The sequence below is a fragment of the Mizuhopecten yessoensis genome, unplaced genomic scaffold (genome assembly GCF_002113885.1).
Source record: "Mizuhopecten yessoensis strain PY_sf001 unplaced genomic scaffold, ASM211388v2 scaffold245, whole genome shotgun sequence".
NCBI classification, from domain to species: domain Eukaryota; kingdom Metazoa; phylum Mollusca; class Bivalvia; order Pectinida; family Pectinidae; genus Mizuhopecten; species Mizuhopecten yessoensis.
Window position 1 is genome coordinate 994,351 of NW_018403450.1, and position 144,179 is coordinate 1,138,529.

General features: G+C 35.8%; 5 protein-coding genes across 10 annotated transcripts in view; 4 read left to right on the top strand and 1 right to left on the bottom strand.

Annotated features, from left to right (window-relative positions):
* Positions 1-2,334, bottom strand: part of LOC110445370 (cytochrome P450 4A24-like) — an 11,445-nt gene extending 9,111 nt beyond the window's left edge. The window contains exons 1-3 of one of the 3 annotated variants that reach the window (XM_021489953.1): positions 1,852-2,334; positions 839-1,024; positions 248-449 (exon numbers count right to left, since the gene is read on the bottom strand). In XM_021489953.1, the coding sequence (XP_021345628.1) occupies positions 248-449; positions 839-1,000 (364 nt within the window). In that variant the 5' untranslated portion in view covers positions 1,001-1,024; positions 1,852-2,334. Of the gene's footprint in view, positions 1-247; positions 450-838; positions 1,025-1,369; positions 1,403-1,551; positions 1,589-1,851 lie in introns of those variants that run through there. The other 2 variants (XM_021489961.1, XM_021489947.1) reach the window with 2 other exon arrangements.
* Positions 2,335-8,074: 5,740 nt separating this feature from the next.
* Positions 8,075-28,726, top strand: LOC110445409 (cytochrome P450 4A2-like). The gene is made up of 13 exons (XM_021490013.1): positions 8,075-8,293; positions 8,804-8,986; positions 16,544-16,745; positions 17,643-17,770; positions 18,219-18,343; positions 22,161-22,223; positions 22,824-22,947; positions 23,355-23,487; positions 24,121-24,244; positions 24,784-24,979; positions 26,067-26,143; positions 26,998-27,063; positions 27,546-28,726. The coding sequence occupies exons 2-13, from the start codon at positions 8,825-8,827 to the stop codon at positions 27,643-27,645; spliced, it is 1,500 nt and encodes a 499-aa protein (XP_021345688.1). The 5' UTR covers positions 8,075-8,293; positions 8,804-8,824; the 3' UTR covers positions 27,646-28,726.
* A 14,123-nt stretch (positions 28,727-42,849) lies between these two features.
* Positions 42,850-71,975, top strand: LOC110445388 (cytochrome P450 4A2-like). 4 transcript variants are annotated; one of them, XM_021489991.1, is made up of 13 exons: positions 42,850-42,931; positions 49,800-49,982; positions 59,270-59,471; positions 60,443-60,570; positions 61,010-61,134; positions 64,982-65,044; positions 65,662-65,785; positions 66,194-66,326; positions 66,947-67,070; positions 67,600-67,795; positions 68,882-68,958; positions 69,809-69,874; positions 70,355-71,975. In XM_021489991.1, exons 2-13 carry the CDS (start codon positions 49,821-49,823, stop codon positions 70,452-70,454), a joined length of 1,500 nt encoding a protein of 499 aa, XP_021345666.1. In that variant the 5' UTR covers positions 42,850-42,931; positions 49,800-49,820; the 3' UTR covers positions 70,455-71,975. The 4 variants fall into 4 exon arrangements, with proteins under 4 accessions (XP_021345666.1, XP_021345648.1, XP_021345657.1 ...); XM_021489973.1 differs by having other exon boundaries at positions 59,277-59,471; XM_021489982.1 differs by lacking the exon at positions 42,850-42,931 and adding an exon at positions 49,116-49,313.
* A 1,737-nt stretch (positions 71,976-73,712) lies between these two features.
* On the top strand, positions 73,713-77,937 carry LOC110443743. Its single transcript, XM_021488170.1, has 4 exons — positions 73,713-74,169; positions 74,757-75,380; positions 76,013-76,072; positions 77,026-77,937. The coding sequence occupies exons 1-4, from the start codon at positions 74,106-74,108 to the stop codon at positions 77,400-77,402; spliced, it is 1,125 nt and encodes a 374-aa protein (XP_021343845.1). The 5' UTR covers positions 73,713-74,105; the 3' UTR covers positions 77,403-77,937.
* A 2,861-nt stretch (positions 77,938-80,798) lies between these two features.
* LOC110445412 (sodium/glucose cotransporter 4-like) lies at positions 80,799-108,889 on the top strand. Its single transcript, XM_021490027.1, has 14 exons — positions 80,799-80,962; positions 94,353-94,421; positions 94,981-95,085; positions 95,801-95,860; positions 96,574-96,678; positions 97,677-97,785; positions 98,396-98,476; positions 99,169-99,404; positions 99,980-100,115; positions 102,237-102,495; positions 104,661-104,823; positions 105,692-105,913; positions 106,556-106,673; positions 107,137-108,889. The coding sequence occupies exons 1-14, from the start codon at positions 80,876-80,878 to the stop codon at positions 107,352-107,354; spliced, it is 1,968 nt and encodes a 655-aa protein (XP_021345702.1). The 5' UTR covers positions 80,799-80,875; the 3' UTR covers positions 107,355-108,889.
* Positions 108,890-144,179: the final 35,290 nt, after the last annotated feature.

Below are 144,179 nucleotides of genomic sequence, written 5' to 3' on the forward strand. Positions count from 1 at the left end.
ACATATGATGATCAAAAGCGATTGGCCAATGAAAACTGCCGTTACAACATAGACGTATTTATAGATCATATACATATCGATTTTATTTTATTTAAACACACATTGCTAATCTATAAGAAGATATTCGGTCAAACCTATGTGTGTAATGTTGAGATTTGTTACAGCATACACACAAAGCGACATCCTTATTGTGTAGTCACCCCTTCTCCTACATACATAATATGATGACTTACAACAACATACTTACCCAGCCAGTCCAAAAGAGGGAAGTAAGCCCCACCCATACGTTTGGACTTCGGTTCAGAAGACTTGAGCACGATTTTTGCTGTTTCTGGATGGCATACGAGAATAAGTGGAAAGAAAAACATCATCCATATCGAGACCATGCGAGTTTTTGTTTGCTCTATCAACTTAAAGCAGATGTTCGTAAATTCGTCAAAATCTGCACCCTGAAATGGTAATATATTCATAAAATAATTTAAGAAAAATAGGAAAATAAATAGCTGTGGTATACGAGTTTGTTTTTCTTGAAATATGCAACCAATAGAAGTTACTGTGATTGCTTATATTTTACAATTTGTTTAGTAGTCAGTGATGCTTTTAAATGTCAGTCGAACTTTATGATATATATATATATATAGATACATATATACGCAATAATTAAAAAAAAATGGATAGCTGGATGGCTAAATAGCTGGCTGACTGGATGGATGGTACGGTGGGTGAATGAATGGATGGACTTAAATTTGTTATTTATGCATATTTTTGTGTTAAATGTATATATTTTCATGTTATTAAGTTCACGTCTTTGCAAATAATAAAAAAAAGGTTCACATACTAGATGAAGATGACCCCAGAATGGATGAAACTTCCCTGCTGGTTGGATATTCTTCTGATTGTATAATTTTATCAGACCTTTGTATCTGTTCACCATTCCAATGACTTTCCAGATACATATAGCCGCCAGCAGTGTACCGATGATAATCAGATAAAGATCCATAGTCGGTTGAGAATGACACGACAACTGAAATTAAAGGAAGATCATATTTCCGATTATACCTCAAAGAAACGTACGACACATACCTATTTAATCCGTTCACTGCCATTATATTAACCCTTAAACACATTACATATACGTAATCAATAAAAATCCATGGAGCTCCTTTATAATCACATATCATCCAATGACAAATTCATAAACCAAATGTATAAATGTTTTTCCCAAATCACTGAAATTCGAATCAGGTATCCATTCTTTGTATGAACTAAATGAAGACATCTTTTACAAAGCCATTGTTTTATTTCATTACCTACTCAAAACGGTCTTTAGAGTGATAATTAATAATAATAATTGGAGGTTCCTATATACCGTTTTATCACAACCTAGTTCGTAGCTCGCCTCAAAGCGTTTCACATTTTTTTATCCGTGGTTATAGGGCCTTTGCAACAAGTCAGTACATTTCTCAACTCCATGGGGAGCATACAACCGGAGCTGCCATTTCGGCGCTAACAGCTAGCATTCAACCATTCTAGCACTGCCCAACCACGTACTCATTTACAGCTGAGTAGACTGGAACAAGCCCGACGTCCTACCACTGGACTACCATGCCTCCTAAAATGGAGACCCTGGTCATTATATAATAACAAATGGATATTCATTCCTTCCTTTCTCTATGTATTTGAAATCTACAGTTTCAACGATTACTTTATATATAATTACTTCTGATGTCATCGAACTCTGATAAAAATGACGTTTTTTTTTCATCAGACACTTTATAACAATATTTGATCAATAATGTAATATACATGTATAAATCACAGAATATCAGTTAAACAATACTATGTACCTACCCTTCTGGTGAATAGCTTAGCTCTTGAGTGAAACTGATTAACTCCTTTGTTCAGAATTATTTACTTTCGACTGAGTTCATTTCAAATGTATGTTCTTGTGCAATACAGTAGTCGTGTTTCAAAACGATCTAAATAATGACCTTTGTCAAACAACTGTCCAGTAGAATGAGGATTACTGCAGGGTTGACCTGAGACATTTAAAATGTAGGCGACCAGTTGTCGAACGTTCAATTCACTTATGAACTAACTAAGTGAAGAAGAAAATGAGACTTATTTGAACTACTTCCAAACATCCAATTCACCAGAAACACAACCATAGATTATGAACCTTGCTCCAGTGTCTATACCGATAAAATATATCAGTTGATTTATGTTCCAGTCTGTATGCTGATAGTAGACGGCCAAGCGCAGTGCTAAACACACTCTGTACACGTAGAAAGATTAACTATCGGTCTGTAGTACAGGTAAGGAGGTCACGTACTACGGGCACCTGTTTTATCTGTTGGTGAGGATGGACCAGTCCATGCCTTGTTGACCGTACAACGTCCACGTTATTCGGTAAGTTGATAATGTACACAAGTGAAATTAAGATTCATAACCTAAACACAAAGACTTATGTCGTTGGTTATTTTCTGTGTAGTAACGATTCAGATACATAAATATTACATAGAATAAAAACAATCGTCTATTTTCTAATTAATACAGTTATTATCATTAATTACAATAGTTTATGCTTATTTTTTTATTTATTTTTTCATAAAAAAAACAATTGAAACATTTTCAGCATTACAGAAAATATTAATTTTCACACTCAGTTTTCATTCTTCAAGCAACATTTTATACACATTTTGTAATGGGTTTTTTAGAGAGAGAGAGAGAGAGAGAGAGAGAGAGAGAGAGAGAGAGAGANGGGGGGGGGGGGGGGGGGGGGGCTGAGAAGACAACAAGTGGTCAAAGTGGTTTAAATTATGGTTAACATACACTAATCATTGTTTTTGTAAGTTGTTATTCTAATAAGCATTTTTATTTGTTTGACAGCGAGGCCTGAGGTTGTGGTGAGCGAGGGGAAGGTACAAGGCATAGGTAGGCCTAATGTGATAAAATCAAAAACAAATTGTAATGAATAATATAAAAATTAATGATAACAACATGACTTATGTGAATTTTAAGTCGATAGTGTATGAAACTGAGTGTGATGTATTGAAGCCAGCCCGAGATAGGATACTGTTTGAGTAGAATAGATCGCAACCCTGGCAGTTCTCCATTTATCAACACGTTGGTGAAATAAAAAAAAGAATATATTGAAAAAAACCACATTTGGATTCTTTGATTAAAACTAAGTCTAGTATTTAAAGGAATCCGATTCTTTATAAAAAAAACATTTGTTTCTTTCGTGAGTATATGACGACCTTTTAAAGCATATGTCCCATGATTCTTGTGCAAGTCGGGAATCCTATGCAGGTACAGTAAATCTGAGACGTCATTCACACACCACTTTAATTGCAAACAGATATAATTAGTTTCCATCTCGTATATTATAGCTGCTGAACAATAGAATACAACAAACTGAGTTCTTGACATTATGTTATTTGTCCCCTTCTATATACTCATCAAAAACGAAAGTTTCTCGATTGATGACAATTTTGATAATCCAAAAGCTCAGCATATACATGGAATTCAGGTTGAAAACACGCCTATACACAAGTAACAATTTTATATATTTATCTTAGAAAGAAAATTATTTTGACATCCGTACAAAACATTCGGACACATTATTAACGCCGATACACACGAAACGGTTCATAAGTCTATCCGAGATAGAAAACAACTGTGACATCTTTATAAAACCTTCTGGTGACTGTCTCTGATGGTATCCGATACGTCAGTGAAATACAAATAAAGAGGGAAGGATCATGTGGTGCATACATTTATTTGAATCTGATTGGCTGAGAAGGTATGTTGTTAAAGTAATTTCGGTAATTCATACACACTACGGCCTTTCTTTCTGCATACGGCCTCATTTTCGCGGAATATTATTGTGACTTTTATATGAGCAATACTGCCTCACACAGTGATGGAGAGAGTATTGCGTATTTATTGTAACATCGTTTGAAATGCTCACTGCCATTTGTAATTTACGGATTTTCATTAAAAACTGTTAATTTATCAATTTGATTAAACAAGAGAATACCAAAGTGTCTTGTAAAATATATATTTATATTGATTGATTACAGGAGTAAGAAAGAACACATGCTCCAAGCAGTTCACAAACGTTTCTCTGTTTGTAAACTGGGACGTTAAACAGGTCCCCGCCATTGGGAGAGCATTCCCAAATAAAATGGACACATTGAGGTTAGTACGGTCGTTGATGATTTGAATGAAATTTCGATTCATCTGGAAGAAACATGGGACAAGCAAGCGGCGGATGTCGAGAGTAGTTATATGTTGGTGAAGAAATACGCTTGATAAGGGTGATTGATAGCATCTTAATCAATTTCTAGTTAATGACTGTGGTCGATTCTTTACCTATTTTGTTGCATTAATTGTCATTTTAGATCAAGAACTGCAAGATTTGCAAAAATGTACTTACTGATTTATTTATTAATTTATTTTCCCATTAAAAAAAAAATGACTTTTTTGTTTTGTATTCAGAAGTCGTTTTTGTTATTTAGTGTATTTAGTCAGTCAAAACATTTATCCAGTAACATAGTTTTCTCCCCTTCCATAGGTGTTCTCTGCTCGAGTATACAGCAGGCCATGATATGCAAATTTCGCATCATTTATTTTCTAGTGCACAATTTAAGTTGATTTGTTTTGCGCAAATCCGTTAGTGTCTAACTTCGTTCGCGAACAAATACATATATTGATTTATAAAATGGTGTGTTCATTTTTTTCATTTCCTGAGAGAGGTGTAAATAAATCTGTCTTTCGAAAAATATGAGAAGTAAGTTTTACGTTTGTAGATGCTACAATTGAATCAAAATATTGATTTCATAATAATAACACACAGGAGTTGCCTTATCAGGCGCTAATTACTAGTCCTATGCCACCTGGCTAACGTCTCCCTATGTGTGTATACCTGCGTGTGTGCTGTAAATGTATTGTTTTCTGATTGTAATGGGACAGTGCTTCCAACGGTATCATTTATAGTGCCACCTCGCTTGAATGCTATAGCAAAGATAGCGCTACCTCAATCACAGACCACTTTATACTCCACCTGGGTTGTTGGAGTTGTGCGGGCAGGGAAAAACACTGTCTCTGAATAGTCCATGCTAACGACGAAGGGTATTGAACCCCGGCCGGCTGCGTGGAAGGCCGGAGTGTTACAATGTAACCGTCTTACCGTAAGGGCCTTTATAAACAAAAGATTGAGAGAAATTTGAGTGATTTTTATTATCACTCAGGCACACTATTGTGTGCAACAAGAGGGCAACATAGAGTACAATATTACAATGATATGGTTGACCGTAAAACACTCATCTTACTATGCAAGCGTACAATAATATAGTGGAAACTAAATTGTATTAAACTCCTCATACAATGATACACAATATTACACTGTCCATACGTTCTATCATACCTTGTTATAATAGAGAATGTAACGCACTGCTCATACAATGACACTCATCATACAGTGATATACAGTATTACTCTTTTTACAATACTATTACAATGTTATAATACACAGCATTACATTCAACCATACAGTATTGAAGATTTTAACTAGACCTTTACTTGACCAAGCGAGTCATATATCAATACAAACGGGTGAATACATTAAAACTGTCAATCATTACGTATCGCGAGTAACTTACCCTTATTTAGATTAAGACGGGCAAAGATTGCAAATACTTGCATTGTCACCCACTGTAAAACTTGGGTCAATCTTCCGTGTGGGCGAATATTCTACGGCAGCCCATATCAGCGGTGGTTTTACAAATAAATCAGTTCATGAATATAAATGCACAGATTACGTACATCGCCAATGTATATTGGTCGAGGGTTGATACTGCATGTGATATGGAAAAAGACATGTTTTATTCTGTTTATTACATACTTACTTTTAAAAACTTCTATCTTGTGATCTTTTTTCTTTTGAAATATTAAAAAACGAAAAAAATCCAAACGGGGTGTGATGCGGATTGATACAGGTTTTGAGGTGTGATACGGTGAGGACTGATACAGGGTTTGGGGTGGGATACGACGAGGGTTGATACAGATTTTGGGGTGGGATACGACGAGGGTTGATACAGGTTTTGGGGTGAGATACGACGAGGGCTGTTACAGATTTTGGGGTGGGATACGACGAGGGCTGATACAGATTTTGGGGTGGGATACGACGAGGGGTCATACAGGTTTTGGGGTGCGATACGACGAGGGCTGATACAGGTTTTGGGGTGCGATACGACGGGGGCTGATACAGGTTTTGGGGTGTGATACGGTGAGGGCTGATACAGGTTTTGGGGTGTGATACGGTGAGGGCTGATACAGGTTTTGGGGTGTGATACGACGAGGGCTGATACAGGTTTTGGGGTGTAATACGACGGGGGCTGATACAGATTTTGGGGTGGGATACGACGAGGGCTGATACAGGTTTTGGGGTGTGATACGGCGGGGGCTGATAAAGGTTTTGGAGTGTGATACGGCGGAGGCTGAAACAGGGTTTGGGGTGTGATACGGCGGGGGCTGATATAGGTTTCGGGGTGGGATACGACGAGAGCTGATATGGGTAAAGGCAATTGTGTCGTATCGCATATACAAAAAACCCGTATTTATTAGTAAGAATGTAATATTACAAAGTTCACAAGGCGAAACCTCACTACAAGGACGAAAGTAAACAAAGTTTACAAGTAAAGAAATACGGGAAAAAAATAAACTACAGCAGTACAAAGTTTGCAACGTAGAATGAAATTCACCCGAAATAGACAACGTTTGCTGAAACAAACGACCGTAACCGAAATAAACACCGGTCGTTAATTTGCAACCCGCCGATAGTAAACACAGTAATGACGGACCATGTGGCACACCAGCGGGACACGTGGAGAGAAAAAAAAACTGGCCGAAAAAGGCACAATTTTTTTTTCAACAACAAATAATTTAAAAAACAAGGGCAGATGGGTATATAACACACAAACTGCGCAATAATTTGTCAAGACACTCAAACCAATCCGACAAAATGAAGTTTTGATATGGAGCTAGCAGCAGGCGCCATAAAAGGAAGAGGAAGGGAGATCACTCCGTGGCTCTGTCGTCAAGATATGGGTTACGTGACGGTAGGGAGTTCTAGATATTTGAATCTTTTGTTTATGGGCTACAAAGATGGGTGAAGGTTTTGTTTATGCATACTAAAGTTATGGTAATTATTACTGAAATGAAAGGACGTTTTAGGGCATATGCGTCTTGTGTGTTTAGTCTTGAACACCGACCTAAGTCATATCAAATAATAATAATAATAATAATTCCAGGTTCTTATATACCGCTTTATTACAAACTAGTTCGTAGCTCGCCTCAAAGCAGTTCACACATTTTTATCCGTGGTTATAGGGCCTTTACAACTAGCCAGTACATTTCTCAACTCCCGGGGGAGCATACAGCCGGAGCTGCATATTCGGCGCTAACAGCTAGAATTCAACAATTCTAGCACTGTGTAACCACGTACTCATTTACAGCTGAGTAGACTGGAACAAGCGGAGTAAATTATCTTGCTCCAAGATACAACTCAGTGCCGTGCCTTGACTCGAATCCGGCAAACATTCGGTCACGAGCCCGGCGTTCTTCCACCAGACCACCGTGCCTCCAAAACAAAACATCAGCCTATATTGTGATCCCTGTGAATTTTAGGTTGACATCAGAGCGGTAAGTATATTATCACTTGCTTTAAAAGTATATTTACATATGATATTTTCTGTTAAACAAAACCGTTTGCAAATTATTTGATCTTTGTAATTACGTATTTGGTAGATATATCTCCTGTAGCACACACAGGGTCTGCACTGCAGATACGTGTATCCTACTAAATTGCATTGTTTGTACGTATAAGGTAAGGATCTATCTTTGTATTCCTATAATGCTTTCATAAGCTACTTACCTATGTAATATGTTAAGCAAAGAACTATGTAAATCCACGTTTTATGAACAGAATGTTCATGTATCAACATACTGTAGATTTAGGTCAATATATAAACACGAGGTTATCTCAGAACGACCATATTGTACAGTGGCCTTGACCTGACAGAGTGCAAACAGACGTTAAGCAGTATATGCCATATCGAATCTTTAATATCGTTAGTGGTTTGATCTGAAGATTCAGAAGTGGGGAACGTACAAAAGATCTGAGTGTGTTTATATATCTATATTACCGTGCTGTGCTAAAGGAGCATTGTCTCTTGTTATCTTGTCTCAATGTAAGAACACGACAGAACTTGTAACGACGACGGTCAAGGTAAATATTGATTTATATCCCAGTTATACAGTCTTTGACGGACATGTCGAATGTCTGTTGCCTCGTGGAATTTATTACAATGTACATATGCAAAAATAGAAATATAGGGTATAAAGCATCGAAAAGATGGCTGAATGCTCCTGCCACTTATGAAATATGTATACTTGGTTTCGTCATCTGCATTCTATACATGTATGATGTATTCAAATAATTGAAATATTGAGTTAAAGTTTTGTGTCTCTCTCCATTTTAAGTATTTAATGTCTGTTATAACAGTACGCCTCTGTACGTATGGAAAGTAGATTAAAAGCATATACCAGTCTGTATCAGAAAATAGAACAGAAAACGCGGTGAGATAAAAAGATAACCCGAACACGTTCGAGCAGGGAAAAGTATTCAAGTGGGTTTTTTTGTAAGCGTCATAGCTAATGGAGAACTAACCTCCGTTGAAAGTACTTGTTTCACAATCGTTGTGAAATAAATATAGATAATAGTTCTTTTTTTTTTCAGTCCACATTGAGAACGTCAACAATGGACTTCTATCTTGTCGTCATCGGTACACTGCTGGCGGCTATATGTATGTGGAAAATCATAGCGGTGGCAAAGAAATACAAGACAAACATAGCGTTATATCATCAGAAGAAAATCCAGCCAATCGGAAAGTATCATCCTATATGGGGACATCTTTACCTGGTATGTAAACAAATTAAAACGGAATGTAACCCCGGTTCATGTTTTCACAATTATTTCACTTACAATGCATAGTCATTCAGTTTATTGATTTACTAGTTCACATACTGTAAGCGTACTATTTTAGCGGATTTTGCAAAAAGTCTCGTTTACTAATTCATGTCCATTCCTTAAATTGGACCATGCAGCACAGCATATCCAAATCATTTGATGCAAGATTACATAAAATAATAGCAACTCACCTGTGTACCTATATATGTTTTGTTCTGAGGTAATCACCAGGTTTATCTGACTCACTGATACATGTATGTGGGCTTTGTTCCCATACACCCGCTCAATATCCCGTATATATTATAGATTTATTATAGAGAATCTAAAACAATGTGTTGATGTTTGAAAGATGATCCGTTAAAAGTAAACAACAGTATAAATAGCTGTTGCATTTTTCATTCAGGTGAATGATTTCAAAGATCAATATCCCGTATATTTTATAATTTTATTATAGAGAAATCAAAACAATGTGTTGATGTTTGAAAGATGATCCGTTAAAAGTAAACAACAGTATAAATAGCTGTTGCATTTTGTATCCCTATAACGGTAGTGTGTCAGATCATGGTAATATATCAGATCATGGTAGTGTGTCAGATCATGGTAACATATCAGATCATAGTAGTGTGTTAGATCATGGTAGTATGTCAGATCAAGGTAGTGTATCAGATCATGGTAACATATCAGATCATAGTAGTGTGTTAGATCATGGTAGTATGTCAGATCTTGGTTGTGTATCAGATCATGGTAGTGTATCAGATCATGGTAATATATCAGATCATGGTAGTATGTCAGATCATGGTAGTATGTCAGATCATGGTAGTGTATCAGATCATGGTAATATATCAGATCATGGTAACATATCAGATCATAGTAGTGTGTCAGATCATGGTACATGTAGTATGTCAAATCTTGGTTGTGTATCAGATCAAGGTGGTGTATCAGATCATGGTAACATATCAGATCATAGAAGTGTGTCAGATCATGGTTATATATTAGATCATGGTAGAGTGTCAGATCATGGTAGTGTGTCAGATCATAGTAATATATCAGATCATGGTAGAGTGTTAGATCATAGTAATATATCAGATCATGTTAGAGTGTCAGATCATGGTAATATATCAGATCATTGTAGTGTATCAGATCATTGTAGTGTGTCAGATCATGGTAGAGTTTCTGATCATGGTAATATATCAGATCTTTGTAGTGTGTCAGATCATGGTAGTGTGTCAGATCATGGTAATATATCAGATCATGGTAGAGTTTCAGATCATGGTAATATATCAGATCTTTGTAGTGTGTCAGATCATGGTACTATATCAGATCATGGTAGAGTTTCAGATCATGGTAATATATCAGATCTTTGTAGTGTGTCAGATCATGGTAGTGTGTCAGATCATGGTAATATATCAGATCATTGTAGTATGTCAGATCATGGAAGTGTGTCAGATCATGGTAATATATCAGATCATGGTAGAGTGTCAGATCATGGTAATATGTCAGATCATTGTAGTGTGTCAGATCATGGTTATATATTAGATCATGGTAGAGTGTCAGATCATGGTAGTGTGTCAGATCATAGTAATATATCAGATCATGGTAGAGTGTCAGATCATGGTAATATATCAGATCTTTGTAGTGTGTCAGATCATGGTAGTGTGTCAGATCATGGTAGAGTGTCAGATCATGGTAATATATCAGATCATTGTAGTATGTCAGATCATGGAAGTGTGTCAGATCATGGTAATATATCAGATCATGGTAGAGTGTCAGATCATGGTAATATATCATACCATGGTAGTGTATCAGATCATGGTAGTATGTCAGATCATGGTGGTGTGTCAGATCACGGTAGTACGTCAGATCATACTGGTGTATCAGATCATGGTAGTGTGTCATATCACGGTAGTGTGTCAGATCATGGTAATATATCAGATCATGGTAGTGTATCAGATCATTGTAGTATATCAGATATTGGTTATGTGTCAGATCAAGGTACAGATCATGGTATTGAATCAGATCATGGTAGTATATCAGACAATGGTAGTGTGTCAGATCATGGTAGTGTGTCAGATCATGGTAATATATCAAATCATGGTAGTGTGTCAGGTCATGGTATTGAATCAGATCATGTTAGTATATCAAACAATGGTTGTGTGTCAGATCATGGGAGTGGGTCAGATCATGGTAGTGTGTCAGATCATGGTTGTGTTAGATCATGGTACTCTCTCAGATCATTGTAGTATATCAGACCATTGTAGTGTGTCAGACGATGGTAGTTTGTCCGATCATGGTAGTGTATCAGATCATGGTAGTATATCAGACAATGGTGGTGTGTCAGCTCATGGTACTCTCTCAGATCACGGTAGTGTGTCAGATCATGGTAGTGTATCAGATCATGGTAGTATATCAGATCATGGTAGTGTGTCAGATCACGGTAGTGATCAGATCATGGAAGTATATCAGATCATGGCAATTTGTCAGATCATGGTAATATATCAGATCATGGTTGTGTTAGATCATGGTACTCTCTCAGATCATGGTAGTATATCAGACCATGGAAGTGTGTCAGACCATGGTAGTTTGTCCGATCATGGTAGTGTATCAGATCATGGTAGTATATTAGACAATGGTGGTGTGTCAGCTCATGGTACTCTCTCAGATCACGGTAGTGTATCAGATCATGGTAGTATATCAGATCATGGTAGTGTGTCAGATCACGGTAGTGATCAGATCATGGTAGTATATCAGATTATGGTAATTTTACTATATCAGATCATGGTAGTGTGTCAGATCAAGGTAGTGTATCAGATCATGGTAATATATCAGATCATGGTAGTGTGTCAGATCAAGGTAGTGTCTCAGATCATGGTAATATATCAGATCATGGTAGTGTGTCAGATCACGGTAGTGTATCAGATCATGGTAATATATCAGATCATGGTAGTGTGTCAGATCACGGTAGTGTTTCAGATCATGGTAATATATCAGATCATGGTAGTGTGTCAGATCACGGTAGTGTATCAGATCATGGTAATATATCAGATCATGGTAGTGTGTCAGATCACGGTAGTGTTTCAGATCATGGTAATATATCAGATCATGGTAGTGTGTCAGATCACGGTAGTGTATCAGATCATGGTAATATATCAGATCATGGTAGTGTGTCAGATCACGGTAGTGATCAGATCATGGTAGTATATCAGATCATGGTAATTTTACTATATCAGATCATGGTAGTGTGTCAGATCAAGGTAGTGTATCAGATCATGGTAATATATCAGATCATGGTAGTGTGTCAGATCAAGGTAGTGTCTCAGATCATGGTAATATATCAGATCATGGTAGTGTGTCAGATCACGGTAGTGTATCAGATCATGGTAATATATCAGATCATGGTAGTGTGTCAGATCACGGTAGTGTCTCAGATCATGGTAATATATCAGATCATGGTAGTGTGTCAGATCACGGTAGTGTATCAGATCATGGTAATATATCAGATCATGGTAGTGTGTCAGATCAAGGTAGTGTCTCAGATCATGGTAGTGTGTCAGATCATGGTAGTGTGTTAGATCATGATAGTGTGTCAGATCTTGGCAGTGTGTTGTTTCATAGTAATATATCAGTTCATGGTAGTGTGTCTGATCATGGTAGTGTGTCAGATCAACGTAGTGTATCAGATCATGGTAGTGTGTCTGGTCATGGTAGTGTGTCAGATCTTGGTTGTGTATCAGATCATGGTAGTGTGTTAGATCATGGTAGTGTTTCAGATTATGGTAGTGTGTCAGATCATGGTAGTGTGTTAGATCATGGGAATGTGTCAGATCATGGTAGTGTGTCAGATCGTGGTAGTGTGTCAGATCATGGTAGTATGTAAGATCACTGTAGTATATCAGATCATGGTAGTGTGTCGTAGAATGGTAGTGTTTCAGATAATGGTAGTGTGTCAGATCAAGGTAGTGTCTCAGATCATGGTAATATGTCAGATCATGGTAGTGTGTCAGATCACGGTAGTGTATCAGATCATGGTAATATATCAGATCATGGTAGTGTGTCAGATCAAGGTAGTGTCTCAGATCATGGTAGTGTGTCAGATCTTGGTTGTGTATCAGATCATGGTAGTGTGTCAGATCATGGTAGTGTGTTAGATCATGATAGTGTGTCAGATCTTGGTAGTGTGTTGTTTCATAGTAATATATCAGATCATGGTAGTGTGTCTGATCATGGTAGTGTGTCAGATCAAAGTAGTGTATCAGATCATGGTAGTGTGTCTGGTCATGGTAGTGTGTCAGATCTTGGTTGTGTATCAGATCATGGTAGTGTGTTAGATCATGGTAGTGTGTCAGATTATGGTAGTGTGTCAGATCATGGTAGTGTGTTAGATCATGGGAATGTGTCAGATCATGGTAGTGTGTCAGATCGTGGTAGTGTGTCAGATCATGGTAGTATGTAAGATCACTGTAGTATATCAGATCATGGTAGTGTGTCGTAGAATGGTAGTGTTTCAGATAATGGTAGTGTGTCAGATCAAGGTAGTGTCTCAGATCATGGTAATATATCAGATCATGGTAGTGTGTCAGATCACGGTAGTGTATCAGATCATGGTAATATATCAGATCATGGTAGTGTGTCAGATCAAGGTAGTGTCTCAGATCATGGTAGTGTGTCAGATCATGGTAGTGTGTTAGATCATGATAGTGTGTCAGATCTTGGCAGTGTGTTGTTTCATAGTAATATATCAGTTCATGGTAGTGTGTCTGATCATGGTAGTGTGTCAGATCAACGTAGTGTATCAGATCATGGTAGTGTGTCTGGTCATGGTAGTGTGTCAGATCTTGGTTGTGTATCAGATCATGGTAGTGTGTCAGATCATGGTAGTGTGTTAGATCATGATAGTGTGTCAGATCTTGGTAGTGTGTTGTTTCATAGTAATATATCAGATCATGGTAGTGTGTCTGATCATGGTAGTGTGTCAGATCAAAGTAGTGTATCAGATCATGGTAGTGTGTCTGGTCATGGTAGTGTGTCAGATCTTGGTTGTGTCTCAGATCATGGTAGTGTGTCAGATCATGGTAGTGTGTCAGATCGCGGTAGTGTGTCAGATCATGGTAGTATGTAAGATCACTGTAGTATATCAGATCATGGTAGTGTGTCGTAGAATGGTAGTGTTTCAGATAATGGTAGTGTGTCAGATCAAGGTAGTGTCTCAGATCATGGTAATATGTCAGATCATGGTAGTGTGTCACATCACGGTAGTGTAGCAGATCATGGTAATATATCAGATCATGGTAGTGTGTCAGATCATAGATCAAATCACAAAACAATTGTGATTACAGCTATTCTTCTTTGAAAAGAAAACATCCGAAAGTATTTGGCTGTTTTGGGCCTATTAATATATATATTTTTAACTCTAACTTGTATCATTATCGGTTCAATTCGCATGTATGACCTTGTGAGTTCCTGTCGGTAAATAGTATAATGCGACCTTGACCCTTTGCAATACACAAACTTGCAAACTTCGCCACTTTCCCCATGTCGTTTTGACAGATTCTTACTGTCAAGATTTAATAGTTCAGGGTCCCAGAGTGCTTATTACGATGTAATTCTTCGTTATGTTTCCTCATACATGGTATCGTATCCTGTAAGATGACCCTACTGTACTCGAGTTTATTTATCCGATTCTATCGTACAACATTACTTAAACTTGCAGTTTTTTTGTAATGTTTAAATAGACAATTCAATCAGGAGTTGTTCAGCGAAATTTAAAAGTTTATTGCTTCGAGCATATTTCAAAACATTTCCGAAAATCCTCGAAAAATTCGCAATAAATCAAATGGCCGCGACCAAGGACTGGTTTTGGATTGTACTTTAGTATCCGCGCACCCCTTTATTGACATTTCCATTTTTCCTTAAATAAGTGCACACTATATACGCGAATATTTACGGTAGTCGATGGTCAGACCTTACACATCTAAATCAATCAACAGCAATCCATAATAAAACAGTGTACCCCTTCGGGAACCTCAAAGGTGCCTGATTCATTCTCAGAACATCTTGAGCTTATACATGTATGTAATTACCGTGTGAAACTTGGAACGCCTTCAGGTTGTATGTTATTCCTGTGTGAAAAGGAAATCTATATCTGAGTTATCCAATAGCTTGTAATTAGTGCCTGGTATATTCCGACAGAAGCATACGATAACTCTTTAGCGTGATAGGCAACAGATGTCAAAATCTGCAACTGGAACCGAAATTAAAAGTCCCCGCTTGGGTTCCACCGGGGGTGACTAAAAATATAAATGAACGACCCTAATATCTATTTTTAAGCATTGAACTGTGTTTGTATGGTATTTATGATATATTTGAATGACACCGCTTTGCAAGTAAACATCATTATGCGCGCTAGATCATAAATACCATACAAAAACAGTTCAATACTTATATTTACCATTTCTGTGCCTTTTATGTTCTTTTTAAACTTACAATTTATATTTAAAAGTGAAAATCACCGCCGTATCGACAGTCCACACAGCTTCGTTCAATAGTTGGATCAGCGTGTTGTCGCGTGCTGATTGGCAAAACAAAGTAGTACATTGAAATTTTAACAAAAACTTCAATTTTATTCCACGAATCAGTATCACTACAATTGCTTATGATATGTCTATAGGGTGATTTAAGTTTATCAATAGAAATCTGAGCTAAAAGTTAGATTTGAAATTGTTTCGATTTTTACCCGGAACAAATTTTGCGCATGGATAAATACAGTGAACACCGTGATTCCGACCTTGCCCTCCACGAGGGAGTTATTTTTGGAAGTTGAATGAGTCGAGAGAAAAGTTCGAATTTGTGAAAAATCCAGGCGTGAGTTTATCTGTTAATTGTATGGAACCCAACTACAGTTGGTAGATTATATAATAGCCTCGTTATTTGACATGAGGAAAACGTGGCTGAGAGACGCGTGATACTGATAGCGTTTAAAGTGAGTGATCTTCCGACGGAGCACAGGGGTTCGTTACAAATGTCTGAAATACACATATGCATTGTGTATGTTTATGCGTGCTGCGACTCATATCAATAGGTATATAGCATATGTGTATTCAGACATTTGTAACGAAACCATGTTGATCAGTGGAATGTAACAGACGATATCTGATAAATTGCATGAGCGTTAAAATTGTTTCCATTGCCGGCATTGGTTATTTCAACCGATTTACATTTTGTACGATATCGCAGACCTTAGTCTTGTTTTTGTTGTATTAAAAGTTTTTTTTTTTGATATTGTCTTTTTGGGCGCATTTACAATTACCTTGTCAAGTCTACAATGCCCAGCGATATTCAGTAGCCGTCATGTTTATTTACATTGGATATTGTAGTTCCGGTCAGTGTTGTATTAGTACGTTAAGAATTATATCTCGTGGCGGATGGTATTTAAAGTCCCATCATTAACACAGCTTTCAAATAGACTATATAATAACAATGCCATGCAAATGTAAATATATTATATTTATTTAGTTTTCAGGTTTTGACGAAGTCATAGATCTTTGCTCCAAGGTAGCCGGCCAAACGAAAGCCCGCATCGTATCATACTGGATCATGGGTTTCTTTCCCGTCCTGAGTGTTTGTCATTCCGCGACAGCTAAAGTCGTTCTGAAGTCTTCAGAACCCAAACCTAAGCAACCGGGTGGGGGCTACAACACTCTAATGGGTTGGTTAGGTATGTATATATGTGTAATATGTGTGTCAGTCATCCATATGCGCTCAGGTAGGGCCTATTAACTGACTTAATTGTAATAAGAAACAACAAGAAACAATGAAATGAGATATTTGCATGCAGACCCTTGAAAAGGTACAGGGATGATATGACCAGCCGCTTCTCTGGAAGGTTAATCGTCTTCTGATTATAAGTCGAATCCAAGTAATGTCAAGTCCTCCCATTGAGACCGCGAGTAGTACGTATATACGTATATACATATGTGGGGCTTATTATCCACATGCACAATCAACATATATGTAACAATATGTATATATGGTACACATGTACTTCTCCCTGTGCACTGTTTTGGTAGATTTACTGTAGCTTTCGCCATCATTATAATGCTATTTCATTAATTGTGGTCATTTTTGCGCCGTTTGTCTGGAATACATTAGCGGGGTTCAAATCCCAAAAACGCCGCTAAAGATTGTTATTGACACACGTAACAAAATGCTAACAATTCATCTTCTGTTTCTTAAATAAAAGTCTCACAAACACAAAAAATACCACAACCATCTGCGACAATGCACCAGAGGTGGTATGCATATAATTGGAAGAAGAAGAAGAACCAGTGTTGTATGTCAATGTATTAAACTGACCACTTTTCGCTGATATGTCTTGTTTGTATGTGTATAATTTCCCCAATGCCCGCCTTTTCCCAGTGTTTAGTTTTCCGTTTTTAGGACTTTTCCCCCAACTACCGCCGTTCCCTTCACTATTCATAAGAGTGTCTTCAGTTTAAGCCAGGAAGGGTCAGCTTGTTGCCCTTAGAAAGGCAATATCATAATTGTATGCCTTTTTAATAAATAATAATAATAAAAAAACATTCATCAAATGAATCGACTTTTGTTTCTGTAGGTGACGGATTACTTCTCAGTGAGGGTAAGAAGTGGGAGAGAAATCGACGTCTATTGACACCAGCGTTCCACTTCGATGTACTCAAACCTTATGTTTCCATCTACAACAAAGTCTTCGATATTTTCCTGGTAAGGTAACTTTGATGCTCTCAGGTTGAGAATGACCCTTGTCATTGCTGGTTGTCAAAATGATTGTTTTTCTCACTAATGCTATGTCTCTTGTCGAATTAAAGGTTTGATTCTGTGTAATCTGCTTAAAAGACATAAGGAAAATTAAAATTTATCGAATACAAAAGGTTGTTGCCCTGACATCCCTATTCGCCACCAAAAACATTATATTCTCCTTAGCAAAAACTCTACTAGTATGAGAACTTGTATACTTTTGGCCGAGTGAAGTACTGCATCAATAAAGTATATTGTCGGCAAGATGAAGTTTGTGACAGCCCTTTGAGTGGAGGGAATGGTCCCTAAAACTAACAAATCTAAAACATCTACAAATTATACATATTTGATATAAAATAATATATGAAATAATGAGTATTTTATGATTAACACATTACATTGTAAATGTCAAAAGGATAAGTTGGAGAAGGCGACATCGTCCGGTAGTAGTGTGGAGATCTATAACTTGGTAAGCCTGGCAACTCTTGATACCATGCTGCGCTGTTCTGTTTCATACGATGGTAAAATCCAACAACAGGGGTACGTTATTAAGTTCTGTTCACACGTTATGTTAAATACATTTTGTTCTATTTCAATTTCTTCTTAATTGGGCTGAATGAAGCTCCGAATTCTTGTGTTTAATGTCAGCTTACATTACATCCCTCTTTTTAACATTATGTCAATACGAAGAATTTCACAAGCTTCAGTATCAAGTCCGAATTATTAAAAAATAGCATGCTTTAATTGAAATAAAAGAACTGAATCTTGCCTTTGTCTTTTTCATGGGGTAATGATTAATTGTTCTTTGTTTTCATTACCAAATACTCTAATCTGATTGGTCGATAAATTTAATTCATTGTTCTATGAAAGGAAAAAAATAAGCCACTAATACTCTAATAAAGTTTGGCGAGTACAGTGCACGTTAAATATGATTCAACTGCATGGTCTACCCTGGCCAGGACTAGGAATCCGGATCTTCCCAAATGAAATTGGAATGCTTCTCATTAAGGTACCAGGATATCATATTCATACTCATTGAACGTAACTGTAGAAACTGGGAAATAAATTCAAATTGAATTGGATTTCAGAATAAAAGGTATGTTTCACAGTGCCAACAATATGTTGGATGATAATTAAAGGCAAATGTAAGAAATGGTACAACACGGCCAACTCAGCACAAACAAATTATCTGTCAAGAAGCCATAGAAAATATTAATACCTACCTTACTGTAGAGAATCCTGTCCTCCTCCGTTATCGTGTTGGGCTGTGACCAATATCAGTATAGCATATGTGTATTTCAGACATTTGTAACGAACGCCTGTGGCTGAACATGGCGATGTATTTTGTGAGCAGAGGTCTCTTGTTTCACATACAACTCGTTATTTTTTTGAGAAATGAAAATGGCAGAGAATACGTGGTAATAACGCAAAAACAATAGTGGGCTCAATAATGTTGAGAAACCATCCGCTGTGAAACCGATGTATTCCGTACAAGGAAAACCATGCCCCGTTTCACTGCAGAAAGGAGGCCATGTCGTCCTCGCCAGAGAGGAAATATGGTTTTCCAACAGAGCTGTTTGAGTGTTTCCAGTGATTCGAAATGCACACATACATACATAGCACGTACACTTCCTTCATGCACGTGGATTCGTTACAAATGTCTGAATTACACATAATCTTTATTGATATTTGTGCTGCGACCCATATAAGTAGGGCTATAGCATACTTCAGACATTTAAACGAACACCTGTGCTTCGAGCAACCGGCTTCGACTTGCGGCATACTATGTTGTTGTCCGGGAACAATAAAGAAAGGTCTGTAAGAAGTTACAGTCAAGGATGTTCTTCCAGCCAAAAGCACATTATGTGAAACACTGGCATCCATAGTTCAACCGAACACCAGTCTTCAAAAACTTCCCGAGACACTTACACAAATGGGTTCTCAGTTCCCCCACTTTTTAGAGAACAAAGAAAAGTGTTTTTATAGGAAGACAATGACAAACCAATTATAATCCGATTCATACTTACCAAACAGGTAACTTACATGTCTGAAACCTACCTTCATGCATCTGTGACCTTTAGATTTTCTGTGTATGTAATTTGTTAGTTATTTTTTGGATATTTTATGTTTAAGTTTTAATTTATTTTTTTGGAAAGGGGGGGGGGGGGGGGTATGGAATTGATAAAATAAAATAATAAACACTTAATTGTCTGTTGTCTGTTTATCAAATTTTAGGTTAATAATTTAAAATTCACTTAACATAATGCAATCATTGCATAAATAATGTACAATGCAGATATAGCTATAACTAAAAAATAAGAATAAACAGTTAAATAGATCAATACTTAAACAATACATTTCATTTACATTACATTTTTTAAGCAACCAAATAAAGATAAGCTAAAATATATACTTAAAGAGCTATGGCGGTAAACTGTCCATGTTCCCCAAAGTCGGCATTTATGAATACGTGAAAAAAATAATGTGTAAATAATTTCTATTATCAAAAATGCTAGGAATATACATCAAACCAATTGAATATAATTTTGAACTGCTGAGATATTAGATATTGCTAATATGATACTGCAAATATAGCCATATTCACTATATCTATGAAAGTGATGGGGTTTCCCAGACTTAAACAATACTTTCATCACTTTCCCATCCAAGGATCAATTTTTGAATACATTTTTGATTCCGTGATTGATTATGCAAACATAAATCGTATGTCAAAGTGGACCTACTTTGGCTGTTTGGGAAAGTGCTCAAAATAATTAAAAAAAAACATTATTGATCAAGTTTCTCAAAGCTGGTGTTTTTTGGGATAAAACAGATTGTTTTTCCATTTTAGTGTATGTCCTATGTAGCCGAATGTGTAACGCAGTATTGTTTAAACATTAACAAATGATGCAGAAATACAAAATATGTGGGATTGTTGCGTCAAAATAAAAATAAGGCCAAACAAAACAAAAGAACTGTTATTATCGCAAAAATACACTATAGTGCGACAGCCAAGTGTCACACATATCTGTTGTAATCTATCCTTGATATAAGAGATGTGATGCTGCGTTCGCGTACTCCATTTAGTCCATCGTCTGGTTCTCCAGGTGTGCTTAGATAATGGTTAACCTCATCATTATCTCACTAATTAGCATAGGCCGTGATCACTTCTAGCTCAGCAGGATGGAAATGACTGCTTGGATAATTATATATATAATTTTTTTATGATAGTTATAATAAACTAACAACATCTAGGAATTTAGATGATTTTTTTTTTTTTTTACATTATAACTAGGTATTAAGGCATCTTATCAAATATTACAACAATAAAGAACATTGTCATTTCATAAATACATGTATAATAATATCTTCATTATATTTTTTAGGTACAAAACTATTATAAAATAAAATAAAACATTTCATCTTATCATATGTCATACAAGCAGCACAATGATTACAAAATTGATTTATTTAATATTGAATATATATTGATAATTAATATTGAAATATTTCAAAATTAAATACTTTTTATTAGAAATCTGAAAATCTTGTATTAGGTATTATTAGATTAAATATGATCAGCTTCCAGTTTAGATAGAATGGTTAACTACAGATAAAAACACAGGTAAACACTGCCAATAATACTCAGAAACAGACTATAATCCTTCTAGCAACATTCTTCTCCCCTTATTTTAAAAAGTGAGGGAACTGAGAACAAGCCACACAAACTGCGCCATCACACACAGTCACTGACATTCAACACAGGTGTTCAGGTCCACTTGCATTACATGCAACGAATGCAATGCTGCCATTGACACAATCATCTCAGCTATTTTCTCAAATAACTCTCTTTCTGTCGGCCTTCTATCCAACTCGTCGTTTGCGCACTTCGTCTTTAATTTTGACAAAAATAGACCAGCTATCGTGTTTTACCGCCTCGCAACAGTTTACTAAAATCCGATGATTTCTCTCCGCTCAGCTACTATAAGGGTTATGAAAATAATTGATTTTGCGAACTACGCGGATTCATACAGTTTACAAAAAAATGCTTAAAGAAATTGATTTGGTCATAACATGAATTCATCCTGAACTGCTTCAGTTCATTAAATAAAATATAATCTCAATTCATCTCCTAATGCGATCGACCCAAGCAAGATTCTGTCTTTTTACGAATTTCAAGGGAATAAAATTTTACAAACTAAAGTTTAAAATAATCGCATATTTATGGACATATAGGGATATATTTAACAACAATTCTTCCTTAATTTAAGAAATGCTTTGCCCTCAACAAGGACAAAACATCACAAACATACGACAAACTATTACATACTTACATAATCATGTGCTTACATTGCAGATCAAACCACCCATACGTCGAGGCTGTACGAACACTTGGCCACCTATCACAAAAGAGAGTAATGTAAGTTGACACGAGATACAAGGAGCGGCGGTCTTGACTTTTCGCTTGATCGCCATGTAAGCATTAGATAAAAAATGCAAGTGAATGTTCATATTCATGCTTCATAAAGATAAGTATCAAACCGTGTGTTAATCTTATCAACATGTGGCTTTACTTTATATCTGTATCTTCCAATGTGACGTCATGACGTCAAATCAGAAATGAATACCCCACTGCGCGCTTCCATCCCTTTCTTAATAAGTGATAAATATTTTAAGTTATATAATAATTAAAAATATCTGGTTTATTATCAATGTAAAATAAATTTAACTTATATTTTATATATGTAATCAAAATCAAAATAGCACCTCAAAACAAATTATTATGTCTCAAAGTTTCTTTAGAAGTTTTGTGACAAAATCATTTACGAATGGAGAGTGTTTCTTTTAGCATAAGACCAAGGTTATATTAATCTGTTGTAAAAGTGGACGCTCAGTATTAACAATGTTTAGCTGATTTTCTTAAAGCTTTATCTATCATAATGTGGGTAAGCATTGATTTCAATGAATTGTAGCGTTACACGTTAATTATCTATATTTATATGTTTAACTATTTTTCAAGGTCACCTTGGTACTGGCTGGACTTCATATATTATATATCCCCATCAGGCAGGGAGTACTCAAAGTATGCTAGCTACGTACATGACTTCGATGAAAAGGTTATTCGCGAAAGAAAGAAATTGTTGGTGAGTTAACAATTTAAAAATCAAATATGGCTAATCCGTTACATACATAGTCATGCTTTTTTAAATTCAATTTATATTATTTTTTCCCCAGTGGCAGTTATCTGGAAAAAGCTGTATTCAAATACATTGTCTAGCATGAAGTTCACACAGGTTTACTAATAACAATCGAAATACATTACAAAGTACCATGCCTATATTTTTAGAAATTAAAATTACCTACTTTTTACTAGATAGTGTGAGGAATAACTCGTTTGAGTTTTCATTTCCACAGCAACGATTTGTCTCGCAATTGTGTAGATATTGGATATTAACCTTTCTATACACAAGGCCACATTCACGTGGAATGAAAATGTTTTATCCAAATATTAGATGAGTTTAACAAATAAGGAAATTTCTCATTGTTTTAGACAGCCGATCCGTCAGTTCTCAAAAAGCGCCATCTAGATTTCCTTGACATTCTTCTGACCGCCAAAGATGAGCAGGGTATTGGACTCACGGATCGTGAGATCAGAGACGAGGTGGATACCTTCCTGTTCGAGGGTATGTCTTGCTAGAAATAATTAAGCATTAAACTGCCTACATTGGAAAGTTATTGTTCTATAATTCTCACTAGATTGCAGACAAACTGAATAACGCGCGTTAGCAGGACAATTTAATCAATATATTCCAACGTGAGGATATTCACCTTTTTATACAACATTACTACATAAATTGTTGCGAGTTACATTGATCAATTGGATTTTTTAATCTCGTAGCACGGATAGGTTACCACGAGGAATGGGTATTGTAAGTGATGTGTGATGTGACGTTCATGACGTCACGAATATGTTCTTAATATCACTACACCAATGGAAATTATGTGAGAGTCATGATTTTATATCTTTCTATTTGTTTTTTGTTTTGACGACAAAACTAGAATATCAATGGCAATGGAGACAGAAACATCCGTCAGGAAAAGAAACAAATTTCGAAATAACTTTCTGAATGTGCTACAAGGACCTGTTATTAGCTAAATGTATTGTTTTGCACCTAATAAACCAGTTACAATCATTAACAATTTGATCTGTATGTTATATAAACTCCACGGAGACCAAAGTGGTTTTGATGCGGAGGACTTTGATTGGTAGACAATTAATCGTTTAATTCGAAAATCAATGATGAATCTGTTTGCAGGGCATGATACAACCGCTTCAGCTATCAGTTGGCAGATCTACATGCTCGCAAAGCATCCCGAGGAACAACAGAAAGTGTACGACGAAGTGAAGAGAGTTCTAGGAGACAGACAAGACGTCGAATGGTAGGCTCAATGAATTATAAGAAAAACAACATTGCGATCTGATAATATCTTTTTACTAGTTTTTGCATTTGACATAACTTTCATCTGTATGCCGTTTTTAAGCAGTTTGTGATTTTTTTGTACGAAACAAAATGGATGTATACGTATATGTAAACCATTGTTAATAATCTGAAGGGCTAACATGAATCTATTATGCCTACTGACAACTTCGACAGTTTTTACATTTATGATATGCATGACGTTGTTTGAAAGCTCCAAAAACAAGTGATAATTCAAAATACGTATCGAGTGTATAAATTCATAGTCATTGACACAAATAATTTATATTGGTATTTTACTAATCCTGATTCCCCACAAAAAGACTTTTTCAACACTTAACAAAACTATACGTGAATTTTGAGTGATAAATAGTCGCAGTGTCTGTATTGACATTGTATTTTGGAATTTGTTCTGGAACGCTTATCATAAGTTGACAATATACTTAGTTTATAATTACTCGATCGTTGACACGTATTGAATGTTATGTAAAATGTTGACAGGTCTGACATCCAAGAGTTCACCAGAATGTCTCTGTTTATAAAGGAGTCGTTGAGAATGTATTCTCCCGTGCCCGGCATAGCAAGAGTGACCACACGTGACATGGATTTGGATGGCGTGAAAATTCCGATTAATACGGAAGTCAACATTTTGATACACGTCTTAAACCATCTGGAAGAATCCTGGACCAAGCCAGAGGTGGGAATCAAAATAATACCTAGTCGGGAAATACAGAAATAGGAAAAGTCACTGATATAACAACGTTTGATACAAATTATCATGTATATATTACTTCACTTCCTAGTGCTCTTTACAATGTCACAACAATGTCTGTGAAAGACTTGGAAACATTGTCAATAATGGACCCAGTATAGTCATCGATATGTATCAGTTGTTCCCTCGTGTGTGGGTATTGGGAGTACTGAATCATCGGCTTAATTCGTCATTTCGTTCATGTATAACAACTAAATATGCCTTTTGCGTATTCTATTCCACTTTGATTTTATATTTCCAACTTGTCCATGTTCAACACGTTTTTATACATAATATCACTAAAACCAAAACGGGACACCTGTGGGAAACGGCCCAAGAAACGTTCATGTAATGCAAAGAAGTATTTTTATGCATACGGTTACGTTAAAGACAATTAACTGTATATAAGCTTCATTGGCTGCTGAATATCATTAGATGGACAATTTAAGAACAAATACCAAAACAGAACTTTCGTGATTTACGTGCGACGCTCTGTATTTGGATATCATTTTCAAAAGTATATTTTACAAAAGAAAAAGAGCTAGTTTGGAAAAAATTTAATCAGAACTCCCATTGACTCTATAGTATTTTAACTACATATAATTTTCTTGTGACATTGTTTGTTTATTCCCAAATTTTAGCCAAGATATCAAAGTGTCCCTTGCAGGCTACAGTAACACTTGTTCAAGCGCCGACATAGTCCTGGTAGTGTTTTGCGTTCTATTTACATGTATAGAACCCCGCACCGGAAGTACCAACTTCTAATAGAAATGAAAAATGGATAAGATCTATTAATGAAAAATTAACAAACATTTTTGGAATTGATAGCATAGTATAGTGTCTTTGTTTGGGGTACAGTGACGTTGCGCTTCATTGGTTATTTGTCTATCAGGGTGGCATGAACGCTTACTGATTATGAAACATAACATTTCTATAATATATATTTATTAACCTGAAGAAAATATGTTTGAAAATATCTAAATGTTTGCCTTCATTATACGTTCGGGCTATAAGACATCCTCATCTTTTATAGGAGTTTCGTCCAGATCGCTTTGCTGAGGATTCCGTGAGAGATCCCTATGGTTATGTGCCGTTTTCTGCAGGACCAAGGTATGGCATACCTAAGTTTCAATTACGTTTGTAAAGGTTTTTGTATCTGATAATACAGATTGGTATCCGTTAATATAATGTATATTTACTCTGATATTAAACCTTGAAATAAATACCTTTCTTGAAGACGCTGTGCCCTTTTTTACGTCAATACTTTCTTATACAACTACCGTTTGTCATGCATATTTTCCTTTCCAAAAAGAGTATGTAAAATGTCGAGGGAAGATTAGAAAATGAAGTGATGTGACAGAAAAACACTTAATAACAAAGGCGTTCAATTATTTGCTTTAAAAAAAGAAGTATAATAGGAAAAATAAATACCAAAGTGTCAACCAACAATTACCAAATTGGAATTAGTGGTACAAAACGACACCAATAACAAACAACAAAGGGATGGAAAACACAAACGGGATCGATGTCCACTAACAAATGAGCCTAGCAAAGTTAGTGTTGTTTTATACATTTAATATTGTGACATTATTGGTTGTGTTTATTGGTTACAACTGCAGTAGGATTTTACAGTCTACCGCGTGATAGACCTAGACAATGACACGTCACAGCGAGTGTGGGGACTTTCCGCCGCAGCATTTCACTGATCACCTATGTAACAGTGCTATAAAAAAAACTGTTTTTGTTATAATCAAAGACGTTTTAAATGTGTTGCACTAGTAATGCCCCCTTTTAGCTCGGCGATTTACAGTAGTTACAGAGATTAAACAAGGTTATAAATTGGTATATTGATGGGTAGATAGATGTCTCAAAGTAAATACTTATCGGTCTATATATCAGTGGAATAATTCATAATCTAATCTAATCTATTAAAAACCCTAATGCTATTTGGATTTTTTTCACAGAAACTGCATAGGTCAACACTTTGCCTTGGATGAACAGAAGGTGGCGCTAGCCAAACTGGTTCAGCGGTGAGTGCATTATAAATGGCTTAATCGCAAAAGAATAACAACTGCCGAAGATGCTTGGTCTCCTCTGTGGATAAGATAAGGGTAGTAGATAGCATATAAATATATACATGTGTTGTATAACATGCAGAAAATGGACACAAATTTGATTTATATTAGTTAAGCAACAAAATCAATTTACAGTGGGCATAACAATTACCGAAAGTAGAAACCTGTTAAAAGAGCAGGACAGAAATTGAAACATGTCACGAGAATTGCAATAAGTTCAGTTACTTAAGTGACTGTCTGAATTTAAAAAAAGAGCCTATCCGGATAACTCATGGTGATTGTATAGATCTTTATAGATTTACCCGGTACAATCGTCTCGATTACAAAGTTATGTGTTGCCTTAGTTACAATGTAAACAACATAAGCAGTAGAACTGTACACAATACCAGAGGATAATCATACTTTTTATAGTTATTTCTTCTAATTGTTTGTTTCAGATTCCGGGTACTTCCTGATCTTAACAATGTACCGATTCCGAATAAAGAAGTTGTGACTCGCGCTAAAAATGGAATCTACATAAAACTAGAAAAAAGATGATTCTATAAAACCAAATTGACACTATCGCATTGCCTATATTTAACCAGCAATGGGATGTATATAATCACATGCAAGTAATATACTTGCCAAAATCACTTCTATCAAATAATATATGATTTTAGAATGCAATGTCTACTATGATTTTACTACTGCAGTTTCGTCAACATTCACAAACAGTTGTAAAGAGATTATACATACTGCGACGCCATTTCAAAATAGAAAAGTATGTTTTCGAGCCTAATAAAGTAATATGTACTGTTTATGTGGCTCTGGTTTGTAGATAACAATCACACACCAACCACATAAAGAAGGTGTAGATTACTACAAAAAGAAACAAAAAATATTGCATCATAATTCTTCACAGATGACCTAGTTCTATTCGAGCCATCAGCATTAAACGTTCAGATTTAAATTAGCCACGTAAGTTAATTGTGTAACAACTGGAAGCTATCCGAGATCCATACTGGATCAAACATTGTGTACTTTCGTCATTCTGTTCAGCAAGTTCATGTTTACATCATGGGAACCAGAAACTTAATATTTTGGCAAAATACAAAAAACACGATATATGGTTTGATATATTATCTTTATTTCCTCCAAATTGAAGAGCATGATAATACATAATGAATACATACATTTACATTGCTTAACAACCTATTGTATTACACGACTCATCAATCTGGGTTAGACGTAGCACAAATTGATTAATAACATTCAAAACCGTGCAATGAAACTTTTTCTCGGCGTAAGTAGACGGTTACCATCAAATATTTCGAACCACGGTGAAATGGGACTGTGTTCTTGTCTACCAGAACAGCGATTAGACGTACACAGACTGTATGTCCATCTAGAAAAAGGGAAAATAATAAAGTATTGTATAAAATGAATAAGTGGTCTTCCCGTCGTGATAACGTATGGGAAGACAGAGCCCAAAACAAGCTGTGAGGCTTAATATTACTGATTGCCTTACGGGTATAGGATCATTTAGATATAAATGGCGGATGAATCATAGTAAATTTAAAAAGGATAATAAAACTCCAGATCATTACGTTTAGTGTAATTTGCCAAGAATGTTTTTTCGAAGCACGTTGGCAAAATTGGGACTTGATGGCGTCCCTTTTAGTCAGAACTGCGGCGTATCCAGATCACGGTAGTGTGTCAGATCATGGCATTGTATCAGGTCACGACAGTGTATCAGAACATGGTAGTGTGTCAGATCACGGTAGTGTATCAGATCATGGTAGTGTTTCAGAACACGGTAGTGCATCAGCTCACAGTAGTGTGTCAGATCATGGCAGTGTATCAGATTATGGTAGCGTCTCAGATCACGGTAGTGTGTCAGAACACGGTAGTGTATCAGATCATGGTAGTGTGTCTGATCACGGGAGTATGTCAGATCATGGTACTGTATCAGATCATGGTAGTGTATCAGATCATGGCAGTGTATCAGATCATGGTAGTGTGTCAGATCATGGTAGTGTATCAGATCATGGTGGTGTGTCAGATCATGGCAGTGTGTCAGATCATGGTAGGGTATCAGATCATGGTGGTGTGTCAGATTATGGCAGTGTGTCAGATCATGGTAGTGTCTCAGATCATGGTAGTGTGTCAGATCATAGTAGTGCATCAGATCACGGTAGTGTGTCAGATCATGGTAGTGTGTCAGATCACGGTAGTGTATCAGATCATGGTACTGTATCAGATCATGGTAGTGTATCCGATCATGGCAGTGTATCAGATCATGGTAGTGTATCAGATCATGGTGGTGTGTCAGATCATGGTAGTGTATCAGATCATGGTGGTGTGTCAGATCATGGTAGTGTATCAGATTACGGTAGTGTGTCAGCTCACGGTAGTGTATCAGATCATGGTAGAGTATCAGATCATGGTAGTGTATCAGATCAGGGTAGTGTATCAGATCATGGTAGTGTGTCAGATCACGGTAGTGTATCAGAACACGGTTGTGTATCAGATCACGGTAGTGTATCAGATCACGGATCATGGTAGTAAATCAGATCATGGTAGTGTGTCAGATTACGGCAGGGTATCAGATCATGGTAGTGTTTCAGATCATGGTAGTGCATCAGCTCACGGTAGTGTATCAGATCACGGTAGTGTGTCAGATTACGGTAGTGTATCTGATCACGGTAGTGTGTCAGATCATGGTAGTGTGTCAGATCACGGCAGTGCATGGTAGTGTGTCTGATCACGGGAGTATGTCAGATCATGGTACTGTATCAGATCATGGTAGTGTATCAGATCATGGTAGTGTATCTGATCACGGTAGTGTATCAGATCGTGGTACTGTATCAGATCATGGTAGTGTGTCAGATCATGGGAGTGTATCAGATCATGGTGGTGTGTCAGATCATGGTAGTGTATCAGATTACGGAAGTGCGTCAGATCACGGTAGTGTATCAGATCATTGTAGTGTATCAGATCATGGTAGTGTATCAGATCATGGCAGAGTATCAGATCATGGAAGCGTGTCAGATCATGGTAGTGTATCAGATCATGGCAGAGTATCAGATCATGGAAGCGTGTCAGATCATGGTAGTGTATCAGATCATGGCAGAGTATCAGATCATGGAAGCGTGTCAGATCATGGTAGTGTATCAGATCATGGCAGAGTATCAGATCATGGAAGCGTGTCAGATCATGGTAGTGTATCAGATCATGGTAGTGTGTCAGATCATGGTAGTGCATCAGATCATGGTAGTGTATCAGATCATGGCAGTGTATCAGATCATGGTAGTGTGTCAGATTACGGCAGTGTATCAGATCATGGTAGGTAGAGTATCAGATCATGGTAGTGTATCAGATCATGGCAGTGTATCAGATCATGGTAGTGTATCAGATCATGGCAGTGTATCAGAACATGGTAGTGTGTCAGATCACGGCAGTGTATCAGATCATGGTAGTGTTTCAGATCACGGTAGTGCATCAGCTCACGGTAGTGTGTCAGATCATGGCAGTGTATCAGATTATGGTAGCGTCTCAGATCACGGTAGTGTGTCAGAACACGGTAGTGTATCAGATCATGGTAGTGTATCAGATCATGGTAGTAAATCAGATCATGGTAGTGTGTCAGATTACGGCAGTGTATCAGATCATGGTAGTGTGTCAGATCATGGCAGTGTGTCAGATCATCGTAGTGTGTCAGAACATGGTAGTGTGTCAGATTACGGCAGTGGATCAGAGCATGGTAGTGTTTCAGATCATGGTAGTGTGTTAGATCATGGTAGTGTATCTGATCACGGGAGTGTATCAGATCATGGTGGTGTATCAGATCACGGTGGTTTGTCAGATCATGGAAGTGTATCAGATCACGGCGGTTTGTCAGATCATGGAAGTGTATCAGATCACGGGGGTTTGTCAGATCATGGCAGTGTATCAGATCACGGCGGTTTGTCAGATCATGGAAGTGTATCATATCATTGTAGTGTATCAAATCATGGTTATTTGTCAGATCATGGTAGTGTATCAGATCACGGTGGTTTGTCAGATCATGGCAGTGTGTCAGATCATAGTAGTGTGTCAGAACATGGTAGTGTGTCAGATCACGGTAGTGTATCATATCACGGTAGTGAATCAGATCACGGTATTGTGTCAGATCACGGTAGTGTGTCAGATCACGGTAGTATGTCAGATTACGGTAGTGTATCAGATCATGGTAGTGTGTCAGATTACGGCAGTGTATCAGATTATGGTAGTGTTTCAGATCACGGTAGTGCATCAGCTCACGGTAGTGTATCAGATCACGGTAGTGTGTCAGACCATGGTACTGTATCAGATCATGGTACTGTATCAGATCACGGTAGTATGTCAGATTACGGTAGTGTATCAGATCATGGTAGTGTGTCAGATCACGGCAGTGCATCAGATCATGGTAGTGTCTCAGATCACGGTAGTGTGTCAGAACACGGTAGTGTATCAGATCATGGTAGTGTGTCTGATCACGGGAGTATGTCAGATCATGGTACGGTATCGGATCAAGGTAGTGTGTCAGATCATGGTAGTGTATCATATCATTGTAGTGTATCAGATCATGGTTATTTGTCAGATCATGGTAGTGTATCAGATCACGGTGGTTTGTCAGATCATGGCAGTGTGTCAGATCATAGTAGTGTGTCAGAACATGGTAGTGTGTCAGATCACGGTAGTGTATCATATCACGGTAGTGAATCAGATCACGGTATTGTGTCAGATCACGGTAGTGTGTCAGATCACGGTAGTATGTCAGATTACGGTAGTGTATCAGATCATGGTAGTGTGTCAGATTACGGCAGTGTATCAGATTATGGTAGTGTTTCAGATCACGGTAGTATGTCAGATTACGGTAGTGTATCAGATCATGGTAGTGTGTCAGATTACGGCAGTGTATCAGATCATGGTAGTGTTTCAGATCACGGTAGTGCATCAGCTCACGGTAGTGTATCAGATCACGGTAGTGCGTCAGACCATGGTACTGTATCAGATCATGGTACTGTATCAGATCACGGTAGTATGTCAGATTACGGTAGTGTATCAGATCATGGTAGTGTGTCAGATCACGGCAGTGCATCAGATCATGGTAGTGTCTCAGATCACGGTAGTGTGTCAGAACACGGTAGTGTATCAGATCATGGTAGTGTGTCTGATCACGGGAGTATGTCAGATCATGGTACGGTATCGGATCAAGGTAGTGTGTCAGATCATGGTAGTGTATCATATCATTGTAGTGTATCAGATCATGGTTATTTGTCAGATCATGGTAGTGTATCAGATCACGGTGGTTTGTCAGATCATGGCAGTGTGTCAGATCATAGTAGTGTGTCAGAACATGGTAGTGTGTCAGATCACGGTAGTGTATCATATCACGGTAGTGAATCAGATCACGGTATTGTGTCAGATCACGGTAGTGTGTCAGATCACGGTAGTATGTCAGATTACGGTAGTGTATCAGATCATGGTAGTGTGTCAGATTACGGCAGTGTATCAGATTATGGTAGTGTTTCAGATCACGGTAGTATGTCAGATTACGGTAGTGTATCAGATCATGGTAGTGTGTCAGATTACGGCAGTGTATCAGATCATGGTAGTGTTTCAGATCACGGTAGTATGTCAGATTACGGTAGTGTATCAGATCATGGTAGTGTGTCAGATTACGGCAGTGTATCAGATCATGGTAGTGTTTCAGATCACGGTAGTGCATCAGCTCACGGTAGTGTATCAGATCACGGTAGTGTGTCAGACCATGGTACTGTATCAGATCATGGTACTGTATCAGATCACGGTAGTGTATCAGATCATGGTACTGTATCAGATCATGGTAGTGTGTCAGATCATGGTAGTGTATCAGATCATGGTAGTATATAAGATCATGGTAGTGTGTCAGATCACGGTAGTGTATCAGATCACGGTAGTGTGTCAGATCAAGTTAGTATGTCAGATTACGGTAGTGTATCAGATCATGGTAGTGTGTCAGATCACGGCAGTGTATCAGATCATGGTGGTGTTTCAGATCACGTTAGTGCATCAGCTCACGGTAGTGTGTCAGATCATGGCAGTGTATCAGATCATGGTAGTGTCTCAGATCACGGTAGTGTATTAGAACACGGTAGTGTATCAGATCATGGTAGTGTGTCTGATCACGGGAGTATGTCAGATCATGGTACTGTATCAGATCATGGTAGAGTGTCAGATCATGGTAGTGTATCATATCATGGTAGTGTATCAGATCACGGTGATGTGTCAGATCATGGCAGTTTGTCAGATCATAGTAGTGTGTCAGATCATGGTAGTGTGTCAGATCACGGTAGTGTATCATATCACGGTAGTGAATCAGATCACGGTATTGTGTCAGATCACGGTAGTGAATCAGACCATGGTACTGTATCAGATCATGGTAGTGTGTCAGATCATGGTAGTGTATCAGATCATGGTAGTGTATCAGATCATGGTAGTGTGTCAGATCATGGTAGTGTATTAGATCACGGTAGTGTATTAGATCACGGTAGTGTGTCAGACCATGGAAGTGTATCAGATCATGGTAGTGTATCAGATCATGGTAGTGTGTCAGATAATGGTAGTGTATCAGATAACGGTAGTATGTCAGATCATGGTAGTGTATTATATCACGGAAGTGTATCAGATCACGGTAGTGTGTCAGATCATGGCAGTGTATCAGATCATGGTAGTGTGTCAGATCATAGAAGTGCATCAGATCACGGTAGTGTGTCAGATCATGGCAGTGTATCAGATCACGGTAGTATATCAGATCACGGTAGTGTGTCAGATCACGGTAGTGTATCAGAACACGGTTGTGTATCAGATCACGGTAGTGTATCAGATCACGGTAGTGTGTCAGATCATGGTAGTGTATCAGATCATGGTAGTGTATCAGATCATGGTAGTGTGTCAGATAATGGTAGTGTATCAGATAACGGTAGTATGTCAGATCATTGTAGTGTATTATATCACGGAAGTGTATCAGATCACGGTAGTGTGTCAGATCATGGCAGTGTATCAGATCATGGTAGTGTGTCAGATCATAGAAGTGCATCAGATCACGATAGTGTGTCAGATCATGGCAGTGTATCAGATCACAGTAGTATATCAGATCACGGTAGTGTGTCAGATCACGGTAGTATGTCAGATTACGGTAGTGTATCAGATCATGGTGGCAGTGTATCAGATCACAGTAGTATATCAGATCACGGTAGTGTGTCAGATCATGGTAGTGTATCAGATTACGTTACTGTGTCAGATCACGGTAGTGTATCAGATCATTGTAGTGTATCAGATCATGGTAGTTTATCAGATCACGGTAGTGTATCAGATCATGGTAGTGTATCAGATCATGGTAGTGTATCAGATCACGGTAGTGTATCAGATCATGGTAGTGTGTCAGATCACGGTAGTATGTCAGATTACGGTAGTGTATCAGATCATGGTAGTGTGTCAGATTACGGCAGTGTATCAGATCATGGTAGTGTTTCAGATCACGGTAGTGCATCAGCTCACGGTGGTGTATCAGATCACGGTAGTGTGTCAGACCATGGCACTTTATCAGATCATGCTACTGTATCAGATCACGGTAGTATGTCAGATTACGGTAGTGTATCAGATCATGGAAGTGTGTCAGATCACGGCAGTGCATCAGATCATGGCAGTGTCTCAGATCACGGTAGTGTGTCAGAACACGGTAGTGTATCAGATCATGGTAGTGTGTCAAATTACGGCAGTGTATCAGATAATGGTAGTGTTTCAGATCACGGTAGTGCATCAGCTCACGGTAGTGTGTCAGATCATGGCAGTGTCTCAGATCATGGTAGTGTGTCAGATCATAGTAGTGCATCAGATCACGGTAGTGTGTCAGATTATGGCAGTGTATCAGATCACGGCAGTATATCAGATCACGGTAGTGTGTCAGATCACGGTAGTGAATCAGAACACGGTTGTGTATCAGATCACGGTAGTGTATCAGATCACACTAGTATGTCATATTACGGTAGTTTTTCCGATCATGGTAGTTTGTCAGATCAAGGTAGTGTATCAGATCATGGTAGGATCACGGTAGTGTATCAGATCATGGTAGTGTGTCAAATTACGGCAGTGTATCATATAATGGTAGTGTTTCAGATCACGGTAGTGCATCAGCTCACGGGGGTGTATCAGATCACGGTAGTGTGTCAGACCATGGTACTTTATTAGATCATGGTACTGTATCAGATCACGGTAGTATGTAAGATTACGGTAGTGTATCAGATCATGGTAGTGTGTCAAATCACGGCAGAGCATCAGATCATGGTAGTGTCTCAGATCACGGTAGTGTGTCAGAGAACACGGTAGTGTATCAGATCAGGGTAGTGTGTCTGATCACGGTAGTGTATGTGTATCAGATCATGGTAGTGTATCAGATCACGGTAGCGTGTCAGATCATGGTAGTGTGTGTAGTGTGTCAGATCATGGTAGTGCATCAGATCACGGTAGTGTGTCAGATTATGGCAGTGTATCAGATCACGGCAGTATATCAGATCACGGTAGTGTGTCAGATCACGGTAGTGTATCAGATTACGGTAGTGTGTCAGATTACGGTAGTGTATCAGATCATTGTAGTGTATCAGATCATGGTACTGTATCAGATCATGGTAGTGTGTCAGATCATAGAAGTCTCACGGTAGTGTATCAGATCACGGTAGTGCGTCAGACCATAGTGTGTCAGATCATGGCAGTGTATCAGATCACGGTAGTATATCAGTTATATCACGGAAGTGAATCAGATCACGGTAGTGTGTCAGATCATGGCAGTGTATCAGATCATGGTAGTGTGTCAGATCACGGCAGATCACGGTAGTGTGTCAGAACACGGTAGTGTATCAGATCATGGTAGTGTGTCAGATAATGGTAGTGTATCAGATCACGGTAGTATGTCAGATTACGATAGTGTATCAGATCATGGTAGTGTGTCAGATCACGGCAGTGCATCAGATCATGGTAGTGTGTCAGATCACGGTAGTGTATCAGATCATGGTAGTGTATCATATCACGGTAGTGTATCATATCATGGTAGTGTATCAGATCATGGTAGTGTATCACATCATGGTAGTGAGTCAGATCACGGTAGTATGTCAGATTACGGTAGTGGATTACGGTAGTGTATCAGATCATGGTAGTGGGTCAGATCACGGCAGGGCATCAGATCATGGTAGAGTCTCAGATCACGGTAGTGTGTCAGAACACGGTAGTGTATCAGATCAGGGTAGTGTGTCTGATCACGGTAGTGTATCAGATCATGGTACGGTATCGGATCAAGGTAGTCTGTCAGATCATGGTAGTGTATCATATCATTGTAGTGTATCAGATCATGGTTATTTGTCAGATCATGGTAGTGTATCAGATCACGGTGGTGTGTCAGATCATGGCAGTGTGTCAGATCATGGTAGTGTGTCAGAACATGGTAGTGTGTCAGATCACGGTAGTGTATCATATCATGGTAGTGAATCAGATCACGGTATTGTGTCAGATCACGGTAGTGTGTCAGATCACGGTAGTATGTCAGATTACTGTAGTGTATCAGATCATGGTAGTGTATCAGATCCCGGTGGTGTGTCAGATCATGGCAGTGTGTCAGATCATGGTAGAGTGTCAGATCATGGTAGTGTATCATATCATTGTAGTGTATCAGATCATGGTTATATGTCAGATCATGGTAGTGTATCAGATCACGGTGGTGTGTCAGATCATGGCAGTGTGTCAGATCATGGTAGTGGGTCAGAACATGGTAGTGTGTCAGATCACGGTAGTGTCTCAGATCATGGTAGTGTATCAGATCCCGGTGGTGTGTCAGATCATGGCAGTGTGTCAGATCATGGTAGTGGGTCAGAACATGGTAGTGTGTCAGATCACGGGAGTGTATCATATCATGGTAGTGTATCAGATCACGGTGGTGTGTCAGATCATGGTAGTGTATCATATCATGGTAATGTATCAGATCATGGTTATTTGTCAGATCATGGTAGTGGATCAGATCACGGTGGTGTGTCAGATCATGGTAGTGTATCGTATCATGGTAGTGTATCAGATCATGGGAGTGTGTCAGATCATGGTAGTGTATCATATCATTGTAGGGTATCAGATCATGGTTATTTGTCAGATCATGGTAGTGTATCAGATCATGGTACTGTATCAGATCATGGTAGAGTGTCAGATCATGGTAGTGTATCATATCATGGTAGTGTATCAGATCACGGTAGTGTATTAGATCACGGAAGTGTGTCAGACCATGGAAGTGTATCAGATTACGGTAGGGCATCAGATCACGGTAGGGTGTCAGATCATGGTATTGTGTCAGATCACGGTAGTGAATCAGACCATGGTACTGTATCAGATCATGGTAGTGTGTCAGAACATGGTAGTGTATCATATCATGGTAATGTATCAGATCATGGTTATTTGTCAGATCATGGTAGTGGATCAGATCACGGTGGTGTGTCAGATCATGGTAGTGTATCGTATCATGGTAGTGTATCAGATCATGGGAGTGTGTCAGATCATGGTAGTGTATCGTATCATGGTAGTGTATCAGATCATGGGAGTGTGTCAGATCATGGTAGTGTATTAGATCACGGTAGTGTGTCAGACCATGGAAGTGTATCAGATTACGGTAGTGCATCAGATCACGGTAGTGTGTCAGATCATGGTATTGTGTCAGATCACGGCAGTGTATCAGATCATGATAGTGTCTCAGATCACAGTAATGTGTCAGACCTCGGTAGTGTATCAGTTCATGGTAGTGTGTCAGATCATGGTAGTGTATCAGATCATGGTAGTGTATCAGATCATGTTAGTGTATCTGATCACGGTAGTGTATCAGATCACGGTAGTGTATCAGATCACGGTAGCGTGTCAGACCATGGTACTGTATCAGATCATGGTACTGTATCAGATCACGGTAGTATGTCAGATTACGGTAGTGTATCAGATCATGGTAGTGTGTCAGATCACGGCAGTGTATCAGATCATGATAGTGTCTCAGTCAGATCACGGTAGTGTGTCAGATCATGGCAGTGTATCAGATCACAGTAGTATATCAGATCACGGTAGCGTGTCAGATCACGGTAGTGTATCAGAACACGGTTGTGTATCAGATCACGGTAGTGTATCAGATCACGGTAGTGTGTCAGATCATGGTAGTGTAACAGATTACGTTAGTGTGTCAAATCACGGTAGTGTATCAGATCATGGTAGTGTATCAGATCATGGTAGTGGGTCAGATCACGGAAGTATGTCAGATTACGGGAGTGTATCAGATGACGGTAGTGTATCAAATCATGGTAGTGTATCAGAGCACGGTAGTATGTCAGATTACAGTAGTGTATCAGATCATGCTAGTTTATCAGATCACGGCAGTGTATCAGATAATGGTAGTGTATCAGATGATGGTAGTTTATCAGATCATGGTACTGTAGGTAGTGTGTCAGATTACGGCAGTGTATCAGATAATGGGAGTGTATCAGATCATGGTGGTGTTTCAGATCACGGTAGCGCATCAGCTCACGGTGGTGTATCAGATCACGGTAGTGTGTCAGACCATGGTACTTTATCAGATCATGGTACTGTATCAGATCACGGTAGTATGTCAGATTACGGTAGTGTATCAGATCATGGTAGTGTGTCAGATCACGGCAGTGCATCAGATCATGGTAGTGTTTCAGATCACGGTAGTGCATCAGCTCACGGTAGTGTGTCAGATCATGGTAGTGTCTCAGATCACGGTAGTGTGTCAGAACACGGTAGTGTATCAGATCATGGTAGTGTGTCTGATCACGGGAATATGTCAGATCATGGTACTGTATCAGATCAAGGTAGTGTGTCAGATCATGGTAGTGTATCATATCATGGTAATGTATCAGATCATGGTTATTTGTCAGATCACGGTAGTGTATCAGATCACGGTGGTGTGTCAGATCATGGTAGTGTATCAGATCACGGTAGTGTATCAGATCACGGTAGTGTGTCAGACCATGGAAGTGTATCAGATCATGGAAGTGTATCAGATCAAGGTCGTGTATCAGATCACGGTGGTGTGTCAGATCATGGCAGTGTATCAGATCAAGGTAGTGTATCTGATCAAGGTAGTGTATCAGATCACGTTAGTTTATCAGATCAAGGTAGTGTATCATGGTAGTGTGTCAGATCACGGAGTGTATCAGATCATGGTAGTGTATCAGATCAAGGTAGTGTATCAGATCAAGGTAGTGTATCAGATCACGGTAGTTTATCAGATCAAGGTAGTGTAAGTGTTCATGGTAGTGTGGTAGTGTATCAGATCAAGGTAGTGGATCAGATCACGGTGGTGTGTCAGATCATGGCAGTGTGTCAGATCATGGTAGAGTGTCAGATCATAGTAGTGTGTCAGATCACGGTAGTGTGTCAGATCATAGTAGTGTGTCAGATCACGGTAGTGTGTCAGAACACGGTAGTGTATCAGATCATTGGTAATGTGTCTGATCACGGGAATATGTCAGATCATGGTACTGTATCAGATCAAGGTAGTGTGTCAGATCATGGTAGTGTATCGTATCATGGTAGTGTATCAGATCATGGTTATTTGTCAGATCATGGTAGTGTATCAGATCACGGTGGTGTGTCAGATCATGGCAGTGTGTCAGATCATAGTAGTGTGTCAGATCATAGTAGTGTGTCAGATCACGGTAGTTATCATATCACGGTAGTGAATTAGATCACGGTATTTTGTCAGATCACGGTAGTGTATCAGATCATGGTAGTGTGTCAGACCATGGAAGTGTATCAGATTACGATAGTGCATCAGATCACGGTAGTGTGTCAGATCACGGTAGTGTGTCAGATCATGGTAGTGTGTCAGATCACAGCAGTGTATCAGATCATGGTTGTGTCTCAGATCACGGTAATGTGTCAGACCTCGGTAGTGTATCAGATCATGGTAGTGTATCAGATCATGGTAGTGTGTCTGATCACGGGAGAATGTCAGATCATGGTACTGTATCAGATCATGGTAGTGTATCAGATCATGGTACTGTATCAGATCATGGTAGTGTGTCAGATCATGGTATGTATCAGATCACGGTAGTGTGTCAGATCACGGTAGTATGTCAGATTACGGTAGTGTATCAGATCATGGTAGTGTGTCAAATTACGGCAGTGTATCAGATAATGGTAGTGTTTCAGATCACGGTAGTGCATCAGCTCACGGTAGTGTATCAGATCACGGTAGTGTGTCAGACCATGGTACTGTATCAGATCATGGTACTGTATCAGATCACTGTATTGTGTAAGATCATGGCAGTGTATCAGATCAAGGTAGTGTGTCAGATCATGGTAGTGTATCAGATCATGGTAGTGTGTCAGACCATGGTACTGTATCAGATCATGGTAGTGTGTCAGATCATGGTAGTGTATCAAATCATGGTAGTGTGTCAGATCACGGTAGTGTGTCAGATCACGGTAGTGTATTAGATCACGGTAGTGTGCCAGATCATGGTAGTGTATCAGAGCACGGTAGTATGTCAGATTACGGTAGTGTATCATATCACGGGTGTTTTTCAGATAATGGTGGTGTATCAGATCACGGTAGTGTGTCAGATCATGGCAGTGAATCAGATCACGGTAGTGTATCCGATCATGGTAGTGTATCAGATCACGGTAGTGTGTCAGATCATGGTAGTGTGTCAGATTACGGTAGTGTATCATATCACGGTAGTTTTTCAGATCATGGTGGTGTATCAGATCACGGTAGTGTGTCAGATCATGGTAGTGTATCAGATCACGGTAGTGTATCAGATCACACTAGTATGTCATATTACGGTAGTTTTTCCGATCATGGTAGTTTGTCAGATCAAGGTAGTGTATCAGATCATGGTAGTGTATCAGATCACGGTAGCGTGTCAGATCATGGTAGTGTGTCAGATCACGGAAGTGTGTCAGATCACGGCAGTGTGTCATATTACGGTGGTGTATCAGATCACGGTAGTATAACAGATCACGGTAGTGTGTCAGATCACGGTAGTGTATCAGATCATTGTAGTGTATCATATCACGGTAGTGTATCATATCATGGTAGTGTGTCAGATCATGGTAGTGTGTCAGATCACAGTAGTGTGTCAGATCACAGTAGTGTATCTGATCGCGGTAGTGTATCAGATCACGGTAGTGTATCAGATCATGGTAGTGTATCATATCATGGTAGTGTAGCATATCATGGTAGTTTGTCAGATTATGGTAATGTATGAGATCATGGTAGTGTATCAGATCACGGTAGTGAATCAGATCATCGTAGTGTGTCAGATTACGGTAGTGTATCAGATGACGGTAGTGTGTCAGATCACGGTAGTGTATCTGACCACGGTAGTGTATCAGATCATGGTAGTGTATCATATCACGGTAGTGTATCATATCATGGTAGTGTATCAGATCAGGGTAGTGTATCATATCACGGTAGTGTATCATATCATGGTAGTGTGTCAGATCATGGTAGTGTGTCAGATTACGGTAGTGTATCAGATTACGGTAGTGTGTCAGATCACGGTAGTGTATCAGATCACGGTAGTGTATCAGATCATGGTAGTGTGTCAGATTACGGTAGTGTATCAGATCATGGTAGAAAAAAAATGCCTGCTCATGTGCTATCTGCACACAACATGCACGAAATAGATATCGAAAAAAAATACTTCAGCGGACATAAGGATTATTTTAATTTAGGAATTATTATAACGTACAGGCTTTCTATTTGCCTTGTTGTTGCATATGTCTCCGAGTGTTAAATACATGCGTGTTTATGAAATCAGAGATTAATTTTATGAAGTTACTGTATATCCTCTTTCTAATACTGAAAGTAAAATGTACATTTTTTAGACTTTCATGCATTAAAATTTAATCAGAAAACTTAAAGGGGTGTCACCGCACTGTCGGGGTTGTCTACATTTTACGTTTATATTACATTATAATAATAAATAATAATATACAGCATTTGATATAGCGCCCTATCTAGCTAGCATGAGCCACTCTAAACCGCTTTACAGTACATAGATATGCAATTTTATACAGTCAATACAATTAGCTTATATATTAATCAATACAATATTGAGGATTTCGCAGGAGCTGTCTTATCAGGCGCTAACTACTAGTCCTATGCCACCTGGCTAATATCTCCCTATGAGTGTATGCCTGTGGGTGTGCTGGAGATGTATTGTGTTCTCTTTGTAGTGGGACCGTGCTTCCAACGGTATCATTTATAGTGCCACCTCACTTGAATGCTACAGCGCTAGCACAGATACCGCAACTATATGACACAAATCACAGTTTATATTTTAATGTGGTGCACACAAATGCACATCTGTAGAATATATGTGTGTTAGCTCTGTAACGGGTTGACTGACCTCTCGTGTGGAGATAACGTGTATACATGTCGAACTTATACAGGTGAGAAACATTACATTGCTCGATAGGAAGGTTCCATTACGATGGTAGTAGGAGGGGTCAGACATGCTGGCCTACATTTATATATACGGGTACCTTACAACCGCGTATGGCACCTATTGATTGGAGATAGCGGTACATAGACGACACATATGATATATAGATGTCAGACAGAAATCATAAATATCTGTGTCAGTGTAGTAAACACGGAACACGTGTACGTACAGGTAAAAGGAAAATGGAATATTCCATTATGAGGTCAACACGAGGGGCTAGTCAAAACTTGTGTGCGCTGACGTGAAGAGTGGGATGTATTATTGGGGCGGAACAATTTGGAGTGCATGGTGTGAGTATAATGTGTTGGTAATATTGTAAGTAAGAATTATATAGGTGCGTGTGTGGATATTATAACGAGTAGAAATAGTGTACATGTATCTAGTGGGTGTGTAGGAATGGGTACGTGCTGATATCAATATAGATAAGCTAAGCTAATACCAATTTATACCCAGAATCCACAAAAATGCAACTATAATGCACTGTATCTAGTTATGATGTTGTGAGGTGGTGTCCAATCAGCCCCGAGTGAAAGACTATGTGTGATGAACACAGGGACATTTTTTGTCGGAAACTCGGTGGAGGATTTTATACTGACCTCCCAGCTGCATAGCTATATTATGTTTAATAAAAAAACAAGTATAATAATGAAATAACGTTTAGAAAAATACCACGCCTTACATGTATTTTGATTTTAGAAAACAAAACTATTACTCTGGTTTACTTATTCATTTATTTATTTATTTTAGTTAATTATATTTCTGTACCTTTGACCATGATATATTCATATATTACTATGATAATTCACTGTAGTATTGTAGGCACTCCTACACCTAAAAGCATGACTTGTTGCTATATATATACATGGCCACGAAAACAGAAACTTTGATNCTTTTGAGAAAATGTTCAATGTTGCGTTTCAATACTACTTGATTATATGTTCAATGCTGTCTGATAATGTTCCTAAAGATATTACTACGGGTAAGTTATTTTTGGCATTAATGACCATGGGTAGTTTAAAAATAGGCTGCTTTAATTGCCGGGGACTGGCATCAAATACTATAAAAAGATGCGACAATTTTGACAAGTGTATAATCAACTACGATATCTCTGTCCTTATTGGCACGCATTCCACAGATAAAGTTGAACAAAAGTGGTTAAATGAATGGGCATATACTGCAAAATTCTGTTCCTTTTATATGTAGTAGAGGAATAGCTATCCTCTTCAAAAACACATTTCAATTTGACATAGTGAAAGAAATTAAAGACACTAGTGGTAATTTTCTAATACTTGAGATTAAACTTTTTGATCGAAATATAATTTTGGCTGCAGTATATGGCCCAAACGAAGATAGTCCGTCCTTCTTTGAGAATATCCAACGAAAACTTGAAACACTAGATAATAACTCTATCATTATATGTGGAGATTGGAATGTTCCACAGAACTATAACTTAGACACGGTTAATTACAAAAATAAAAATAATACAAAGAGTCAAGCTAAAATTTTGGATATGATGTCAACATTAGATATTTTAGATATATGGAGAGAGTCTAACCCAGATACAAAACGATATACGTGGCGGGGTCCACATAAAAAACAGGCACGTCTAGATTATTTTCTGATATTTTCTGATTTAGTATCATGTGTTTCAAATACTGACATTGGGGTAAGTTATAGATCTGATCACTCTCCAGTTTCTGTTTCTTTTAAATTTATTGAACAGCAGAGAGAAAAAGGTACCTGGAAATTTAACAATACTTTATTGCGCGATGCTAATTATGTACAAAAGGTAAAACAGTGTATTGTGGAAACATTGAATCAATATAGATTACCTGATGAACAAAATAACACTATATATTGACGACCAACTTTTATGGGAAACTATTAAACTAATGATAAGGGGTATAACTATAAAATATTGTTCATATCGTAAGAAAATGAGAAACTGTACTGAAGAAAAATTAGAAGAGAAGCTAAGTAAGTTATATTCGGATGAAACACAAAACGACATTAGTGCAGACATAGAAAGAGCAGATCTAGAACTTAAGAATATAAGGGAAGAAAAGATTAAAGGGATGATTTTAAGGTCAAAGGCAAAATGGAAGGTAGAGGGGGAAAAAGCTAAAAATACTTCTGTAACCTAGAAAAACGTCATTATACCGAAAAGCTCATACCTAGATTATTAACCGATGAAAATAAAGTGATTACGGATATTAAAAAAATAATAACATGACAAACTAAATTTTATGAGGAACTATACATCAGAAGAGAAGCAAACATTGATGACGCACATTCTGATTTTGTTTTCAATGAAGAAAACCCATACAACAAAAAAATAACAACAGAACAAGCTAATAAGATGGAAGTCTTGTTAAGTAGATTGGAATGTTTAAATTCTTTAAAAAATATGTGAAACTTTAAATCATCTGGTCTAGACGGTTTCACAGTTGAATTTTATAATGTAATGATTTACATGAACCTCTTATAAAATCTCATTAAACAAAGCATTAGAAGTAGGATCACTATCTATTTCTCAGAGACAAAGTGTAATTAATTGTATCCCAAAAGACGGAAAGTCAAAACTATTTTTGAAAAATTGGCGACCAATATCTCTTTTAAATGTGGACTATAAAATTGCAGCAGCAAGTATTGCATATAGAATAAAACCAGTTTGACAAGATTTAATCATCGATACTCAAAAAGGGTTCATTAAAGGTAGATATATAGGTGAATGTACACGTCTTATTCTTGATCTTATTGAAAAGACTAATGAAAAAGATATTCCAGGGCTACTTATTCTATTAGATTTCGAAAAAGCATTTGACTCTCTAGAATGGCATTTTATACAAAAAGCTCCAACATTTCAAGGATTTGGACCTATTATTAGAAAGTCGATACAAACTTTTTAGAAATATATTACAAGTTGTATTTATAATAACGGTCACGGATCAAGATTTTTTGACATTAAAAGAGGAGTTCGACAAGGGGACCCTCTTTCCCCATATTTGTTCATTTTGTCTGTGGAATTACTAAGCAGTTCCTTAAAATTTAACCCTGATATTAAAGGGCTTAATATTGACCACTCTGAATACCTACTAAGTCAATATGCAGATGATTCAACACTCTGTCTTGCAGATGATGAACAATCTCTAAAGGAAACATTTGTTACTTTAGATTATTTTGCTGAATGTTCTGGATTGAAATTAAATTAGGAAACGCCCATGTAGTTTTTTGGCTAGGGGCAAAGCGGGGTTGTGGGGTAGAATCGTTTTTGGAATCACAGAGGGAAGTTTAAGCTCCTTGGGATCACATATGATCTGAATCAGGAGGATGTAACATTACAAAACTTTGAAGAAAAATTTGAATCTGATAAAGAAACTATTAAATGACTGGTCTTTTAGAAATCTTAGTTACATAGGGAAAGTCACGGTGATCAAGACACTAGCACTCTCAATATTCACACATATTTTTACAGTACTTCCAGACCCTTCTGATGTGTTCATTAACAACCTCCAAAAACTATTTTTTATTTTTTTATGGTCAGGGAAAATTGACAAGATTAAAAGGAATGTAATGATAAACTCATACGAGAATGGAGGCCTTAGACTCACTCATGTAAAATCATACTGCCAACCACTAAAAATGACATAGATAAAAAAATACTAGACCCAAACAACAATTATCATTGGAAAAATTTAATTTCTGATAAACTTCAAAGATTTGGGGGCGAATCAATTTGGTACATGAATAGCGAGAGCCTAAACAACATAGCAGATCATTTCAATCCTTTCTGGAGTAATATTATTAAAATATGGGCTTCTATAGAGCGTGCTCCACCCACAACCCCGTCAGAAATACTATCACAACCAATATGGTTTAACAATAAAATTAAGATAAACAAACAGTATGTACTGTATCAAAGGTGGGTAGAAAATAATATTTTCTTCATTAAAGACTTAGTTAATGACAGGGGTGAATTTATTGATGTGAATCTACTTAAACTTCAATATGATATCCAAATTAACTTCGTTGAGTACTATGGCTTACTAGCATCTATCCCAAATTCATGGAAAAATGTGATTAAAACATACAAGAAAAATATTGATGTACCAGAAAACAAATATATACAAATACTAAAAGGGAAAGAAAAGATAACTAGAGATTTTTATGCAGTATTGGTCAATCAATATCTAGATCTCCCTATTTCATCTATGCAAAAATGGCAAAGGAAAATGGGATTAGATATATATTATGCACATAACAAATGACAGTTCGAAGATGTACTTCAAACTACCCTTCAATATAACAGATGACACAACATTACAAACTGTCGACTAATTTAAATTGCTACATGGAATACTTTATACAAACTCTAGACTAATGAAAATGAACATTACAGAAACAGAAATTTATAATATTAGACGGTAAATAGAGAAACGCTGACACATTTATTTTGGGATTGTCCTCATACACGTGCGTTATGATCATTTTTAAGACAACAATTTGTAACTAATTGTAATATAGATTTTCCATGGTCAAATATTTACTTTATATTCGGAATAGATGACAATCCCGAAAATGACAACTATTGGCGGGGTCCGTTCTGCAATATCATACTATAAGCTAATTGAAAATCAATGTATCCTGTCATATCCCCGAGCAAAAGCCGACCAAGTAGTAGCGAAGTGGGCCGTTATCAGCACAGCATTGAACACTGATTAATTGAATTTAAATTCATATTTTGCCCATTCTTAATATCGATGTTAATCATATCTAGAATTATTTATTACCTAGAAATAAGAGCGCAAGCAGTTGTTATTGTACAGGAAAAAGAAACAAAATGAAAAAGAAGCTATAATTCATTAGTATGCGAGACAATATGAAATACAATGTAATAATTGTCATGTACTCCACTGTATACTAACATGTGAACAATCAAAAATAAAATATGATAAAAAATACGGTAAGCTGAGGGTCGCCTAGGAGTAATGAAGGCCTTGTCCTGAGAGCCAGCCTGTGAACAAAGTTCACAAGGCGAAACCTCACTACAAGGACGAAATTAAACAAAGTTTACAAGTAAAGAAATACGGGAAAAAATAAACTACGGCAGTACAAAGTACGCAACGTAAAATGAAATTCACCCGAAATAGGCAACGTTTGCTGAAACAACCGACCGTAACCGAAATAAACACCGGTCGGAAATTTACAACCCGCCGACAGTAAACACAGTAATGGCGGACCATGTGGCACACCAGCGGGACACGTGGAGAGAAAAAAACTGGCCGAAAAAGGCACAAAAATAATTGTCAACAACAATTAATTTAAATAACAAGGGCAGATGGGTAAATAACACACAAACTGCGCAATAATTTGACAAGACACTCAAACCAATCCGACAAAAGTTTTGATATGGAGCTAGCAGCAGGCGCCGTAAAAGGAAGAGGAAGGGAGATCACTCCGTGGCTCTGTCGTCGCGATATGGGTTACCTGACGGTAGGGAGTTCGGATATTTGAATCTTTTGTTTATGGGCTACAAAGATGGGTGAAGGTTTTGTTTATGCATACTAAAGTTATGGTAATTATTACTGAAATGAAAGGACGTTTTAGGGCATATGCGTCTTGTGTGTTTATTCTTGAACACCGACCTGAGTCATATTAAATAATAATAATAATAATAATTCCAGGTTCCTATATACCACTTTATTACAACCTAGTTCGTAGGTCGTCTCAGGGCAGTTCACAAATTATTATCCGTGGTTATAGGGCCTTTGCAACCAGACAATACCTTTCTCAACTCCCGGCGCCAACAGCTAGAATTCAACAATTCTAGCACTGTGCAACCACGTACTCATTTACAGCTGAGTAGACTGGAACAAGCGGAGTAAAGTATCTTGCTCCAAGATACAACTCAGTGCCGTGCCTTGACTCGAACCCGCAACCCTTCGGTCACGAGCCTGGCGTTCTTCAACTAGACCACCGTGCCTCCATAACAAAACATCAGCCTATATTGTGATCCTTGTGAACTTATTATCACGTGGTTTAAAAGTATATTTACATATGATATTTTCTGTTAAACAATTATTTGATCTTTGTTATCATGCATTTGGTAGATATATCTCCTGTAGCACACACAGGGTCTGCACTGTTTAAGCGTTACAAAATCATCACGTTCATTATCATGAAATACACATAAACAAAAGATGGTTTGAATATTTTATTTAATATGCTGTTGAAACTTTAACAAGTAAATATGTATCAAGTTGCAGATACATGTATCCCAATAAATTACATTGTTAGTACGTATAAGGTAAGGATCCATCTTTGTATTCCTATAATGCTTTCATAAGCTACTTACCTATGCAATATATTAAGTAAAGAACTAAGCAAATCCACGTTTTATGAACAGAATGTTCATGTATCTGTAATCGCAAGGTTATCTCAGGACGACCTTATTGTACAGTGGCCTTGGCCTGACTGAGTGCAAACAGACGTTAAGCAGTATATGCCATACTGAACCTTTAATATCGTTAGTGGTTTGATAGTGGGGAACGTAAAATCGAACTAACTGTGTTTATATATTTATATTACCGTGCTGCGCTGAAGGAGCATTTTCTCTTGTTATCTTTTCTCAATGTAAGAAAACTACAGAACTTGTCACGAACGACGATCAAGGTAAATATTGATATTTATACAGTCTTTGACGAACATGTCGAATGTCTGTTGCCTCGTGGAATTTATAACAATGTACATATGCAAAAATAGAAATATAGGATATAGAGCATCGACAAGATGGCTGAATGCTCCTGCCACTTATGAAATATGTGTACTTGATTTTGTCATTTGCATTCTATACATGTATGATGTATTCAAATAATTGAAATATTGAGTTAAAGTTTTGTTTCTCTCTCCATTGTAAGTATTGTTATAACAGTACGCCTCTGTACGTATGGAAAGTAGATTAAAAGCATATACCAGTCTGTAGCAGAAAATAGAACAGAAAACGCGGTGAGATAAAAAGACAACCCGAACACGTTCGAGCAGGGAAAAGTATTCAAGGGTTTTTTGTAAGTGTCATAGATAATGGAGAACTAACCAACGTTGAAAGTACTTGTTTCACAATTGTTGTGAAATAGATATAGTTTATAAGTTTTTTTTCAGTCCACATTGAGAACGTCAACAATGGACTTCTATCTTGTCGTCATCGGTACACTGCTGGCGGCTATATGTATGTGGAAAATCATAGCGGTGGCACAGACATACAAGAAAAACATAGCGTTATATCATCAGAAGAAAATCCAGCCAATCGGAAAGTATCATCCTATATGGGGACATCTTTACCTGGTATGTAAACAAAGTAAAACTGAATGTAACACCGGTCCGTGTTTTATAATTATTTCACTTACAATGCATAGTCATTCAGGCTGTTGATTTACAAGTTCACATACTGTAAGCGTACTAATTTTAGCGAATTTTGAAAAACGTCTCGTTTACTAATTCATGTCCATTCCTAAAATTGGACCATGCAGCACAGCATATCAAAACCATGACATGCAAGATTACATAAAATAATAGCAACTCACCTGTGTACCTATATATGTTTTGTTCTGAGGTAATCACCAGGTTTATCTGACTCACTGATACATGTATGTGGGCTTTGTTCCCATACAGCCGCTCAATACCCCGTATATATTATAGTTTTATTAAGGAGAATCTAAAACAATGTGTTGATGTTTGCATGGTAGTGTATCAGATCACGGTTGTGTATCAGATCACGGTTGTGTATCAGATCATGGTAGTGTGTCAGATCATAGTAGTGTGTCAGATCACGGTAGTGTATCAGATCACTGTAGTATATCAGATCACGGTTGTGTATCAGATCACGGTAGTGTGTCAGATCATGGTAGTGTGTCAGATCATGGTAGTGTATCAGATCATGGTAGTGTGTCAGATCACGGTAGTGTGTCAGATCACGGTAGTGTGTCAGATCATGGTAGTGTATCAGATCACGGTTGTGTATCAGATCATGGTAGTGTGTCAGACCATGATCATTTGTATATGATCATTTTCAGTATAATAAATCATTGACTAAGCTACAACTCACATATTCCTTCCGTCAATCAAAATAGTCTAACAATGACAGGTGTATATACATACACGCTGTTTAGGTAGCCATGCCAATAAGAAAGCATGTGGCAAATATCTGTTGTCAACTGGCATGGGCCGAACAGGTAATTGGAATAAAACGACGTTGTTTTCACAAAAATAACTTTCAGAAAAGATTCCATCTTAAATACGGATAAATCTTTCACTTTTTTTTTATAACATACACGATTCAAGGTGGTTTTCTGATCGTCTGCAAATCTGACTAAATCGAACATCGATAAGCCTATCGGCAGAGCGTGTACGCTTTATTAAAGGCAGTCACTCAAACAGGTCCGAAGAGGACTGCCAACAGCCAAATCCACGAGACATAAAATACACAAAACAATTGTGATTTCAGCAATTCTTCTTTGAAAAAAAAGATCGGAAAGTATTTGGCTGTTCTGAGCCTGTTAATATTTTTTTTTCAAACTCTAACTTTTATTATTATCATATTCTGTTCAATTCGCATGTATGTGACTTTGTGAGTTCTTGCCGGTTAATAGTATAATGCGACCTTGACTCTTTGCAATACACAAACTTGCAAACTTCACCACTTTCCCCAAGTCGTTTTGACACATTCTTACTGTCAAGATTAAATAGTTCAGCATGATTTTACCGAAGAACGGCATTTTAACCCCAGAGTGCTTATTACGATGTAATTCTTCGTTATGTTTCCCCATGCGTGGTATCGTATCCTGAAAGTTGGGCCGACTTTACTCGAGTTTATTTATCCGATTCTATCGTATACTATGACTTAAACTTGCAATGTTTCGTAATGGTTAAATAGACAATGCAATCAGGTGTTATTCAACAAAATTTAACAGTGTATTGCTGCGAATTATCAAAGATCCATATGCCTTACAGGCCTTCATGTACAAAATAACCCGTGTTATGAGGTAAACTGGAGGCACAAACCATCCATTATTACCTCTCCAATGAAATGTGAAAGCATCCATTACTGAGGAACCAGGATTCTAGAACCTAGAGAAAAACACCTGGTATTTAGCATTGTAGTGTGAAGCAAACCAATCAACATCATATGGTCCCCAAAGTCTCTCTAACGGTCTGAATATAGCCACCGAGATCCCCCAATCATCAGGATCTGTAATCCTGCTGAGGTAATCTGCCCTCTCATTATCTAATCTTGGTAGCCTTCAGCTCCCTCCAAGTTGAGCTCTTTGTAGATTCTGTTGGTGACCATAGTCCATTAGAAACCCCTAAACAACATTCAACACAATAACCTCCATACCCTGAATTGCTAGCATCCGAGTAAACAACTCGATCACACTGAGGGCTGTACTTGATTTCACATCTATTCAATCCATCCAGAAATTCAACTGTGCTACAGACTCAACTCCCAGAGTTAACTTCTCATTCCAGGAGTTTGATGTAGCTATTTGTAAACTTAAGCTTCTAGTCATAGGTTGAGTGACATTACCCATAACAATTGACATGGATATGATATGACCAACGACTTTTGCTACCTTTCTGACATGAACTGTCTGCTTCTTCGTAACTGACAACAATAAATTATTGATACAATCACGCGCTTTATCCGTCTTAAAACTTGGAATTGAAAGAACTCCGATCAGAGCATTGATGTCTACCCCTAGGAAAACCAACTATTGTACAGGCTCCCACAGGGACTTGTCGGCTTTTGGTACAAACCCTGATGCTAATAAGTCAGATTTCACCTGAAGAGCCCGATTCAAAGCCACATCCTTTTCCTGATTACAACATAAGCCATCATCTAGGTACATAAGGATCTGGAAACCCTCTGCTCTCCACTAACCAACGAGAGGACGAGTGAGTTTTGTAAACAAGTATGTAGCAGTTCTAATTCCAAAAGGCAAAACCAGGAATTTATAAAAACATCTTTTACCAACTTATCTTCCAAGAAAAAACCAAGAAATTTAGTATGCTCTGGGAATATAGCAACATGATGATAGGCAGAATGATTGTCAAATCTGAACATCCAGGGCCCGGGATCATGAAACGGACTTAAGTCTAAGACAAAATTTGAACTTAAGTTTGAAGTTTTGACTTAGTTAAGACCAAAATCTTAAGTGGAACATGAAACGTGCTAAGCAAAATCTTAGCTGAGACTGAACTTAAGTCAAAAAGTATTCGTTGTCATGCACACGCGCGCGCCGAATTGCGTATTTACGGTATTTATAGGAACTCTTCAATGCGGGAAACCACGTTGTTGTCGGTAAACATAAAAACAAAATGGAGAAAAGGAAGAGTACAGAGTATATAAGGAGAATTTAACTGGATTTCGGATTACGAAGTTGTTTTCGGAGCAAGAAATGGTCAACAATTAAAGCCTGCTGTTCCAAAGGCTGGATGACAAAGTCGCAAAAGAAATGCAGTGTGGCTAACCGCCTGACTACTCGTAAGCTCCCCGAAGTGTTTACAAAATTCGCATTGTAAATTTCCCATTTATACAATACCTTTTTCACACGTTTCTCAAATTAGTATGTCGTTGATTTAGTTTGTATAAAGTCTCGAGTAAGTTTGTACACGTTTTACAATTTGAGAACTGGACTGTCTCTGTTCAATAGTCTATATGGTCACAGTGAAAAAAAAGTCCCGAAACGACCTGACACCCCCACAAGAGGTTTAAATTTCTTAGGTTTAAAAGCTTTATCATATTAAATCAATGCACTATTCACACTTCCAGTACTACGACGTATTTGACCTTTGTCATACAAGAATTAATTTTGTCTCAAGCTTTCATATAATTTTCAATTGTTTGAAAATGAAGATCAAAGGAACAGAGTACTTACTATTGAATACATATATATTTCTACACTTAGTGTAAGTGGAAGAGGGGAACATACAGCCTTCAGTATACTAGAGGGTTCATGGTGATGCTGTACATCAGATATTACAATTCCCTGTTAGACTTGGATCATAAATGTTTACCAAAACATATCATTACATGTACACCATACATGTAAATTTCTTCATGATTAAAGACTGTAATAAAATGTATTTCTGTAAACAGAAGTTAATATTTGCTTATTTTAGACACTCTACATAACAATAAAGTTAGGAATTATTTGATAGGGATAGGGTTAATACAATTCGTCTTCTCCCCCACCCTTATTTCGAGTTATAAATTTTGGTGCAATTGCATGTAAAATATTTAGTACACAGGATAATCCTGGAGGGGGCCGTATGGGGTATTGACCCCTCAAAAATGAAATTGACCCTTCCATGTTCAAATTTAATCTTACATAGAATAACCCTCTTAATTTTGATAAGTCTTATTTTTTACATTATGATTTAAGGGAATTAATGGAAAAAACTATTCGGATAATATTAATGTTTCAATTAGTGATGAGATGAAGTCATGAGTCAATGGCAAGGTCAAAATGATCTTTTTACATTTGAGATATATATTTAAATGAAATTGTCAAGAAAAGTTAAACTTGCTTCTATATTTGATATGATTTTTATGAATTGCACGGTCAATATGAATGCCTGTATCGTGCAAACTTATCCTCAACAATGCAATTTTTACACAATATTATTTTTGTATTGTCAGTTCCTATCTCAACTTTGTTACCAGTCTGCCATCATAATTGGGGCCACATTAAGTACAGCAACAGATTCACCAGACGTGACAGAAATCAAAGAGGAAGCAGTCATAATCTCTCTAAGACAGTCTGTTGTCAGAGGACATTTCCATCATAAATAAGGATCCATGGAATCTCATCCCAGAGTGTGTCAAACTAGTCAAAATTTAACTGCATCTCCTAAATTCCTACAAATAGAAAACTCTTCTATGGACACTAAGCTGCGATAGTTACACAGCAAAATATCTTCAAGGTTATATAACTAACATGTACATGTTATCTTGCTGAACACCAAAATAATATTGATGATAATTTGTCGTTTTAGTGGCTAAGTGAGTTTGGATAGGAATGTCTGTATCGATGAGCAGTATTTAAAATTATATACCTGGTAACTGGATAGTTTAAAGTGCAGTATACCCTCAGAAAAGACTATCCAGATGAAATTTACTAGTTTTTTTTATCTAACCTCTGTCTGGCGTCAACGTTATACTTTAAACATCTTTTGCCCAGGATGTTGATATATATATTTTGGTGGTAAAATGTTGAGATGAATGACCTTGACTTATACTCAAGTTGCAATAAACAGGAGGTCTAGGGTGGTGTTATCAAGCAATTAACATGCTAGAATGAAGAGATGTGATGTATGTGAAATTGAATGACATTGACTAGCCTTCAAGGTCACAGGTCAAATGTGTAAAATCCTTTTAAATAAATGACTATTACTGAATATCAGGGAAACTTTGGTGATGATACTTAGCCAATAACATGCTAGGATAAAGGGTTCTAAAATATATTCAAATGCTCTTGAATGACATTGACTCAATTTTAGAGTATATGTTGAAATTGTTAATTTTAGGGTCATATAGTATTATGTTTAAATTTGTAAAACATTTAATTGACTTCTGAATAATAAAAGGGACTGGCTGAAGTTCATGACATTTTGTGATGTAGGTTAAAGGTTTAAATCAATATGATGTGTTAGAAGTGACTAAATGGCTATAACAACCAGCTTAGTTCAGATAAAAAAAATGTTCAAGTCTTCCAACAAAGATTGATTCACAAAGATAAAAAAAGGTGTAGAAAAATAAGATCTGCCAAAAAGACCCCAAACATGCATAGTCTGATTGAACAGCTTAAAGACTTTCTTGTACTCTTTTTGATAAACATGTATTTTTTCCAACAGTTTGAAAAATTCAAAATAAAATTCCAGGTGAGCTATCAAGGCCCCTGGGCCTCTTGTTTTATGTATTTAACCAGTAGGTAGACTAATTGAGTTATAAGCATTCATGTTTTGATATTTCATATTATTTTTTTAACTATTCCTTAAGTATATATATATCTTTAGTCAACTTGTTATCGAATATTTTGGCTCAAATATCCTTACAAATGTGTAATCTTTCTATTTTTTTTCATACCATAACGATATCGCATATTTTTCTTTTAGTTGTTACAAACTCTAACTCTAAGCCATATTTTTTTTTATGGTTCAGGAAACATACATTAGATAATATTCAGTTATAGCCTTTGGTTGTGGTCGACACCTGGATTTATTTACTATAGAAAAGATACATTAACCGAGGAGGCAGTGCGTTCGTTTGGAGACACGTCATAATTCTATTTTTAGAAACACCTAGTCCTTCAACAAAAATCACACTTTCCAAGTCAATATCGGTTTTTAGCGGTGGACACGTGATGCACTTCTTGTCAATCTCTTGTCGGGGAAAAAAATGAAAAAAATAATAAAAACTGATATCACCTGTATACCAATATCATTATTACTAAAAATGTACTGAAAATCTGTTTGAAATATATGGTGATTTCTTATATTGAGTAATTCCATGATGATGTTTAGTTGTTATGTACATGTATTACTTTAGTGCCATATTTAGCCAAACTCTTGTAATTTATATTGTGCTTGTTTTGACCGATAAAATGTTGAATTATCCTACAAAATTATGTTAATTTTCTATTCAATAAAAGAGGTTCCACATTGTTTATCATGTTTAACTAACTGCAGTTAGTTATTGATATTCATTTTTATCAAAAAGTGAATCAGCTGATAAGAGTTTTTCTTTTTCAAAATTAATAAACTATCTCTATTGAGATAAAGAAGCAAAATATGTTGAGGAGTTGTGGAAATTCTTTGTACCATGTTTTTATGAAACTCGATTGATTCACACTATAAAGCCGACAGTAGCAAGTTTCATTCTCTTGTTGAGTGCCATTCCTTCAGTACCTTTTAATATAACACCTGATATCTTTCCAAAATCTCTTTCAAAAGTCTTGGTCAAATCATTCTTTGATTGAAACTTGACTGCTTATATTGGTATTCTTCTTATTACAATAACAATAATAAGATGTGTGTTTTTAATTAGAACTGTAACAGATCAATTGATTTTGTTTCAAATGTTGATCTGATTATTTTGCTAGCAATCCATCCCTTTATAAGTATAGGGGTAAATAATAATTATAACTTATAAAATATCCCGATGATCTCCAAGAATTATGACATGTAAGCCTTTTGAGCAATATTGCCGAGGCTGGTATTACTTATAAATTATAATTATAGAAATAAAGTAATTGGTTTAAAAGAATATTTTCTCAGATATCCATGGAATAGTGTGCTATGATATATCTGGAAAGATTAAACATATCTATGAGTCATGGTTGTTCTTAGACAATCAGTCCTTATGATATATTTTTTTTCTTTTTTTTTACAGTTTATACATGTATATTTGATTATCTGAACCTCGGTGCGATTATTTGGTTGTCTTACTAATGATTTGACAGCTAAAAAAATCACCAAAAAAATCACCTATTTGGTTGGAGATTTCTGTGTCTCACCCTCCAGGTAGGGGAATATTCTCTATTATTAATCAACACATCAGATTTGTATAAAGTCCATAGACATGAAATTTTTCATAAAAGCTGAAGGCCTGACAAGGTTGATCAGTTTCTTTAAATATTGAAAAGCTGAATGTCTTACAATTCTTTCATTAATCTTAATCCTGCCAGGACATGCTGACTGACTATATTCAAATATATATATTGCAAATTCTGGTTAAATATTTAAAGTGTAAAACAACTATATAAAAAAAATCCAGCTAGAAAGTAACAATTTTCTAAGCAATGTGTGATTATTAAAATAAAGAATCATTTTGGCTAAAAGGAACACTACATCTTCGTTTTATCCGCAGTACGGTGATTATTGTGATCTCGCAAATGAGAGCGTTTATTAGTTTTATGACTGTACCGTCGAGGATGCGGCGCTGCTGTCGCATTGTTTACAACACCGGAAAGGTGTAAGTTCAAGCGAACGTCTGTTTGCAGTAGACATATAAGTATGTCTTTTATAGGGATGTACACGTCTACAATAAAATGAGACTCATGATTTTATTTCCAGACTGAATAACATCCAAAATATATTCACTTGCTCCAATTTCCCTCCAAAATTCTATGTTTTTACGAAATCTTCCCTTCACCAATATTTCTTTATCTCCCTGTTCGCACTTATGAAAATCTTTAGTAAAATGACATAATTCATTGTCAATATTATCTTTGTCACACTGCTCAAAATATTTATCTAACACAAGCTGTGTCCCCCTCGTGTGCCTCTCATTCATTTTATCCACTTCACTTCGCCGTTGGGTGGAATCCCTGTCGTCAATCCCCTGAGTTGACTGGACAATCCCTTCTGAAATGCTCTAACTGGCCACATGCAAAGCAGGCTCCTCCAGGCCATGGCTTCCTTGCAGCGACGACTGTGTTGTCACGAAAAAAGTTTTGACCGGAAGTAGTGCCAGCACGACTAAAAGCATGAGCGCCATCCGGGACGCGGAATCCAGCTTTACGTTTCCTCTGCTCTTTAATTTTGGTTAGTCTCTCTTTCTTCTTCTTCTGGGCTCTAGCTTCGGCTTTGTAAATCTTCTTTTCGTCTTCGGAATCACTGGCTATATGATTTGACACATAGCACTTCACAGTGTCCCAACCACACTCCGAGGAGTCGGCCAATTTGATAAGTTTATTTCTGGGTTTTAGGTCCTCTACACACTTGTTAAGTAATTCCGCACCATAATCTACCTTATTGGCTCCCAAGGCCCATGCGACCTGTTTAATGTCTTCTTTTAGTTCAGAATTAAATTTAAATTGTTCTTTATAACCGTTTCTATGCCACGTAATTTCTGTTTCCGCTTTCAATTTTTTAATATCCTCTCTGGAACTCCCTTCAGTCCCCGCTCTGAAATCTCTCTTTAAATTATCAATTTGCGAGTCCATATAGCGTCGTAAATCCTCCTTCTGACTTCTGATAGCCTCCAACAAAGTCCCCAATGAAGGTTGTTCATCTGACATATTCTGGCGTAGTCGAGCAAAAGTTCAACCGACCGTCCTGACCAGTGCGTTGCCCTGAATTGACTTGCTAGCTCACCAGCTGCACGTGCATATCATGCCAATACAGGTGTGCCACCTACTGGGCGAACCATTAGAGAAAACTATTTCGAGCTCATTCCTTGTAGTCAACGGCGAAAAATATGATATATCTGATAAATTGCATGAGTGTTAAAAGAGTTCCCATTGCCGGCATTGGTTATTTCAACCGATGTGCATTTTGTACGATTTCGCAGACCTTAGTCTTGTTTTTGTGGTAATAAACCTATTTGTTTTTAATATTGTCTTTTTTGGCACATTTACAATTGCATTGTCAAGTCTACATTGCCCGGCGATATTTCAGTAGCCGTCATGTTTATTTACATTGGATATTGTAGTTCCGGTCGGTGTTGTATTAGTACGCTAAGAAGTATGTCTCGTGGTGCATGGTATTTAAAGTCCCATCATTAACACAGCTTTCAAATAGACTATATAATGACAATGCCATGCAAATGTAAATATATTATATTTATTTAGTTTTCAGGTTTTGACGAAGTCATAGATCTTTGCTCCAAGGTAGCCGGCCAAACAAAAGCCCGCATCGTATCATACTGGATAATGGGTTTCTTTCCCGTCTTGTGTGTTTGTCATTCTGCGACAGCTAAAGTCGTTCTGAAGTCTTCAGAACCAAAACCTAAGCACCCGGGTGGGGGCTACAACACCGTAATGGGTTGGTTAGGTATGTATATATGTGTATTATGTGTGGCAGTCATCCATATGCGCTCAGGTAGAGCCTACTAACTGACTTAATTGTAATAAGTAACAACAAGAAACAATGAAATGAGAGTTTTGCATGCAGACCCTTGAAAAAGGTACAGGGATGATATGACCAGCCTGTCTGGAAGGTTAATCGTCTTCTGATTATAAGTCGAATCCAAGTAATGTCAAGTCCTCCCATTGAGACCGCGAGTAGTACGTATATACATATATACATATGTGGGGCTTACTATCCACATGCACAATCAACATATATGTAACAATATGTATATATGGTTCACATGTACTTCTCCCTGTGCACTGTTTTGGTAGATTTACTGTAGCTATCGCCATCATTTTACTGCAATTTCATTAATTGTGGTCATTTTTGCGTATTTTGTCTGGAATACATTAGCGGGGTTCAAATCCCAAAAACGCCGTTAAAGATTGTTATTGACACACGTAACAAAATGCTAACAATTCATGTTCTGTTTCTAAAATGAAAGTCTCACAAACACAAAAAGTACCACACCCATCTGCGACAATGCACCAGAGGTGGTATGCATATAATTGGAAAAGAAGAAGAACCAGTGTTGTATGTCAATGTATTAAAATGACCAACTTTCGCTGATATGTCTTGTTTGTATGTGTATAATTTCCCCAATGCCCGCCTTTTCCCTGTATTTAGTTTTCCGTTTTTAGGACTTTTTTCCCCAACTACCACCGTTCCCTTCACTATTTATAAGAGTGTCTTCAGTTTAAGCCGGGAAGGGTCAGCTTGTTGCCCTTAGATAGGAGATAGGCTCGTGCAGAATTCCGCATATATTTTCAGAATCTAGAAATTCAAATTTATTTTTAACATTCATCTTAATATTTAACAATATCATAATTGTATGCCTTTTTAAAAGATATAAAAAAAACATTCATCAAATGAATCGACTTTTGTTTCTGTAGGTGACGGATTACTTCTCAGTGAGGGTAAGAAGTGGGAGAGAAATCGACGTCTATTGACACCAGCATTCCACTTCGATGTACTCAAACCTTATGTTTCCATCTACAACAAAGTCTTCGATATTTTCTTGGTAAGGTAACTTTGATGCTCTCAAGTTGAGAATGGCACTTGTCATTGCTGGTTGTCAAAATGATTGTTTTTCTCACTACTGCTATGTCTCTTGTCGATTTAAAGGTTTGATTCTGTGTAATCTGCTTAAAGGCCACAAGGAAAATTAAAATGTATCGAATACAAAAGGTTGTTGCCCTGACATCCCTATTCGCCACCAAAAACATTATATTCTCCTTAGCTAAATCTCTACTAGTATGAGAACTTGGATACTTTTGGCAGAGTGAAGTACTGCATCAATAAAGTATATTGTCGGCAAGATGAAGTTTGTGACAGCCCTGTGAGTGGAAGACATGGTCCATAAAACTAACAAATCTACTACATAAACATATTTGATATAAAATAATATATGAAATAATGAGTATTTCCTGATTAACACATTACATTGTAAATGTCAAAAGGATAAGTTGGAGAAGGCGACATCGTCCGGTAGTAGTGTGGAGATCTATAACTTGGTAAGCCTGGCAACTCTTGATACCATGCTGCGCTGTTCTGTTTCATACGATGGTAAAGTCCAACAACAGGGGTACGTTATTGAGTTCTTTTCACACGTTATGTTAAATACATTTTGTTCTATTTCAATTTCTTCTTAATTGGGCTGAATGAAGCCCCGAATTCTTGTGTTTAATGTCAGCTTACATTACATCCCTCTTTTTAACATTATGTCAATACGAAGACCTTCACAAGCTTCAGTATCAAGTCCAATTATTAAAAAATAACATGTTTTAATTGAAATAAAAGAACTGAATCTTGCCTTTGTCTTTTTCATGTGGTAATGATTAATTGTTCTTTGTTTTCATTACCAAATTCTCTAATCTGATTGGTAGATAAAATTAATTCATTGTTCTATGAAAGGAAAAAAATAAGCCACTAATACTCTAATAAAGTTTGGCGAGTACAGTGCACGTTAAATATGATTCAAATGCATGGTCTACCCTGACCAGGTCTAGGAATCCGGATCTTCCCAAATGAAATTTGAATGCTTTTCATTAAGGTACCAGGATATCATATTCATAATCAATGAACGTAACTGTAGAAACTGGGAAATACATTCAAATTGAATTGGATTTTAGAATAAAAGGTATGTTTCACAGTGCCAACAATATGTTGGATGATAATTAAAGGCAAATGTAAGAAATGGTACACACGGCTAACTCAGCACAAACAAATTATCTGTCAAAAAGCCCTAGAAAATATAAATACCTACCTTACTGTAGAGAATCCTGTCCTCCTCCGTTATCGTGTTTGGCTGTGACCAATATCAGTATAGCATACGTGTATTTCAGACATTTGTAACGAACGCCTGTGGCTGAACATGGCGATGTATTTTTTGAACAGAGGTCTCTAGTTTCACATACAACTCGTTATTCTTTTGAGAAATGAAAATGGCAGAGAATGCGTGGTAATAACGCAAAAACACCAGCAAGGTGGGCTCAATAATGTTGAGAAACCACCCGCTGTGAAACCGATGTATTCTGTACAATGAAAACCATGCCCGGTTCACTGCAGAAAGGATGCCATGTCGTCCTCGCCAGAGAGGAAATATGGTTTTCCAACAGAGCTGTTTGAGTGTTTCCAGTGACTCGAAATGAACACATACATACATAGCACGTACACTTCCTTCATGCACGTGGATTCGTTACAAATGTCTGAATAACACATAATCTTTATTGATATTTGTGCTGCCACCCATATTAGTAAGGCTATAGCATACTTCAGACATTTAAACGAACACCTGTGCTTCGAACAACCGGCTTCGACTTGCGGCATACTATGTTCATGTCCGGGAACAATAAAGAAAGGTCTGTAAGAAGTTACAGTCAAGGATGTTCTTCCAGCCAAAAGCACACTATGTGAAACACTGGCATCCATAGTTCAACCGAACACCAGTCTTCAAAAAATTCCCGAGACACTTACACAAATGAGTTCTCAGTTCCCCCACTTTTTAGAGAACAAAGAAAAGTGTTTATATAGGAAGACAATGACAAACTAATTATAATCCGATTCATACTTATCAAACAGGTAACTTGTATGTCTGAAAGTTACCTACATGCATCTGTGACATTTAGCTTTTCTGTGTATGTGATTTGTTAGGTATATTTTGGATATATTATGTTTAAGATTTAATATTTTTTTTGGAAAGGGGGGGGGGGGGGTATGGAATTGATAAAATAAAATAATAAACACTTAATTGTCTGTTGTCTGTTTATCAATTTTTTTATTAATAATTTAAAATTCACTTAACATAATGCAATCATTGCATACATGATGCACAGTACAGATATAGCTATAACTAAAAAAATAAGAATGAACAGTTAAATAGATTAATACTTAAACAATACATTTCATTTACATTACACTTTTTAAGCAACCACATACAAGATAGGCTAAAATATATATACTTAAAGAGCTATGGCGGAAAACTGCCCATGTTCCCCAAAGTCGGCATTTATGAATACGTGAAAAAAATGAGTAAAAAAATTCTATTATCAAAAATGCTAGGAATATACATCAAACCAATTGAATATAATTTTGAACTGCTGAGATATTAGATATTGCTAATATGATTTTGCAAATATAGCCATATTCACTATATCTATGAAAGTGATGGGGTTTCCAAGACTTAAACAATACTTTCATCACTTTCCCATCCAAGGATCAATTTTTGAATACATTTTTGATTCCGTGATTGATTATGCAAACATAAATCGTATGTCACAGTGGTCCTACTTTGGCTGTTTGGGAAAGTGCTCAAAATAATAAAAAAAACATGGTTGATCAAGTTTCTCAGAGCTGGTGTTTCTTGGGATAAAACAGATTGTATTTCCATTTTAGTGTATGTCCTATGTAGCCGAATGTGTAACGCAGTATTGTTTAAACATTAACAAATGATGCAGAAATACAAAATATGTGGGATTGTTGCGTCAAAATAAAAATAAGGCCAAGCAAAACAAAAGAACTGTTATTATCGCAAAAATACACTATAGTGCGACAGCCAAGTGTCACACATATCTGTTGTAATCTATCCTAGATGTAAGAGATGTGATGCTGCGTTCGCGTACTCCATTTAGTCCATCGTCTGGTTCTCCAGGTGTGCTTAGATAATGGTTAAACTCATCATTATCTCACTAATTAGCATAGGCCGTGACCACTTCTAGCTCAGCAGGATGGAAATGACTGCTTGGATAATTATATATATATATATTTTATGATAGTTATAATAAACTAACAACATCTAGGAATTTAGATGATTTGGTTTTTTTTTACATTATAACTAGGTATTAAGGCGTCTTATCAAATATTACAACAATAAAGAACATTGTCATTTCATAAATACATGTATACTACTATCTTCATTATATTTTTTAGGTACAAAACTATTATAAAATAAAATAAAACATTTCATCTTATCATATGTCATACCAGCAGCACAATGATTACAAAATTGATTTATTTAATATTGAATATATATTGATAATTAATATTGAAATATTTCAAAATTAAATACTTTTTATTAGAAATCTGAAAATCTTGTATTAGGTATTATTAGATTAAATATGATCAGCTTCCAGTTTAGATAGAAGGGTTAACTACAGATAAAAACACAGGTAAACACTGCCAATAATACTCAGAAACAGACTATAATCCTTCTAGCAACATTCTTCTCCCCTTATTTTAAAAAGTGAGGGAACTGAGAACAAGCCACACAAACTGCGCCATCACACACAGTCACTGACATTCAACACAGGTGTTCAGGTCCACTTGCATTAAATGCAACGAATGTAATGCTGCCATTGACACAATCATCTCAGCTATTTTCTCAAATAACTCTCTTTCTGTCGGCCTTCTATCCAACTCGTCGTTTGCGCACTTCGTCTTTAATTTTGACAAAAATAGACCAGCTATCGTGTTTTACCGCCTCGCAACAATTTAATAAAATCCGATGATTTCTCTCCGCTCAACTACTATAAGGGTTATGAAAATAATTGATTTTGCGAACTACGCGGATTCATACAGTTTACAAAAAAAATCTGTTCATACCGCTATAAAAAATTAAATCAATGCTTAAAGAAATTGATTTGGTCATAACATGAATTCATCCTGAACTGCTTCAGTTCATTAAATAAAATATAATCTCAATTCATCTCCTAATGCGATCGACCCAAGCAAGATTCTGTCTTTTTACGAATTTCAGGGGAATAACATTTTACAAACTAAAGTTTAAAATAATCGCATATTTATGGACATATAGGGATATATTTAACAACAATTCTTCCTTAATTTAAGAAATGCTTTGCCCTAAACAAGGACAAAACATCACAAACATACGACAAACTATTACATACGTACATAATTATGTGCTTACATTGCAGATCAAACCACCCATACGTCGAGGCTGTACGAACACTTGGCCACCTATCACAAAAGAGAGTAATGTAAGTTGACACGAGATACAAGGAGCGGCGGTCTTGACTTTTCGCTTGATCGCCATGTAAGCATTAGATAAAAAATGCAAGTGAATGTTCATATTCATGCTTCATAAAGATAAGTATCAAACCGAAAAAATAGATTTGCCAGTGTGTTAATCTTATCAACATCTGGCTTTACTTTATATCTGTATCTTCCAATGTGACGTCATGACGTCAAATCGGAAATTAATACCCCACTGCGCGCTTCCATCCCTTTCTTAATAAGTGATAAATATTTTAAGTTATATAATAATTAAAAATATCTGGTTTGTTATCAATGTAAAATAAATTTAACTTATATTTGATATATGTAATCAAAATCAAAATAGCACCTCAAAACAAATTATTATGTCTCAAAGTTTCTTTAGAAGTTTTGTGACAAAATCATTTACGAATGGAGAGTGTTTCTTTTAGCATAAGACCAAGGTTATATTAATCTGTTGTAAAAGTGGACGCTCAGTATTAACAATGTTTAGCTGATTTTCTTAAAGCTTTATTTATCATAATGTGGGTAAGCATTGGTTTCAATGAATTGTAGCGTTACACGTTATTTATCTATATTTATATGTTTAACTATTTTCAAGGTCACCTTGGTACTGGCTGGACTTCATATATTATATATCCCCATCAGGCAGGGAATACTCAAAGTATGCTAGCTACGTACATGACTTCGATGAAAAGGTTATTCGCGAAAGAAAGAAATTGTTGGTGAGTTAACAATTTAAAAATCAAATATGGCTAATCCGTTACATACATAGTCATGCTTTTTTAAATTCAATTTATATTAAATTTTTCCCCAGTGGCAGTTATCTGGAAAAAGCTGTATTCAAATACATTGTCTAGCATGAAGTTCACACAGGTTTACTAATAACAATCGAAATATATTACAAAGTACCATGCCTATATTTTTAGAAATTAAAATTACCTACTTTTTACTAGATTGTGTGAGGAATAACTCGTTTGAGTTTTCATTTCCACAGCAACGATTTGTCTCGCAATTGTGTAGATATTGGATATTAATCTTTCTATACACAAGGCCACATTCACGTGGAATGAAAATGTTTTATCCAAATATTAGATGAGTTTAACAAATAAGGCAATTTCTCATTGTTTTAGACAGCCGATCCGTCAGTTCTCAAAAAGCGCCATCTAGATTTCCTTGACATTCTTCTGACCGCCAAAGATGAGCAGGGTATTGGACTCACGGATCGTGAGATCAGAGACGAGGTGGATACCTTCCTGTTCGAGGGTATGTCTTGCTAGAAATATTTAAGCATTAAACTGCCTACATTTGAAAGTTATTGTTCTATAATTCTCACTAGATTGCAGACAAACTGAATAACGCGCGTTAGCAGGACAATTTAATCAATATATTCCAACGTGAGGATATTCACCTTTTTATACAACATTACTACATAAATTGTTGCGAGTTACATTGATCAATTTGGTTTTTTAATCTCGTAGCACGGATAGGTTACCACGATGAATGGGTATTGTAAGTGATGTGTGATGTGACGTTCATGACGTCACGAATATGTTCTTAATATCACTACACCAACGGAAATTATGTGAGAGTCATGATTTTATATCTTTTTATTTGGTTTTTGTTTTGACGACAAAACTAGAATGTCAATGGCAATGGAGACAGAAACATCCGTCAGGAAAAGAAACAAATTTCGAAATAACTTTCTGAATGTGCTACAAGGACCTGTTATTAGCTAAATGTATTGTTTTACACCTAATAAACCAGTTACAATCATTAACAATTCAATCTGTATGTTATACTCCACGGAGACCAAAGTGGTTTTGACATTGATTGGTAGACAATTAATCGTTTAATTCGAAAATCAATGATGAATCTGTTTGCAGGGCATGATACAACCGCTTCAGCTATCAGTTGGCAGATCTACATGCTCGCAAAGCATCCCGAGGAACAACAGAAAGTGTACAACGAAGTGAAGAGAGTTCTAGGAGACAGACAAGACGTCGAATGGTAGGCTCAGTGAATTATAAGAAAAACAACATTGCGATCTGATAATATCTTTTTGCATTTGACATAACTTTCATCTGTATGCCTTTTTAAGCAGTTTGTGATTTGTTTTGTACAAAACAAAATGGATGTATACGTATATGTAAACCATTGTTAAGAATCTGAAGGGGTAAAATGAATCTATTATGCCTACTGACAACTTCGACAGTTTTTACATTTATGATATGCATGTCGTTGTTTGAAAGCTCCAAAAACAAGTGATAATTCAAAATACGTATCGAGTGTATAAATTCATAGTCATTGAAACAAATAATTTATATTGGTATTTTGCTAATCCTGATTCCCCACAAAAAGACTTTTTCAACACTTAACAAAACTATATGTGAATTGTAAGTGATAAATAGTCGCAGTGTCTGTATTGACATTGTAGTTTGGAATTTGTTCTGGAACGCTTATCATAAGTTGACAATATACTTAGTTTATAATTACTCGATCGTTGACACGTATTGAATGTTATGTAAAATGTTGACAGGTCTGACATCCAAGAGTTCACCAGAATGTCTCTGTTTATAAAGGAGTCGTTGAGAATGTATTCTCCCGTGCCCGGCATAGCAAGAGTGACCACACGTGACATGGATTTAGATGGCGTGAAAATTCCGATTAATACGGAAGTCAACATTTTCATACACGTCTTAAACCATCTGGAAGAATCGTGGACCAAGCCGGAGGTGGGAATCAAAATAATACCTAGTCGGGAAATACAGAAATAGGAAAAGTCACTGATATAACAACGTTTGATACAAATTATCATGTATATATTACTTCACTTCCTAGTGCTCTTTACAGGTCCAACAATGTCTGCCAAAGACTTGGAAACATTGTCAATAATGGACCCAGTATAGTCATCGATATGTATCAGTTGTTCCCTCGTGTGTGGGTATTGGGAGTACTGAATCATCGGCTTAATTCGTCATTTCGTTCATGTATAACAACTAAATATGCCTTTTGCGTATTCTATTCCACTTTGATTTTATATTTCCAACTTGTCCATGTTCAACACGTTTTTATACATAATATCACTAAAACCAAAACGGGACACCTGTGGGAAACGGCCCAAGAAACGTTCATGTAATGCAAAGAAGTATTTTTATGCATACGGTTACGTTAAAGACAATTAACTGTATATAAGCTTCATTGGCTGCTGAATATCATTAGATGGACAATTTAAGAACAAATACCAAAACAGAACTTTCGTGATTTACGTGCGACGCTCTGTATTTGGATATCATTTTCAAAAGTATATTTTACAAAAGAAAAAGAGCTAGTTTGGAAAAAAAATTAATCAGAACTCCCATTGACTCTATAGTATTTTAACTACATATAATTTTCTTGTGACATTGTTTGTTTATTCCCAAATTTTAGCCAAGATATCAAAGTGTCCCTTGCTGGCTACAGTAACACTTGTTCAAGCGCCGACATAGTCCTGGTAGTGTTTTGCGTTCTATTTACATGTATAGAACCCCGCACCGGAAGTACCAACTTCTAATAGAAATGAAAAGTGGATAAGATCTATTAATGAAAAATTAACAAACATTTTTGGAATTGATAGCATAGTATAGTGTCCTTGTTTGGGGTACAGTGACGTTGCGCTTCATTGGTTATTTGTCTATCAGGGTGGCATGAACGCTTACTGATTATGAAACATAACATTTCTATAATATATATTTATTAACCTGAAGAAAATATGTTTGAAAATATCTAAATGTTTGCCTTCATTATACGTTCGGGCTATAAGACATCCTCATCTTTTATAGGAGTTTCGTCCAGATCGCTTTGCTGAGGATTCCGAGAGAGATCCCTATGGTTATGTGCCGTTTTCTGCAGGACCAAGGTATGGCATACCTAAGTTTCAATTACATTTGTAAAGGTTTTTGTATCTGATAATACAGATTGATATCCGTTAATATAATGTATATTTACTCTGATATTAAACCTTGAAATAAATACCTTTCTTGAAGACGCTGTGCCCATTTTTACGTCAATACTTTCTTATACAACTACCGTTTGTCATGCATATTTTCCTTTCCAAAAAGAGTATGTAAAATGTCGAGGGAAGATTAGAAAATGAAGTGATGTGACAGAAAAACACTTAATAACAAAGGCGTTCAATTATTTGCTTTAAAAAAAGAAGTATAATAGGAAAAATAAATACCAAAGTGTCAACCAACAATTACCAAATTGGAATTAGTGGTACAAAACGACACCAATAACAAACAACAAAGGGATGGAAAACCCAAAAGGGATCGATGTCCACTAACAAATGAGCCTAGCAAAGTTAGTGTTGTTTTATACATTTATAATTGTGACATCATTGGTTGTGTTTATTGGTTACAACTGCAGTAGGATTTTACAGTCTACCGCGTGATAGACCTAGACAATGACACGTCACAGCGAGTGTGGGGACTTTCCACCGCAGCATTTCCCTGATCACCTATGTAACAGTGCTATAAATAACTGTTGCTGTTATAATCAAAGACGTTTTAAATGTGTTGCACTAGTAATGCCCCCTTTAGCTCGGCGATTTACAGTAGTTACAGAGATTAAACAAGGTTATAAATTGGTATATTGATGGGTAGATAGATATCTCAAAGTATATACTTATCGGTCTATATATCAGTGGAATAATTCATAATCTAATCTAATCTATTAAAATCCTAATGCTATTTGGATTTTATTCACAGAAATTGCATAGGCCAGCACTTTGCCTTGGATGAACAGAAGGTGGCGCTAGCCAAACTGGTTCAGCGGTGAGTACATTATAAATGGCTTAATCGCAAAAGAATAACAACTGCCGAAGATGTTTGGTCTCCTCTGTGGATAAGATAAGGGTAGTAAATAGCATATAAATATATACATGTGTTGCAGAAAATGCAGAAAATGGACACACATTTGATTTATATTAGTTAAGCAACAAAATCAATTTACAGTGGGCATAACAATTACCGAAAGTAGAAACCTGTTAAAAGAGCAGGACAGAAATTGAAACATGTCACGAGAATTGCAATAAGTTCAGTTACTTAAGTGACTATCTGAATTTAAAAAGAGCCTATCCGGATAACTCATGGTGATTGCATAGATCTTTATAGATTTACCCGGTACAATCGTCTCGATTACAAAGTTATGTGTTGCCTTAGTTACAATGTAAACAAGATAAACAGTAGAACTGTACACAATACCAGAGGATAATCATACTTTTTATAGTTATTCCTTCTAATTGTTTGTTTCAGATTCCGGGTACTTCCTGATCCTAACAATGTACCGATTCCGAATAAAGAAGTTGTGACTCGCGCTAAAGATGGAATCTACATAAAACTAGAAAAACGATGATTCTATAAAACCAAATTGACACTATCGCATTGCCTATATTTAACCAGCAATGGGATGTATATAATCACATGCAAGTACTATACTTGCCAAAATCACTTCTATCAAATAATATATGATTTTAGAATGCAATGTCTACTATGATTTTACTTCTGCAGTTTCGTCAACATTCACAAACAGTTGTAAAGAGATTATACATACTGCGACGCCATTTCAAAATAGAAAAGGATGTTTTCGAGCCTAATATGTACTGTTTATGTGACTCTGGTTTGTAGATAACAATCACACACCAACCACATAAAGAATGTGTAGATTACTACATAAAGAAACAAAAAATATTGCATCATAATTCTTCACAGATGACCTAGTTCTACTCGAGCCATCAACATTAAACGTTCAGATTTAAATTAGCCACGTAAGTTAATTGTGTAACAACTGGAAGCTATCCGAGATCCATACTGGATCAAACATTGTGTATTTTCGCCATTCTGTTCAGCAAGTTCATGTTTACATCATGGGAACCAGAAACTTAATATTTTGGGAAAATACAAAAACCACGATATATGGTCTGATATCTCATCTTTATTTCCTCCAAATTGAAGAGCATGATAATACATAATGAATACATACATTGCTTAACAAAACTCGTTGATTCCCTAGTCCAACCTATTGTATTACATGACTCATCAATCTGGGTCAGACGTAGCACAGATTGATTAATAACATTCAAAACCGTGCAATGAGACTTTTTTCTCGGCGTAAGTAGACGTTTACCATCAAATATTTCGAACCACGGTAAAATGGGACTGTGTTCTTGTCTACCAGAACAGCGATTAGACGTACACAGACTGTATGTCCATCTAGAAAAAAGGGAAAATAATAAAGTATTGTATAAAATGAATAAGTGGTCTTCTCGTCGTGATAACGTATGGGAAGACAGAGCCCGAAACAAGCCGTGAGGCTTAATATTACTGATTGCCTTACGGGTATAGGATCATTTTGATATAAATGGCGGATGAATCATAGCAAATTTAAAGGATAATAAAACTCCAGATCATTACGTTTAGTGTAATTTGTCAAGAATGTTTTTTCGAAGCACATTGGCAAAATTGAGCTTGATGGCGTCCCTTTTAGTCAGAATTGCGGCGTATCCAGATAGATTCCTTACGCCTTGGACAGGTTGCCATTGCTGTCTATTATTTCGTAATATACCCCAGTCAACCTGGAATCTGTGACTTTTTTTCTGTCTGACCTATTGTATTTCTTATAGACAATTTGACGTTCCTTAATCGATGATTTAATCTAAACACGTTCTAAATTTACGCTATCGTCTCTCGAAAACAAAACAAATATGTAAATGCTGTAAGTAGACTGGCGTCCACCTGTTATTACGCTTTGGAGGGTCATATATTCTTAGGTCATCTGTGGTCAGTTAACACATTTTGTAACAAGAAACCATGATTTATTTTGTATATTATCACTCTCCTCCTTAAATCAATATTTAAATAAAGTTTGATTTATTCGTTGCATGTTACTCGTCATTATTTGACATTGACTGTAATAAACGTCCCAATGCTTTAGTAAAACAGTCTTGTCATTTGCCTTGTAAACATCACCATTTTATCAGAAAGACAAATTATACAGGGATTTAATTGTCTCCATTGTCATCTTGCGTTTCTCCCTCGAATGTTTTGTTAAATTAAAAAGACTGTCTATACGCCATTGGTTACAGCTGCTCTGTACTTTTGTATTGAACTAATTTGTAATGTAATAGCAACATCATTTGCATTCTAAATAAGATCCATCAGTTTGATATGAATAATAAAGAAAGACAAACAGGAATCGGAAACTTATTTTGCGAGCATTCGACAAGGTATAAATGACCAATATCTTTACTCGAAGCCGCTGAAAACAACTCACTAAGCCACAGTGGGCTGAATCAGTATAGTCAGCTGTCAAAAATCACAAAGATCTAGATCTTTCGCCCAATTGCACTCTAATACTGCAGGCAGTCAGAAGGTCGGGTAACATGTTTACCCATTCCGCCCTTTAGTGGATGGTAAAATGGGGTCATAAAGATGACTCGGCTAGTGTCCCCTTTCGTTGAATATCCTTCCCTCCTAACCCATGTAGTATTATCCTAACCCAGGAAGTATTATCCTAGCCCAGGTTGTATTATCCTAACCCAGGTAGTATTATCCTAACCCAGGTTGTATTATCCTAACCCAGGTTGTATTATCCTTACCCAGGTTGTATTATCCTAACCCAGGTTGTATTATCCTAACCCAGGTTGTATTATCCTAACTCAGGTAGTATTATCCTAACCCAAGAAGTATTATCCTAACCCAGGTAGTATTATCATAACCCAGGTTGTATTATCCTAACCCAAGTTGTATCATCCTAACCCAAGTAGTATTATCCTAACCCAGGTTGTATTATCCTAACCAAGGTAGTATTATCATAACCCAGGTTGTTTTATCCTAACCAAGGTAGTATTATCCTAACCCAGGTAGTATTATCCTAACCAGGTAGTATTATCCTAACCTAGGTTGTATTATCCTAAATCAGGTAGTATAAACTGAAACGTTGTTTTACCTCACCTGACGTTATTAGGCAGAAAAAGAAAGGAAAAATATCGCGAGTCTCTGAAGTTTTAGAATACATGCGCGGATTTTATAATCATTTTACTCTGTACATGTACAGTACATCGTGCTGCATGTAACGCCATTCCTAGTACTAGACTATCACAGTCCGTGTCGAGTGTATCAAGCTGACTAGAGCGGGACGTTTCATGTAACGCCATTCCTAGTACTTGACTATCACAGTCCGTGTCGAGTGTATCAAGCTGGCTAGAGCGGGACGTTTCATGTAGCTCTTTTTGTAAGTATACACCAAATCGAAAGTTCGAATAAATGAACTATGTCTTCTGGATCCCTGACGTGTACACATAATACTTCCCTGGTATATATGTGTTGGTTTTTTTTAATATTTTCTCATTTACAATGCCGTCGTTTTGACAAGAACACGATATTTACACTAGTCACATTCAAAACCATGACATTATATATCCTCTAATAAATCAATTTACAGCTCGACCAATGGTAAGGGTTTCTCTCGTTTTCTGTATAATGTGCATACCATGTACGGGGCTGAGGCTCCCCTTACGAGTCGAGGTCACTTTGTATATTACCTGTTGACGAAAGCATCGGTCAAGATTAGTTCCATGTTTGACATTTATGACAAGAACGGTCGCGGTTTTTGACGGGAGATGCGTAAATTGGACATAAATCCTTATACTTATTGTCATTTATGAGGATAAGTACAATGGAATAAAATCACGCGCCAATCTTTTTGCAACGTCGTGAAAGGCATTATTGACTGTTGAAATAATAAAGCTATATTTTACAGTTGTAGATGTACGTGGGTCCATACGATTTACGTATTCGGGGGGAAATTAAACGGATCACACGCACGACCTATTGTCAGAAGATATATACCAATGGACTGGAGTTGACCATGAGAGATCCTATGGTTGATACACGTAACAGCTAATGTTGGGTTGTGGAGAGCCAATAAGTTTCAAAACCACGCATGTTCTTAAAGAGTTTTGATGTGAACAAGGCTTGTCAACTGTGATTAGATATTTGTAGCATTATGGAGCGTGGAATATTGTGTATTTTGCTGTTGTTGGCCCACTTAGACTATATAGCGGGGAGAGGTAAGAGCTTCTGTTTTCATAGTTCTTCATAGCTACAGTTTTGTGAAGTTTATACTCATTTTGATAACGTTCCATCAATGTATCATTTTATCCGTTTGACGTATATCATGTGACAAGTTTGAAGTTCACCTGAACTTCTATAACCGAAAAAAATAAAAATGTATTTGTTTAGTAATATATATATATATTAATACAAACTTGTATCTCAATATCTCATTCACTACATGCTTGTGTTCAATGCATTGTAAGGAAAGCGATATTTAAGGATGTATGTTACCTTAACCTGTATGGATGTGATTTGTATTCGGAGTGATCTCTCTTACAAACTTTATTCGTATTACCTACTTGTTGCATGTAATTGTTCTCAATACTTGAATTTTATTTACATTTCAAACCTGTCAAGAAAGGTATTTCATAAAAGATAAAAAAGTCCAAAATAATTGAAGGAAAATATTCTCACAAATTTTCATGTCTCTGAGCGTGATTCCTTTTGGAAATACATACCATTTCACAGTGGGCTAGGCTATATTACATTTATACTATTAAACTGAAATAAATGAAGCTCAAGTCTATTTTGCCTTTTCCAGTAATAAATTCTAAAGATCGGTGCAGTGCAAAGGCTGACGTTATTTTCTTAATACCAAGAACAGCTAACAATGGCACAGCTGCTGATTTCGAGACGTTTTCGCCCCTTGAAGAATTTACTACCAAAGTTATTAATTATTTCAATATTAAAGAAACCGCTTACAATGTCGGTCTTGTGATGTACGGCAGAATGGCCGTTGTTATGACGCATCTTCGACCATACCGGAACCGGAAGTTGCTCAACACGGGAGTTTCACTAATGTCAAATACAAAACGATTCAAGAAAGAACTCGCAGGTGAGGTCAACGTGATAGACGCTCTAACGGTTATGACGGATATGTTTACCAATAAATTACAACGGCCAAATTTTGATCCGAAGAACACCGTCAAAAAGATTGGTGTTTTGATTTTAAGAAATGAAACTTTAATAGTTAATACTGAAGCTGTAAACATGGCAGCAAAAATGCAACGAAAGGGAATTACTCTGTATGTGGTCATGGAGGGAACATCTGGTGCAGAATTTGCATTGGCCGTAGCAACGGATGTGTGTAAAGTATATACTGTGGACAACCTTGGCGCAGACCTGGACCGGATATTGCCTTATTTCGGCAATAGCCTGTGTGGAGGTAAATTACATTTGATACACATAGTATTGGGGTTACATGTACTGTTAACATTTTATGATATGACAAGGCTGTTTTATATAGAGATACGAGACAGAAAATACCAACGTATACAGTAGTTAATGGACGTTTTTTGGTGTTTGCTTATATGAAAGAATGGATGGTAAAATAACATATAGGTTCTTGACAATGGATCTGTTTAAAGAAATAGTCAGGGTCGGATCCTGGGTTTTATGTTTTAAGGATGAGAAGTCCAGTTACACGCCAATGTTTAAAAATCTCCTTGAGATCAAAATAGTGTACATTGTAAAACGGTTCGCCGAAACACATGTGATTTTTCGTTTCGATTACCGAAAGCCTACTTCTTTGAAAAATATATTACTGAGGAATATTTGTAAACAACCTTATGTTGTCATTAAGTTAATCTGCTTACAGCATTTAACAGTTTAGATGAAAGAAATGGTGACTATAACTGATTTCAAACCCGTCTTTGCTATCTCGTTTGGGATTATTTGTATGAATGAAAAGCTCAGATTATTTTTGCCGTGAAACTATCTTTAAAATTTCAGTTTTATTGGGAAGCATGATATTTTATTAAATGTACTTACATTAACATATTTACGTGTCATTTTCAGTTACCAACAATGACATGGCCAACATTACGGCGCCAGACGCGATGAGTAATTGTCAGCCAGGTAAGCACGATATACTGTATATCTTCTGATAGTTAAAGGATGGTAGAACATCATAGGATGTCATTACGAATTAACCCCATTAGACTGTTTCGCGCAGCTGGACGTAGGCCTACTGGACATGCATGTGAACCAAACTGTCTTTTAACTCCCGTCAACTCCCGTCAACAACAACAGCGTTACAGTTACATACAGACTGATACTGTATGCGTGGATGTTTTATGAAGATACGTATTTTCAATCTTTATAGCTGTATTTACTTATAAAAAACATCATACTTGTACAAATGTATCTTGAAATACGATCAAGTCAAAATCATAATGTAGATACGTGTACATGATCAAAATGATATCTTCATATTGTTCAAAATATACTTCATTTTGTTAATGTGTATACTGGTGAAACTGGATTATCCAGTGGCCAATCTGGGGGATAAGGACTTCCCTAGTTTCCAGACCGAGCAAGCAATACTAACCAACATGTACCTCCTTAGAGATAGCGATCCTATCCCATTCAATACGATTATTGTCATGATTACACAATTACTGGCTATGAGAAGGTGTACATAAATTGAGAAAACCTACTGTGACCCTGGTATGAGTGCTTAAAATGCGTTTAAACAGTGATTCCTCCCAATTTTCTCAATTCATAAGAAGTAATATCAGTGACATCAGTGAATTCCGAATGTTTCAATCCTAAACTTAGGCTTCAAATACATTAAGACTTGCTTATGCCAATAATAGATTTGTAGAGAGTTGTTGTAAATGTATGTAACTATTACATGTCATGATAATACGTACATGTATCATCGGTAAGAAACTAACACTATACATATCTGTAGAAGCCCCACCGATTTGGTTCCCTGTCTCGGTTAACCTTGCCTTCATCTTATATCTAGGTATATCCACTCATTATTTGATTACTACTAAAACTTGACTTTTTTATTATTAATCTAGCAATTATCTACACGCCACCCGCTGCCCCGCACAACGTCACCTGTGACGAAGTCTTCATCAACGAACTGAAGGCCGATGTGAACAACTGTGCCTACTTCTACCGTTGTGATGGGATTGTTCCAGAAAGGTTGCGTTGCTATGCCGGTGACGTATTTGACGGATCTACGCAGACTTGTAGCCATAGGAACTCAGTCACGTGCTATTCTCAGCTGGTTTGTCCTCGACCCACGGGTCTGTTCCCGTACCCAGGGGAATGTCGGCGGTTCCTGAACTGTTACGAGGGTTTGCCTTACGTACAGAGTTGTCCTTTTGGACTAATATTTGACCAGAACAAAAAACGATGCGTACTTCCGAGTGACACTGCATGTCAATATTAAATGTTGTAATCAAAAGCACAGTATGTGATCCCATTTCTTTTTCATTTCAATCTAAGTTATTGCTATACTTGATGGGATGACGTCAATAACCTATATTGTACGTAAGCCTGTAACTATTCACAGAAAATACAATGTTACCAATTAAGCTCGTGGTGGTACAGTCAAAATAACGACTAACACCAGAAAATAATGCATTAGAACAAGCCAAGCCACATTTGTAAAGTATAATTAAATATGTCAGATCCGACACCATGAGGATGTGACTTCACTTTTTTGCGAACACAAATCTTCACAAATAAAGTCGTCTGAAGCATAGTGTAGCGAAAATGGAATCATTTACAGCGTCAATTTTCAAGAAGTAAATGTCTATTGTGTTTACAGTATTGTAAGGAAATAGATTGGAATCAAATTTTGTTCCCATTGAAAGTAAATGAAATATTTAAATCACACCATCTTATTGTCGTAGAGTAACTTCTCCGTTCGTATCGGTCAGAATAATTCCATGATTTGGATAACACGGTGATAAAAAATTAATAATTAAATATAAGATCTAATTTTCTCTTTTTCTACTATTAGTCTTTTTATATATACAATCATACAAAAACATCAGCTGGATTTTTTCAAGTAGTTAGATTTTTACAAAAAAAAATATATTAATTATCAATTACTGTTGATCAACATTAATGAAGTTTGTTTTTTATTATAAACAACATGGTTTTTGACAGTCCGCATATTTTACAGTCTGAACGCTTATCGTAAATTCTTTTTACCGATTTAGTCTACTCGCGAAAGGTGTTCACAAACACGGAATGGCGAGATGTCGTACTGTTGCGTTTTATTTGTATCAAAGAATTAATAAGTGACAAAATGAAATTTGAACACTATGAAGTAGACGGATGTTTTGATGTTAGATTTACGCTATTGAAACCAATATCTTACTTCGGGGTATCCGAGTTTTTCGACTTTTCAGGGTTCGAATTATCAGAGTTTTTATTTACTAAGATAAAGAAGAGACTTGGCCGGGAACGGAGAAATACATGTACTTCGAGATAAACGGGGTCTTCGAGTTAAAATAGTTCGAGATAACGAGGTTCGACTATACATTTAATATAAAAAAAACACAGTCACTTACTACTACTTATCAAATACATCTGTATGCCTGTGAGCAAGGAAGGCATGTACTGTCCCAACGATAAATATCAGGAATAGCTTCCGGTTTATCGGCAAGCACAATCTACACACCATACACATACACACACACTGTCCATGATCATCAATTCACTAATACAATTACCTGGAAACGACGGACTTAAATCTAAAATTAAACTGTAATTAATGCCTCAGCAAGATGGGTGTAACCTATTTGCTCTGAGTAAGCATCGATTAATTAGTTCACTTGAATATGGCTACTTTTCTAAGCCCGACTAGCTTAACGTGTCCTTTTTCGAGTAATATCGAAAAGGCCCTGGATCAACAACAAAACTATGGTGGAAGGGGAGACAATTCAGGGACCGACAATGGACAGTTCTTAGCTGTGTGCCTTATTATCTTTGCTGCATTCAATCGGACACTGAACACACGAGGAAAGGATTTAACACTTAATGCTGTAAAACACTTGTCGACATAAACAACAACTGTCGCCCTTGATACCGAGAACTGATGTATATGAGAGAATGTGTATGAACTTACTTCGACACGTATATAGTGTACACTATGTTCATATGCAAACAAAAAAGTTAACATCTTAATTCTACATGTAAAATGTCAAACAACATACATTCTTGCTGTGATAATAACAATTTTGACAGAGAACATTTCTGGCGATAAATATTTCTGCGCCAACGCTAGTTACTTTAAATAAAATAAAATCTTGTATACAGTTATGTTAAACATGAATTCCGCTGCAAAGGGTTGATCGGAGTTAATGTGTGACTACTGTGTTAACATGACCAGTATCATACTTGTGGAGACTGTCCATACCACCGATGTCTTATCATGTCCTTCATAAACTGTCCCTTCATCACATTTATTTGTGCTTTACTCAGACTCAGCTTGGCGAGAATAACAATCTTATGAACGATGGTGACAGATCCATTCCATGAAGTATTACTTCTTCAATTCTGCTGAATATTCACTAAGTCATTACTAAAATACCCATCCAAGAGACGGGTTGGGCTTACACAGGTTGTCCTTTTGTCCTATTCGTCCCAGGTTTGATAAAAGTATGCTGTACTTGATGTAATTATGTAGATGTTTCCGATACAACAAGTACCATAAGTAGAGCGTCAAACCTTGGTCTGATTATTTCTTAAAACAGGCGAGTTCCCGACAATGTGACCTCTACAATAATTTAATTAATAAACAAAACAAATATCCGGAATGGAGTTATTTCCCTTTAAACCGCAATCTGCATTTTACATGACAATGGGGGAATGAGATAACGTCATCCTGATGGAACATTAAAGTGTGCTAAATTAGAAGCCATTTAATCCGAATGACGTACAGTTTATCATGGATAATGGCAGCTGTTAACCTTATAACTGGCTGTTTATAGTATTAAACAGAGCTAAGTGGTTGTTCAGCCTGATTAGAGGACGAGTCGTTAACGGACGTTTTGAAAATGACTTTTTTTTTTTGTAGGAAAATAGATGTCTATAGATTCATAAAGATTTCTTTGGGTTTTTTTATCTGCAGAAGTTTGAATCAAGATACATGAAATTTAATTTTGAAACTTGAATATTGGTTAACACAAACTTCATGACACTGACGTTTGGTATAAAGGAACCCTATACCAGTATATGAACATCTAGGCACTGAACGGCAATTCAATAGACGTTTATTTTATTTTATTTTAAACGTTGTTTTTTTTTACGATAAGAAACTATTATTCTAAGTTGCATGGTCATGATATACTGTTTTATTCTGTGAATTCACTAAAATAATTATAATGTGCATCATACATTTTTGTACAAACTGATCGTACTTAGCCCTTTCTATTATGCACAACAATCTACACATACTATGTTAATACTTAGATAGCATGCTTAAAAATGCAAATTTACAGACATGAAATAACAAATATACAAGTGTCACTCTCTATGTACAAGCTACCAGCCACTCCCCCGACGTTCATGCCCGCTCCTCCGCTCTTGTTCTTAGTAACGACACAGTGTATTTCTGCGTTTAGCTTACATTAAATGTACATACTCATTAGTATTCTCAATAATCCTATACCCTCCAGTTTCTGTAGCCTGTTTACATATATCATAATGTTGACTTTGATTTTCTGACAGGTAAACATTACGTTCGGTACACCTCCCTGTAAAATACCTATCAACATGCGATAGTTTATGAGTTCGTTCGGAACCTCCCACCTCTATTGTGTAGATTTAAAGCTCACCTGTAGTAGCTTAGGGATTCATAGTGTCATCAACGCTGTAACGGTCTAATGTTCAGGTGTGTACGGTTGTAAAATGGAGGAAAGTACTACTGCTCTGGAGTGGGGAGATATTTTAGTTGTGGTTGGATATTTTGTGGCTGTCATCGGCGTCGGAATAGCGGTAAGTTCCAATATGTCCATGTCTTAGAATACATTTAAACACGTATGCATTAATAGTTTCAATATTGTTTTTAAACATTATAATCGAAAGCAACATACACAATGCCTATCCTGCTTTTCCAGAGACGTTTGAGCAGGTACTGTTGTCAAGATGTAGATTTGCATAAACTGACAGGCGATTCAGTGATGTCATGATAGCTATGTATATACATGTCGATAGTGGTAGATGATCAAATTTTGGAAATTCAGTACAAATGCAACAGACAATTTTTAAACCAATCTCAAGTTTTTACGAGGCATAATCCCTCGAAAATTACGGGAAGGTGCACGTGTTTAGGCTACTACTATGAATAACCAGGTGACTTATGTCACATTTGTACAACCATAAGGTAAACAGTTTATTTAATGTGTTCAGAAATGTATAGGTTAATCAATTGTAGAATATGTGTGTGTATATATAGATAACACTGTATATATATTTGTGACGAAATTCTCGTAATCAGCGAACCGGAACCCCTGTCTGACTACGCATATGCCTTTGTATGGCGGCGACGCTTACCTGTAGCTGTTTATCATTACATACATAATGTATTTATAGACCAGACACACCCATTGTTCAATAACAGAGGGATCTCTCATTGGGGAAAATACAACCTAAAATACGTGTACACAAATTCAGAAAGAAACGGGGTCACGGTGCGTATCCCTGCAATACAAGCTGACGAAAACTAAATTATTTAATGATTATAGTTGTTATTGCTTCATCAACCTCCTGACAGAAAAGATTGTTTTCTCGCAAACTAACGTAATTGGATTGAAATTTGTTTACACCCGCCTCATAATTCGGTTTATTCTGATGTGAATGAGCACATACAGTGTAGCAAATACATACTAATTACAGAAGGGAAATCACATCGAGAAATTATACGATGATTTGTCTGTATATATAGAGATTACGGGTACTGTAGTTTTATCATCAGCATTCCAGCCCCAACACAACTAGAGATGACATTATCACTGTTAATATGATATACAACTGATACATTGTAATTTGCATTCAGCTNGGGGGGGGGCTTTAAGAATGGATAGAAAGTATATTCGTTCGATCAATATAGCTACATGTATATACAGTAAACACGATAGAGTGACGTCACATAAAAATAACCTGCCGGATACCGGATATTCGGTTTGTCAGATAAACAACACGTGTGATAAATATCGTTATTTCTTGGTGAAATTACGAAATAATACAAACAAGAAAAGAAATACATACACAATGTATACATAAACTTTATCATACAACAAGTATGATACCAGTTATTTCAAATAATGTTAATTTCTTTAACGGCCCGAGGAGTAGCGCGCGGGGGGTCTTAAAGTGAGAGTACCCGGAGGAAACTCGCATGCTCTAAACCCTTTCACGTCAGATCAGGGAATCGAACCCGACTGCATTGGTGAAAGGTCGAATGTCTTATCGACTGCTCCACTCGAACACCCGCAGTAGTTAAGGATACAAAAGATTCTTTTCGGAATTGTTAATCTTTTATGATATCAATGCCCACATTCAGAAATGAAATAGCGATAGCTCGCTTGTCAGAGTTGTTTATCCGAACTTGTGTATCCGATTTTTTTGTATCCGGAGTTGTTTTTCTAGACGGCTGTATCCGAAGTTTTGTATCCAGAGTTTGGTTAGCAACAATATCAAACGTTTAATCAAGATATTGAAACTCACACGTCAGATAAGCTTAACTCACCGGCTCTTACTTGTCTGTTTCTGTCATCGCCAGAAGGAATCACCGAATCTCGTTGTTTCATGTCACGTTCGACTATTTTGGTCCATGTTTTAACAAATAAAGAGACTTTACTTACGTGATGAATGTCATAGTTAATGGGTTTTACTTGCAAGATCGAAAAGTTACATTGTAAATGCAAATATATAACCCTACCACATGTACATACACAAACCTATCAGCGTACATACCGTCACTTATGTCGTGTTTAATGCTTATTGTATTATGCTAATCAGCGTCGAAACGCAATTTGTTTAGTCACGTACATTCCGTAACTAAAATGACCCCCGAGTGGCCCCATCATAGGTGGACATCGTATTCATATGGCCTTAGCAGAAAACTCGGAACACATTTCAACCACAACCGCAAAAACGAGTTTCCAACTTGTTGTATAGCGAGATATTCCACGGCTGTACTAAAACAGACGATTAAACTGGATCAAACCAACTCGACAACACTACAAAGCGGTTGATGTCTCGTGTTTTTGAGTATTTACTTGAAAACATTTATGTTCATGAGATACGTATTAAGCTTCACCCGACCATTGTTGCGCACTTGTAGCCTCCTTTACTAATCAAGATTCGTTTTTCGATAAGTCATAAAACACGACCATCAATATACACATATGAGGGTTCACGCCAAGGTACTGCTGACGTTTAATCTATGTCTGATATTGCTCAAACTTGGTATGTATATAAATGCATATTGTATCATGGCATTACAGATGCTTTTTACTGCATTATTTGTATCAGTGGGACTTACAGCCATTTCGGATTGATCTTATCTCCGATCAGTACAGTAATTATTTGCAACCACCCCTTGAAGTTTGGAAAGCTACTATGTTTGAGTACGTGAGAAAAGCCTCATCGACTGTAGATTTAATATACAGCCTGTCTGTTATCCAACTTGATACAAACCATAACATTGAACATCTGAAATATTTTGACGATTTCGATTCTAGGTATGTAAACAGTGTTATCACATTGAGTGCACACATGATATATAATGCAATCTCCTTTTGATCAAGGTTTAAGTGACTCTTGAAAAGATTACAGGAGTCCATAAATTATACGTAAGGTGTTTGTGAAACTTTGCTGTTATGTAAGTTAGGTTTACCTATATATATTACGCTATTCTCCAACGATACATATATACCTAAACATTAACTTGACTGTTAGGTTTATAAAATATTTTAATTATCACGTGAAAAATATTACAATTACCAAGCACTTGACAACAAGAAAAGTGGTTCTCATTGTCGTAATTAATTCAGAAAAAAACCTGTTCACAAAAATGTAACCCCGAGTTCGTCCAGACTAAGGCATGCACACGAACGTTGTAATACCTGTAGGTAGAGTACGTACAAACACATACTTATGTGGTGACGTCATTTGTCCTTCGTAAGGATAAGGTTGTTACCACACCTGTATACTTTCTGCGATCGCAAGGTATATTCAAGTTACATAGATATCATTCGAGTGGTATCCTTTTATATTATTTGCTTAAACAGACGACGGCTCATTGTGTCAAAGAATGGTAAACCGCTGGATTTACCGCATCCGCCAGGCTATAGGCCAGGGGAAATTACTCGTGTCAGAAATTGTTTAAATAATATGCTTTTCCATATTTTAATTTCTAAGTTTCAGCATCAATAATGAACTAGTTTTACTCCATAGTATAAATTGGAAGGTAAATATGATATGACGAAGAAAAGAACAGACGAGAGACAACATTAAGCATTCTTTTTCGTATAAAATATAAAAAAAATCAACTATCCCGTATTCAGTCATTAGTCATAATGATAAATAATAAACCTCCCGTGGGTTGTCAGTTGTATGTTTGGTTATCAGTGATATACACATGTATATCTTAGATACAAGAGTGCTTCGTACCTGTATTGCACCGCTACACCTAGGTCTACCACATTTAGTACAATAAATACACATAACGGGCACTTTCATTTCCTAATACACTCGCTTTTAAATGATCATACAATATCCATTTTGCGAGAGATTTGGAGCGTGTTTCATTACAATCACATCCAATGGCGATGAATTCCATATTTCTTTTACCGCAGTACAAAACATATTTGTGTATATTCAGGAAAATCATGCTTTCTGTGTTTCATTGGAAGTTTAAAAGTTCCCAGTTTACTTACAATCTTTGTCTACTACATTGTGACGTCATGTCTATGCCTATGTTCCAATGAATCTTTAAAACATTCATATTTGTAATTTTTGTTACAAAAACAGAAAATATTCAGTGTCTATTTTTAGTAACAATAATCAGCCGCCGAATACATGAATATTGGACCTTCACCTTGTGTTTCGTATGTAGGCCACCCTCCCATCTACCCTGTTTGTCGTTCCAGGTCGGAAGGCTCACACAAAGAAGTCATGACAGGGAGGGCGTGAAACATGATATTTTGTAGCTTCGAACTATCGCTTGTTTGTCCTTGTAATACGATACAAATGCACATGTGTCTTTAATAACATGCCGTATAATGTTTTTTTTTTCCATATCGCCAATGTTTGGCATTGGGAGATTTTGTATTTGCATTTAGATTTTAATTTTTGAAAAGAAAAATGAATAAAGATTAAAAATGCTCAAATGGTTAATTAAATGTCTAAATATAACTTGACAAATAAAACAGGTTTACAAATTAAAATTATCATAGATATTAAACGCGTTTAATACATTATGTACGTACGACAAACACACTAGATAGAAGCGACACATGAGTAAATTGATTATAGCTTCAACGTAAAACATAAATACAAAACAGGTTTTACAAGTTCAAAGTCACACAATGTCTTACACACGGAACTGTGTACGTAAATATTATGAGCGCATTCCGGCGCTGAATTAATTCACCAAAAAGACGGGTGTTGACAAAAATGACAACAGTAAGCTATGATTGCAGAAGATTTAAAGACATCAACAGACATACAAATGCATAACCCATGTGTATAATATGAATTAGAGGACCATATAGGCAGTGTTGATATATAGGCGGACTGTACTGTATATAATATAAGTAGAGACATTGTGTCTCGGCCTGTACTGTATATAATATATAAAGAGATAGAGAGAGAGATGTTGTGTCTCGGTCTGTACTGTATATAATATATAGAGAGGGAGACGGTGTGTCTCGGTCTGTACTGTATATAATATATAGAGAGGGAGACGGTGTGTCTCGGTATGTACTGTATATAATATATAGAGAGGGAGACAGTGTGCATCGGTCTGTACTGTATATAATATATAGAGAGGGAGACGGTGTGTCTCGGTCTGTACTGTATATAATATATAGAGAGGGAGACAGTGTGCATCGGTCTGTACTGTATATAATATATAGAGAGGGAGACGGTGTGTCTCAGTATGTACTGTATATAATATATAGAGAGGGAGACGGTGTGTCTCGGTCTGTACTGTATATAATATAAATAGAGAGAGACGTTGTGTCTCGGTCTGTACTGTATATAATATATAGAGAGGGAGATGGTGTGTCTCAGTCTGTACTGTATATAATATATAGAGAGGGAGACGGTGTGTCTCGGTCTGTACTGCATATAATATAAATAGAGAGAGACGTTGTGTCTCGGTCTGTACTGTATATAATATATAAAGAGAGAAGGAGAGACGTTGTGTCTCGGTCTGTACTGCACAGTGTATCATACAATGTACCTTATTCGGAGTCTCTATAGAATAATGGACAAAGCAATTACGACATAAATTGCGCTACAACTTTATCGTCTTTACAAGTAGGATCTTGTTTTATTTCGGCATAATACAATGTGTATTGCCCTTGTTAATCTAACAAGCCATTTTATAACTGCTTTTTTGCAATACTACACATATTCTCTGTATGCTTGGTTTACCAGTTGTCAGTATTTTGTGACCGGGTGGGATACTGTCTTGTGTGCCTTCGGTGCCATATTTCAGTGAGGAAGCATTCTGAAGTCGGTATCAGATCCGCTCTATCACAAGGTGGCAAACACACCAACATACCCTGCCTCCAGCACACTAACACACAGGCATGCATTACACATATTGAGTGACATCCTTAAATGATAGGTTGTTAAACAAAAACCAACCAAACTATCTGTTTGCTCGGAAAATAATTACATATGTATACGGTAAATGTGCTGTGTCTAAGTTTTTCTCAGCAACCATTTTAGCCGGTTGTCAATATGATGTTGAAGTGCTGTAATGATGTGTTTATGTTATAATAGTTATAATAATATACAACATTTATATAGCGCCCTACATAATTTGTAAAATTATTCTAAAGCGCTTTACAACATATGGATAATAGTAACAGTTATAATTGTGAAACAAAAACAAAGGCTTACAATCACTTTTATACATTTAAGCAAGCAATGTGCACATAATTGAACATATAAAGGGTGGTATTTGCATGACGTCTTTGCAGAGACCCTAACATGCAGACGTGAAGAGGTGAGCTTTGATGTGCCTCTTGAATTAACGGTGTATAATATCGCCCACTAGCAACACAATGTGTTCACACTCCCATGATGTAATTTCAGTTTTTTGGATGACACAAGCTACCAAAAATGAGCCATACAAAGGCTCCGTAGAAAAGCGTCACTTGCTACATGTATATTTAGTTATATGCAATGGAAAGAAACATAATACGTTCATGTATTTAGAAACACAAAAGTCGTGCTGCATTAAATCAGGGATCTACATATACTGCACCCGTCCCACGGTGAGACATACAGGTACACTGCCTGTACTCTGTATAAATCAGGGTTTGATACAAGGTACAAATGTACAAGATACAAGAAACTTTATTTAACGTCGCATACAGGTTAACAAGGAACATTAGCTCTTGAGGGCTATTATTGTGAGCTAAGGATACAGCATTTGTATATACTTAGCTAACCTCTTATGTGGATAGTCACCTGATGTTTTCAGTTTAAGAAGAACGTTCAAGGTGACCTACATCTTTCATAATTTTACTGTGTTTAGATATTTCACACGAAAATGTCCAAGAATACGTACTTAAAATTCAAGTTGACTGACAACAAAAATATCTGACAAATGTCATATTCAAGCATACGTTTCAGTTTACTTAAACCTGTTTTTCAATATGTATGCTTATCAAAAAGCTTTATTTCCATACAAGTATACAGCAATAAATAGGTACAGGACATCGAGTTGTTTATTGACGTATTGCTGATGTGTATGGGAGGTCATCACGTCCAGCCTCACGTGGTAATCATCGACAATAAACAGAAAGTGTTGAAAGTAAACGACATCGGTAATTATACATTCGAGAGAATCGCTTCGGATGAGAGATTTCGTGTAAAGTGTTAGACACCTGACCCCTTTGTCGCCACCTCGATGCTCACCACCTCTGTGTACCGAGTATTACTGTTCGTGACGGTGTTATTGTCAACATAGCCGGAACGACCGAAAACGTATCTATTTCATAACCATTTCAAACATTATTAAATCTAAGGTGGCACGAATATATATTGAACGAGAACAAGTAGTAAAACTAAAAATCAAAACCGCATACAGCTCCTCCACAATAACACCATGGCATTGTCGTTGATAATGACAGAGTATTCCATGCACACAGTTGTACTAGTTTGATGCAAGCTCTCGAATATTGAATCAACTACGACGTGTAAAAACGTACCATTTCAGATTTGTGGGGAACAAGAAGCTTCAAACTATCGTACAGCTGAAGTTAGCCGACACTGTTGGCCATGTTGTCAACAAAGATCCAGGAACACGTTCTGTGGTTTCAAGTTCTTGATGTTGTCGACATAGTTAATTGAAGGACTAGTCCTGATTATTTCTTCAATAAGTTAATATGAAAAATTTGATCTGATGAGGGGTTCAGTTTATTCATATAGGAATGCACACAGGCTGCTTTGCAGTTAAAACTTGCCACTATACAATGATATTGTCGACCAAACACTCTTTCGTTTTCACAATGTCGTCTGTAGTTTATTTTATGTTGGTCTTGTTTGTCATAAGATATTCTCCAAAACACAATACAAGTCATGTACAGGGCTGTTTTGCCGTTTGCCTTTCATGCAAGCGAAGGCTCCCATGGTATGAGAACCAAAGTGTTTCTACAGTTTTAGATGAGGTATGGTAGCGTAAAAATGGAAAAGCAATGTTTCAAAGAAGAAACATGTTCAACGAGAGGATACACAAGATTAAGATTGATTTAAAGATCTTTTGAGTCCTTTAAAATCATAATTCAATTAAGTCCACTTTTCTAATTAAAAATATACCACAAAAATCACCAAACATATTTTAAGGTATTTTATATAATAATATGGGATTTAAATTTGGTTTTGATGTGTGCCTATGTAGTATGAATGGTATATATATAGTTGCTTTGTTTGTTCGTCCTTCAATTTGTTTGCATCCGGTTGACAAGTTATCCCAACACTGGATGCGTTTAAGTGAGATAAAATTGCTGAAGAGTCGGAGGTAAAACTAGGGTAGGTCGGGGTACCTAAAAATACGTTTTATTTGGCCTTAGTTGAGCAAACGAATAGAAATCTACTAGGAAAACTTAGAGGCCACAGATCAGATGTCGGCCGAGGAAATCATCTCCATCATATAATGGGATAGAATCCGGATCATGAACTTGGGTACATAGATATTAGCCTAGCTAGAGTACAAAGAATACACACACAATACATAGTCGACCTCCATTACCTTTTATGGGCAATAAACATGGGAGTACACACATCATCAGGGTTGTCGACTGTTCACATCCATTCAGCACCAGTAGGAGAGAAACGCAAGGAGCGAGACAGCTGAACTTTTGTTCAGAATTTGACCCCGTAATTACACATTCTGGAATATATTGGGGTGGATATCTAAACAGTTTAATGGCATTTCCAATACACCATGCTCTTTTTATTGACAATAAACCTTAGCCTTGAACTTGGTTTAGATTGTTGTTTATATATCACGAGATGTACCGTACAATTCACGCGATTTAACAATGACAGCAAGTCCCGAATTCAAAGTTGTCACACGACATAGGGTATACTAGTGGTTCTTTGGGACATTGTATTTAACTTATTTTTTTCAACAGAATAATCAGATAATGCTATTTTAAATTATTATTTCAAATGAATAAATACACAAGACTTGCCGAGATTTACATGATAAGTCAACATCACGAGCTGGTGATTTGTACCACAAAATCCACGATAGGAAAGCAATGTTTTAACAAATTATTCGAAATTATATCTGATTGTTGACATTAGTTCAATATATGAAGAAACTGTTATTTTTAATTCATAAACGCAGTTAATTCCTGCACTTGTCATGGTATTTCCATGGATCATATTTCGTGAAAAAGCCTACGAAAAATATTCTTACCGTGAAAATATCCTTACCGTGAAAATATCCCACGATACAGTTACTGCTACAACGTTTTATCCTACTTCTATGTTAATAGTGACAAAAGTGTGCTCTACCATACATTGTACAGGTTATTGCCCACATTAAATAATCATAGTGAGGGAGGTCTACCCTCCTACAAATAACAATGTACTTTTATGTAGATTGAGAACCTGATGAGTTTATAATAGATCATGTTACTGCTTAGTAGGAGGTTTTCAGATCATGTTTTATCTTCATGACGTTAATCTCGAAATTCATGAATAAGCTTCGATTGATCAGCCACATATTTTATGTTTCGTTTTTTTGTTTAACAAAATTCTATTTAAAACGATTATCAGTTATCAGAATGTTCTCGATGAATAATGGAGTACGTAACACAAATTGCCTACCGATGTCAGGATGGTTTTTGTCAGACAACTTACCTATTTTAACATTTGATCGACTATTGACAATCCAAGTCACCCTTGATGAAAATCAGTATTCAGATTGTTCTCGATGAATAATGGATTACGTAACACAAATTGCCTACCGATGTCAGTATGGTTTTTGTAAGACATCTTACCTATCTTAACATTTGATCGACTATTGACAATCCAAGTCACCCTTGATGAAAATCAGTATTCAGAATGTTCTCGATGAATAATGGATTACGTAACACAAATTGCCTACCGATGTCAGTATGGTTTTTGTCAGACATCTTACCTATCTAAACATTTGATCGACTATTGACAATCCAAATCAACCTTGATGAAAGACATCATCTAAATGGAACTAAAACAGTTTACAATACGACTCTAACCTTACAATACAATATTGTATATGATGTGATCTTGTCACGTTTTGATACGCTTTACATTTATTTCCAAATAAGGTTTAATGCCAAACACTGGCATTGATTGTTGGAAACTTGTTTTTTTTCCGGCATCAATGTAGCTTTGATAAATCATTTCTAAAAAGAAAACCATACTTGGCAGAACTTCTAGAGGTCTAGACGGGACTCGAACATTTGACTTCAGATGGATATATGATATCGCCTCTAACTGACTGCGCTACCTGGTACAAAAAGTAATACTTATGCAATTAATGTTTAAGCAAATGTTGTTATGATCCTATACCACACACTGGGATTTATTAAGTTTGTCATCAATAGCAATGTGTGTTATAGGATCATAACAATATTTGATAAAATATTCATTATTTGTATTGATATTGATAGAATAGTTATGCTTTATCTAGTTATTTCGAACAGTTTTTGAACAGCAAATTAAGTGTGGACAACAATGAAATTGATGATGTCACCTTAGAGATTGATGACGTTACAATTGCAAATGTTGTTTTAGTTTCATAACAACATTTGCCTGCTTGTTTTGGTTATATAACTGGTCCTTCTAAAAATAGGTAATGTATGACATTACCCAAGTCTAACGTTAGACGAGAAGGAGTGTAGTAAATGCATGGACTTTTAAGACTACATAGATAGGACTCTTTTTTTGAAAAGCTCAAAAGTTTCTTATATAGGGACTTAACGAGTTTTTCCCCGAAATTTAATATGTTATCGTCTCTTCAAATTACAAGGTACTGTAAAATCTGATATACATGTAAAACCGGACCTAGGTGTATTTACATAAGTTAGCAATGCTATTTGTGATTCCCGAGATTCCTCAATGGTAGTTCATTCTACCTTTGTCGACACCCGAGTGATTATCTCGCTATCTCTCTACCGTTATTACATAATGGGTATATTAGTGTTCACATGTGTTGATCTTGCATAGAGCTGGAAGGTCATATTAACCTTGATTACGTCATCTGTGTCCTAAAGGGTTAAGGTTTTGTTTTTGCAGCTACCTTGAAAGGCACTTTGAATGCATTCTAAAACGAGTGAAAAGAATGTAACTTTAGCTTTGTAAAAAGCGACATACGATTGAGAAACCCCTTAATATTTGGTCGACATATCTTAATTAAAATGTATCATCGTCTACCCTATCATGGGTAGTTTAATAATATATATATATTCACAAACATGGATCTGAATGGAAATCTGCATAATTATGTACAAGCAATACGCTTCAGTTGATCTTTACTTTCGATCAGAAGATAGTTCTGTAAAGTAAAGAAAGGTAGATATCGTCGACACAATGTGTGACGCCTGAATATAAATTAAGTGGAAATATAGTTCACAGTCGTCAATGTAAGAGGAAACTAGGTAATACTGTTACTGAAGTACAAACGCGATCCAGGGACCATTATCAAACGTCTTTATACTAGCTAGTTTTTACCTAGGGAGGCACCAACAGGAGTTGCGAGGTTAGACGTTTAACCTGTTTAGGTCGTTATTGTCGGATAAAGAAAAAACATTTGAGTTGGAATTAAAGAAGGTTAACTATATTGTTATTTCGTCAGCTTATTTCCACAATTATTTTCCAACCATTTATATGGAGAATATATGCTTCCTATATCAGTATATTGACAGGTATTTAGGTGAAAGACTTTAACAATATCGTCCAATTTATAAGACTTCATTAAACTTTCTGGGACTCTTTAAGAACAAATCATATGAAATGGGAACTTGTTCAAGACCTTTCATTTTTTATTACACAAATTAAAATCACAACTAGTACAACATATTTTAATATTTTTTTGATCAATCCCGAGTTAAGTACTACCAGTTGCCTATTACCCGGTGGTGACTTATTTTATCATTTGCGAGAAAATAGCTTCTTCCACAGGTACTATATCGACCCTTCCCCCAGGCGCCCTACAGCTGGGTTCGTACATTGTATGTACCTGGTAGCCTGTCTCGGCCTGATACGGTCTCGCCATACACACATTCTCCATCGAACTTACCTCGATGTAACAAACAACAAGGTGGTCGGAGATCTGGGTATATGCACTTAAGACACACACACACACACGTGTGTGATTGTACCTTTAGAATTCGGTAATACATGCAGTATGCTAAACACTAAGTACAGTGCACTATACAGTTGTTTAGTCCTAGGACTCTTCAGTGATGATAGGGACCAAAACCAATGGTACTGTTGAAGTAGAGGGATGCTGGAGGTATCATCCCCAGTACATAGTGGATCAAGCAGAAGAGGCATCTCTGCAGAATACAGAACATTTGACTATCACCATGCAGCACTGTTTTATATAAAGCAGTTGTAAAGGCATGTAGTTATTGATTTATCTATAAAAAAATGATATTATGATTTCAAATGCACAAAGTCAACGGGACTTGTCTTGTATAGGTAATACTAACTGAAGTCTATTAGTCTTGGACTGGAGGTTCAGTGTTTGGTTGAACTTTGAAGAAAAGAAAAAATAGTTCAATAATGAAAATAGAACAGGACACAGTTGCTTGTTCACAAGACTGTTTCTGACCAGGGGACACATATTATATGTCGTTTTCAACAAAAATCATTTCATATTTACTCTGCACCAAATCATAACATTTTGTGCGCCGGACATGTACAAGTATGTTTTTACCAATAAAAGCTCCTGCGACCGTATAATTAAAATTGTATGAAGGTGTATTTAAATCTTGATGTCAACTATAAAACATGTGTTTAGTCACTTATCATCAGGACAAATGCGTGATTTTTGGGCTAAATGATATGTAAATAAGCGAGATGACAAAGACAATAGATCTATTCGATCACAAGTAACACACAAACTTAACATATGTTTGAAAGTTATAACAAACCATGAACAACTTTCTACATGCCTTTGAGTATTGATTATAATTTCAAACTCTAATAATTTTTTAAACGTCGACAGCGAGTGTGATGTTAAAATCACAAACTGAATCAGTTAAACAATCGTCAAAGCTATACTCGGTTCTAAAAACACATGCCTTTTTTTACATGTGTTATGAATATAAGAGCCTCGATATCATGTTGGCACTTTAAAACGATGAGGGTATATCCTATTGATATACCAATATTGTGTTTGTTGCGTAATGCCAATTTCTGGTCACAAAGTAATAATAAAAATAAGTAATGCTCGATGAGCTTGGTTTATGATTCATAAGTGTAGTTTTACTGCATGCTACAGAAAAATAAAAATTAAAATTAACAAAAAACACTTAGGAAATGTTATATTTATCATGTTAAACAAGTACACCCATCGATTATTTGAGAAACTAAGAGTTGGTTTGTATGTGAAATTGATATGTGGTTGATTTATTTGCAGTCGTCATGTCGGAACAGAGGCAGTGTGAGCGGGTACTTCTTGGCGGGGAGGACAATGAATTGGATTCCGGTAACATTTTATTGTATACACAATGGATGTTTATGACGCACGCGATGGTGCTGTCTATAGCTACTTGTAATATATTTTAAGTTAATTCATAATATTTCATTTGCGCTAACTAACTCGATACGATATCAGCTCGAAATAAACACGTGAAATATTGTGCATTCCATATAGTGCATATGTTTTCTGTGCAGTGATAAAAGCGATCCTGATATTTGTGTTCAGTTCTAAATATTTCTAACTCGTTTACATCTTCTTTAATTACTGTTACTTACTGCGAATTACTTTACTTTTAGATGTATTTGATTTTGCAATGAATTGTTTTTTCGTTAGTTTAGAGTCATCTATTTAAATATTTATCGCGGAAATTAAATTAAAGGCAGTTGAAAGTATTCGCTCGGCATTAAATATGCCTCTATTTGCTGTCAACGGTCAGAAATGCCTCGTGAACATGAAAGCCCAACTTTATCGGAAATAATCTGCAAGTTTTCATAAACATATGTGTATACTGACAATGTGACACGAGGTTTTAATATGGCTTCTATTTTTCTTGCATTTTCTTCAGGTTGGGGCTTCACTTTTCGCTAGTAACATCGGCAGTGGCCATTTTGTTGGACTAGCAGGCTCTGGCGCTGCGTCCGGTATCGGTATAGCGGTATTTGAACTCAACGTAAGTTAAATATAACAGTGTATTTTTTTCGATGACGGACCTATTGTTATTTTCATTTGACTGCAACTTTTAAGAGAACCTTGCTCTTCAGCAACACAAACGCTATCGGAATATCTTGTATTACGTTGTTGACTTACTGTATGCAAAATTGAAATTGAACTTCAGAGATAATAAGGTTTGCTTCGTACTGACCGTCCTTCACTTACAACAGTAACATTGAACATTACTATATACACGCAATCTAGTACACATACAGTTATTCAATTAGCAATAAAACCGATCTCGACAGCAGTTTGAATATTTATTTGCTATGCATGTTTTTATCATGCAGTCTATATCAGTTTACTCGAAAGTACCCTTCTCAATAACCTATCATACTTTCTGAACATTTTGCGGTCATGTATATGTGGTACATTTAATAGGAAACTGTCTAATTCATTTGTTAAAAGACGTGGGACCCCTTAAAGCAAAATTAAAAAAACAAATGTACAATTAAAATTTTCTACTTCAGCACATTTTTTATTTCATCTCATCAATATATCATATCGATGCTATATTAATGCATGATTGCAAACAAGAAAAGCAATTATATCAGTACCTTTTGAAAAGAGGGTCAATCTGGTAGTATTTTGTCGCTCTTGCAATTGTTTTTATGATAATTATGTTGATACATGTACAAATTGATTTTCATATATATATATTACATTCCTTGTAGGCTATATTCATCCTGATGATGCTAGGATGGCTTTTCGTGCCAGTGTACATAGCATCTGGGGTGAGTTTCTTTATACATCCTTATGATTAAATATTAGAGCATGTTTGGTTAACATGTAATATATAAAAAGTACCAAACTGTAATATACATCTCATATTCATTCCTACATAAAGGATATTAAATAATGTTTCCAGTTTATAAGGCTGGCGAAACAAATTTATAATTTCTATTTCTTTCTAGCAAGCCTATGGCAAGCTAATATGATAAATATTGTGACACGTTTTATGTATCTGGTAACGAATAGGAACGAATGTCAGATCGCTTTTTATCACAATATCAAGAATTGTGATGTAGATATTGCGAAAAACACGCTTTTACTAGTCGGTTCTGAAATCTTAATTTCCCCTTCCTGCTTAATGTGATCTTTTCGGCAATAACTTAACATGTAAAAGTGTTAAATGAAATGGATATTGTAGCACACCTCCATTATTTTACAAGAAAGTAGTTCTTCTATCACTGTTTAATGTCTCGTAGGGTAACAATGTCGTCTGTTACTCTCTTTTGGCTATAAACCTTCACCATAATCAAATATATAGCGTGCATGAAGAGGAGAACACTGACAATACGTCACAGCCTTTCAAAAGTCAATTTCAAAATATTCGTATGAAAACTTTATGAATTGTATTCGTTTATTCAACATACTACCATATGCTCTATATGTGTCTTGAATTTGATTCGTAAACGTGAGATAATTTTATTCGATCTTTTCCCAGGTATTCACTATGCCAGAGTACCTACAGAAACGTTTTGGAGGACAGCGGATCAGGATTTACCTCTCTGTACTCGCCCTTATTCTTTACGTATTCACAAAGATATCCGTAAGTGTAACTATTGTCATCCTAACTTGTATCCTTACAATGCGATAAAAAGATGATGACTTCATAACAAGTTATGTTTACTTTAATCTTATGTAGGACATCCTTGTTGGTACAACATATGGGACAGGCTATGCGTATCCCTACTCAGCTCCTCCAAGATGTATTTCCTTTAATTATGGCGACTTCTGGATTTCTTTAATAGAGATTTAGATTTGACTAATGAGGTTTCCTTTTTATGTTTACACTGCATTATCGGTTATAATAAAATTGCTAAAATAGGTATAAACTAATTAATAGTTATCCGATAAGTCATGAAATGAAAATGTCTAAATGAATTTTATATCAAGCTTGAACATTTATCATTTAAATACATTTTTAATTGTTCAATTAAAATACATGTATTAACCAATTCTTTATTTTATGTCGTCTTGAATCTGCATTTCATTTTTTTCATATAAAGAGTGGTTAATTTTGATGAAGTGAAATGCTTTATTGAATCACGTAACTGATACCATATTCGGGCATTGCACTGAGCGTATATTGTCAGTATCGATTCAAACAAAGTTTGCTTGTTAGGTTATTATTGGATTACTTTGCGAGATTTGTTCCCCTTTTTTTATTTAGAATGGTTTTTTTCGGGTTGTAAAATCAATTTTGTATATTCGATAATCTGTGTTATGTGATTGCAGTCTAGGTTCGTCAATAAATCCTTACAAATTAACACTTTTCATAAGTGTAGTTTTCAAAATATCCATGTCTGTACGATATGCCTAAAAGACATTACTTGTTAATTACCATACATTTTCACCAAGTCTAATGCTTTAACATAAAGTTTAGAAGAAGAATGATATAGGCTTAGCCTGTTGTCTGATTCTTTTGTCGATATTGTACTATTACCTAAATTAATATATATAACTAACATGTTTGTATGTAGATGCATTGTTAATGAAACACCTTTGAATTTAATTAAACGTAATGTGTTCAATATATTTATGCAGGCTGATTTGTTTTCCGGAGCCCTCTTCATCACACAGACATTCAAGGGATTCAACCTATACCTGGCCGTTATTATATTATTAGCCATTGCAGCGGTTTTCACTATCACAGGTAATGTTTTTTTCTTCTGCTTTATGTACTTTGGCGTATAACGAAATCTGATATTTAAAAAAGGCAAACGTGTACTCGAGATCTTCTCCCTTTTAACCTGTATTTACCGCTTGGTAAAAGTGTATTTACCGTTGACTCTTTGCTCCTCTCTTAACCCTTTCACAACTGTAGACCATAATGGACTCATCCAGATCAATGCATGGTAGAGTCTACTGAAGTTACATAGGGGTGAAAGGGTTAAGTTGATAAGCATTATTAAAAGTCAGATTTTATAATCCCTATAGATCCATTATCTAAACATTAAACAATTATTACTACGTAACGGCCAATTAAAATACTTTGTATTATCATTTAACATACTGTAAAAGACATTTATTTTTAGAAAGATAAATAAACATAGCCGAAGCTTAAATACTAGAAACGTGTGATTTGGATGACGACGAAGATTACATTATGAGGTTTGGTAGCTTTCATTTCAGATGTTGGTGCGTTCTGCTCCAGTGGAAGTATTTGGTACTGTAGCTGTTATGTAAGATGATGATGAGTTTTATTTCAGTGTTGGACTTTGATAATCATTCTATCGATATTATAGTATGCCTTTCCATTGTAGGAGGGTTGACCGCTGTAATTTGGACTGATTTTGCGCAGGTTATCATCATGGTGATCGGAGCATTCATCCTCATGATCATGAGTAAGTATAAAGCTAGGATTTGTTGTACGTGCCGCTTTTATGTACAGAGATTTGGAGTAACATGGAGTGATTATAACGATGTTTTAATTATCTGACCCACAGATTTGAAAGCTGAAATATTCCGTTGAGGTAAAAGGTTATACATGTACACTACCGATAACGTACATGAGTTTTAAAGAAATGCTTGGCCTGATCATTAAATTATACATAATACGTCAAGCTTAACAACAAAGGTTGCTATTATGGTTATGAAAGTTAAAAGACATCACATGGGGAGTAGGATCTGCTTAGCCTTTCAAACAATGATACAATATCGCCTCCCGTTGGTAATGGATATGATCGATGTTTTTTCTCTACCTTTTTGTATTGATTTTTTTTTATTAATTAATGTTAAATGTGGCATATTTTGTGATTTATGTTGACTCTTTTTTGACGCTTAAGTGTATTTTGTGTTAATGTGCTGACATTGTAGAGTGCATGCTGTATTTGTGTCGTTAAGCTGTGCTATATTATTTTGTGATGAAGCTGGTGATATATGTTGTGATTCTGAATAAAAAATCCCAGCGAATATAAGAAAAAGACATTTGTTTTTACAAATTAATGAAATATGACGGGCACAAATAACGCAATATGGAAATAGAGATAATGTAAACTATCCGGAAGTAATTTTTGTTAATGCTATTTTTAACCAGGTTTCATTGAAGTTGGTGGATATGAGCAACTGATTAAAAAGTATTTTGATGCGTGGCCAAATACGACTCGTTTGAACTATGGGAACATATACAACAACTATAGCTACGCCAAATGTGGCATCCCTCCCCAAAATGCCATGCATTTGATGAGAGCGGCGGATGATGGTAATCTCCCCTGGCCAGGAATCATTTTTGGTCTCACCATTTCTTCGGTGTGGTATTGGTGCTCAGATCAGGTAATTTATCTAATAACGTGTTTGCATTATCGCAAGAGATGGTTTTCTTGGTACATATCAACCATTTCGATTTATAGAGTATTATATATATAGGATCTTACATGAGTTTTCTCTTCATATGAAATTTATGAAACGAGTCTAAGAATTGTTCCAATTAGCGAGCCTCTTGCGAGCTAAAGTGAAAAAAATCGTGACTAGTTTAATAAATCTCATATGAAATGAAAACGAGTGTTAAAACCTGTTTTTATCACATAATCAAGATTTGTGGCATTAATTCGTGTAAAACGACAATTATCATGCACCCTTGAACATTTTACATTTTGAAATGTAAAAAGCTGCCATTTTGACTGAAACAATTGAAACTTTCAACCAATCACAGGGCTGACAGGTCATAATACGCAAAAAATGTGACATGGGTATATTCACTGGATAACACAGTACATTATGTGATAAATACGGTATATCAAAACAATTCCAGTATGCATAATGTATCTACAATGTACTAAACGTCGATTTATTGGCAGAGATAAAATGGTAACAATGATATCTATAACGAGTATATGCTTGTTCTCCAGGTCATTGTACAGAGAGCTCTAGCCGCCAAGAATTTATCACATGCCAAGGCCGGGACGCTTCTCGCCGGATACTTGAAATTTTTACCCCTCTGGCTTCTCGTCTTTCCAGGAATGGTTGCCCGAATTTTGTTTCCAGGTAGGTGTTATTTGACAGTATCACACTAATAGAATCTCACAACAAGAACAACAAAATTTAACATTTTTGAATAGTCCTGTATTTGTTAACTTTATGTGTATTTCTGTTACGGTATATACAGAACATGAACATAGATGCATGTTATGAAATTATTTTCAAAAGAACTTCAATCAGATTTCTTTTAAATTTAGAGTGCAACTGTTGTTAACTGTGCCTTTCTTGTTGGTTCAGTTTATATGTTACATGTCAAGTTATTCTTAAGATGGCTCCACACATCGTCATCAGTGTCCATTTTCTTCCGCAACAAGTACAGCTCGGACTCAATTATCTCGAACGAAATGTGCATGTACACCGTGTCGTAGGGTCCGTCGTCGGTCGTTGTCGTCCGTCGTCAACTTTTTCTTTGAAGCCTTTCTTCTCCTAAACGCCAAAGAGGATTTCAACCAAATTTAGTCTGAAGCATCACCAGGGGAGGGCAATCATTTCCTAAATAAATGAGACTTGTTTGACACCTGGGGCTAGGAAGACCGGGTCCCAAAGAGGAAAATTATCTAATATTTTGCCTTAAGACGCTAATACCCCCTAATTGCCTGAGGGATTGTCAAAAACATTATTGAGGAAGAACAAACATTTCTTAATTGAATGAGGTTGATTGGACCCCTGCGGTGATAAGAAATGGTACAGCTAGATTATCATATTCTAAGGTGTTGTTTTCATAAATTGTAAAAAAATGGTTTCCAGGTTTATAAAAACTTACAGTTGAATGAAAATTAAAGTACTCTCTAATTACACCCTGTAATATGACATTTTACTTATTTCAAAATCTGTTAACATGGCAACTCAATGGAGTTAAAGTCAGATGTTGTGGTCCCAGTTGGGTTAGAACATAGATCTTGTCTGGATTTCATATAAAGATGTACAAATCCATTCAGTTGTAATGACTTAAATATAAAACCAGGTGAGCGATACAGGTCCAATGGACCTCTTGTTTGTATTGCGTATCGGGCATTTCAATACCGTAGTGTAAATTAAAATAACACCTGGTAAACAATAGTACACGTGAGTGACGATGATGTGTCAACACCAAATATCGAGATTTTGTTCGGAAATGTGTAATCACACGTACTTTAGGAATAAAACTTACAATACAAAGACATAAACTGACTCACAGGAATGCGGAATGATGTGATTTGTGTACCCACCTCACATGTGCATATCACGTGCTTACACGAGTTCACAAGCTCGAGGTCGTAACGATTTTCGCTGTTGAGCGAGTTTCGTTCTGTCGATTAAAATATTTTTTCAAATGCGGTGCACTTCCTCATGTGAAAATAGTGGTTTATAAAAATAACAAGGTCCCTTTGAAAATGCATGTGTGAGTGCACATGAGCATACCATACGATAGCTTCTCATCACATATATACATGTAAATATACCGCGGGTTGATGTCCAAAGTGCACATGACTGAGAGTAATTTAGTTCAATAAAAGAACAATAAAGTGACTATTTGGTATCATAATTTTAATTTATTTCCATCACTTTTGATATCTGTAAAAAGAGATAACTGTCACTTTGTAAATTTTATTCCTCTGCAAAAAGTTCCATTTTTTTTTCAAGGAAGACAACTCTCACGAGGATCACTTTTACGCATACAATTTTAATAAAAAAACACTTTGCGTAACGTGTTTTATATATTTTGTGATAAATACAATATTTTATAAAATTATTTTGCAATGCTTCTTTTCATTTTATATTGTTGTTATTGTTGTGAACAATCACCCCCCCCCCCCCCCCACACACACACACACATACACCTACACAAAACGAAAACTATTAAAATTGATGAAAACTCAAGTTTCAGGTATTTAAAAGAAAAAGTCCCCAAACTATCGGAAAGCTTAAATGTTCATAAAACCAACTCTACATAGTTGCATAGCCATTATATGAAAGTGTTGAGCCTCCTTAAAATATCATTACATTCCACAACCAACTTTATATGATGCTGCGTATACAAGATATATCCTCATTCGGTTTGATAGGATTTGCCCTGCTGACAAAAATGTTTTATTAACCATCCAATACATATATTTCATTTACACAACTCGTCTATGTGATTTACAGATGAGGTTGGCTGCGCTGACCCGGATGTTTGCTTTGAGGTATGTGGAAGTCGGGCGGGCTGTACAAATATTGCTTTCCCGAAACTCGTTCTAAAGATCATGCCTGTTGGCCTGAGAGGATTAATGTTGGCTGTCATGATGTCTGCCCTCATCTCATCCCTGACTTCCATCTTCAACAGCAGCAGTACCATCTTCACTATGGATATCTGGAGGCGGATAAGGAAGGATGCCGGCGACGTAGAACTCATGATAGTGGGACGGTTAGTTACGTAGTGCTCATTGATTGTCGGAGGGTTAGATGTGATAAGCGACTTGATTATCAGACTGTTAGATACTTAACCTCACTGATTGTCGGAAGGTTAGAAATGTAAAGCTCCTTGATTATCAGACGGTTATATACTTAACCTTACTGATTGTCGGAGGGTAAGATGTGATAAACTCTTTGATTATCAGACGGTTAAATACTTCAAACCTCACTGATTGTCGGGGGTTAGATGTGATAAGCTACTTGATTATCAGACGGTTATATACTTAACCTCACTGATTGTCGGAGGGTAAGATGTGATAAACTCCTTGATTATCAGACGGTTAGATACTTAACCTCACTGATTGTCGGAGGGTTAGATGTGATAAACTCCTTGATTATCAGACGGTTAGATACTTAACCTCACTGATTGTCGGAGGGTTAGATGTGATAAACTCCTTGATTATCAGACGGTTAGATACTTAACCTCACTGATTGTCGGAGGGTTAGATGTGATAAACTCCTTGATTATCAGACGGTTAGATACTTAACCTCACTGATTGTCGGAGGGTTAGATGTGATAAACTCCTTGATTATCAGACGGTTAGATACTTAACCTCACTGATTGTCGGAGGGTTAGATGTGATAAACTCCTTGATTATCAGACGGTTAGATACTTAACCTCACTGATTGTCGGAGGGTTAGATGTGATAAACTCCTTGATTATCAGACGGTTAGATACTTAACCTCACTGATTGTCGGAGGGTTAGATGTGATAAACTCCTTGATTATCAGACGGTTAGATACTTAACCTCACTGATTGTCGGAGGGTTAGATGTGATAAACTCCTTGATTATCAGACGGTTAGATACTTAACCTCACTGATTGTCGGAGGGTTAGATGTGATAAACTCCTTGATTATCAGACGGTTAGATACTTAACCTCACTGATTGTCGGAGGGTTAGATGTGATAAACTCCTTGATTATCAGACGGTTAGATACTTAACCTCACTGATTGTCGGAGGGTTAGATGTGATAAGCTCCTTGATTATCAGACGGTTAGATACTTAACCTCACTGATTGTCGGGGTGTTAGAAATATAGGCTCCTTGATTATCAGACACTGATTGTCGGGGGTTAGATGTGATAAGCTCCTTGATTACCAGACTGTTAGATACGGTTATAAGGCATTAGCAATCAGCCAATATCTTTCACATCGCTCTGGGAAGCATACAGCCGGTGCTGCCATTTCGGCGCCCAAAGCTAGCATTCAACAATTCCAGCACTGCCCAATTGCGTCCTTATTTACAACTGAGTAGATTGAAACAAACTGGAACGGAGTTAAGTATCTTGCTAAAAGATACACCACAGTGCCATGCCATGACTCGAACCCACAAGCCTTCGGTCACAAGCCCGGCGTCCTACCGATTGTGAACGATTGTCGGACATTTCTTTATGTTAAGCTCAGTGATGATCAGATGGTTAGTCATGCTAAACTCATTGATTGTCAGACGATTATTTATATAAAGTTCATCAAATGGCGGCCAGTGAATCACATAAAGCTCATTGGTTATCAGACGGTTTTCAATGTTAAGCTGGTTGTTTTTCGGTAATAATAATAATATAAATTAGAACGTTAAAGACATATCGGAAATTGGGTTGTGCAAAACACATTTTGGTTATAGAATATCGGAATATTCATTGAGTACGTGAAGAACGTTCTGGACACATCTTATTATCTTGCCATAACCAATAACTACTTACCTCCCTTTCATCAGATCTAGGTGTTAGTTATCGCTGACATTATCGACTATCCACGTTACATACTGTCTAGGCACTAATTAGGAGTCGGAATGTGGGTAACCAATCTCAGGTTTTTGTCTCATTTAGTTTTCTTCTTTTTATCAAAACATTTAAATTCAAATTAATTAGATACATGTAGTCATATGAACTGCGAGACCGATATGTATTTACCTTTCTTTATATCTTCTAGATATTTGTGCATTGTTGATGACTTAATGACCCGTACTGCCTGCTCACAATTATTCCCTAAAACAATAACCTCTAGGCGCTCATGTGGCTTCACTAAGGTACCTTTATACTAACGGTAGCATGGGCATTATCTATCAAATGCGTCGACCACACATTCTCTTACTGTTCTTTTTACTTATGTTTTTTGTAGGTGCTGCGTTTTGATCTTGGTGGTGATATCGGTAGTTTGGATACCTATTGTTCAGAACGTTTCAGAATTGTTCCATTACATTCAGGCGATAACTAGCTTTCTCGCACCACCTGTGTGTGCTGTTTATGTCTTAGCCGTGTTCTGGAAGCGAACCAACGAAAAGGTGAGTTCATATTAGAAAGACATTATTTGACGGTTTGTATTTGATTATATCTCATTAATTTATCATAAAATATACATGCTAGGTTAAGTACTTATGGAAATAATGAATTTTTACTAAGCATTAATCTACATATAAAGTTAAAACCAATACAGGCTGGATCTGTATTGAAAAAGCACTATTGAAACCCGTAATGATATGTATGCTATGTTTTGGTTTTGTAATAGAATAGTTCACTCTTGTGTTATGTAGACACAGAACTCTCAATCACCTGAGGTAACTGTAACATTTTAAAAGTTTACATCACGCGAGTGTGACAGTTTACATCACGCAAGTGTGACAGTTTGTCTTGCTCTCTTTCCTGCAGTTAAAATACCCAGTAAAAGTGAATCTATCATTAATAGTGCGTGACATGAGAGACCATGGCAGAGAATTCTGGTTTATAATGGTCTCTTTCTGGTAGAGATCGTTATGAATCTCGTTTTGTGTGTGATTGAATTTCAACAATTCAGAAATTGTTCAGGTTTGAAATTATATATAACTTTTATTTAGAGCATTTTGCAACCCAAATCAATGTACTTCATTCAAATAGCAGCAACAACATTTCATTGTAATGGGGGAATACTGTATTCTAGGAAACTTTAGCCCAGTCAAATATACGTCATTTGCATATAACATTTATGTTCGCCTAGTGTTCATGTCGCTCTTTAGCTATACAGGATATGCTATGTGCTGACAATCGCCTTTGCGATTAATTCTCCTTCGTTGTCGAAGGCGAAAAAGAAGAAAATTAAACTGCGGCTTTTCTTTCCCAGTATACTGTAATTCAAAAATATCCTGTACAGAACGTATTTCTTTATCGAACCAACAGGGGGCGTTTTACGGTCTGATGATCGGTCTTCTGACAGGAATGATACGATTTATCTGGGAATACGTCTACTCTGTGCCTCCATGCGGCGAGGAGGAAAAAGATAATCGCCCTGACATCATTTCCAAAGTCCACTATCTCCACTTCGGAATCATCCTGTTTGGGGTGGTCTTCGTCGCCACCGTAATCATCAGTCTTTTGACTAAACCAATAGACGATGTCCATGTAAGTTTCTTTGTGCTTTTAAAGGTTATCACAGATAATTCAGATACTTAGGGGTTTAGTGACCCAAACACTTGGTCGACCCGAAAATTATCATTTTACAGGTTATCACAAATATTAGAGTTTATTTCAGAAATTTGGTAATTGATTACTTCAACACTTGGTCGAACCAAAGTATATCATTTTCCTTTATTGAGCTAATCTGAGGTAATATTTCTTATTGTTCTCAATGATATCTGACAAATTGTTTAAAAGCCTAATACAGTTTGGATATGTATATATATATATATAAGAATCTGATCGATATCATTAGAATTATCATACGAGAGCTGTAGCAGACTTCTGTTGCAATCAATCACATCATTTTAAATGTTGTAGATAAAGTAAGTGGTCCAAGGTTTAGTTTTGACATTCTATAAACACTTATGCCCTAACAACCGATTTTGTTTTTTGTATATCGAGCCTTTGTTTTTCCAGATAAGTTATGCTATCACTTAAATTGTTCTTATCACATAAGTTAAGTTCTCTAAGTGTTAAAACAACTTTGTCACTAGAGCAATAATCACAACTTACATGCACACATGCAACTCAAGGAAAATTATATTTTCATAATTAGTAGCGTTGTTTTCTTATTTTTCTTCCTAGCTACATCGACTGACATTCTGGAACAGGTTCAGTACGGCTGAACGGGTGAACATAGACGAAGAAGAACAGAAAGCTACGCAAGACGCAAATCCAAACACACTCAAAATGGAGGACATTCGTACGTATTCAATCAATAGATTCTTAATTGATTTATAGGCGCTTTGTTTTGCAGTTTTGTGGGTGCTGTTGCCTCATTAGTTCTTTTGCATTGTCGTAAAACGACGTAATTTGTAAAATAATTGGCATCTTCAAACCGAGATACATTTGTTTTTCGTTTTGGAGTTGATGCATAACGTCCTCCTTTTAGTTTTGATGTCTTCTTTGTTTTTGTTGATGCATTTGTCCTCTATTATAAAACATCAGGTACACTTATTACCTTATGGTCTTAGTTAAACTCTCCATACAACATTTGGATAAGCTTAACCTCTCTTCATTTGAAAACTGGCCATAACATTTTGAACGATGGAAAGAAAGTACATCTATATACTAATGTCTTAATTTCGAGATGAGAAATCTAAATGACATTTTCCAAGAAAACCTATCTTTAGAATTGAATGTTTTTCTATTCACTTGTCAAACAGAGCCTGAGGTTGACACACCTTGCTACAAGAGAGTATTTCAGTGGATATGCGGAATCGAGAAGATGGTCAACCAACCTCAGATGACGGACGAAGAGCGACAGGCTATCGAAAAGAAACACGAATCAATTGTGGAAAAAGGCACATGGAAAACAGTTCTCAATGTTAACGCTGTTCTGCTGATGACCATTGCAGTGTTCATGTGGGGATTCTATGCTTAATCACCACATGATTTAGGTTTATTGACACAAAAGGCATAATCGTAACCATACCCTTCGCATAATCGTCGTCACGAACTTGGTCTACTGTGTACATGTTCATATTATGTTTATAAAGATGTTCCATTCGTGTAACAGCTTATTGTGGGGATTTTGAGGAGATTATATCCATTGTTTCCATATTAATTTACATATAATAATAAGTCCAAAATCTTCTCTTTATATCAGCATAATATATATATATATATATTGAATACTAGTATACATTCATATTGTATATATTGTCGTGTATGAAGCAACATGTATTCCGCTTTATCAAATCATAAAATATGCATAGCATTGTAAATCTATTTCAATCATAAAGTTTCAAGATAACATATACGTAGTGTTCTCGCTGGGTGTTGTCATTATAACATCATTGGAAAGTTAATTTCAAGGAACAGTGAATCGAAAATGTATGGACCTAACCATATCAAATAATGATGTGTGTCTATTAACTAAACTATAAATAAACAGATATCATAATGACGTTGTATTCAATATATCCAGAAAATTAGCCAGACAAGATAAGCATTTAGAAATGAATTGTTCAGGACAACGGGGTTCATTTTTTTGGAGATCAAATACCGATCATAAAGGGTCCAGTTGATTGCGCACTTATCGTTCATCAAGGCTACTAGGGTTCGATTCCCCGATCGGTCTTTAAAAGGTACGGGGTCATCCGGTCGTGGGATTTAGTTTATATTTCATAGCAATTATGCAATATATATCGTGTTCACGCATTTGATCGTTTAATGTGTCAGTCTTTTCAGCCTTTATTTACTATAGTATTTGCTTCCCGTTTTTCCGCATAACAATATATCACAAGAGTATTGTGTATGCGCCGTTCAATTGTTTTGGACAAAAACGAGAAATATATTCAATTGCTGATTATAATGGTGCTAATTCATTTAGTTTTATAATTGATATGATAATTACATCAACAATTATACTTCCCTCAGAATAATCAATTATTCCATCAAGAGGCAGTGACAAAATAATCATTATCAGAAAACTAGGCTGTTTTCTAGTTATCCTCTATCCGATATTTTTATGTTTAATCTTAAATATTGTGATATCATTATATATTGTTATGTCGCGAAAAGATACAATGATCACTCAATTTTTATTGTTAGCTTAAATGACTTTTATCGTACACAAAACGAAGCGAAATCCATTTTTAATGTGATAATTAACGAGTTATCGGAAGAACCATGAACAGGCTATTGTTAATGCTTCGACATAAACCCTTTGTTGTTGTGCATTTTGAAAAACATTTTGCCATTGTTATGACCTGTCGAAGAACTACTAACATTTTGCGCTTGTAATCATCTGTCGGAGAACCACATCATAATAAACTAATCATTGTAACCTGTTCATACCTTATACAAATATGCATAGCAAACTTGTATGAATATTATTAATCAAAGAATTTATATTTGAAACTGTATGAAATATTATATATATACATGATTGATAAATAAATCAAATATTTTATATTTTGTCTTACTTTTATATTTTAAACATGATACTTGGTTAACTAGTTTTATAACGCAAAATGGAAAATTATATTTACTTCTAATTGCATACATAAAAAATACCTCCTCCTGCGGACTACATGTATATCCGTGAAAATAGAACAACGATTATTACAGCATATAGATAAAGGAGTAGAATACCATGTAAATTAAAATTATTCAGATCTGAAAAAAACAATACTGACCAAACAGCTTCCCATTTATTTTCGCAAATAATTATAAACGTGAACGTAATTATTCTTTTACCTCATGGTGACTTAAAACGCATAACAATATTACCAATACATAGCGGCTGTTATAAAAGCAAAAGGCATCTGCAAGGTTGGTGTGACACTAAATACAGATGTGCAACGATGTGCATGTGGTGGTGAAGTAAAGACTGTTAACCTTTCGTTGGTTTGTCTGAACCAAATTGGGCGACGTCCGTACATACAGGCATAGAAAGGCCCGGTGTAATCGTCATTTTTTCCTGCACGCGAGATAGCGGGGACATCGCTTGGTCTTCGTGCATCCCATCAAACCATTCGCAACGTCACTGTAAATCTAGCTCTAATTGGGGCAAAACACATCGTCGTCTTTTACAGACACCAGCAAAAAGACCATCACCCTACCGCATTAAAACAGTCCCGTTCAATGACACAGCAGCTACCAACATCTCCAGACCCTAAGCCTCCCACCACCGTGTGATAAGCCGAATAATGGTTCAACCGCAAAACATTATTCCAAGAACGATGTGTACCGGCGGTGGTTTGTGGGATTTTTAAACGACCTTAGTCGACACGTGTAAATTTACAACACAGTCTCGGCTACACAGGTTAACATTGACACTTTTACCTGGACCGTAGTTTATCCCGCCCGGGGCACTTACGTAACTCGCCAAGGTGTGAAAACCAGATGAATGGGAGCTATAGACCAAAACGAATGCAAATAACAAATATTAAACGTCCAGTTGAGTTTTCATAATGGTCATACGGTATCATATATCAGCTATATGTGTCAAGTACAGGCCAGGTAAAACTCCGGTCACTTATTAAATAGCTATTTACCTGTTCTGTTCTGGGGCGAACGATTGTTAAATCGCACAGTTGTGCGCACCAGGTGTGGACGATGTGCGGACGGTGTGTGAACGATGTACGCCCGGTGTGCGCACGGTATTTTTGGTGCGTTGTGCGTTCCAACACAACTGTATCGTTCTAAAGATACATATTTCATAAACAGTGGTGTCAGTACGGTTTTTACGAGCGAATTCATCATGCATTGGTTTACTGTTTTTGTAAGATAATATCATTGTATTTGTCAAAGCCAGATTGTCCTTCATACTTTAGAGCTCACATTCACATTAATGCTATTGCACATAACGTTCCCCTAAAAGTACATTGTAATAGTCGATTATCTTAAATGCAATTTAAAGAGCTTCGTTTAAGTAAGATTTGTCATAGTTTACAGGTATGCTTTTTTTATTTAACCTAGGTCGATGCTCTGTTTTTTGCATCACTTATCCGAGATTTCATAATTTATATAAAAAGATATAAGAATCTGTTGTGTTTATCTTTTCTTTAACTAGATTCTCCTAGTGAATGTCTACGAAAGAATCAGTAAACGACACTCTTAAAATTGAATTTGCACGTATTAATATTAGTGTTTTCATACCTTATATAATGTTACCCTTTACTCCGTGCATGTACTTATTATCTTTTAATACTTATTATGTTATTTCCAATCGAAATATTACGTTTATAAGTTTTTTAGCTGACGGGGCTTTAACAAAAGACGGGAGCATTACGTAAAAAACATCAAAGATTTATGTTCTGCTATTAACATTTACATTTATCAAGGTCGCCAGACTATAAACAGTTCTATAATTACGTTAATTTACATAAACATTTGCATATCCATGCGTTGCACAATGATGCTTTGCAAAACTATTCAAATTAACATTATTCATGTTAGTATTTGCATACACACGTTTTAATGAATTAATGGGTATGACCATTTTTAATAAAAGTACATGCAAACCTATTTTCCCCCTGTGATTTGTTAAGGAACAAGTCCAGCTGCTTTTACGTGTCTCTCATCTTTTTAGTTTCGTTTTCTTTTAAATTGATTTGTCTTATTTCAAAAAGGCACACAGCCTAAAAGTAAGAAAAATCAAATAGAGGTTATATACCAGTATGTACTTCGCTTGAATGGAAAACAATAACGATATGTTTACTTTTCTCACACGTGAAAAGTATCGGAATTTTGCCATCCTCTTCATGTCGCCATAACGGGCGACATTCTATTTATATGTCACCCAAATTGCATTCATATAGACTGTATACTGCATCTGGAAACAGTTCAATGCTTAAATGCACTAAGTAAGCTATACACCAAACTTACATGTATAATATTCGTGGTGATAATACTGATGCACTAAGTAAGCCATAGACCAAACTTACATGTACAACAATCGTGGTGTATAATACTGATGCACTTAAAACCCATACACCAAACTTACATGTACAATAATCGTGGTGTATAATACTGATGCACTAAATAACCCATACACTAAACTTACATGTACAATAATCGTGGTGTATCATACTAACGTACTAAGTAAGCATTATGCCAAACTTACATGTACAATAATCGTCGTGTATAATACTGATGCACTAAGTAACCCATACACTTAACTTGCATGTACAATAATCGTGGTGTATAATACAAATGCACTAAGTAACCCATACACCAAACTTACATATACAATAATCGTGGTGTATAATACTAATTCACTAAGTAACCCATACACCAAACTTACATATACAATAATCGTGGTGTATAATACTGATGCACTTAAAACCCATACACCAAACTTACGTGTACAATAATCGTGGTGTATAATACTGATGCACTTAAAACCCATACTCCAAACTTACATGTACAATAATCGTGGTGAATAATCCTGATGCACTAAGTAAGCCATACACTAAACTTACATGTACAATAATCGTCGTGTATAATACTGATGCACTAAAAACCTATACACCAAACTTACATGTACAATAATCGTGGTGTATAATACTAATGCACTTAGTAAGCCCTAAACTAAACTTACATGTACAATAAACGTCGGTGAAAAATCCGAAGCCCTAAAAACCTATACACCAAACTCACATGTACAATAATCATGGTGTATAATACTAACGTACTAAGTAAGCTCTAGACCAAACTTAAATATACAATAATCGTGGTGAATAATAATGATGCACTAAGTAACCCATCCACCAAACTTACATGTACAAAAATCGTGGTGTATAATACTAATTCACTAAGTAACCCATACACTAAACTTACAAGTACAAGAATCGTGGTGTATAATACTAATTCACTAAGTAACCCATACACCACACTTACATATACAATATTCGTGGTGAATAATAATGATGCACTAAGTAACCAATACACCAAACTTACCTGTACAATAATCGTGGTGTGTAATACTGATGCACTAAAAGCCTATACTCCAAGCTTACATGTACAATAAGCGTGGTGTATAATACTAATGCATTAAGTAAGCCCTACAACAAACTTACATGTACCATAATCGTGGTGTATAATACTAATTCACTAAGTAACCCATACACCACTAAGTTACCCATACACCAAACCTACATGTAAAAAAAGCGTGGTGTATAATACTAATGCATTAAGTAAGCCCTACAACAAACTTACATGTACCATAATCGTGGTGTATAATACTAATTCACTAAGTAACCCATACACCAACCTTACATGTACAATATTCGTGGTTTGTAATATTAATGCACTAAGTAACCCCTACACCAAACTTGCATGTACAATATTCATGGTGTATAATACTAATGCACTTAGTAAGCCCTAAACCAAACTTACACGTACAATAATCGAGGTATATAATACTGATGCACTAAAAGCCTATACTCCAAGCTTACATGTACAATACTCGTGGTTTATAATATTAATGCACTAAGTAAGCCATACACCAAACTTACCTGTACAATAATCGTGGGGTGTAATACTAATGCACTTAGTAAGCTCTAAACCAAACTTACATGTACAATACTCGTGGTTTATAATATTAAAGCACTAAGTAACCCATACACCAAACTTACATGTACAATAATCGTGGTGTATAATACTAATGCACCAAATAAGCCCTACACCAAACGTACATGTACACTATTCGTGGTGTATAATACTGATGCACTAAGTAACCCATACACCAAACTTACATATATACTATTCGTGGTGAATAATACTGATGCACTAAGTAAACCATACACTAAACTTACATGTACAATAATCGTGGTGTATAATACTGATGCACTAAGTAACCCATACACCAAACGTACATGTACAATAATCGTGGTGTATACTACTGATGCACTAAGTACCCCATACCCCAAACTTGCATGTACAATAATCGTGGTGTGTAATACTAATGCACTTAGTAAGCCCTAAACCAAACTTACATGTACAACAACCGTGGTGTATAATACTAACGTACTAAGTAAGCTATAGACCAAACTTAAATATACAATAATCTTGGTGTATAATACTGATGCACTAAGTAAAACATACACTAAACTTACATGTAGAACAACCGTGGTGTATAATACTCATGCACTAAGTAACCCATACACCAAGCTTACATGTACAATAATCGTGGTGTATACTACTGATGCACTAAGTAACCCATACACCAAACGTACATGTACAATAATCGTGGTGTAAAATACTGATGCACTAAGTAAGCTATAGACCAAACTTACATGTACAACAACCGTGGTGTATACTACTAACGTACTAAGTAAGCTATAGACCAAACTTACATGTACAATATTCGTGGTTTATAATACTAATGCACTAAGTAACCCATACAGCAAACCTGCATGTACAATAATCGTGGTGTGTCATCCTAATGCACTTAGTAAGCCCTAAACCAAACTTACATGTACAATATTCTTGGTTTATAATATTAATGCACTGAGTAACCCATACACCAAACTTACACGTACAATAATCGAGGTATATAATACTGATGCACTAAGTAAAACATACACTAAACTTACATGTAGAACAACCGTGGTGTATAATACTCATGCACTAAGTAACCCATACACCAAAGTTACATGTACAACAATCGAGGTGTATAATACTGATGCACTAAGTAACCAATACACCAAACGTACATGTACAATAATGGTGGTGTAAAATACTGATGCACTAAGTAAGCTATAGACCAAACTTAAATATACAATAATCTTGGTGTATAATACTGATGCACTAAGTAAAACATACACTAAACTTACATGTAGAACAACCGTGGTGTATAATACTCATGCACTAAGTAACCCATACACCAAACGTACATGTACAATAATGGTGGTGTAAAATACTGATGCACTAAGTAAGCTATAGACCAAACTTAAATATACAATAATCTTGGTGTATAATACTGATGCACTAAGTAACCAATACACCAAACGTACATGTACAATAATGGTGGTGTAAAATACTGATGCACTAAGTAAGCTATAGACCAAACTTAAATATACAATAATCGTGGTGTATAATACTATTAACGTACTAAGTAAGCTATAGACCAAACTTAAATATACAATAATCTTGGTGTATAATACTGATGCACTAAGTAACCAATACCCCAAACGTACATGTACAATAATCGTGGTGTATAATACAGATGTTCTAAGTAAGCCATACACTAAACTTACAAGTACAAAAATCGTGATGTATAATACTGATCCACTAAGTAACCAATACACCAAACGTATATGTACAATAATCGTGGTGTAAAATACTGATGCACTAAGTACCCCATACCCCAAACTTGCATGTACAATAATCGTGGCGTGTAATACTAATGCACTTAGTAAGCCCTAAACCAAACTTACATGTACAATATTCTTGGTTTATAATATTAATGCACTGAGTAACCCATACACCAAACTTACATGTACAACAATCGTGGTGTATAATACTAACGTACTAAGTAAGCATTAGGCCAAACTTACATGTACAATAATCGTGGTGTATAATACTGATGCACTAAGTAACCCATACACCAAACTTACATATACAATATTCGTGGTGAGTTTATAATATTAATGCACTGAGTAACCCATACACCAAACTTACATGTACAATAATCGTGGTGTATCATACTAACATACTAAGTAAGCTATAGACCAAACTTAAATATACAATAATCGTGGTGTATAATACTGATGCACTAAGTAACCCATACACCAAACGTACATGTACAATAATCGTGGTGTATAATACTAATGCACTAAGTAACCCATACACCAAATTTACATATACAATATTCGTGGTGAATAATACTGATGCACTAGGTAAGCCATACACTAAACTTACAAGTACAGAAATCGTGGTGTATAATACTGATGCACTAAGTAACCAATACACCAAACGTACATGTACAATAATCGTGGTGTATAATACTAATGCACTAAGTAACCCATACACCAAATTTACATATACAATATTCGTGGTGAATAATACTGATGCACTAGGTAAGCCATACACTAAACTTACAAGTACAGAAATCGTGGTGTATAATACTGATGCACTAAGTAACCAATACACCAAACGTACATGTACAATAATCGTGGTGTATAATACTAATGCACTAAGTTACCCATACACCAAACGTACATGTACAATAATCGTGGTGTATAATACTAATGCACTAAGTTACCCATACACCAAACTTACGTGTACAATAATCGAGGTGTATAATACTGATGCACTAAGTAAAACATACAATAAACTTACATGTACAACAATCGTGGTGGACAATACAAATGCCCTAAGTAACCCATACACCAAACTTACATGTACAACAATCGAGGTGTATAATACTGATGCACTAAGTAAGCAATTCACCAAACGTACATGTACATTAATCGTGGTGTATAATACTAACGTACTAAGTAAGCTATAGACAAAACTTGAATATACAATAATCGTGGTGTATAATACCGATGCACTAAGTACGCCGTACACCAAACTTAAATGTACAATATTCGTGGTTTGTAATATTAATGCACTAAGTAACCCATACACCAAACCTACATGTAAATAAATCGTGGTGTATAATACTAATGCACTAAGTAAGCCCTACACCAAACTTACATGTACAATAATCGTGGTGTATAATACTGATGCACTAAGTAAGCCCTACACCAAACTTATATGTACAATAATCGTGGTGTATAATACTAACGTACTAAGTAAGCTATAGACAAAACTTGAATATACAATAATCGTGGTGTATAATACCGATGCACTAAGTACGCTGTACACCAAACTTAAATGTACAATATTCGTGGTTTGTAATATTAATGCACTAAGTAACCCATACACCAAACTTACATATACAAGATTCGTGGTGAATAATACTGATGCACTAAGTAAGCCATACACTAAACTTACATGTTCAACAATCGTGGTGTATAATACTGATGCACTAAGTAAGCCCTACACCAAACTTATATGTACAATAATCGTGGTGTATAATACTAACGTACTAAGTAAGCTATAGACCAAACTTACATGTACAATATTCGTGGTTTATAATACTAATGCACTAAGTAACCCATACAGCAAACCTGCATGTACAATAATCGTGGTGTGTAATACTAATGCACTTAGTAAGCCCTAAACCAAACTTACATGTAAAATATTCGTGATTTATAATATTAATGCTGGTGATAACCCATACACCAAACTTACATGTACAATAATCGTGGTGTATAATACTAACGTACTAAGTAAGCTACTAAGTAACCATTACACCAAACTTGCATGTACAATAATCGTGGTGTATAATAGTATCGTACTAAGTAAACTATAGACCAAACTTACATGTACAATATTCGTTGTGTATAATACTGATGCACTAAGTAACCCTTACACCAAACGTACATGTACTATAATCGTGGTGTATAATACTGATGTACTAAGTAACCCATACACCAAACTTGCATGTACAATAATCGTGGTGTATAATACTATCGTACTAAGTAAACTATAGACCAAACTTACATGTACAATATTCGTGGTTTATAATACTAATGCACTAAGTAACCCATACACCAAACTTGCATGTACAATAATCGTGGTGTGTAATACTAATGCACTTAGTAAGTCCTAAACCAAACTTACATGTACAATATTCGTGGTTTATAATATTAATGCACTAAGTAACCCATACACCAAACTTACATGTACAATAATCGTGGTGTATAGTACTAATGCACCAAATAAGCCCTACACCGAACATACATGTACAATATTTGTGGTGTATAATACTGATGCACTAAGTAACCCATACACCAAACTTACATGTACAATAATCGGGGTGTATAATACTGATGCACTAAGTACCCCATACACCAATCTTACATATACAATATTCGTGGTGAATAATACTGATGCCCTAAGTAAGCCATACACTAAACATACACGTACAATAATCGTGGTGTATAATACTGATGCACTAAGTAACCAATACACCAAACTTACATGTACAATAATCGTGGTGTACAATACTAATGCACTAAGTAACCCATACACCAAACTTACATGTACAATAATCGTGATGTATAATACTAATGCACTAAGTAAGCCATACACCAAGCGTACATGTACAACCTTCCTAACCTTGAAGCCATCTTGTTTTTTTACTGATTTCTATTATTAAATATGGTTTCAAAATGTCGATACAAACAATTTCCTTTTTTTTTAGGTTTTATGTTTTTCCACTTATGTATATATCTATAGTTCATTTTGCTATAAGTACGGACTTTTTGACAAATAAAAGAGTTTTCTGATGGCAAATGCATTTCTTTCATGAAATATATATATTTGTTGATATTGATATATTGTTTCATGGAATGAAGAGGTGTTTCATGCCACATATTATCATGAGTATATGTAAGAATAGATGATTATACTTTTCCACCATTAACTTTACTAAAAACTGTATTTACTATGACTTTATAATAAATTAATGTTGAGCATGCAGACAAAACATGAATTGAGCAATTATGCTAAGCTTTTGTCGATTGATAATTCAAGTACATGTCTTGTCGAAAATAATTTTATATTCAATCTAATGCTGTTGATCAAATTATGCCACATTATGACAAACAAAATATATAAATTGATGGTACTTTAAGTTATAAGATGTATGAAGGCACTATAAGATGGGAGATCTTCAAGATAAAAATGCCAAAAACTAGTTTCGAGGAACGAAACATCTTGGCATAATTAATTACACTTCTAACTTGTTTTACGTTGTCTAACATTGGATGCTTAGTATGTTTGAACTACAATGTGTTTAGTTAATTTCTCCATCTTAGGAAGATATAACTAAAATTACTTTAAGTCGCTAAGATCATTGATAATCTGGCACAATAATACGACACGTATGTCCGTTCTTGCAGATATTTACTGCGTTCAAAAATGTACCAGTAACTCTGAATCTCATCTACAAAAATACCAATGTTATTTTTTGCGGTTATTCTAAACCGATGGATTCAAGCCTTTGCAGTTAAAAACAATCGCCACAACAACTTAAGTAACTTGAACATGACCTTAGAATAACTACCCCTTCAACATTTCTTTTATTTAAACAGGAGGTAGTGTAAAGCTACAAAAGGTTGTTTTATGAAGGGACAATATAATCCAGGGCTTCCTAATATCTATTGTAATGTGAACTGAATATATATACTAGAGTGAATCAGTGACTCTCCAACCAGAACTCCTTCTGGTTGAGATCGCTTTCTTCTTTTCTAATGGAAATTCAATACAACATTATGCTTTAAAACAACTGATGTTCCAGAGCAATACAGTATGCTTTAACAAATTCAGTTCTTTATTCGTCAAAACACAGCTTGTTTAGTTAAGGTTGGGAATAAAAATCATTAAACATTTCACTGCACACACTCTGAACGACTTTTGTGAGTTGGCTCCACTTTTTTTTTTAATAAAGCTCAATAGTATTGGCCATTCATTGTCAGACCTTTCCTAAAAGATCCAACAAATAACTTTGCCAGCAGATCTGACATTCTTTAGCCTTTGGGAACCTGGACTAACCCACTGTCGTCTTTGATGTTTGGTTTCAGGTGCATTGTGTCAACCATCGACAGTAGAACGTTGCATGGATTAGACAGTGTAATCTAAAAAGCAGAGGATATATACCCTCCCTTTACGTCAGAACCAAGTCGCTCAAAAGGTGATTAACTTAATCACTGTTTAACGACATGTTTCAATTTCTAATAATGTTTGATCAATACACAAGGTAAACACTCATCATTGTACTTGTACTAAAATATCTATTATACGATAGTGTTTCGCTCTGTTCATGGTTTTTCTTTAAAAATGCACAAACAATACTCTTTGCGCTTATCACTAGTGATGCGACCAAACCTTTGACACAACATGGCCATGGTTTGTATTTGCACTTTTTGTCAATATCACCATTTATGTAGTTCCTTTGTTCATATTTTGCCTTAGTTTGATCGATTTTGAGATCTTGATACGGATTTGTTGACACTTCGGCATTCTGTTATTATTTTTATAATCAAACCTCTTCAAAACTCTAAAATGGTATGCTTAATGAAACTGGTGTTGCCATTTGTTTAGCGTCGAGCGATTTGTATGCCTAGTTGCTTGGGCAAGATCGACACAACACGTTCATTAAAAATGCCCTATCCGATGCCTTGGATACATGAAAAATTCCATCAGATTATTCATGTTTGCAAACATGTAGTGGCAAATAGCAAATAATCACATAAGAGACACCAAACGTTTTTATAAGATTAACAGATAGTTCTGTAAAGTTATAATGCTTACAGCAATTGCGATATCTAAAATCCTGTTGGCCAATCAAATTAAAAATACAATTAATCTCTTATTTTTATACTTAAAGAAACATATGTAAAAGTGACGTTTATATTATGTGTATATACATGTACTGTAATGAGGGCTTATATGGGCTACATGTATATCTATTGCGCAAGACATTTTGTACATAGGATCACTACAATAAAATATTCTGAAATGTAATAACAAAACCTGTACTTTGAGTCTGCTCTGCGTCTTCAATGTTTGTTTTACCCATTTTTTATTTGCATGGCGGATGGATTAGAAATCCAAAAACCACGCTTTGGTTCTGTTTATTATAAATTTATTGAGTTTGCTCCAAAAATAACTAAACTATAACAGCGCTGTTCAAGGAAAAAAAAACAACACTGTTGACACACTCCATGTTTATACCACCTGTAGTTTCTTGTTGTTTTATCGCATTACCATTGCTGTATCGCTGAGAACCTGCACTGAGGTCGTTTTGTATGGTTAATTCATTCTGTACTGTATATGTCTGTGTAGATCATAATACATCTTTAAATGTTCAATACATCAAAATGCTAAATCATGCTCGCAAATAAACCGCTATGCTTGTAACTAAAGCTCCTTTACTAGCTCGTAAACAGCTGAAAGGGAGCCTTTAAAATATCTTCAAAATAAGGAAAACATTTTAACCTCATACATTTATCTTATACACATCTTTCAAATTAGGGATCTGTTTAAGATAAAAAAAATATATATTTTAAAGGCCTTGATTTAATGTACAACATTAGTTCTGGCTTCAAAATGCTATTTTTGGTTTACCAATGATATATCTACCTGTCAGGGTCCGACATTAGAATAAGTGTACTCGAAGAAAAGTATTTCCAATTTTATTTGTCTTCTACCAATGATCTATCTACCTGTCAGTGTTCCGACGATAGAACAATTATAAGAGCTAAGCTCACGGGTGCCTGGTAACATGTGCGTGTAAATAGATCTGATCCAACCAAACTGATTCCATCACTGAATCGTACAGCTACAGCCTAGAAACTTTTCGTACTTCCGGTGACCTCTTCCGGTTTCATGGAGCCCGTAAATATGCCTAATCGAATAATAGAGCGACAAGTAACGTAGTAAAGAAATAATGTATTCGAAACTACGATTTTTTCAAAAAAAATGACCATATTCAAAAAAATACTGACCATATTCAGAACACTGAGCGAGTTTATTTCCACGATTTCTTTACTTTTCTTCCGAATCGAGAAAAGAGTTAGCATGGTCATCAAAAAGCTTACATTAATGTAGTCTCGTTCAACCAGACTCTTATCGTCTGCGGTTGAACGAAACAAAAATTTAAGTCACAAACACATAGCGTCGAAGGGCGCGTAATAATGTGATTATATTGTAAATTTGGGAAAGCAATAAATAATGTAATATTAACATCTTTCTTAACATACAATTTTCCGTCTGTACATATTCCCTATCGACCGTAACACACGGAGGTCCAATCTCCACGCAGAGTTACGGTCCTTACACTCCCTTTAATTTGTGTGTGATTGAAAAGGAACGACAACTCTGAGAAGAGATTGACGGAAGTCATCCCCTACTAGGACGGAAATACCCGAGTGTGTACGAAGCAGGGTCACTGAAGAGGTCGCTTGATTCTCATTGGATAATAAAAGGTCAGATCATTGATGAGGTCAAATTTCACGGGTCGTCTGCTGCAGTTGTACACAGATACACATGTGCAAAGGAATCACCGGCAGCTTTCAACGGGAAACGTAAGGGTTTTCAAAGGGTCATTACTTGTTCTGCTTTAAGAATATCATTAAGGAGGACTTAGACACATACCATTTTCACCACTTTTACTTTGTGTTTAACAGAATGCATAATATGCGTCCATCAGCAACCATTTCTATTGAAAATCAAATTTGTACAGAAATCTACCAAAACTGGGATACATGGGCAAATGAACTTGCTTTAGCACATTACCCTTCTATTACAAAATCCAGTTACTGGAGGGGAATGGTACAAAATGTAGGTTGGGCAACAGTTTGTGAAATCAAAGCTACTGCTTACTGTTAAGGACAGGACATACATGTGTGGTTGAAAGGGCAAAATATACAGAAGGAGACCATATTTATTTTGTCACATTATAGCACCTCAAATCAAGGTAAGAAGGGGCCTTCAAATTCAGTGGACCTTCTATTAGAAAATGCTCACTTCAAACTATTGATACCCCAACAAAGGAACATCTGATCATACATATACAGCCAGTTTCAGTGAGAAAACTCCAAGCAAATCATCCTCAATTTCACATGCTTCTGTTGATCACAGCTACCCTGCCATTGATCACAACTACCATGTAACATCAGGAGAAACAACTCCCCCTCAAAATGTTCATTTAAACACATCCCCTTTTCTTCCATCCAGGAAATCAAAACAAAACTTTAATGAAAAAGTTGGGAAGGCAACTGCAAGATCATTACATGCATCAGGTCTTCCAGCTAAATGTCTCAACACTAAACAACCAAAAACTCACAAAATGACAAATATACATTCATTAGCTACTGAATGTGAAAATGAAAGTGATGTTGGAATCAGAAAAAGAAAAGCAACAAAGAAATCACCAAATGTACCAAATCCCGACACATGCACAGCCATTCCAAATTAAAATACATTTCCAGAACGTATGAACTCGAACACACTCAGATCTGAAAAGTTAATTCAATCACAGTGTAGAAAATTTTGACTTGTCTTTGAACATGCCAATGAAAATGAGAGTACAAGAGAAACAAAAAACAGACATCGCAGAATGCAATACAGAATAAAAACACAACAAAACAAAATTTCAGATAATGCCATCATTGAAGAAAACATTCCTTCTGCTCCTCCTCTCACAAAAGACATTCAATTCAACACGTTCATGGATTCAGTTAGGGCTTTTGAAGTGAAGCAAATGTCCTACAAAATACATACTTGTTGTGTTTGTCATGAAAAAAAGGATTGGCATGAAAATTTCTGATAATGGTTCATGTGAACGTTGTTCTATTAATCGATCTACCATAAAGATGTTTTCCATACAAAACAATATGTATTCACAAAAACAACCAGCAGAGTTATCAGGAATGACAATATTAGAACAACAATTGATATGCAGAATATCTCCATGCATAAATGTCCACATGCTCAAACATGGGGGCATAGCTTCAAGCGGCCACTGTGTGACGTTTCCCCAAGAGGTTAATGAGCCAGCTCTTATATTTCCCAGGTTGACACAAGAAATAAAAATTATCAGGGTAAGAAAGCAAGGTAAAAATGAAACATAAAAAGATTTTCGAGTGCGTCGATATAAAGTTCAAAAAGCACTGACATGGTTGAAAAGTAACAATCCTGCCTACACCGACATCATCATATCTGATGAAAGGCTCCGTACATTACCATTAGATAGTGAAATCGAAGACATGGAAAATGTTGAATTCCTGCCAATCACAGAACATGCAGATCATAAGGGTCCTTCAGAATACCAAATCAACCCAGGGGAAGATATTGATGGTGACACCAACTCAAGTGTTCTGCTACCTGAACCTGTTGTGGATATACATAAAAAAATAGACAAAATAATTGAGAATGCTTTAAACAAAGACCACAGTAAATCTGGAGAAAAGTCTCACAAAAAATCACGATTCCTTGGCCAACACGTAGTGATATTCCTTTATCAGAATTTACAACACAACACTTTTTCACACTTGCTTTTCCTACACTTTTTCCTTTCGGTACTGGAGACTTCTGCATGAACAGGCCACGTACTTGTAAATAACTGGCTGAATGGGCAGACCATTTACTGTGGATAGACGATGGACGATTCGCACATCATCAGTACTTTAAATTTGTTGTTCACAATGTAAAGGAAATAGAATCAAGACACATCCAAAAGCTAAAAGCTTACAACGATGTATTATACAGCGAAAGATACAACGAAAGATGATCATGAGAAAACGGGCACTTGAAAGGGGGAATTTTGTCTTCAAACAACAACTTGGTGATGGTCACCTTACTTTGGATCAGCTGAAACAACAAATACAGAAAGGAGATACCACCATTGCAAACAAACTTCTATATTTTGGAGCCTCTTTGCGGGGAAGCAACCAATACTGGGCGGAAAGGGGTAAGGAATTACGCTCTCTTATCAAATATAAGATAAATGAAGGAAGTGGTTTACCATCTTTTTTCACCACAGACAGCTGTGCTGAATTCGACTTTCCATCTTTAAGAAGACCCCTGTCAATATACGTAAGGGAAACAACTGGACAGGTACCTGGTTTAACAAACAGAAACACAGTATTCAGAGTTTTACAGGAAAATACGCATGTTGTTGCTCAATACTTTGACCTGCGAACTCGGTCTTACTTCCAAGATGTTAACTCCTGTTATTGGAATCAATGCATATTGGTATCGCAAGGAATTTGCCAAAACCAGAGGCATGGTCCATTGGCATGGCCTTTGCTGGAGGTCTGACAAACAGCCACATGCACTGATTCATGAAGCGCTTGAAAGAGGTTTGACTGATGATGAGTGTGCTGAAGAATTGGCAAATTAGGCAGCTAACCAATTTGGAATGACTGCTTCACATCCAGCAGGCAAAGATCACAATGGAGAATCAAAGAAAAACCTATGGCCACCTCCAGAAGGAACTGCACCAGCACCACCAGAGCAAGACAATCCACTTTAGAAACTTTTAATGGATGTAAGCTCAACACAAGAATCCTTGCTTGAAGACTATATTCTCCTCACCGACAGGATCAATTTACACCGTTGTTCTGAAACATACTGCCTCAACCAGACAAACACAAGAAACAAAAAACTGTGTAGGATGGAATTCCCTAAACCTCTTCGTTCAGTTGCGGATATTGTACATGACAAAAACAATTCTCTCCGTTTAGAAATGTCAAGGGATCATCCAGTTCTGCTCCAAAATTCACGCTTTCACACTCAAGGATGGAGAGCCAATGGAGATGTATCACTAATTCTTTCCAAAAGCAATTCACAGAATCCTTCCGTGAATGAAATTATTGCCACAGAACGATACATCACTGGATATGCGTGCAAGGGCAACCAACCAACTGACGCTATAGTAGACCTGTTCAGTGATATGGTGAATTGTGCTGATGAATCAACCGGTGCATTAGCTAAATCCCTCTGCACGACACTTCTGATGAACACCGTCAAAGTATGGATCAGGATCAGGATACATCATGGACTGACAAATTCATTTTATTTTTTCAAACAGCGATTTGTCCAAACTTTGTCAAAGCTGAAGTGGAGAGGGCAAACAAACATGACACTCATGAAATTGAGGAGGAATTTGAAGTTGAAGAGTCTCATGAGAATGATGTAGAACAGCCAGAATGGATGGACGCTCTTCGACCAACTGCATGCTATGATGCAGTCCCATCCGAATTTCATTATGATGATGGTGGGCCGGGATACAACTGGAATCAAAGATCATTGCTCCAACAAGATGTAGGAAAGTCATGGATTGAGCACATCAAAGAAAATAGCAATGAGCCAAACAATGTTCTTGATGTACCAAACGTTGTCCTTACCAACATGAATGAAGATCAGAGGCTTGCATTCAATATTGTAATGGATACTCTACATCGATACATAGATGAAGATAATGCCTTTAAGCCTTTAAGGATGGTTGTATCTGGTACTGCAGGTTCTGGAAAGTCATACCTGATAAAATGTTTAGTGAAGGGTATAAGAAATCTCTTCAAGACAAACAAAGCAGTACAAATACTCTGTCCTACTGGAAGTAGTGCAAACCTCATTTCTGGTGTAACTTTGCACAGCTTTTTGAAAATACCAACACATCATAAGGGTAAAGAAATGAAACAGCCAGATGAGAAGATTGGGAAACTGCTACAAGAAAACTGGAGGTGTAGAAGTCCTACTTGTGTATGAAAGATCATTAATAGGTGCCACTACCTTAGGATGGATGGAGTTCATGTGCAGGTGTGCCATGTATTCAGTATCTAAATCTCAAAAGAATTGGGGTGGTGTCCCAGTTGTCGTGTTTTTAGGTGACGATGTACAGCTTCCACCTGTGTTAGACTCCCCAGTTTACAACTGCAAAAGCAAAGTTCCAGCTGCAATGCATGGTGTTCTTGTCTGGAAAGAATTTGATAGAGTTGTTCAGTTACAGAACATCATCCGACAAAGCCAGTCTGCAGAACAACTTAGAGAGCTGATATCAGCTTTGAGAGAATACCAGGCCTCACCAGCACAAGCACAGTGGTTACAGCAGTTCCAGTGGAACAGCTTGAAGACTAGATATGGCAATGAACTCCTGCAAAGTATGTCAGAGGAAGGATTGCTTGTTTTTCCCACACATGAGGAAGAATGACAACATAACAAGTACCACATTCTGAAAGTAAATGCACAACCACCAAAGGACCACATTCTAATTTTGGTTATGTCACTGCAGGAGGCCTATTAGATACAGTTTTCATTAGCAGAGATGCAAAGGTAAAGTTGTCTGTGAATCAATGTGTTTCCTTTGGTTTATTCAATGGTGCTATGGGCAAAGTGATGGATATTGTTTACCTTGATGGTAAACAACCTTCCGATTCCCTCCCAGATGTTGCAATGGTCGAGTTTCCCAGTTACACTGGACCCCCATTCCTGAAAGAAAATAACAAAGTCATTCCAGTAGTACCAGTGACCAGACAGCTTAACTGTAGATGCTTTTTGTGCAAAAGAGAACAGATTCCTCATAGACTTGGATGGGCAACAACTATCCACAAGTGTCAAGGAATGACAATTGGAACTGGGGAACCTAACCGTTTCATTGTTATAAACCCTGGAACACGTAGTTTTGAATCTAGAAATCCTGGCGCCCTGTTTATGGCATTATCACGAACAAAGTCCTCTGGTGCAGTAGAGGGCACTTATACAGATTTTGCATGGCACCCAGCAGTTCTCATCAATGAGGACAGGATCTGTCATGTTGTTCGAACAGCAACAACATCTGCCAGAGCAAATGAAATACACCGCCTTACACAAATTGCTCAGGGTACAAAACAAACTTTCAGCAGCTTAAAAGATGATAACTCTTTTCTACGACACTTTTCAGAAGAATGAAATTCTTTACAAACACTTTCACATGACAATAATGTTACATCAGTTAGGTGGGTGATGTAATAATCGCTTACCTTTGTGGTGTTTCATTAACTGTCTTTAGTTTCACACTCTCTAAACTCTTTTCATTCACATTTCACTCCCATAACATGTCCCATTAAGTATTTGCAAACTAAACGAAAAATGAGACACAGATCGTGCCTATATGATCAATAAATGCAACCCCTAACTTCCAAAGAACTCGAACATACTTCAAATCCTCAATATAAGTTCATCTTTCTTAAGTCAAATGAAAATGAGACAGAGCATTGACGTCCAGTAAACAAACAATAAGACGATAACTGGTGTTATTTGAAGGCCTCTTCATACCTGTTTCATTCACATTAGTACATGTATGTATATATATGTAAAATCAAACATGATGGGGGTGATGTGATAATCGCTAACCTTCCATGAATTAAATACATGTGTACTTGTAACTCAGGGGGGTGTACTATTAAAGATTAAGCATAAAACATTATCAAGATGAATCAAATATGATGAGAAAACTCTGTATAGTCATACAATAAGTTGTAAAGTAATGGTTTAACAAACTCACTACTGTAAAAGCATATATTTTGTTGCGGTTAACATTTTGTTGAGGGACAAATTGGTTGGGATTATATTTCGTGGAATTAAACTTTTTAAAATCCTGAATTTTGACAGGCATGTCGACACACTGCAGGTATATATAGTACAGGTACGATCGGGCGATGTTTTACTCACTCTATTGGTATCGGTCAAATCTGTTGCACTCTATAGCTTATATACAAAGAGCGGTATACACATATAAAGAATACTTTAATTTGTAGACACACATAGACTTACATGTACCTTGTCAGTAGTTGACAGAGGTTGAAGCTATTCAAATAACTGCAGCTAAAGATGCAATTAAAAAAGCTTCAAGTAATGTGTGTGTTTAAAATTTTGTTGGGATTATATTTGAAAACCATGAAATAAACGAAATCAAATCTCACCTAAATATTATGCTTTTACAGTATCACCAGGTACAACATTGTCTACACACTTCTGACTTTCACATTGTCCATTTCTTCATATGTTCTTCTCATCAGTATTATTTTACTTTATCATTGTAGAATGGTAATTCTTATAATTGCAACTGATTCAAGAGGCAGAGGTCTGCAATGCTACCAAGAAAGGTATCATCCACATTGGAGTGTCACATATATTTTTAGGCCCGGGGCAACATTTTCAACATTGCAACAACAAGTACAGACAAAAGTGTTAACTAATGATATAAATCACATACTTGTATTTGCAGGGATATGTAATTTTACAGAAAAAAATAGTCATTTTTTTTTTGGGGGGGGGGGGGGGGGGAAGAAACATACGGATCCAGTAAATTTGAAAAAACACAATAGGAGTTGGACAAATTTTATCAAATTTCAAATGAAAACACCAGCATACAAGTCACTACAATTCCACCAGCACATTTGGCAAAGTACAATAACTTTCAAATGCACAAAGGACGCCTTATTCAACCACATTTAACACCAATATTGACTCGGGCACATCAAGTCAATCTTGAAACTGACATAAATTCCATCAACACAATCATCACTGAACACAACACAGCAGAAAATCTTTCGACCCTCAAATTTGACAATGACATATAATGTTAAACATATTGTTGTTCGGAATAAAATACAAATATATGCTTCATGGATTGGCATATCTCACTATCAGCTCAAACCATTTGTTTTTAACATTCTGCCTACAACTCACATTATCATATTTACCCTGTGAAAATCTTCTTTTTTTAAAAATTACATCTGTTTCTTTTCAACTTTTGGATAAAAATAATAATACATATCACTATTATTATTATGAACATACATTATTACAGGGAGGGGATATATATACTAACTGGTATTCCTGGATATTACTTTCAATACATGATCTAGTAGTACTGTACATACCAGTCAACTTACAAATAACATGCGATGCATCATATTAGTGCAGTATGAATGATGATCATACTAAAACAGATCAAACACAAGAACTTTGAAGAAGTACAAGGATGGATGATTTTGCCCAGCAACTGAACAGATTCCATTCTTTTTATATACCCAACTACAGGTAAGACATTTTGTTATGTATTAAAATGTATGTTATGATTCATAAATTAAATGTATTGAAACAAATGGACAGTACGAACTTCGCTCTCTCCAGGCCATGCCTGAGTCATATTACTCGCAGAATAGCATTACCAATGTTATTTGTGGTCTACTAACGATCTATCTACCTGTCAGGGTTCCGACGTTACAACAACTGAACTCGCAGAATGGCATTATCAATGTAATTTGTGGTCTACCAACGATCTATCTACCTGTCAGGGTTCCGACGTTAGAACAAATATATTCGCAGAATGGCATTACCATCAACTAGTAGAAAGACCTTTTTAAAGTCTTCTATTGTTTATAAGTAAAATGAAAGTGCGTGCCGTACGAACAAACTGTATCTTTTAATCATTAACGATGACTTTTCAATTATTTCCAATGATTTATTTAATCGAATGCAGGCATATATACCGGAGTATAATTATAGCATTACCTTAGCGACGACTGACCTTGACCGATGTAAATGTTGGGAGGTTGTGTCCTTGGCTCAATTATATACAGGTTCATTGCAATAATTTACATATAATTTACATTTATTAAGATTAAAATCATACCAACTTTATGCGAAGAACAGGAAATCGATTGTAAATATGAATTCCTCAAAGCAGAATAATGTTCGATGACGTAATACGCAATTAATTAGTGAGACTAGCAATAACTGAATAGAAAACCCAGTGTGAATAATATAAAATGTTTAAACCACATTTAAAGAGTAAAATACAGCATACATAACGCATGATTCTGAAATTCTTTTGTCGGTAGAATATTGTTTTTTTTCTGTAATCTTACGGATTTTTACAACGAAATCTTTCAGAATCATGTCACCCTGTTAGAATCACAGTTACACGATTATAATGTCTTTTGATCATATTTCAATCCACACAATGAAATCATAATAACAAAAATCAACAAAGGTCTATTTTTTTTTCTTTGACAAGATATTTTCCTTCACTGAAAGTTTTCCTTGATCTAGTTTTATGGTTTTCTAGCTAATAGATTTGCAGCTTCATAAGCCTGAAAAACAATTCATTGTGAGAAAGTCATAGTGTATGACTAACAATCTGTGATTGGCAAATATAAACAATATATAGCGAAATTCGAATGTGACATAGACGCATGCATGAACAATTCTAACCTTTTATATACTGCGATTATAAACATGCCACTGTTGGTTTGTCAATTCAAGCAGACAACTGAAACTTTGTATACAATCTAGTCTTTATTTATAAAAGTTATTGTATGTTTTATAGAGTAAATGAACATACTTACATGGATAGGTGAACTGTTGTAAACATAACGTTTTAAAGGTTTAAGCTACCATGCATGACTTCATCACTATACAATGTTTCAAAGTAGTGTCTTTATTATTCTAGGCATGCCTAGGCAAAATGTATATGTTTCTGCTAAATCTATATGAACTAAGTCACGTGATAAGTGAAAATAAAAAAGCAATCCTTGAATTATTTGACATGACGTTGGTGTATAGGAATATGGAAATGATGCTTTAGTCGATTCGAATTTGAGGTTCATGTAACATATAATTTTAAACAAAGATAACGACATTTCTATTAAAGAATATACCACACATTACACGAGATACTGACGATTGTAATTTTCCAGATTTTATGTTTCGATTTTTGTATATATACAAAACATGATATTTCAAATGTGTCAATTTATAAACATGCAAGCCTAAATCTGAACTGTCAAAAGTTTATCAAACATATTTAAAACCCTTTTTGAAAGTCGATACCTTTCTCAGTAGTTAAGCATATACACTCAATAAAGTCAAGAGGAAACAGCGACATTTATATTGGCTCATCACGCTGTTCGAGGCTCCGGGATACATTTCTGGACTCATCACCCTGTTCAAGGCTCTGGGATACATTTCTGTGCTCATCACCCCGTTCAAGGCTCTGGGGTATATTTCTAGGCTCATTACTCTGTTCGAGGCTTGCGAATACATATCTGGATCTATCAGCATGCAGCGTGAGCACGAGAGCAAATATGGCTTGGTGATGTTGATACGCGGGACCATCATGGCGTCATCAAACTCGGAAGCGGCACTCTCTGCCAGCATGCATGCTACTAAGAATACCGTAAATGAATGCATTCAGACGCTTCATGTAAACAACACTAACTGTACACTCGATTTTACAAGCTGAAATAATGAAATGTTTCATATAAGTCACAACAAATCGTAAACTTTTATACATTTGTGTCGTAAATAACAACGTTATACAATCGATATAATGAACATAAAAAATTTACATTTTTTTCTCTTGGAAAATAAGATACGTTTCAGGGATAAAAATATAAACAGCATAACCAAACGAATAATCTCTTCATATTATTTTGCAGAAATATGCATAATATAGATATGTTGCAAATATAAGTTCCAGAGATTATTACTCACGGGAATATTATCTCATTCCTTTAAACGCGAATTAAGATATTTGAATTATCAAATATATCATGAAGTTTACAAAAACATAAAACTATTTACATAACGCCGAGGGATACAGGCCTGTAGCAATATAGTACGAAAATACAGTGGTTAAGAGTTTTAAACGTCCATGTGACGGTAAAAATATAGATAGAACGAAACATTTAGACTACATTTTGCAAGCGCCTATGGTCATCTTTGGGTGAAGACCCCTAAGATGGGCGAAAGCGCTAGAGACATGTGGTGTTCGTGTTTTGTTTTATATCTACGAATATATCTATGTTTATATACATATCCTGATAAGCAGAAAAGGTTGAAGCAACCAATGGGACGTCTCCGGTTTTTTTTTAAAGTCAATATAAGGTTTTTTTTACCTAGTTATTTAATTATGTCGTTATAATCATAAAATAGAGAGTGCAAGAAACAAACTATATACAGGCATGAACATTGAAACATCTCCTTAAATCCTAATATCTACAGCACACGTTTTCGTTATAATTGACTTAAATACGAGCATTGGAGTGGAAGTGTCGCCATTCAAGCGAGAGTCCTGGAATAGCTTAAGGTCACCAAAATGTGTGGACCTAACGGTTATCTCATTTTACTCGCGGCAGGAGGAGAAGCATCAAAATGACGCTCTATTAACGCATTTTTTTTTCTCTGGTAATGCTTATGGAGAAATTTGAAGTGGAAATGTAAATATAATTAAAAATCACTTCTAGTTTTCACTAAAAATATCAATGAAGACATTTCCTACAAAATGTTGAAAACATAAAATATTTTGTCATTGTAGAAAGCAAGATAAAGTAAAGACGTCGGTGAAGCAAATCGACATTTGGTTGATTGCAACTTAGCAGTCACACTTACTGTCAAAATAAGGAAAATCCTTTCTGTGACATTTTTTTAAACCTATGTTGAAATACAGTGAAAATTGAAAGGCTTATTGAACTCCACAGAACATTAAAAGTACAGCGTGTATATACATATGCCTCTTTGCTCTTTAATAAACAATTTTTACCATTTTAGGAACGTAGTTGTTCCCTTTTTTCACTCTATGTTGCAGGTTATAGTAATATTCACTTACTGCTGTTTACGTAACTTTAAACAAGTAATTTTGTTGTTGCTTGCAGTGTCGATTATTTCCTTAATTTCTTTATATTAACTTAATATATCTAGATGGTTGGTAATTAATCTGACAGTCACCATGATCAACATTATAGAGCGGACATCATTAAGTGTATGTTCATGCATAGCATAAATGTTTATGCATTACTGCTTTACTGTTGATCAAGCGGAGAAAGGATTTAAGTAGGAATACCGTATTTCAACTAAGAAAAGTACTTCTGACATTATACGTTCATTATTATTATTTTTTTTTTAAACATTAATCAATTTATTGAAATAATGTAATGTTATAACTCTTTGAATATGCACGTTTTATTCATGTACAATTTTGACATTCATCTAACAAAAAATACATTTCCTTGTTAAGTCTGTCGTTGTCTGGCGATGTTTGTTGTTGAAAAGAAAATCTGCGTGCCAATTTTATAGCAAACTTTAGGCATTCATGATAATTTTGCTGTCAAAACGTTCCTGTTGGATCGATGTTGGATCGATGTTTGTGTACATCATATTGTATTTATTATGTTGCATCCCAACACGTGCATAATTTGCTTTAATATATCAATGTTATATAATCCTTTGTTAACATTAGTGTGCGGAACCTGGAACTATTGAATCACTTATCTTTTACGTATTTGTAATTTATTTGCTGTTTTGAACATCTGTAGTTGTGTTTCAGTAGTAAATTTAATTGTTTAAAGCTGTTTTAACGGGGAAATAAATAAAGTTTTGAAACAGAAAGAAATATCAATCCGGTTACACCAAGCGGCATTTATTGTTTCATTGATAAAATATATATCATATATATATAAAATGCAGTTTTTGCTAACTTGGATTAACGTTCGTGTGAATTATTTTTATCATTTGGAATTCCTAAACCTGCATACTTTGTTTTTAATTACTGCAATTAGTGTCATCAAGTAAAGAAATGTCACATGCTCCTATTTTCAATATTTTCCGTAGAAAGTAACCTCATGTATAATTAAAGTGAGTATGCATGCATTTGATAAAAAAAAAAAAAATAGTCACGTAACATATATGAAATGCAAATATATCATTTGTAATTGATCATTTTGTGTTTTTTGTTTTTATTACGCACGCTTGTTGGGACCACCGTTAGCTGTTGAATTGTATCGGTAGTTGAATAAGTTACTAACAGTATACTACCTAACGCACACAATACAACGAACTTCTGCATACATTTATATAACGTTGCGCCTTTATCCTCGCAAATAATATTCTTCCGTCATCAGCCATTGCCACAAAGGTACTTCCTTCTTTATATCTCTAGTGTGACGTTCCTGTCTCTGATGTCATTTTATTATTACAAATCAAACACTCATTTAGAAAACCCCAAATCGCTATCATGTTCGTAATGTGTTACAAAAATAATAAAGTAATTTACTTACCATAATTATGTGATTCATTTTGACACAAAAAACATAACAGTTATTTCCATGTAAACAAATTACATCAGGACATCTGATTCATAGGCGTTTTTTATGTTTACATGTATAAAGTTAAATCATAAAGTGTTATCATTCCATTTCCTAAGCATGCACTTGTATCCAGGCATATATGTAGGAAATAGTTTGTAAAGTTTGGAAAAATACACGTGAAGATGTTTCAGTAAAAGCTACACGTAAATGGCCGTTACAGGACCTTTTACCATCACAAAAACAATGTGTTGTATTTCATTTTTATGTTCGAAAATAACTTTTCTAGCAACAATCCAGCTCGATTAAAAATTACAGCCTTGTAATGCATACAACTATTAATAATATCTGTATGTAAAATTCAACACATCGGTCGAAAGGACAACTTAAAAAATAGCAAATATATATCAGATTTTCATAAAGTTTTTTCGGAATTGTTTCAAACATATATTGAATATTTTAAATGCTGTTACTTAATACATTTACCTAGTGATTTTTTCAGTATTCTATTTGAAATAATAATGAATTATTTACACAGACCGACTATTATGTTTTGAACGAAATGATAGGGTAACAACTTGCAGTTGTCTTCTCCTGTTTGCAAGTACGCAAATGAATCATGTATTAATCATTAACATCTTATTTCCTGATGCATGTAATTCCTAATCATTATACAATTCTGTATCCGAGCCTTGATCGGTGTCAATATTAACAAAGGTGTTTTGATCTGCATTGTATGTTTATTACCATTGTTTATTAATATTCATTACAGTTATTAAAACAATGTATGCGTTAAGAAGTACAACGATCAACCTTATATATAATCTGCAAAAAATACAAGTATTCACAAAACTGAATTCATTTCCTGCATTATTGTATGGATGAGTCAGCGGGACTAGACAGCCTCTATTAATCAGAATTATAACAAGGAGATTAAAACACCGACATTCATCATTATTGTTCATATTTAGGAAAGTCAATAAAAGGAAAATAATAACTATATAAATATGCTTTACATATTAGTCTAATGGTCGCTTAGTGCTAAAAATATTTTGGACACTTTCATTACTTTTCCTGGTTTAATTACTGTTTTGCATATTTTCTTCTAAAATCGTATTATTTTGACAGCAGATTAATAACGAATATTCCAATGCAGTATAAAAAGCTGCGTTTACAATATCAGCTCGACAACAGCTATCATCACTGGACAGGTGCGGGTCTTACACGGTAACGTAAGTTTCGGTAGATACGATACAAAACTTGTATAGAAACCAGAAATGCTGAAACATTGAATAGATAAATTATACAATAAGAAATTAAGGAAAATCTGCATAATGTGATAATGAAAACATCTTTGTTTTATAATTTCATTTCAAATTGTTATGCATTAATTTTGACACATTTATTTTTTGTAAAATACATTTCGTTTTTTCAGATACCGCTTAAATCGTTAATACATATTCAACTCAATGATGTTTCGTATACTTATTTGCTTATTCCACTATTGAATAATGTAAGAGTATTTGATAACTGCCATTTCAAAATTATGTTCAAATATGCATATGATTGCTTCGTATCCGTCTTATCTTTATTTTGTTTTATGTTATTTCTGGTTTACTTGTCCATTATTTAATAATATCAAGAAAACAATAACAGCGATAGAAACTGTTCGGAATCCTTTCATTACAACCACTTCTTTAATGTATATCATAATGTTATAATTTGAACATGAATTTGAAGGTGTGGAATATACTTTTTCCAGTGTTTTGTTTATGAGCAAATCATAAATAAAAATGATTTTGGAGTGCAATGAGTGTACATGGCGGGTGTTTTTCCCGTGACAATAACTATTTCGTCAGTTTTTTCTCTGAAAAAAATATGAATTTATCCGATGAAAATAAAATTATTTTTTTAATAACACCATTCAAATAACCTTATAATATATTTCATAAAATTGGAAAAACTTCTTTGTCAAAAGATAGAAAATATTTAGTTACTCCTGAAATGACCTAGATTGGTATATTTAAATGCGTCTTGATTTGTTTCAGATACTTCAAGATGATCGTATTAACGTTATTAATGGTAGTTTTCGCGACGGAAAAGGGTGCTGCTACTCAACTTTTAGATGGTATAAGGAAAAATCACTTAACTCCATGGCGTACCACTTCTGTTGGTATGCAGAACTCTCCTAGATATACTCCATGGATTTCTACTTCAGGCGGTACAAAGAACTCTCCTAGATATACTCCATTGATTTCTACTTCAGGCGGTACAAAGAACTCTCTTAAATATACTCCATGGATTTCTACCTCAGGCGGTACAAAGAACTCTCTTAGATATACTCCATTGATTTCTACTTCAGACGGAACAAAAAACTCTCCTAGATATATTCCATGGATTTCTACTTCAGGCGGTACAAAGAACTCTCCTAGATATACTCCATGGATTTCTACTTTAGGCGGTACAAAGAACTCTCTTAGATATACTCCATTGATTTCTACTTCAGACGGTACAAAGAACTCTCCTAGATATACTCCATTGATTTCTACTTCTGGCGGTACAAAGAACTCTCTTAGATATACTCCATGGATTTCTACTTCTGGCGGTACAAAGAACTCTCCTAGATATACTCCATGGAATTCTACTTCAGGCGGTACAAATAACTCTACTAGATATACTCCATGGATTTCTACTTCAGCTGGTGTAAGGAAAGCCCGCCTCACTCCATGGATTTCCACTTCAGGTGGTGTACGGAACACTCGCTACACTCCATGGGTTTCTACTGCAGATGATACAAAGGACACTCGCACAACTCTGTGGGTTTCCACTTCAGGTGGTGTTAGGAAACCCCGCTTCACTCCATGGCGTACTCGAACGCATGGCAATCTTCGTCCTAACGCCATGACGTTAGATTTCACTGATTGAAAAATCCATAAATGTATCCAGAACGTTATCCAGAACTATCAGACAGGACAATGGAACAAGTAATAAGAACCCAGAAATCAAAATCTGATATTTTTTCTGGTTCACATTCTATAAGATTTTCAATTCCAATTTTAGTTTCCTTAGCGACGACACAATTTGGTTTCTCCACTCTTCTATTTAGACTAAGTAGTAAAGGTAACATGATAATGTATATTATCTATACAGTATACAGTGTCACTGTTGCATTTGCATTAAATGTCATCTTAGTTTACAGCATTAAGGGTATATGTTACTTGTAAATAACTGAGATATGTACAAAACGTGTTACACTTGTAAGCAACTTCCAGCAACTGCTATTTGGGTGGCGATGGTTATGTGGAAGGTAAACAAGAATATTTGATAGTTTGCGGGTTTCTAGTGTAAACGTTATATAACATTAGAGAGGGAATTGCGCATCATATTGTAAAATCTTTTAAATAAAATACGGTTATACAAGTACGTCTTCACGTAACATATCTTATGAGAATTAGTTAAAACCGAGTATTAATTCTTATTGGTCATCAGTTCGGTAATCGTCAAGGCAATTTTATTTTTCCTGTGCGACATGATTTTAAGCATAGTCAGTGAATTAAAAACCTTTACATAGAATTTCAATATGACACATACAAGTGTACATCATTCACAAAGTTACGTTGTATTCTCATAGAAAACGAGAGAGTTTAAATTAACACTGGACCCAAAAAACAAATAATTGTGAAATATTTCAGAAACGTTTCAAAAGAAAATATTAAGCATTTTATTTTTATATGACCATTGGCGTTAATGTACTTGTATAACTGTATACAATTTTGTAACTGTATAACTGTATAACTATATAACTGTATAACTGTATAACTATATAGTTACATAGTTATACAGTTATACAGTTATACAGTTATATAGTTATACAGTTATACAGTTATACTGTTATATAGTTATACAGTTATATAGTTACATAGTTATACAGTTATACAGTTATATAGTTATATAACTGTATAACTGTATAACTATATAACTATATAACTGTATAGCTGTATAGCTGTATAACTATGTAACTATATAACTGTATAACTATATAACTATGTAACTATATAACTGTATAACTGTATAACTATGTAACTGTATAACTGTATAACTATATAACTGTATAACTATATAACTGTATAACTATATAACTATATAACTGTATAGCTGTATATCTGTATAACTATGTAACTATATAACTGTATAACTGTATAACTATTTAACTATATAACTGTATAACTATATAACTGTATAACTATATAACTGTAGAACTATATAACTATATAACTGTATAACTGCATAACTGTATAACTATATAACTATATAACTATATAACTGTATAACTGTATAACTGTATAACTATGTAACTGTATAACTGTATAACTATATAACTATATAACTGTATAGCTGCATAACTGTATAACTATGTAACTATATAACTGTATAACTATATAACTATGTAACTATATAACTGTATAACTGTATAACTATTTAACTATATAACTGTATAACTATATAACTATGTAACTATATAACTGTATAACTATATAACTATGTAACTATATAACTGTATAACTGTATAACTGTATAACTGTATAACTGTATAACTATATAACTGTATAACTATATAACTGTATACTGTATAACTATGTAACTATATAACTGTATAACTATATAACTATGTAACTATATAACTGTATAACTATATAACAGTATAACTGTATAACTGTATAACTATATAACTATATAACTGTATAGCTGTATAACTGTATAACTATGTAACTATATAACTGTATAACTGTATAACTATATAACTGTATAACTGTATTACTATGTAACTATATAACTGTATAGCTGTATAACTGTATAACTATGTAACTGTATAACTGTATAACTATATAACTGTATAACTGCATACTTAGGAGTAAATGTACTTTATTAATCATGCATATGTTACCATAACAATCTTGAAATAAAAGTAAAGCATTGCATCCGCATTGCCAAACATGAGTTGTTTTTTTTCTTATTTAGGAGCACTCCTAAGACAACAACGTCACAAAAGAATGTCAAGTGTCTCCGTGTTAATAGTTCCTTGGCTAATATGTTCTCCTAATTTATTGACCTTTAATTCGAATTATAATTTTGTTGACTCGTCGATATTCTCTTGTTTCTTAAGGGCAAAATGAGCTATCGTCTGCAAACACAAACTAATCTTATAGAAAACATATTACTATAAAAAATACGACATTACTTTAATTTGCTTGCATTTCGTTTTTGACAAACTAAGCCATTATCTGAACTTAACACCATGACAACAACATGTATAAGTAATCGAGGACACTGTTTCACAGAGACACGTTATGTGCTTTTTCATTGAAAAAAAACTTCAGTGTGCGTAAGCTTTTAACGTAATTAACTATGTCGCCGAAAACGAAAGTATTATTTTCGACTTTTGTTATTGTTGTTCCTACTTTTTTAATCTTTTGTCATCCATTCTCTAAATTAAACCTTAACATTATTAAAGACTTTACTTACATGTAGAATATAGATTCGAATTCCTCTTACGGGTATGATCAAGTTAAACTAACCATCATGCATTAGTCAGGAATGCTGAAGTAACAGGTATATTGTTAATAACCTTTTTGCGGAATAATCACGTCATTATATGATATAGCAGATTTATACATAAATGTCATTGCCTAGGCAAACTCAAGTTTCCATTTTTGTTAACAGCTCATCACTCACAGCATCTACAAAATCTCAAACATCTCACAACATCTCACATTTTATCATATACGTTAATGACATCGATAATGTTTATTTGTTGTGAAGTATTCACATGTTTAAATATATTAGCACATGAATTATAACAATTTCATCTCGTAAAGCTAAAATCTTTGTGAACCTTCGTATTTGCAGAGAACAGTTTTGGCGCAAACGTACATATATGTATCTACAAGTAACTTTCATGACGAATTGTAAACAGTTTTATCATCTAACAATGCCATTAGTAAAAATAAATAGTTTTCTTTCGACTTAATTACTTAGTCATCGATTCCTATTACAATTTTGAATGATCGAAAATATATATACACTAATACTATTAATTAAATGAACGACAAAGTTTGCCTAAAAATATTTCAAGTCGTCCTACATGGAAAGCGTGTAAGCTGCAGTAAAAAAATGGGATTTTAAAATCAAAAAATAAAACAAACAAAAAAGTCCGCCGGAACAACAACAAAGCAAACAAAAACAAACACATTTGGAAATAAACTGCCAGCATTTAATTTCGTTAAAAATCACATTATTGTTCCTTGACACTGAACTGATTTTCTTATATCACAATGAAGGAGCGTGGACATGAATGAAAGTAGTTGTCTTAGAACTTGATATGTTATCTTTGTATCTGAATTATGAATAAACTATAAATTAACCGTGGAGCCTTTCCATGTTCAAACTTTGAACATGAATAATTCATGGTAATATATATTACGCTTAACATTTCAGAGGATAGCGTAAAAAGGTTATAGGATCGTATTTCAACTAAGATCTTTCCTGAATTTTTTTCTCAAACTCAAATACAGTGCAATTCTAAAAAAAAACTCCTCCATGAAAATATTCTAGACACTTGTATTCGCTGAGTAAAGAAATGTTTTCTAAGATTTAATCGACAATGTTGTTTAAGAATCAAATAGCCCTCCACTTAATTTGGATCGTGCAGCCCAGTCATTAACTTGAATGCATTTATCATGGCTCCGTGCAAGCGTCTATTAGCTAGAGTGGGACGCCCTTACCAGTGTAGTCTTTGGTAGTAACTACAAAAGTAGCATTCTTATATCCAGGGAGCAGCTTTGTAGATCTTCTTTGGACGTTTTATATCCTTTTGATGTTCTTAATAGGATGTGGACTCCAGACGAGGCCCATCCAGCGCTTAAAACATATATTTGATATTTTTTCTTACAGATATACAAATGATCGCTTTATGACACTTATTGCTTTTGGCTGTTTTGATTACCTGTTAGATATATGCTGTTCATAACTGGATCTATAACATCTCCCAGATCTGTCTCTTCTAATAATACTTCCAAGTTCGATAGTTGTTCCATCAAGTGTCCGATACATTTTTAATGGTACGTTATCCGATATTTTCATGAGAGGAATTTTACCTTTGTGTACTGTTATTGAAGAATACATTAACACTTAAGAACAGAAATCTCGATATTGAACATACATTGAAACCGGTGCCTTTTACTAACAATTGATGTGCGTCTTTGGTCATCGTTTGATTAGGGAATAATCACATGGTTTACCACCCTCGGGTGGTCGGGTAGCGCTGTAGATAGCGCACTTGCTTTTCACCAAGGCAACCGGGGCTCGATTCTCCGATCTATCGGACGTGAAAAGGTACTAAGTCACCTGCCCGACCGGGTGCTCCGGTTTCCTCCTATATTAAGTTCCCCACGCGCTTACATCCGGGCCAATAAGAGTTATTTATATAATTTGAAATAACTTGTTTCATAGTTGTTGTAAAATAAATAGGTTAACATTTACATTAAGGCAATGACATTTTTTGATATACATGTATAAATGGCCAACAGTATTTTATTTAACCGTTTAATGTGTACTTAAATAAAACAATACCGCAGCGAATATACTTACTATTGACGTGTATTAAACGTATCAACATCATGTGCTGTAATTCTAACCCCTTATCCCTCGGGATCTCGATGGTGTTTCAGTGAGATAGCACTATAAAGTTGGCATCAGATCCGCGCTATCAAAGGAGGCAAATACACTAACATACCCTGTCTCTATTTGATGTTAAATCTATTTTATGTTTATTAATCTATTTTATGTTTAATCTCTTTTATGTATAATCTACTGTATGTAGACAATAACTGAATCATCTTCTTGGTTGTCTCGCAATATTTTCTTTCAAAGAATAGGTATGTATATTCAATAGTTTTAAATCAAGATTAAGAGAACGTAGGTTTCTAAACTGCATTTAGAATGATCATGTTGAACCCGACAAAGTATAGTTCAAAGGAAGCAAATGTATTTAACTTACAGAAGGTACAGTAAAATAGTATTTAATTTACAGAAGGTACAGGAAAACAGTATTTAACTTACAGAAGGTACAGTAAAACAGTATTTAACTTACAGAAGGTACAGTAAAACAGTATTTAACTTACAGAAAGTACAGTAAAACAGTATTTAACTTACAGAAGGTACAGTAAAACAGTATTTAATTTACAGAAGGTACAGGAAAACAGTATTAAACGTATCAACATCTGTGCTGTAATTCTAACCCCTTATCCCTCGGGATCTCGATGGTGTTTCAGTGAGATAGCACTATAAAGTTGGCATCAGATCCGCGCTATCAAAGGAGGCAAATACACTAACATACCATGTCTCCGGCACACACACACACGCAAGCACGCTTACACACTACACATGGTGACACGTCCTTACATGTCATTAGCTGTTATTAGGAAGCTAAACAATATAAAAACCAAATCAAGCCAACCTGTTGGGGGTTTTGGCCTCGCTATGCACTGTGTAGGCCTAGTGTTTACATGCCGCGTATGTCATGATCGTGGAAATTCACAAATATGTGTGTAAGTAAATTCACCACTGTTCATACATTGTAATGTTGGGAACATCCAGATCAATTCCCTCTATCGATACGCCAGACGATAAAATGTTGTCACTCAGGTGAAAATGGTTTGCATGTAGTCTACAGTAGTTTAAAAAAAAATACATTTATTTTTTTTATTTTTAATAATAAGCAATAAGACTATGATAATCTGAAAAGTGATAAACAATAGATCTGGTTTCTTTTTTCATGGTGAGTTTGGTGCATGCAATGTGAGACAAGTCGAAACACAATGGTTTATTGAAAATTGTGAATATGGAAAATCTTAAAAAGTAGTTCCATAAAAATGATAATAATTCATACTTTTTTGTCAAACGTGCTACTTTCAACCAATCCCAGAACTTGTAACAATGCGCAAAATCAAAGGAATTATAGCAGGAAGGAACTCTGTCTTGCTCTACTAGGTTATATCGAACACAATTTGTCTACACATAGTTTTTGTGTTTGTTTTTAAAATAAAAAGTGGAAATAGTTTGGGTTTGTTTGCAGTCTTAGGTGACATGTAACTGATCCAAGTTTGCAGTCTCAGGTGACATGTAACTGATCCAAGTTTGCAGTCTTAGGTGACATGTAACTGATCCAATTGTAACGTTCATTTCGAAAGCACACTTCCCAGTTATTATTTAAGGTTGATATCTTAGACAATTCAGAAAACGACATATCATCATCACAACTACTAAAAAAATATTTGTAGAAATAATAATGAAAAAAAAAATCATAAAGAAATTCTTTTATCATTTATGATACACATACCTTATCAAAATTACCAGTATGCTATCCAGATTACTTACCTTAGATAGAAACGTTTATAAATTATAGGTTAACTCTTGTGGAACGGAATTGAATCCTTTTAATTGTTTCCTGTCATCATTTGGGAATCATGAAATGACGTTACATTAAATACAGTTAAGGCGTGAAGTTGTGACGTCTCTTTCAGATAAACACTAGAACTGATACATGTATCTGTATTCGACGATTAATGTTTCACACAACCTACACATTTATGCAGGTAATATGTAAATTGAAAAAGGACATGCTGATTGTAGGCGTGTCATAATGGACTCACGTAATGAATATACTACCGCATGAAGCTACACTATACTGACTTCAAAATATACATATCTACATGACTGATAAAGGTGGGACGTGATCTGGATTATCCGGTATCTGGATTTGACAGTGGTTTCGCTGACTTTACGTATTAATGCATCATATGACAGTAAAATATAAGATTATGAAGAATCGTGGACAAATTCCTTAGAGGAAGACATGGCCATACGTTGCAGTATTTTTTTTTTTTTTAACTTATTTATTTACAAAAACACTTTTCATAAACTGCTCCTTTATTTAGTAGTCCTTGTGT

What these genes read in the sequence shown, in the direction of transcription:
- LOC110445388 (XM_021489973.1), top strand. Translation starts at nt 42,895, where the DNA reads ATGTATTATTGGGGCGGAACAATTTGGAGTGCATGGT. An exon ending in AATCGTGGACCAAGCCGGAG is followed by an intron (nt 67,796 to 68,881) that starts GTGGGAATCAAA and finishes CATCTTTTATAG; the next exon opens with GAGTTTCGTCCAGATCGCTT. An exon ending in CCGTTTTCTGCAGGACCAAG is followed by an intron (nt 68,959 to 69,808) that starts GTATGGCATACC and finishes TTTTATTCACAG; the next exon opens with AAATTGCATAGGCCAGCACT.
- LOC110445409 (XM_021490013.1), top strand. Translation starts at nt 8,825, where the DNA reads ATGGACTTCTATCTTGTCGTCATCGGTACACTGCTGGCGGCTATATGT. An exon ending in CACTCTAATGGGTTGGTTAG is followed by an intron (nt 16,746 to 17,642) that starts GTATGTATATAT and finishes TTGTTTCTGTAG; the next exon opens with GTGACGGATTACTTCTCAGT. An exon ending in GCGAAAGAAAGAAATTGTTG is followed by an intron (nt 22,948 to 23,354) that starts GTGAGTTAACAA and finishes TCATTGTTTTAG; the next exon opens with ACAGCCGATCCGTCAGTTCT.
- LOC110445412 (XM_021490027.1), top strand. Translation starts at nt 80,876, where the DNA reads ATGGAGGAAAGTACTACTGCTCTGGAGTGGGGAGATATTTTAGTTGTG. An exon ending in GGACAATGAATTGGATTCCG is followed by an intron (nt 94,422 to 94,980) that starts GTAACATTTTAT and finishes CATTTTCTTCAG; the next exon opens with GTTGGGGCTTCACTTTTCGC. An exon ending in ACGTATTCACAAAGATATCC is followed by an intron (nt 96,679 to 97,676) that starts GTAAGTGTAACT and finishes ATATTTATGCAG; the next exon opens with GCTGATTTGTTTTCCGGAGC.
- LOC110443743 (XM_021488170.1), top strand. Translation starts at nt 74,106, where the DNA reads ATGGAGCGTGGAATATTGTGTATTTTGCTGTTGTTGGCCCACTTAGAC. An exon ending in AGACTATATAGCGGGGAGAG is followed by an intron (nt 74,170 to 74,756) that starts GTAAGAGCTTCT and finishes TGCCTTTTCCAG; the next exon opens with TAATAAATTCTAAAGATCGG. An exon ending in GATGAGTAATTGTCAGCCAG is followed by an intron (nt 76,073 to 77,025) that starts GTAAGCACGATA and finishes TTATTAATCTAG; the next exon opens with CAATTATCTACACGCCACCC.